Raw genomic sequence first — 144,179 nt, forward strand, 5'->3', positions numbered from 1 at the left:
AGTTGCATTTTAACAAAGGGAAAAAATAACTCTCCTCGAATCCAACCAGGAAGATTGTTTCATTGAAAAGGTTGGCCAATTCCAACTTAGCAAGTATAGGACTAGGGAGTACTAGCTGATGGTCATTTAAAGACTGAAGGACTCTACCTGGAGTGTAAGGAATTGTCAAGTTAGCCAAATACTGAGAGGCTCCCATCCACAGACCCTTAAAAGAAAGGGCTAAAAGTTTAAACAATAAGCTAGCTGATTATATACAATCCTTTGTTAACTTTGATTTAAAAAAACCCCACATAAGTTAGAAATTGACAATAATGCACGGGAATAACAGGGTCAAAATTTGGTTTCTTTAAAATTGACCTAATCACAACTGTTTTCCATAAATTAGGAACATTCCCTGTTAAACTATTTTAAACAAGACGAAAATGTCGAAGGAAGGAGGCCATGGCACGGAATTTTAAGCCAAGAAGGAATCAGATCTAACAGACAACTAGTCAGATTCAGAGAACTAAATATTTCTTAAAAGGCCATAATGTAGTAACTTGAAAATTTGCCAAGATGTATCCCCTGCTATAGAAACTTTTTCAGTGTTGTCAAATACAGTCAGCAATGCAGCTGCTTTACCATAAAGAATGACTGATGGACAGAAATCTCGGAACCAATGTATTGTGCCACATTGTAAGCAAATTCCTTGATTTGTTCTGCTCATAACATCCAAGAAAATAGAGAAAAGTTCTCTAGCTGGATTTGCAGATTTTTTTTTATTTGATTAGAGTAAAATAGATATTTAGTTTCCTTTTAAATGATAATTATAAAAATAGTAACGTTCTCGTGTTGATGAGGTTCTAGTTGAGGGGAGATATGATTGAGGTCTACAAAATCCTGAGTGGTGTAGAACGAGTAGAAGTAAATCGATTTTTTACTCATTCCAAAAGTACAAAGATTAGGGGACATGATAGGAAGTTACATGGAAATACTAAATAGGAGGAAATATTTTTTCACTCAACGAATAGTTAAACTCTGGAACTCTTTGCCAGAGGATGTGGTAACAGCAATTAGCTTATCTGGGTTTAAAAAAGGATTGGACAAATTCTTGGAGGAAAAGTCCATAGTCTGCTACTGAGACAGACATGGGGAAGCAACTGTTTGCCCCGGGATTGGTAGCATGGATTGTTGCTGTTAATTGGGTTTCTGCCAGGCTGTAGAACACGAAAAATATTAAAGTTGTAAAAAATTGCATATTCCCATTCTATTGACCCTAAAGTACACAAAACGTGTTTACCCCTTCAAACCTTTATAGTCTTTATCTCTGTTGCTTGTAACCCCAGGTTACAAATAACAGAGCTGAGTGGGAGTCCTCCACCTACAGTCTTGCCAGTGTGGGGTACCGTTTTAGTATCATATTTTCAATCGCAAGGGACAATATGATAGACTCCAGGGAAGCTGCCTGTGCCTAGTGATTGAAAACACAATATTGAAGCACTACTCTCCACTGGCAGCAATGCAGCTGGAGGACTCCCGCTCAGCTTAGAGGGAAGTGTCAGCAGGATATATTTTTATACATATGCACACACACACATTTTTTTGAGCAATTCTAGAACTGAGCACTTCCATTTGGGTACCCTGGGGCTGGAGAGTAGGAGCCTATTCAATAATGGCACCCGGACACTAATGTTTTGTGATAGAATACTAACATAACCCGGTAGTGGTGCGCCTAACATTTACGTGCTTGCAGTTGCACCAGTCATAGACCTGGCCAAACTTCAGGTGCCTAAATGCATCAAGGGCATGTGTAATTTACAGTATTCTGTATGTTTTTTTTTTTTTGTTACATTTGTACCCTGCGCTTTCCCACTCATGGCAGGCTCAATGCGGCTTACATGGGGCAATGGAGGGTTAAGTGACTTGCCCAGAGTCACAAGGAGCTGCCTGTGCCTGAAGTGGGAATCGAACTCAGTTCCCCAGGACCAAAGTCCACCACCCTAACCACTAGGCCACTCCTCCACATGCAGAACTGGAAGCTTCGCCAATGCTCTGCCCATGTGTATATTCCCCTTGCATTTATGTGCTATGTAACTTATGCACACAGTTACAAAATAGCTCTTGGGCATCTTGTTGGCACTTTCAGGTGTATGTGTACACTTAAATGCTAAATGCTAGTATTCTATACATTTATACATGCAAGAGGCACATAAATGCTCGTGCCTAGATTATAGAATTGCCCTAAATGTGTACAGAACTAGACTGTTTCATAGACAAGGTTTTTCTTGTTGATGACTTGGTGAAATGCTTTAAATGTTTAAAAAACAGAAAGGTTTTCACTGCCATTCTTCCTTCACACTTATTTTAATATATTCATAAGCACAATGGAAGAAATCCTTAGTATATCAAGCCCAAAATGGGCTTTAGTAAATCTAAACCAAACCAAAATTAAGGCACCCTATGCTTAAATAATAGTTTTAAAGCTCTGCTTCTATTTTTATTTAGAGAAATTAAAATATAAAACTTTACAGTATTATATTACAAAAATACAATCATGCACTCTCAGTGGCAGAAAACAAGAGCGTTGTCACTTCAGTTGATTAATTAGGTCATCTCAACTGCTGAATGGATGGCCATGTCAACCTCATGATAGTTAAATGCTTTCAGTTTCATTCTGCTGTATGGGCTAACTGATTCGGGCTCCTGGTAAATGGACCATTTTTAATTAACCTTCCAAGAAGAAACATTTCCATATAACAGACAACCACAACTGCCAAACCACAAGCCTGCAAAAACAAAATAAATACTAAGCATGTGTGTAGATATCTATCTATCTATAAACATTTTCCATACAGCATTCATCATAGTCTCTTAGATACCAAGCACCTTCTAGACTCTTATTTATAGATGCCCATTTATAGAATTGTCCTCTTAGGGGGTCTTTTACTAAAGTTTGTTAAAAGTTTTTACACTTAAAGTGTCCTAACAGCAAAAAATCAGCACATGTTAGGTGCAAAGGCTGCACGCTAATTGTTGGGGGCATGACCAGCATGTCCTCTGTAACTGAGGAGGTGCTAAGAGGAACTCACCCCATTATACAGTCCATGCCAATTCTCCACCCACGATCTGCATAGTTTCTGCCAACTCAATATGTTGTTAACAGGCAAAGAAGTGCATGCAAATCATCACTCCACTGTGGTAGCTGTTAGCACACTTTTGTGGTAGTGGTTAATGCACCCTTATTTAGGGGGGACATTACAATGTGGGCTATTGTTAAGATGGGGTATTTTACCACAAATCATATTATGTTAGCACAGGATCCCATTTTTCAATGATACTCTGTGCTAAAATAGCCTGTCTTAATGGTAGCCATAGTTGATACATTTCCCCCTTAGTGCCTTAACAGCTTTATATGCTTTAGTAAAAGAACCCTTTAATGTCTTCATTCTATAATACTAAAGATTGGTAAAGTTTCCTTTTGATCTGATTGTTCTACATTCTTTTAAGTATACAACCTTTTTGAATAAGGGGAAATACAGCCAGTTTATTCTTGTTTGTAAAGATTAATCATGCCATACACATTTGTGAAGCAGAAAACACTTGTTTTTCTGAAAATATGCCTCAAGAAGCAGCCAGTCTGTAAGCAAGTTTCAAGAGATTTATGATAAATATCTTCAACAATGGAACACTAAAATGTGTATGGGGGGCATTTTCGATGTGATGTCCAAGTTGGACTTTGGATGTTTTGCACTAAACATCCAAAATTCAAATAGGAAATATAGCCATTTTCAAAACCGCAAAAGTCTCTTTTTTTCAAAAAAATACCATTTGTAACAAGCTTTTGTGCTCTGTGCATTTATCCTTTTACACCATTTTTGGGGAAAAAAACCGTACAAGTGAAAAATGTAGAAACTCAAGCCATTAGGATGAAGGAGGGCCCCCCATTTTTAGTACACTGGTCCCCCAGACATCCCAGGAATGCAATGGGGCACTGCTGTGGACTTCATATATCTTCCTTATCTTGTCTGCTGAGTCCTCCAAAACCCACTACCCCCAACTATACACCACTACAATAGCCCTTATAGGTGAAGGGGCACCTCTATGTAGGTACAGTGGGTTTCTGGTGAGTTTTGGAGGGCTCACAGTTTTCCACCAAAGTGTAAAACATAGGAGGTATGGGCCTGGGTCCACCTGTCTACAGTGCAATATTTCCTCTATGGCCTGGCCTGATGTGTACAAATTTTTTTCCTGTGAGCAACAAGTTTTAAAAACCAACAATTTTTGAGCGCCAGTATTAGCAATGTATTTCTGTATATAGCAGAAAAAATATATTTGTGAGCAACCATGTAAAATCTGTGACCGATACTCCTACAATGTGTGAGTAATCGCTCATGCACTCCACTTAGAGGAAACATTGCTATAGTGCACTGCACCGACCACTAGACTACTCCAGGGACCTGCATGCTGCACTAATAGACCTGGCTATAATATCTGAGGCTGTCAGAGGCTGGTAAGTACTATTTTTCTTCACATCTTTGGGGGTGGGAGGGAGGGGGTCAGTGACCACTGGGGGATTATGGGGGGTATCCCTAATTCCCTCCAGTGGTCATCTGGTCATTTAGAGCACCTTCTAAAAAAAGGTCTAGATTAAAATGTTGACATTTCAGTCCTAGCATCCTATATAATAAAATGCACCTCAAACATTCTGAAGCTGACTGCATGGCTGAGGCATTCCTGCTCTCTGTATCCATCTCCTGAATTGACATCATGTACTTCCGGGTTCGTCACAAGCAGAAGTGACCAACCACACGAGGTTTCTCGGCTTCAGAATGTTGGAGGTGCATTCTATTAAATAGGATTGGTCAGTTCCTTGAAGCACAGCCAGAGCTCAGCGTCCTGCACAGTAACGCTCAGACACCAGAGAGAGAGGGGGGGGCCTGACATCAGAGGGAGGGAGGGGGGGCTGACACCAGAGGGGGGGGGGGAGGTATCTCTGTCACACACACACTCTCTCTCTCACACAGTCAATGTCTTTCTCTCACTCTCACACACTGTCTCCCACACACTCTATGTCTCACACTGTATCACATTCACTCTCTAGGTGTCACACAGTCACTCACACACTCTCTTGGTCTCATACACTCAGTCTCACAGAGAGTCTGTGTCTCACACACACTCTCTCTCGCTCTCTCTCTCTCGCACACACTGTGTGTGAAACACACTCTCTCTCTCACACTATGTCTCACATACGCACTTGCACACATTCTCATTCTCACACACACACTCTCTCTCTCACCGACACACTCGCACATTTACTCTCTCTCTCTCACACACAGTCACTCTCACATACACTCTCTCAAACATACACACTCCGAGGAAAACCTTGCTAGCGCCCGTTTCATTTGTGTCAGAAACGGGCCTTTTTTACTAGTATAAATATAACTCTCAAAGTAATTGGCAAAAGAACACTCTCAAAAAAACACAACTGTAACTCTGTGAGATGCATTGGTATTGTTTTAAAAGGGTAAGGGGAAAGGCCTCTGATTCAAGCACAAGCCCCTTTTAAAACAATACCAATGCATCTCACAGAGTTACAGTTGTGTTTTTTTGAGGGTTTTCTTTTGCCAATTACTTTGAGAGTTATATTTATATGACTGGATTTGGTACTCTCTTCCCTTACACTGGTGATATAAGACATTTCAGTCCTAGACATTTTTGTTTTGTTCCATTATAGCTGTAAAACATCCAAGTGTTAGGCATGCCCTAAGTCCGCCCTAATCCCGCCTTCAAAACACCTCAATACACCCCCTTGTGATTTAGATGCACTATGGACGAATTGCATAGATAGACATCTGCAAAATAGGTTTCGAAAATACCAATTTGGATATTTTGAGAAGATTGTTTGTCCAAATGCTGTTTTATGACACTTGTTGAACATTTTTCTCTTTCAAAATGAGCCCCATAGTACGTTTGGCTTTCCCCTTTTTGTAATGCTTTGCACACATAGCGAAGTTACTTACCTGTAGCAGGTATTCTCCGAGGACAGCAGGCTGATTGTTCTCACATATGGGTGATGTCTATGGCAGCTCCAGGTCCGGAAAATCTTCCTAGCAACAGAGGTTGCTAAAGCCTTCGAGCGCGCGGGGGTGCGCAGCCATCTTCCTGTCCATCGCGCGAGAGTCCTGCTTCAGTCAACTTATGAAGCAAAAACAAAGAAAGGAACAACTCCAAAGGGGAGGTGGGCGGGTTGGTGAGAACAATCAGCCTGCTGTCCTCGGAGAATACCTGCTACAGGTAAGTAACTTCGCTTTCTCCGAGTTCAAGCAGGCTGCTTGTTCTCACATATGGGTATCCATAGCCCCCAGGCTCACTCAAAACAACTAACAGGATCAATTGGGTCTCGCAACGGCAAGGACATAACAAAAATTGACCTATGAAGAAACATCTGAGAGTGCAGCCTGGAACAGAATAAAAATGGGCCTAGGAGGGTGGAGTTGGATTCTAAACCCCGAACAGATTCTGCAGCACCGACTGCCCAAACCGACTGTCGCGTCAGCTAGCCTGCTGAAGGCAGTAATGAGATGTGAATGTGTAGACTGATGACCACATCGCAGCCTTGCACATCTCTTCGATAGTGGCTGACTTCAAGTGGGCCACTGACGTTGCCATGGCTCTATGAGCCATGACATGACCCTCAAGAGTCAGCCCAGCTTGGGCGTAAGTGAAGGAAATGCAATCTGCTAGCCAATTGGAAATGGTGCGTTTCCCGACAGCCACTCCCCTTCTGTTGGGGTCGAAATAAACAAACATTTGGGTGGACTGTCTGAAGGGGCTTGTCCGCTCCACATAGAAGGCCAATGCTCTCTTGCAGTCCAATGTATGCAACTGACGTTCAGCAGGGCGGGTATGATGGGGAAAGAATGTTGGCAAGACAATTGACTGGTTCAGATGGAACTCCAACACCACCTTCGGCAAAAACTTAGGGTGAGTGCGGAGGACTACTCTGTTATGATGAAATTTAGTATAAGGAGCATGGGCTACCAAGGCTTGACGCTCACTGACTCTACGAGCTGAAGTAACAGCCACCAAGAAAATGACCTTCCAGGTCAAATACTTCAGATGGCAGGAATCCAGTGGCTCAAAAGGAGCTTTCATCAGCTGGGTGAGGACGACCTTGAGATCCCATGACACCGTAGGAGGTTTGACAGGGGCCTTTGACAAAAGCAAACCTCTAATGAAGCGAACAACTAAAGGCTGTCCAGAGATAGGCTTACCTGCCACACGATAATGAGAAGCACTAATAGCACTACGATGAACTCTTATGGCGTTGGTCTTAAGACCAGACTCTGACAAGTGCAGAAGGTATTCAAGCAGGGTCTGTATGGGACAAGAGCGAGGATCTAGGGCCTTGCTGTCACACCAGACAGCAAACCGCCTCCATTTAAAAGAGTAACACCTCTTCATGGAATCTTTCCTGGAAGCAAGCAAGACTCGGGAGACACCCTCAGAAAGACCCAAGGCGGCGAAATCTACGCCCTCAACATCCAGGCCGTGAGAGCCAGAGACTGGAGGTTGGAATGCAGAAGCGCCCCCTCGTTGTGAGTGATGAGGTTTGAAAACACTCCAATCTCCATGGTTCTTCGGAGGATAACTCCAGAAGAAGAGGGAACCAGATCTGACGCGGCCAAAAGGGCGCAATCAGAATCATGGCTCCGCGGTCTTGCTGGAGTTTCAGCAAAGTCTTCCCCACCAGAGGTATGGGAGGATATGCATACAGAAGGCCTGGCCCACAATGAAGAAGAAAGGCATCTGACGCTAGTCTGTCGTGGGCCTGAAGTCTGGAACAGAACTGAGGGACTTTGTGATTGATCTGAGTGGCAAAAAGATCTACCGAGGGGGTGCCCCAAGCTCGGAAGATCTTGCGGACAACTGTCCTGTTGAGAGACCACTTGTGAGGTTGCATTATCCTGCTCAACCTGTCGGCCAGACTGTTGTTTACGCCTGCCAGATACGTGGCCTGGAGAAACATGCCATGACGGCGGGCCCAAAGCAACATCTGGACGGCTTACCGACACGGGGCAAGATCCGGTGCCCCCCTGCTTGTTGACATAGTACATGGCAACCTGGTTGTCTGTCTGAATTTGGATAATTTGATTGGACAGCCGATCTCTGAAAGCCTTTAGAGCGTTCCAGATCACTCGCAACTCCAGGAGATTGATCTGAAGACCTGGTTCCTGAAGGGACCAAGCTCCCTGAGTGTGAAGCCCATCTACATGAGCTCCCCACCCTAGGAGAGATGCAATTTTTGAGGCTGAGGAATTTGGAAGGGACATCCCAAGGTCAAATTGGATTGAACTGTCCACCATATCAGGGAGTGGTGAAAGGCGGTGGACAACAGGATTGCATCTTCTAGATCCCCTGCAGCTTGATAACATTGGGAAGCTAGGATCCACTGAGCAGATCTCATGTGAAGGCGTGCCATGGAAGTCACATGAACTGTGGAGGCCATATGGCCCAGAAGTCTCAACATCTGCCGAGCTGTGATCTGCTGATACGCTCTGGCCAAGGAAACCAGGGACAGAAGGTTGTCCGCCCTCGACTCGGGAAGATAGGCCCGAGCTGTCTGAGAGTCCAGCAGAGCTCCTATGAATTCTAGTTGTTGAACTGGAAGGAGATGGGACTTTGGGTAATTTATGACAAACCCCAGTAGCTCCAGGAGTTGAATAGTCATCTGCATGGACTGTAGAGCTCCTGCCTCCGAGGTGTTCTTCACCAGCCAATCGTCGAGATAAGGGAACACATGCATTCCCAGCCTGCGTAGCGACGCTGCAACGACCGCCAGGCATTTGGTGAACACCCGGGGCGCAGAGGCGAGCCCAAAGGGCAGCACACAATACTGAAAGTGCTGTGTTCCCAGACGGAATCGAAGATACTGCCTGTGAGCTGACAGTATCGGGATGTGAGTATAAGCATCCTTCAAGTCCAGGGAGCATAGCCAGTTGTTTTTCTGAATCATGGGAAGAAGGGTGCCCAGGGAAAGCATCCTGAACTTTCTCGAATCAGATATTTGTTCAGGGCCCTTATGTCTAGGATGAGACGCATCCCCCGTTTTCTTTTGCACAAGTACCTGGAATAGAACCTCAGCCCTTCTTGCCCCAGTGGCACGGGCTCGACCGCATTGGCGCTGAGAAGAGCGGAGAGTTCCTCTGCAAGTACCTGCCTGTGCTGGAAGCTGAAGGACTGAGCTCCTGGTGGGCAATTTGGAGGTTTGGAGATCAAATTGAGGGAGTATCCCCGCCGGACTATTTGAAGAACCCACCAATCCGAGGTTACAAGAGGCCACCTCCCCCCGACCAGTAGATTATCCAGCACGGACACATTTACTGTGGCTATGCTCGCCTGGAGCCAGTCAAAAGCCCGTCCCTTGCTTTTGCTGGGGCGCTGCAGGGGCCTGTCGAGGCTTATGCTGTTGACGTGAATGAGCGCGCTGGGGTTGAGCCTGAGCAGGCTGGCGGGAAGGTGGATTGTACCTACGCTTAGAGTAAGCATAGGTAGCATTCTTCCTTCCCCCGTAAAAATGTCTACCTGATGAGGTAGATGCTGAAGGCGCCCGGTGGGAGAGTTTGTCAAATGCGGTTTCCCACTGGTGGAGCTGCTCTACCATCTGTTCAACTTTCTCGCCGAAAATATTATCCCCCCGGCAAGGAACATCCGCAAGCCGCTGCTGGACTCGATTGTCTAGGTCAGAGGCATGCAGCCATGAGAGTCTGCGCATCACTATACCCTGAGCAGCGGCTCTGGATGCCACATCAAAAGAATCATAAGTACCCCTGGAGAGGAATTTACGACACACCTTCAGCTGGCTGACCACCTCCTGAAAAGGCCTGGCCTGCTCCGAAGGGAGCTGATCGACCAGGTCCGCCAGTTGCCTCACATTATTCCGCAAGTGAATGCTCGTGTAGAGCTGGTAGGACTGGATTTTGGAGATGAGCATAGCTGACTGGTAGGCCTTCCTCCCAAAAGAGTCCAAAGTCCGAGCCCCCCGTCCCGGGGGCGTCGAGGCAAAATCTCTCGTACTTTTGGCTCTCTTGAGAGCAGAATTCACAACCCCCAAGTCATGAGGCAACTGGGCCTTCATCAACTCCGGGTCCCTGTGGATCCTATACTGGGACTCAACCTTCTTGGGAATGGTGGGATTACTTAGTGGTTTCATCCAGTTCCTCAACAGTGTCTGCTTCAGGACATTTTGTAGAGGAACAGTGGATGACTCCTTAGATGGCGAAGGACAGTCCAGGACCTCGAACATCTCAGCCCTGGGCTTATCCTCAGTTACCACTGGGAAGGGAATGGCTGCAGACATTTCCCGGACAAAGGACGAGAAAGACATACTCTCTGGGGGAGAAAGCTTTCTCTCTGGCGAAGGAGTAGGATCAGAGGGAAGGCCACAAGACTCCTCAGAAGAGAAATATCTTGGGTCTTCCTCTGCCTCCCATGAGGCCTCTCCTTCGGTATCGGACAGGAGTTCTCTGACTGCAGTCCGAAGCCGAGCCCGTCTCGACGCCGAGGAGTGATGCCGAGAAGTTGACTCCCGTGCCGGCGATGATGAAGCTCCCTCCATCGACGTCGAGTCAACTCGTGGGGGGGGGGGGGGGCAGCCGAGGCCGATGCCACAGGCAGCACCGACATCGAGGGCCTCACCACAGGCGGGAAGTCAGCCGCCGCATCTATTGACGGTACCGTCGGCGCAAGCACCTCCGGTACCGAAACAGACGGTCACAGCAGCCTTTCCAGGATCCCTGGAAGAATGGCATGGAGGCGCTCGTCAAGAGTGTCTGTCGAGAAAAGCTGTGGTGTTGGTACAGGAGTCGAGGCTAGAATCTGCCGAGGAGGAGGAGGCGGTACCGGGCTGTCCGGAGACCGGCGCATCGACACCTCTTGTATGGAGGGTGCGCGGTCCTACTACTACTACTAAACATTTCTAGAGCGCTTTGAGTAAGGATTTGAAGATGGGCAGGGAGGGGGCCTGGCGTATGGGTACAGGGAGTTTATTCCTCCCAGAGTTGACGCTTCACGGGTGCTGAATCCCTCGATGCCCCGGAACTCTTGGTACCGTGACGAGAAGGGGATCGATGACGCTCGAGGCACGTCACCGGTACCCCTCGGTACTGACGAGGAGGACGTGGAATCCACACACCTCCTCGGGGTCGGGTCCGAAAGGGCTCGGTCCCAATGGGCCTGTACCGAACTGACCAGATGACCACCGGAAAGAATCGGGGATGACCTCACCTTACTCCCCCAGTGGTCACTAACCCCCTCCCACCCTAAAAAACATCTTTAAAAATGTTTTTTGCCAGCCTCAAATGTCATACTCAGGTCCATCACAGCAGTATGCAGATCCCTGGAGCAGTTTTAGTGGGTGCAGTGCACTTCAGGCAGGCAGCCCCAGGCCCACCCCTCCCCCCCATCTGTTACAATTGCGGTGGTAAATGTGAACCCTCCAAAACCCACTTTACCCACATCTAAGTGCCCTCCTTCACTATGGTAGTGGTGTACAGTTGTGGGTAGTGGGTTTTGGGGGCTCAGCACTCAAGGTAAGGGGGCTATGTACCTGGGAGCAATTTATGAAGTCCACTGCAGTGCCCCTAGGATGCCCGGTTGCTGTCCTGGCATGTCAGGGGGACCAGTGCACTATAAATGCTGGCTCCTCCCACTACTAAAGGGCTTGCATTTGGTCGTTTCTGACATAGGCGTCCTTGGTTTCCATTATCGTCGAAAATCAGAAACGACCAAGTCTAGGGATGACCATCTCTAAGGACGACCTAAATTTCAGGATTTGGGCGTCCCCGACCGTATTATCGAAACGAAAGATGGACGTCCATCTTGTTTCAATAATACGGGTTTCCCTGCCCCTCCCACTAGGACATTTTGCGAGGACGTCCTCAGCAAAACTTGGGCATCCCTTTCGATTATGCCCCTCTTAGTGAGCAGTCAGAGAGCTTTAGCAGTCTCGCTGGATTTAGCTCCCGTGTTTGATCTGATCATAAACTTCCATGTCAGTGCCTTCAATCAATAGGGATTACTGGTAAGGTGTTGGATTAGTTTTCTTCATTTTGTACTAATAGATCCTTTACAGTTATATCTTATTCCATGTTATCTGAATCTTTTCAACTAGACTATAGAGTCCCACAAGGCTCAGCCCTTTCTCTCATTCTATTTAACATTTTCTTAAATCCCCTAATTACTCTTACCCAAACTTATGGGATGGGTGTCTACTGTTATGCAGATGACATCCTATTAGTAGCCAGAGTCTCTTCTGTGCCCCCCAGATCTAATTTTCAAAAATGTTTATCTGACTGGCTCAGAGATCACTATTTAATTTTAAATATCTCCAAATTAACAGCATGCTGGATTACAGGTCATTTAGAATGTCCCTTACCAAACTTTCTATGTTTGTAAAAACAATAACAACACCAGATAGCTTTAGGTGTCTAGGTGTTATTATAAACTATAGATTGTCCTTTTATGAAGAAGTGTCAATTACCATAAAAAAGATGCTCTCTGTTTTATGTCAGTTAAGCTCCTTGACATATCTGTTTGATGATACTGTTCTTCACATTTTAATCCATGCCTTAATATCACATGTTGATTATGGAAACGTAAAATGTGAGAACTTCAATAAGAACATTTATTTATTTGTTTATATGTTGCATTTGTATCCCTCATTTTCCCACCTATTTGCAGGCTCAATGTGGCTTACATAGTACTGTGATGGTGATCGCCAATTCCGGTATGAGAAATACAGAGTGGTATTGCGCTAGAGATCACGAGTGACAGAGAGTAAATTAGGTAATCAAGGAGGAAGAGTGATAGAGTAAATTAGGTAATCAAGGAGGAAGAGTTAAGTTTCGTTGTGTTGCAGGGTTCAGGTGTTTAGGCTGGATCGTTGTGGTATGCCTTTTTGAAGAAATTGGTTTTTAATGATTTCTGGAAGTTTATTAGGTCGTACATTGTTTTCAAGACGTTTGGTAGTGCATTCCGTAGTTGCGTGCTTATGTAAGAGAAGCTGAATGCATAGGTTGAATTATATTTTAGTCCTTTGCAGCTTGGGTAGTGGAGATTTAGGTATGTGCGTGTTGACCTTTTTGAGTTTCTGGTTGGTAAGTCTATGAGGTCTGCCTTGTATACCAGGGCCTCACCGTGAATAATTTTATGAACCAGGGTGCAGATTTTGAACGAAATTCGTTCTTTGATTAGGAGCCAATGCAGTTTTTCTCATAAGGGTTTGGCGCTTTCGAATCTCGTTTTTCCAAATATGAGTCTGGCTGCAGTGTTTTGGGCAGTTTGGAGTTTCTTAATGATTTGTTCTTTGATTCCGGCATAGATTGCATTGCAGTAGTCTAGGTGACGTGGAGGGACATAATCGAACAGGGACGACCATCTCTAAGAGCACCCATCTCTAAGGACGACCTGGTGAAGGGGCAGGGAAACCCGTATTATCAAAACAAGATGGGCATCCATCTTTCGTTTCGATAATACGGTTGGGGATGCCCAAATGTCAACATTTAGGTCGACCTTAGAGATGGTCATCCCCGGTTTTCGGCTACAATGGAAACCGAGAACCCCCATCTCAAAAATGACCAAATCCAAGTCATTTGGTCATGGGAGGAGCCAGCATTTGTAGTGCACTTGTCCCCCTGACATGCCAGGACACCAACCGGGCATCCTAGGGGGCACTGCAGTGGACTAACTGATGCACTAACTGAATGGAAAAAGGCATGCAGTGGTCACTAACCACCTCCCAACCCGAAAAAAAACTTTTAAAACGTTTGTCTTTTTTTTTTTTTTTTTTAGAGTATGGGTGAAGGATGTCCTTCACTATTCCTCCGTGATGGCAGTTAAGGATGTCCTTCGGTATTTATTTATTTAGATTTTGCTCACACCTTTTTCAGTAGTAGCTCAAGATGAGTTACATTCAGGTACACTGGATATTTCTATGCCTCCGTCCCTGCGACGGCAGTTGAGGATGTCCTTTGATGTGCCTCTGTCCCTGCGATGGCAGTTGAAGACGTCCTTCGCTACGGCAATTGAGGATGTCCAAAATGTGGATGGTTTGTGAGAAGGACAGCCATGCCTCGATGTTTCTGTAAGAAGGACGTCCATGCCTGCCATGCCTCTGACACCCCCTTTATTTGGATTTTGGATCACAAGTAGCAACAGTGGGATTTGAACTGGCCGCCTCTGGATTGCAAGACCAGTGCTCTAACCACTAGGCCACTCCTCCACTCCCTTGAAATTTGGCCATCCGTGTGTGTGTGGGGGGGGGGGGGGGGTAAGTTGAGTACGTCCAAAATGTTTGAAAGAGACATCCACGTCCTCGTTATGCCTCCGCTGATACACACATACCTCCCCCCCCCAGGGACCTGCATACTGCCCCTCCCCCCCCACAGGAATGGCCAAATTTCAAGGGAGTGGAGTGGAGGAGTGGCCTAGTGGTTAGAGCACTGGTCTTGCAATCCAGAGGTGGCCGGTTCAACTCCCACTGCTGCCACTTGTAATCCAAATAAATAAAGAGGGTGTCAGAGGCATAGCAGGCATGGACATCCTTCTCACATAAACATCCAGGCATGGATGCCCTTCTCACAGAAACATCCACATTTTGGACATCTTCAACTGCCGTCATACGGACGGAGGCATATTAAAGGACGTCCTCAACTGCCGTTGCAGGGACGGAGGCATAGAAAAATCCATTGTACCTGAATGTAACTCACCTTGAGCTACTACTGAAAAAGGTGTGAGCAAAATCTAAATAAATAAATAGCGAAGGACATCCTTAACTGCCGTCACAGGGATGGAGGCATAGCGAAGGAGGTCCTTCACCCATACTCTAAAAAAAAAAGACGAAAGTTTTTAAAGTTGTTTTTTTCAGGGTGGGAGGTGGTTAGTGACCACTGGGGGAGTCAGGGGAGGTCATCCCCGATTCCCTCTGGTGGTCATCTGGTCATTTAGGGCACAGTTTTGTGGCTTGGTCATAAAAAAAAGGACCAAGTAAATTCGGCCAAGTGTTCGTCAGGGACGCCCTTCTTTTTTCCATTATCTCTTGAGGATGCCCATCTGTTAGGCACGCCCCAGTCCGGCCTTCGTTATGCCTCTGACACGCCCCCAGGAACTTTGGTCGTCCCTGCGACGGGAAGCAGTTGGGGATGCCCAAAATCAGCTTTCGATTATACTGATTTGGGCGACCCTGAGAGAAGGACGCCCATCTCCCGATTTGTGTCGAAAGATGGGCACCCTTCTCTTTCGAAAATAAGCCTGTAAGTACCATTGATTGTACCAGGCTCCGGAATATTTCCCTTGGGAAGAAAGATTTTACTCGTTTGAGTTTCCACATTGAGTGGAACATTTTCTTTGCTGTAATTTTCGCTTGGCTTTCTAGCGTGAGGTTTCGGTCGATTGTAACTCCGAGAATTTTCAGGCTGTCTGAAACAGGAAGGGTGTAATCTGGGGTGTTTATATTGGTGGGTTTATTCGTGTTGTATTGGGATGAGACAATGTGTTTTTTCTGCGTTGAGTTTTAGTTGAAATGTATCCGCCCATGAGTTCATGATTTGCAGGCTGAGTTTGATCTCATTTGTGATTTCTGTTAGATCGTGTTTGAACGGGATGTATATCGTGAAATCATCTGCGTAGATGTAAGGGTTAAGGCCTTGTTGGATAGGGATTTGGCTAGTGGAGTCATCATTAGGTTGAAAAGCGTCTGTGATAACGGTGATCCTTGGGGTACTCCACAGTAGGAGAAGTATGCTTTTTGCCAGTTGCAATTTCTTGTTTGAATTTGGTTAGGAGAGTAATTAGTACTGTTTCGGTGCTGTGGTTGGATCGAAACCCTGATTGTGATTCATGTAATATTGAGAATTTGTTTAAGTAGTCGGTAAGTTGTTTGGTTATCATGCTTTCCAACAGTTTGACTACCAGAGGGATAGATGCTACCGGGCGGTAGTTGGTGATTTCATTTGCTTTTTTCTTTGTATCTTTAGGTATTGGGATGAGTAGTATGTTGCCTTTGACCTTAGGAAAGAATCCATGTTGCAGCACGTAGTTTAGGTGTAGTGTGAGGTCTGCTATGAAGTGTTGAGGGGCGGATTTTATTAGGTAGTTGGGGCATGTGTCCAGTTTACAGTGGGTTTTGGCGAACCTGTTAATCACTTGGGTGACAATTTCCTCTGTAAGGAGAGTGAAGTTTGTCCAAATTCGGTCTGCTGGGTATTCACCAAGGATAGGGTCCAGGAAGTCAATGAATTTTTCAATGTAGGTGGTATTCTGTGGTAACGTGTTGCGTGGGTTTATAATTTTCTCGTTGAAGTATTTAGCAAGTTTGTCTGCAGGTGGGGTGTCTGTGTTGAAAAATTGAAAAATTTGATTGATTTGATATGATTTATGGTTTGATATACCACTTAATACAATAAAGTGTCAAAGCGGTTTACAATAAAAATTTTAAATCAAATAAAAAAAATAAATTTATATATATAAAACAAAACCACTCAATGCAAACAAAATATTACGCAATCACAATATAAGCTTAAACAACAACAAAAAAGGAAAGTTATTTTGTAAACTTAAGAAGATTTAATGTATTCCTCCTCTTTTGGATATTATATACGAGTACACTTACTTTAATATTAAAACTATATGAAACAGGGAGCCAGTGCTCATCTCTAAGCAGTGGTGTAACACAGCCAAACTTGCAAGCCCCAGTTGTAAGCTTAATTGCAGTGTTCTGAATGTTCTACAATCGACACATATCCATTATATGAATACCTTACAGCAAGGCATTTCCTTAATCCAGATGACTAAGGACCAATCTATATACATAAACATGTCCCAATGCAAAAATATGGACAGACTAATTCCCAAGGCCCTTTGAGGTCTCAATGTTGATGTCTCGCCTGCAGGCAGCATGTGGAGCTTGAGGACTGGTTGGATCTTTGGATGTATCATCATCTACAGTGTAAAAGTCACATCACATTGAGCAAAGAATCGTTACATCTGCTCACTGAAATTCTACATATGATGCTCTTCAAAGCCTGCCATCAACAAAGGTGCACGGAGCACAGATTCAATGAGCGAGCCCTCAACTTCAATGAAGATGATGAATCCTTCCTCTTCTTCATTAATACCAAGAGAATATAAGGTCCCAAAGGCCTCCATCAATGCTTGATGTTGAGGGTGATCAATTAACTCTTGATGCTGATGCATCCTTAATGCCTGAGGCAGCTCCTGAGCCCATGGAAATCGATTCTTCCAATGATGATGTCAACTAAACAGACAAGAGGAACCAAAAATTTGCTTGTGCTGTTTCTCTTGATCCCAAAGATCTTTTTTTGACATCTGTGAACACAAATTACAAAAAGAGGGTGGTTGGCCCCATACACTGTAATCACCAATTGCATCTGTTATGGATATCGTCTTGTCCCACCAGGTGCACTTCTTAAAGCTACTGGAGGCTTTTTTATGGGACATGTTGATGAAAAAAATACAGCCAAAGTGAAATCAAATGACTCAGTCTTGAAAAAAAATACCTGAGCGGGGTACCAAAGGCCCTCACACCAGTCTTACATTGGTGGAATGGAAAAAAAAAATAAAACTTAGGACCAGCTAAAAACTACCTAAGGCATTGCCAGGGTATCAGGAACTCATAGAAAAAGAGAAAAATGTGAACAAATTCACAAAAATGATCTCTTGCTAGCAGCTCTCTGTAACGCATCCAACCAGCTCTGCAACAAGACTAAAGAGGGCCTATATAATAGCTGCAGGCGGGAAGTGAAACACATACATACTGAAGCTTCACAATACCTTCCCACACCAGGCTCCATCAGTGATGCCACCCATGCTGTGAGGATTTGTTATTCTTGAACACATTTTAGAAACTACCCCCCTTAAAGTTTTCATGATGGTTTTTGAGGCTCACAGTAACCCTGCCCCTACCTATCTGTAGTTTAAAATACAGAATTATGTTCCAAGTCATGCTCTGTCTTCATGGGATGGGGAAGCTGTTTCCCGTCCCAGATATAAAGGACATGAGAAAATGCTTTTAAAACAGAGAATAGTAAAGTTTTTGGAATCCAGTGGATTACAGGACCCGAGGCAACATGGTTTTACTAGACGCAGAGGAAGGTTCTGATAGAATACAATAGGACTCCTCCTCCAAGAAGTACCTTGTCAGAGAAATCTGATTAATTTCTTTGACTGGGTGACCAGAGTGTTGGATCGAGGGACAGTGTTTTGATGTGGTGTATTTACATTTTAGCAAAGCCTTTGACACAGTTCCGCATAGATGACCAATAAATAAACTGAGTGCCCTTGGTATGGGCCTTAAAGTGACTGGATTGGGAAGTGGTTGAGTGGAAGGAGACCGAGGGTAGTGGAAGAGTGGCCTAGTGGTTAGGGTGGTGGACTTTGGTCCTGGGGAACTGAGGAACTGAGTTCGATTCCCGCCACAGACAGCTCCTTGTGACTCTGGGCAAGTCACTTAACCCTCCATTGCCCCATGTAAGCTGCATTGCGCCTGCCATGAGTGGGAAAGCGCGGGGTACAAATGTAACAAAAAATAAAAAAAATAAATAAATGGAGCTCATTCTGAGGAAACTTCACTTTCCCTGAGGACAAGCAAGCCAGCTAATTCTCACATATGGGAATCCCTAGCTACCAGACACACCAAAAATAAAAACCTACACTAGGACAATAGAAACTTTCAATGGTGAGTTCAGAAAAATCAATTAACCCAAAAACATATATACACTGTTATGAAGGTGACATCTGGAACAGAATAAAATGAGCTCAGGAGGGTGGAGTTGGATTCTAGATCCCAAATTCTGCAAAACTGTCTGACCAAACAGACTATCATGTCAGTTGTCTTGCTCAAGGCAATAGTAGGATGCAAATGTGTGGACTGAAAACCATGTCACAGCCTTGTAAAACTCTTCAATAGAGGCTGATATCAAGTGGGCTACATCTCCGCCATGGCTCTGACACTGTGAGCCTTGACATGACCCTCCAAAGTCAGTCCAGCTTGGGCATAAGTAAAAGATATGCAATCTATTAGCCAATTGAAGATTGTGCATTCACCAATGGCAACCCCTATCCTGTTGAGATCAAAAGGAATAAAAAGCTGGGTAGACTGTCTATAGGGCCTAGTCTGCTTCAGGTAAAAGGCATGAGGTTTGGGAAAGAATGTTGGAAGGTTGACTGACTGATTCAGGTTGAACTCAAGACACTACCTTAGGAAGGAACTTAAGAGTGTATGCGGAGAACTGCTCTGTTGTGATGAAATTTAGTATAAGGTGGATCCACTACTAGGGCCTGAAGTTCACTGACCCTGCATGCTAAAGTAACTGCCACCAAAAACAAGAACTTCCAGGTCAAGTACTTCAGAGGACAGGAATCAAATGGCTCAAAAGAAGCTTTCATCAGCTGGGTAAGGATGACGCTGAGGTTTCATGACACAGGCGAAGGTTTGACAGGGGGCTTTGTCAAAAGCAAAGCTCGCATGAACCGAACAGCTAGAAGCTGTCCAGAGATAGGTTACCCTCTACACAGAAATGGTGAGAACTAATTGCATTGAGGTGAACCCTTACAGAGTTGGTCTTAAGACCAAACTCAGAGAGATGTAGAAGGTATTCAAGCAGGTTTTGTGTAGGACAATAAAGTAAATCTAGGGCCTTGTTCTCACACCACATGGCAAATCTCTTCCATTTAAAATAATTATATCTTTCCTGGAAGCCAGCAAAACCTTGAAGACACCCTCTGGGAGATTCAGGAAAGCAAATTCTAAGCCCTCAACATCCAAGCTATGAGGGCCAGAGACTAGAGATTGGGGTGTAGAAGAGACCCCTTGATCTGCCTGATAAGGGTTGAAAAGCAATCCAATCTCCATGGTTCTTCGGAGGATATCTCCAGAAAAGTGAGAACCATATCTGCCTGGGCCAACATGGGACAATCAGGATCATGGTTTCCTGGCCTTGCCTGAGTTTCATCAAAGTTTTCCCCACAAGAAGAATGGGAGGATACACATAAAGAAGACCTGTCCCCCAAAGCAGGAAGAAGGTGTCCAACGCTAGTCTGCTGTGCAACCTGAGACTGAAGCAGTACTGAAGATTATGTGATCATAAGGAATGGAAAAGAGATCTACCGAGGGGGTGCCTCACTCTCATAAAATCTTGCAGACAACAGTTATGTTAAGTGACCACTTGTGCGGTTGCATGATCCTGCTCAGTCTGTATGCCAGGCTGTTGGACTTCCCTGCTCTAAAAACTACCCGGTTCTGAGTAGCCCAGTTCCACATCCTGACAGCCTCCTGACACAGAAGGTACTGTCCCATACCCCCCTGCTTGTTGGTGTAATACATCGCAACCTGATTGTCCATTTGAATGAGTACAATTTGGTTGATGAGCTGATCTCTGAAAGCCTTTAGAGCCTTTCAGATTGCCCGGAGCTCCAGAAGATTGATGTATTGATGTGGAGCTCTGTCTCCTGAGTTGACCAAACACCGAGTGTGAAGCCCACCTACATGAGCCCCCCCCCCCCCTCCCAAGTGGGATGCATCTGTCGAGAACTCCTTATGGGGCTGAAGAATTTGGAATGGAAGTTCCAAGGTCAGAGTGGTTCAAATCATCCACCAGAAGAGGGACTAAGCCAATTCTGAGATTACTTGGATGACATCCAATAGGGTTCCTAAGGCCTGACACCACTGTGAATCTAGGGTCCACTGGACAGTTCTTATGTGAAAAAGTGCCAAGGGAGTGACATGCACAGTGGAGGCCAGGTGGCCTAGTAATCTCAACATTTGCCGAGCCATAACCTGCTGTCTGGTGCAAAACTGTGTGGCAAGAGCAACCAGATAGTCTGCTTGTGGCACAGGGAGGAAAGCTCGCATCTACATGGTATCTAGCAGGGCTCCTCTGAACTCCAATTGTTGAACGGGGAGTAGGTGGAACTTGGGTAGTTTAAAATGAACCCTAGTAGCTCTAGCATCTGAACAGTTCTCCGAATAGACTCCTGGATACCTTCCTTCACTAGCCTATCATCCAGGTAGGGATACTCATGGCCTCTCAGTCTGGACATTTGGTAAAAACCCTAGGAGCTTATACGGCAGAACCCTAGGAGCCAAACGGCAGAACGTGGAACTGGAAGTGATATGTCCCTACTCAAAATCTGAGATACTTCCTGTGACCTGGAAGTATCAGGATATGCATGTAGGCATCCTTTAAGTCCAGAGAGCACAGCCAATCTTGTTCCTGAATCATTGGGAGAAGGGTGCCCAGGGAAACCATCCTGAACTTTTCTTTGACTAGATATTTGTTCAGAGTCCTTAGGTCTAGGATTGGGGGGGGGGGGGCGCAATCCCCTGTCTTTTTTGGAACAGGGAAGTACTTGGAATAGAATCCCAGCCCTTTTTCCCTTAGTGGACCTGGTTCAACTTTATGGGCCTTCAGAAGGGTGGAGAGTTCCTCTAGAAGTACCTCCCTGTTGCGAAAGCTGACAAATGTTGCTCTTGGGGGGCAATTTGGAGGTCTCATTTTTCAATGAAGAGCATAACCAAGATGGACTATTTAAAGTACCCACCAGTTGAAGGTTATAAGGAGCTACCTTTCTTGGAAAAAAATCAGCCTCTCTCTGACTGAAAGGTCCTCTGGAACAGACACTTTTATTGCAGCTATGCTCTGCTGCAGCCAGTGAAAAACTTGTCCCTTGCTTTGACTGAACTGGCTGGATCTTTTGCGTATGCTGTTGATGAGAATGAGTGAGCTGGGGCTGAACAACTTGAGCAGAGCAAGGAGGAGTGTACCTACACCTTTGAGAGTAGTAGGGACCTTACTTAGACTTGTCCAAAAACCTCCTAGAAGAGGAGTGAGCGGAAGGCGTCAGTATGTTTCTTAATGAGGTTTGTGACCTCTTCCACTTTCTCTCTAAAAGGTTTTCTCCATGCCAAGTGGTGTCTGCCAATCTCTGCTGAACCAACGGGTCTAAATCCGAGACACACGGCCATGAAAGTCTGCACATTGCTATACTCTGTGCAGAGATCCTGGACACAACATGAAAGATGTCATATGCCCCCTGGCCAGAAATGTGCGACAAGCCTTCTGCTGCTTGGCCAGCTGGCAAAGAGGTTTGGCCTGCTCCAGTGGGAGAGAATCTGCCAAATCAGTCATACTGTGCACCAAAAACCACAAGGAAAGGCTCATGTAGAGCTGGTATGACTGGATACAGGAAATGAACATTGAGGCTCGATACATCTTATGCCCAAATAAGTCCAGGGTTCGAGCTTCTCTGCCTGAGGGTGCTGAGGCAAAGTCTATGGAACTTGTGGCTCATTTAAGCGCAGGTTCCACCACCAGAGAGTGCTTAGGCAACAGCGGCTTATCAAATCCAGGTGAACTCTGAATCCAATACATGGTGTCAATTTTCTTTGAGAGAATTTGGACAGACGGAGGAGACTCCCAATTTTTTGCTTGAACATCACGTAAGATCTAGTTAAGAAGGACAGTCACAGCCTCTCTAGGTGGAGAATCATAGTCTAGGCCCTTGAACATCTCAGTCCTGGGCTCGTCCTCCATCTCCAACTTAACAGGTTTGGCAGCCGCCGTCTCCTTCACAAAATTTAGGAAGGAGAGACTCTCTAGTGGAGATTTCCATCTCTCCTCTAGTGGGGAAGGGTCTGATAAAATACTATAGGTCTCCTCCTCCAAGAAGTACCTTGGATCATCACCAGATACCCATGAGTGGTTCATATCGGAATCAGCAAAAAACTCATTATGGGAGGGCTGAGACTGTGCCTGCCTCATATAGGAGGAACCATATCCCTGCCTGGAATGGCGCCAAGATGCAGGCTCTACGCTCGACTCCACAAAGCTTCCTCTGTCGATGTCGAGAGATACTTGCATGGGCAGCTGTCAACGTCAATACCACATGTGGCACCAGCATCGGTGACCTCACCACAGGCCGAGGGCCCAGCAAGGCAGGTGGTAGAGCCATGGCTGGTCGATGTCAATGAACTCTTCTGTAGACACCCCATCAAGAGATCTTGGAGCATGGCAAGGATTCACTCATCGAGGGACAACATCGGTAAAGGCTGGGGTGTTGGTTAGGAGACAGCCTGCTGAACTGTCGGTGTCTACTCAGCTACCAGGTCCCTCCTACTGGAAGACATGCATGTAGGCACCTCTTTAATAGAGGGGGAGTGCTCCTGGCACCATGCATCGAGAGGGATTGATGCCTGTACTTCTTGGTATTTTGCCCGATGGTGAGCATTGACACCCCTTAGAGCTGATGAGGAAAACACGGGATCCTCTCATCTCCTTGGTGTCAGGTCCGATGCTGACTGGTCTTGGGGGCCCTGCACAGTGGCTGACGTTGAGGCAAGTGGAGACCTACTCAATGCATGTCCACTTCCAGTGTCTGAAACAGGCCTACAAGCCATAGGAACCAATGTTCCCGATGCAAGCTCGATGCCGATAATTCAGACCTGGCTCTAAACATTTTCTCTTTTTGAGCCTGTCTGGATTTGTGTGTTATTTTTTGCATATGCAAACAAAGAATACAGTTAGTACAATTATGGTCTGGCCCCAAACACTGGATATACCAGGAATGGGTGTCAGTCCCCAGAGATGGTCTGACTGCACAGAGCACAGCACTTAAAGCCACTGGGAACCTTCGATGACATGGAATGGAAAAACAGCCGTGGCTAAATCAAATGACTCTATGGAGATACAAAAAGGGGGAAAATCACCAAAAGATTCTAGGGATAGTACCTGGGGGATGCTCAGGCTAAGAGGGCCTTATGAGCCTGAAAAAAAGAAAGGAAACTTAAAACAGGGCAAAAATCACTATAAAAAATAAGGGAAAGGAAGGGGACAAAACTCGAAGAGGGAAGAAAGAATATTATAAATATACCCCATGAGGGAAGGCACAAAAAAACATATGGAAAATATGATGTTGTGAGGAGCCGCTAAAACACGTCTTCTCCTCACTGCGAATGAAAGATGAATAACTGGTCCTGCACTCACGAGTCAGGTGGGGAGGCACCTGCACATGCACGGTGGGAGCACTACCATGAGCTTTTAAGAAATACTATGCTGGGCAGCGTTTCCACATCAGACGCCAATGTCATAACCCACATATGAGAATTAGCTGGTCTGCTTGTCCATGGAGAAAGGATGTTACCATGTGGTGTGCCACAAGGTTTGGTTCTTGGGTCAGTCCTTTTTTAAATTTTTGTAAGCGATATTGTTGAAGGGCTGTTTGGTAAGTTTTGCCTCTTTGCGGATAATACCAAAATCTGCAATAAGATAGACACCCCTGAGGGTGTAAATAATATGAGGAAGGTCTTAGAGAATGACAAACTTAAAGATTTCAATATGTATACTTTGGAAGAAAGGTGAGAAATGGGAAATATACGGCATAAATGCACAGGAGGCAAGTTTCTTTCAATTGAAAAGAAACTTTGGAATGAGGGGGCATAGGATGAAGGTGAAAGGGGACAGACTCAGAAGTAACTTCAGGAAATACTTCTTCACAGAAAGGGTGGTGAATTCATGGTATGGCCTCCTGGTGAAAGTGGTGGAGACAAAAACAGTATCTGAATTCAAGAGAGCTTGGGACAAGTACATAGGATCTCTAAGGGAGTGCTAGGGAGAGCAGATAGCATGGATGGGCAGACTGGATAGGCCATATGGTCTTTACCTGCCTACAGTTTTTTCTCTGTTTTTAGGGAAAGATTTTATTAGTTAAGGCTCTGCAGTTGTAGAATACCCTTCCCTTTGATTTGTATGGCATAAGTGAACTGGTAATCTTTAAGAAGGAGTTTAAAGTTGTTTCAGTATGCTTTTGTGGGGGATAGTTGAATAGACAGACAGGTGGATGGTACTGTAATAGGTGGAGACACTGGAGTGCAGGATATTGCTGGAGTATTTTTGGATTGCATATTTGTATTATTTAGTTTGTATGATGTAATGTATTATTGATGGAACACCCCATGGAATGGTTTAGAGTTGCGGTTTATAAGTAGAAATAAGAGAGTGGTTTGAAGGAGAGCTAGCACTTGTTGATGTGAGAAAAGGGGATTGACATTGTTTGTTTTATTATAAATAACATTATAATTAGTCTTGAACACAAATTTGCTAGGCAAACTACAAATCAATCAATAGCTCAATAAATGAATGTTCTGTGACATCCCTCTCATTTCTGTGCAGAGGTCTATTTTAGCTTCTGTGTAGTATCTTTCTGCACTAAACCTCCCATAAATCTTTCTGCATTGAGATTATATGCACTAGCCTTTGCAGCACAGATTACTTCTGAACTGAGGTTTTCGGTGATATTTAGTGACTGGTTCATCTCTTTGCACAGGCAGTGAATGAGATCTGCCTTCTGCACTGACCATCCTTATAATGTTTTAAACCTTCCTCTAAAGTACGGTATGTGTTCAATACAGCAGGGCTTTGCCCACATTCTTTGTGGAGGAACTATTTCCTGTGTTAAGGTGACTCCTTAAAGTGACATAGGTAAACTAGATGTCATGGCCTCAATTTTGAATCTTCTGTACTGCCTCACTTTTGGTGACATTCTCCCACAGTAAGGATAGCATAAGACACTGTGGTCCAGACACAAGCAGCAGTAACACCTCTGGTGAGGGTCTACAGCAAGACCACTTTTCGAGGTACCCAGAAATGGAAAGCATCACCCTCGCTCAGTTTTGATGGAAGCAAGTTTTTACTGTTTTAAGAGAAGGCTTGGAGGAAAGCAAAAAGGAACAAAAAAAAATCTATACACTACTAAAACTCTTAGTAGCAATCAAAGACAGGAAAAAAGGAACCATGACCATGTGATAGCTTTGTCAAAAATACAGAGGGGACTCGTGGGGTAGTGGCTGCACAAAAACTTTAGCATATGTTCAAAAACTCCTTCTTCGCTCTTATGAGCAATGAGGCTATCTGTGATCAAAACCACTGGGCAATGTCACCCATTTGGGTGGATAATTCATCCTGCTTGTTGACAGATAATTTAAAAAATACATTTTTTACAAAGCAGATCCAGCAGTAGCTTTTTATGAGGTCCATAAACATGTCGCCCAAAGGCTAGCATACTTGTGAAGGGATGTATTGCAATTCCAATTAATTAATGAAATGGGGAGAGGTGTGGATTCACATAGAGGATAAATTCTGAATTTTCACTGATGGATAACAATAATTTCTACTTACCCCTCCAACAGTAGTTGCATGATTCATCATATTTATTATTGCAACAACAGACACAATAAAAACAAACACTGTAGCCAACATTGTGTTCAACAGATCCTAAAATACAACACAGAAGAAATTCAGTGTTTCAAATAAAATTGCCAATCAGGAGCCACCCAGATCATTTTGTTGCTACTGGTAAAGCTCCTCACTGCATATGCTTACTTGTATTAGAATTAATACAAAAAAACAAAAGCAAAACATTTTTTTCAGGCTACAAAATTTTTCAAGCTCTTCTTCTTCCTGAGGGGAAAAGCTTATACAGCATGAAGAATGATTTTTTTTTTTTTAATTGTCTTGGATTTCCAGTATAGTAGTTGATTGGAGTAAGAAATAAATACAAGGCTCTCTCAATATGGTTTTTTCATGCCACACAAAGTGCAGCCAGCCTGAGAGCTCAAAATAGGATGTATCAGTATTCTAAGGGTCTAAGTAGTCCTATATTAATATTCATGCAAAACACAACAAAAAGCTACTTACAATTAAAGTCCAAAAGAAAAAGGTTATCTTTTTGTCCAATTCTGTTAAATACAGAAGCATAAAACACAAAGTGAAAAAAAATTCCATGCCTGTAACACCTACATACATTCCATTTCGAGATGCAAAAAGAAAACAGCAACATGCTAGTAGTGAAAACACCTGAAAAGGGAAAAAAAAAGTTTTACATTAAACAGTGAACTGCATTAACCGTATCACACAGTCACAATTCACTTCTAAAAATCAAGATGAAAAAGAAGCTGAACAGTTTTACTTTTTTATTCCAGTACTGTCACTTGTCCACTTAATGCAGGGGCGTAGCCAGACCTAACATTTGGGAGGGGGTAGGCAGAGTTAACATGGAGGGGCACTATGCATATAGGTGTGAGTAGTGCTTGGTATATTCCTAAATAATGCCTTAAAGTGCACTTCATAATGGATTTCTAAGTAAACAGTCTGTCCCGCATCAATATAAACCACATGCACACCTATGGAAACCTTGGAAACACTGACATTTTTAAATGATGGTTTTTTTTTTTGTTACATTTGTACCCCGCGCTTTCCCACTCATGGCAGGCTCAATGCGGCTTACATATTGTATACAGGTACTTATTTGTATCTGGAGCAATGGAGGGTTAAGTGACTTGCCCAGAGTCACAAGGAGCTGCCTGTGCCTGAAGTGGGAATCGAACTCAGTTCCTCAGTTCCCCAGGACCAATGTCCACCACCCTAACCACTAGGCCACTCCTCTAATGTTGCATTATCCCATAACTTAAACTTTGCCATTATAATAGACTTGAGTCTGCTCTGGTCAACCTCTCGACACACATCACAGTAGACTGGAAAATAATTACTGTAGTGTAGCATATTCCTCAACGTTGGTTTATAGCAAATATAAAATGTCTTATTAAGCTGTATTAATAAAATAAGTCTTCTTGTCCCTTCTTCTGGTTCTACTACTTTCTCTCCTTTCTGAAGCTGACATTAACCAGTTCAAGTCCCTGGAGCTCCTGACAGTGTTCATTCCACCCCGTTCTCCTTACAAAGGTGCAGACAAATAAAGGATTATCTGCGAAGTAACATTAAATCCCGCAAAAAAGCTTCTCAGAGCCTATGTAGCAAGCTTAACAGCACCAATTCTGAACACACAACTATCAGTAACTGTACCTTTAAAAAGGCAACAGTGTACTGCAATATGTTTCCTATTGGAAGAAGTCAGACTCCTACGGATCCACGCATTTTCAATATGGTAGTACTAAGCCCAGGTTATTTTGAGTTTGTCTTCACTGGACCAAACTTTCTTTCTTTGTGCCATCAATCATCCAGCTGAATAGCAGTGTCTTAAAAGGTGGAGGATAAAAGATTTTTTTTCTTTTTTGACATTTAAATCCCACATTATCCCAAGCAAATTTGGGTTCAATACGGCTTACATTTGAAAATACAGTGAGACAGAATAATAGAATTCAATTCTATCATGGGAGCAAGTAGATAAGTACATAAGTAGTACCATACTGGGACAGACCAAAGGTCCATCAAGCCCAGCATCCTGTTTCCAACAGTGGCCAATCCAGGTCACAAATGCCTGGCAAGATCCCCAAAAAAGTTCAAAATATTTTATGCTGCTTATCCCAAAAATAAGCAGTGGATTTTCCCCAAGTTCATTTTAATAATGGTCTATGGACTTTTCCTTTAGGAAGCCGTCCAAAACTAAACTAACCGCCTTTACCACATTCTCTGGCAATGAGTTCCAGAATTTAATTACACGTTGAGTGAATAATAATTTCCTCTGATTTGTTTTAAATGTACTACTTTGTAGCTTCATCACATGCCCCCTAGTATTTTTTGAAAGAGTAGACAGATGCTTCACGTCTACCAATTCCACTCATTATTTTATAGACCTCTATCATATCTCCCCTCAGCCTTCTTTTCTCCAAGCTGAAGAGCTCTAGCCACTTTAGCCTTTCCGCATAGGGAAGTTGTCCCATCCCCTTTATCAATTGTGTTGCCCTTCTCTGCACCATTTCTAATTTCACTATATCTTTTTAGAGATGCGGTGACCTAAATTGAACACAATAGTCAAGGTGCGGTTGCACCATGGAGCGATATAAAAGGTATTATTACGTCCTTATTTTTGTTTTCCATTCCTTTCCTAATAATACCTAACATTCTATTTGATTTCTTAGACACCGCAGCACACTGAGCAGAAGGTTTCAACATATCATCAACGACAACACCTAGATCCCTTTCTTGGTCGATGACTCCTAACGTGGAACTTTGCATGACGTAGCTATAATTCGGGTTCCCCTTTCCCATATGCATCACTTTGCACTTGCTCACATTAAATGTCATCTGCCATTTAGAAACCCAGTCTCCCAGTCTTGTAAGGTCCTCTTGTAATTTTTCATAATCTTCCTGCAATTTAACAACTTTGAATAACTTTGTGTCGTCAGCAAATTTAATTACCTCACTATTTACTCCCATCTCTAGGTCATTTATAAATATATTAAAAAAGCAGAAGCCAGCATAGACCCCTGGGGAACCCCACTAACTACTCTTCTCCACTGAGAATACTGACCATTTAACCCTACACTCTGTTTTCTATCTTTTAACCAGTTTTTAATCCACAATAGGCCACTACCTCCTATCCCATGACTCTCCAGTTTCCTTTGGAGTCTTTCATGAGGCACTTTGTCAAACGCTTTTTGAAAATCCAGATACACAATATCAACCAGCTCACCTTTATCCACATGTTCGTTCACCCCTTCCAAGAAATGTAATAGATTGGTGAGGCAAGATTTCCCTTCACTAAATCTATGTTGGCTTTGTCTCATTAAACCATGCTTTTGAATAGGCTCTGTAATTTTGTTCTTTATAATAGTCTCTACTATTTTGCTTGGCACCGATCTCAGGCTCACCGGTCTATAATTTCCTGGATCTCCTCTGGAACCTTTTTTTTTTTTTTTAAATCGGCGTTACATAGGCCACCCCCCAATCTTACGGTGCCACACTTGATTTTAAAGATAATTTACAAATTACTAACAACAGTTTCTCAAGTTCATTTTTCTATTCTATCAGTACTCTGGGATGAATACCATCCGGTCCAGGAGATTTGCTACTCTTTCAATTTGTCTAATGGTAAATTAATGCCTTACCTGATAATTTTCTTTCCTTTAGTCACAGCAGATGAATCCAGGAACCAGTGGGTTTTATCTGTCTAGAGAACTAAATTGAAGGGAGGCATACTAGCCGGCCAGCCCCTCAGAGAAGCTTGAGCCTCATAAGAGCTGCAAATGGAAGCTTTAATGGTCAGAGCTGAGACTTCAAAGGCACGCTTCAGCGTGGCTTCCAGACAGCGATCCTGCATATCTTTTAATGCACTCCCCCCCCCCTTCAACAGGAAGGGTAGTTTTCTTAGTGACTGCCGTCACCAAATAATCAATGCGGTGAAGTTCAAACTTCTCCGCCTGACTGCATTGCACTGGGTAAAGACGGCCCATAGCCTTAGGGGTGCGTCCGGCTCTGACCACTGCGCCAACATCATCTCCTGAATGGCCTCATGAACCGGAAAGGTAGACGGCCTCCTCGTGCTCGCCATGCACACATTTACCGCCATAGCAGCTTGAGTCTCAGGCTCCTCAATGTGCAAAACTTCTAAAGCAGAAGAAATGAGAGGTCAGCTCTTCCCTATGAAAAATACGGACCGCAGAAGGATCACCAAGCTCCTCCGCTATCAGTTCCCCCTTCTCCAAATCTTCCGTGCCCGTGGTCCTAAATGAACCCCCAGAGCACCCAAGCAGGAGGGGCGAGAGACATCGGTCCAACTGAAACTCCATTGGACCCAGAATCCAGGCATCTGCACTTGTGAGCCTGAGTCAGAGAGACCGGCAACAAACTTGCACCCATTCCCGGCGGGGCAGCCCCAGAATCCCCCAAATCCCCCTGATAAGCAGAACAAGAGGGAAGGCAGCGCTTCATCAGAAAGGCTTGATGAAGTAGTAAATTGAACTCAAGGGGAAGTGCAGATGCCACCCCCGCCCCGTCCCCCTTGAGGCCTCGGGGGATTCTAATCCAGCCAAGTCTCGCCGTTTGGAGACAGTGGGGGAAGGAGCCAGAAGCCGCGAGTCTGAAAGCAGAGATCCGGCAAAATCCAAAATGGCGCACATCTCCGTGCGGGAAACCGCAGCACCAGAAAAAGTATTGGACTCTTCCGCTCCCTGTTCAGCGCAGCCCGTGCTAGAGCCCTGTCGTCAACCTACGCTTCCCACATCGGGAACAGCGCTTCACCATTTCAGCTTCCATCAAACATGCCCAGAAATACTGCACTCACCGGATTGCTGGGGAGACAAAACTCCCTGCCACAAGCAACCACTGACTCTCCGGTCCAGAAACTGCCACCCCCTTTCGCAGAGGGGAACTCCCGTCCTACACAGGCTTGCTTAATCAAGTACTGCCTGGCTGCACTCTTTTTTTTTCCAGAGGAAATTAACAGCAGAGCAGCAAAGGAACAGGGAGAAGCAGGGACAGCCAAGCAGTATGCTTCTAAAGGGAGTCAGAAACCACACACACACCCCTAGCCTCAACTGGCCAACAGCCCAGGAGACTCCAAAGGCCCTGTGATTCCAGGAGCTGGGACAGATCCATCCACCACCTGCTGGAGATAGAGATATACTAGAGAGATGAGGGGCTGGCCGGCTAGTATGCCTCCCTTCAATTTAGTTCTCTATCTCCACCTGCTGGAACCCCCTGGTTCCTGGATTCATCTGCTGCTGACGCTATGGAATGCCCCATTACCTCCTCCAGGTTTATAGAGATTTAATTCAGTTTCTCCGACTCGTCAGCTTTGAATACCATTTCTGGCACCGCTATCTCTCCCAAATCTTCCTCAGTGAAGACTGAAGCAAAGAATCATTTAATCTTTCCGCTATGGCTTTGTCTTTCCTGATTGGTCATCTAGCAGTCTGATTCTTTTGCTGGCTTCCTACTTTTAATATACCTAAAAAAAAAAATGTACTATGTGTTTTTGCCTCCAACACAATCTTTTTTTCAAAGTCCCTCTTTGACTTCCTTATCAGTGCTTTGCATTTGACTTGACATTTCTTATGCTGTTTATTATTTTCAGTCAGTTCCTTCTTCTATTTTTTGAAGGATTTTCTTTTAGCTCCGATAGCTTCCTTCACCTCACTTTTTAACCATGCCGGCTGTCGGTTTGCATGCCATTAATTTACTGCTTTGAGAGTAAACATTTTTTTAGTGCATGGTAGAATGCTGCGCACAACCCTTAGCATAACCTTTTAACATATGGACTACTGTAGCCCAGTGGGTTTAGCAAGTGCTTCTTCACATAGCTATTTTATCCCCACACCACAGGGCCGATGGGTTCTCAAGAGCTGGCAGACCGATTCTCAAAACCTACCGGTAAGGTCAGTTAACGTGTGAATAGTACAATAACATGGGAATGGTAAAATTATGTATCATACCTGATAATTTTCTTTCCATTAATCATAGCTGATCAATCCATAGACTGGTGGGTTGTGTCCATCTACCAGCAGGTGGAGATAGAGAGCAAACTTTGCCTCCCTATATGTGGTCATGTGCTGCCGGAAACTCCTCAGTATGTCGATATCAAAGCTCCATCCGCAGGACTCAGCACTTAGAGAATTACACCCACAAAGGGACACTCTGCCCAGCTCACCACCGCTGAAACGGGGGAGGGGAATTAACCCAGCTCATCCCCACACAAGTGGGGGAGGGGAATCCATCCAGCTCATCCCCGCGGAGCGGGGGAGGGACACCACCCCGCCGATGCGGGGGGATCTGGCTTATCCTGCAACCGCAACCGCGGGAGGAGCTGACTGACCCTAACACCGCCGAAGCGGGAGGGGTACAAAGCTGCCCTACAGCCGCACGAAGCGGGAGAGAGTGCCGGCAGAATTTAAGTCTCAATCCAGCCCCGTAAAACGGAGGGGAGAGGAATGCAGCAGCTCACTGTAACACAAACTCGTCTCAACTCTTGAAGAATCCAAGTGAAAAAACTTGAACACGAAGTCCTCCTGAAGTAACTGAAGACTAAACTTGAACCTAAAATTCAACCAGAATATAAACAGTACAGATATCTGGGAGGGGCTATGGATTGATCAGCTATGATTAATGGAAAGAAAATGATCAGGTATGATACATAATTTTACCTTCCATATCATCATGCTGATCAATCCATAGACTGGTGGGATGTACCGAAGCAGTACTCACCCAGGGCGGGACATTGAAATCCCTGAACTCAACACTGAAGCTCCAAACCGGGCCTCCGCCCGAGCAGCCACAGTCAAGCGGTAATGTCTGGAGAAGGTATGGGCCGACGCCCAAGTTGCCGCCTTGCAAATCTCTTCCAAGGAGACGGACCCGTCCTCTGCCATCGAGGCCGCCTGAGCTCTAGTGGAGTGGGCCTTCAACTGAATAGGCGGCACCTTCCCCGCGGCCACATAAGCCGCTGCAATGGCTTCCTTGACCCATCTTGCCACTGTAGGCTTAGCAGCCTGCAGACCCTTACGAGGACCTGCAAACAGGACAAACAGATGATCCGACTTCTGGAAATCATTGGTCACTTCCAAGTATCTGATGATGACCCGTCTCACATCCAGATATTTGAGAGCAGAATACTCTTCTGGGTAGTCCTCCCTACGAAAGGAAGGGAGACAGAGCTGCTGACTCACATGGAAGCGAGAAACAATCTTGGGTAGGAAGGAAGGCACTGTGCGAATAGTCACTCCTGCCTCAGTGAACTGCAGAAAAAGCTCTCGACAAGAGAGCGCCTGGAGCTCGGAAACTCTTCTGGCTGAAGTGATAGCCACCAAAAAGACTGCTTTCAACGTCAGGTCTTTCAGAGATGCCCTTGACAAGGGTTCAAAAGGTGGCTTTGTAAGGCTCTTAGCACCAGGTTGAGATTCCACGCAGGCACCACTGAGTGCAGAGGAGGGCGCAGGTGATTAACTCCCTTGAGGAAACGCACCACATCTGGCTGCAAAGCCAGGGAAGCACCCTTCAGGCGGCCCCTGAAGCAAGCCAGGGCCACTACCTGGACTTTCAGGGAACTGAGCGACAGGCCTTTCTCCAGACCTTCTTGCAGGAACGCCAACACTGAAGAAATTGGAGCAGTAAATGGAGAAAGTGAACCTGCTTCACACCACGCTGCAAAGGTATGCCAAACCCTGGCGTAAGCAGTAGAAGTAGAGCGCTTCCTCGCTCTCAGCAGAGTGGCGATGACCTTGTCTGAGAAGCCCTTCTTCCTCAGACTCTGCCGCTCAATAGCCAGGCCGTAAGACCAAAGGGGGAGGGATCCTCCATCACCACGGGACCCTGATGTAACAGGCCCTGTTCCACTGGCAGTCGCAGAGGTTCGTCCACTGAGAGCCTGATCAAGTCCGCATACCAGGGACGTATCCGGACCCACCAGGATTATCCGGCCCGGATGCTTTGCCACCCGGTCTAGCACCCTGCCCAACATGGGCCAGGGCGGGAACACATAGAGAAGCTCTTGTGTCGGCCACTGTTGGAGAAGAGCATCTACTCCCAGGGATCGAGGGTCCCGTCCTCTGCTGAAAAAGCGCGGCACTTGGCAATTGGCCGATGACGCCATCAGATCTAGGCTCGGCTGGCCCCAGCGCTTCGTGATGTACAAGAACGCCTGAACAGATAGCTGCCACTCTCCGGGCTCCAAGGTATGGCGACTGAGAAAGTCCGCCTTGACATTCATGACTCCGGCAATGTGGGCCACTGACAGCTGTTCCAGGTTCGCTTCCGCCCACTGGCATAGATTCATGGCCTCCTGGCAGTTGACATAGGCCACAGCCGTGGCATTGTCCGACAGGACCCGTACAGGCTTCAACGCCAGTACCGGGATGAACTCCAAAAGCGCCAACCGAATGGCTCTGAGTTCCAGGAGGTTGATAGACCACTTTACCTCTGCAGGAGACCAGAGCCCCTGCGCTGTCCTTCCCAAGCAGTGGGCTCCCCAGCCCGACAAAGAGGCGTCCGTCGTGACGACAATCCACTCCGGGGTCACCAGAGGCATTCCTGCAGACAACTTGTCTGTCTGCGTCCACCAGCTCAGCGCCTTGTGCACTGCTGGGTCCAAGGGAAGGCGCACAGCATAATCCTCCGACATCGGAGTCCAGCGCTGAAGCAGAGAGTGTTGTAGTGGTCTCATATGAGCCCTGGCCCAGGGCACTACTTCCATCGTGGCCGTCATAGAGCCCAACAGCTGCACATAGTCCCAAGCCCGAAGAGGAGAGGCTACTAGGAACTGGTCCATCTGAGCCTGAAGCTTGACAATCCGATTGTCTGGCAGGAACACTCTGCCCACTTGGGTGTCGAATCGAACTCCCAGATACTCCAGGGACTGAGTTGGGCGCAGCTGGCTTTCCTCCCAGTTGATGATCCACCCCAGGGAGCTCAAAAGAGCAACCACCCGGTTCACAGCTTTGCCGCACTCTGCATAAGAGGGGGCTCGGATCAACCAGTCGTCCAGATAAGGATGGACTTGTACTCCTTCCTTCCTCAGGAAGGCCGCGATGACCACCATTACTTTGGAGAAGGTCCGCGGAGCAGTAGCCAACCCGAACGGGAGGGCTCTGAACTGGAAGTGTCGGCCCAGTACTGCAAAACGCAGAAAGCGTTGATGAGGAGGCCAGATGGGAATATGCAAGTACGCTTCCTTGATGTCCAAGGATGCCAGGAACTCTCCTGCCTTCACTGCCGCTATAACAGAGCGGAGGGTCTCCATGCGAAAGTGCCTGATTGACCCCTTGAGGTCGAGGATAGGCCGTATAGAACCTCCTTTCTTTGGTACCACAAAGTAAATGGAGTAACGTCCCTTGCCAAGCTGATTTTCTGGCACCGGAACGACCGCACCCAGGCGGATCAGATTGTCCAAGGTCTGCTGCACTGCCACAGCTTTGACCGGAGACTTGCAGGGAGAGAGTACAAACCCGTCTCTTAAGGGTCGGCAGAACTCTAGCTTGTAGCCGTCTCTGATGACTTCCAGCACTCAAGCGTCTGAAGTTATTGTGATCCACTCGCCCAGAAACGAGGACAGCCGTCCTCCAATCTGCACTGGGGCGTGGACCAAGGCCCCGTCATTGGGTACGAGACCCTAGGGGAGGACCAGAGGGAGCACCTCCGGGACGGCGGTCTCTGCAAAAGGAATGCTGCTTGGGGGAGAAGTTCCTCTTGAAGGAAGAGGGGGCAGAGGAGCCCGACCTGCCCGGGCGGTACCGACGGGCTTCCTGAAACCGTCCTCTGGAGGTACCGGGGCGAGCACTAGCCCGAGCCCTGACCTCTGGTAACCTCTTGCCCTTAGACGTGCCGAGATCGGTCACGATTTTGTCCAGCTCGACCCCAAAGAGCAGCTTGCCTTTAAAAGGCAATCTAGCCAGGCGGGATTTAGAGGCGTGGTCAGCAGACCTATGCTTCAGCCAAAGCCACCGCCGCGCAGAGATTGTCTGAGCCATGCCCTTAGCTGAGGCCCTCAAGACATCATACAGCAAGTCTGCCAAATAGGCTAAGCCCGATTCCAGGGCCGGCCAATCAGCCCTCAAGGAATGATCCGAGGGGGAAGCCCGCTGCACCATAGTCAGGCACGCCCTGGCCACATAGGAGCCGCAAACTGAGGCCTGCAAACTTAAAGCAGCCGCCTCAAAGGACGACCTTAAGGCCGCCTCCAATCTTCTGTCTTGGGCGTCCTATAGGGCTGTGCCACCTTCCACCGGCAACGCCGTTTTCTTAGTCACCACAGTGATTAAAGAAACCACGGTAGGCCACAGATAGGCCTCACGTTCACTTTCAGGCAAAGGATAGAGGCGGGACATAGCCCTAACCACTTTAAGGCTCGCTTCCGGGACATCCCACTGAGCCGAAATTAAGGTGTGCATGGCATCATGCACGTGGAAGGTTCTATGCGGGCGCTTCGTCCCCAGCATAATGGCAGAGCCAACAGGGGCTGAGGGAGAGACGTCCTCCGGAGAGGAAATCTTCAAAATGCCCATGGCCTGCATTAACAGGTTGGGCAAATCCTCTGAGCTAAAGAGCCGCGCTGCAGAGGGGTCATCCGCTCCATCCGAGCGGGGATCCGTCTCCTCCAAGGAATCCGCAAAGGACCGTTGGGAGAACTCAGATACGCTGCCCTCATCTATATCGGAGGAGACAAAGTCCTCCAAGGCCTGGGAATCAACCCGAGGGCGTTTACCTCCGGGGGCCTCAACCTCTTTACCAGACGAGGGAGCAGGGGCAGCGTTTTGCATAAGGAAGGCCTGATGCAGCAGCACAACAAACTCGGGGGAGAAACCCCGCATACTGTGCACTTCCGCAGCCTGGGCTACAGCCCTAGACGCACCCTCAACCGGCGCTCACAAGAGCGGGGGAGAGACATGCTGCGCATCCAAGATGGCGTCCGGCGCGACACTCCGCGAAGGAGCCGCGCGGTAAGAACGGCGCTTAACTTTAGCCGCTTTGTGCCGTCGCCCAAATTAAGGGCGTTCATGGCATCAATGTCTCCCACCTCAAGGGCGGCCCAAGAAGAAGCCGTCCGAGCCGCGTGGCCGGCCAATATGGCGGAGGCGAGCCGCGGGGGATGGGCGTTTATGGCGGGAAAAACCGCCACACCGGAGGAAGGACCGGGACACTCATCGGTCACGAAACTGTCACCCAAAAAGGGCAAATCAGACTTTAAGAGCCCCGCATCCCCTCTAGAAGCGCACACGCGATCCGGGGAGCGACTCTTTGCGCCCTCGCCCTCCGACGCCATAAGCCACGTGGAGACCAATCGGGGAACCCCCTGCCCGCTATAAAAGGTAAAAATTACCTGCTGTCCGCTCCGAGCTGTAACGACCTGGTGTCCCAGTGAGTAGCTGCAATAAACGTTTAAATAAATGCCGAAATAAACGCCTTTAAGGACGTTCAAAATTTTTTTTTTTTTTTAAACGGAGCCAGCGGGAGGGGGGAGAAAAGGAGGGACCTGGCGCTACCAGGTTTGCACTTGCTCAAGAAGAGCCCTCAACCCCAGGCACTCAACAAAACCTAAAAATTAGGCTTGGAGGCCTAGCCAGAGCTGCTGCTGTGTGTGACCACCACCTGCTGAGATAGAGAACATACTGAGGAGTTTCCGGCAGCACTTGACCACATATAGGGAGGCAAAGTTTGCTCTCTATCTCCACCTGCTGGTAGATGGACACAACCCACCAGTCTATGGATTGATCAGCATGATGATATGGAAAGTGTGCATATAAATCTGCATGGAATGCTCAGAGGACTTTAGTGTGGGAAACGTACATGGCAGAGATGACCACAGATTGTATTTATATATAATCAAATGTATGTTAATGATATGGTTTGCTATGCCTTCCCTATGCTGAGAGGGCAAAAAACAAAACCTGCTGTCTTACAGCTGGAAAAAATGCCAGCTCGGAGCTGGCAGTGGGAGGTTTGAAGAGATGATTTCTTTTGATTTTCAGTTTAAAATCTGCTGGTTGTCATTTCTTTTGGAAGTGGAAGAAAGCCCATGCAAACTTGTAAGTATCAGTACTGAGAAAGAAATGTGCTAATTTTTTTTTTTTTGATTCGCTATTTCTTTGCAACCCATTTAGCGTTCTGGGCTTTGCATTTTGTTTTTTTTTTTAGCACCCGTCTAGACTTTGAGCATCGGCCCCTGTGGGAGGTGGAGGGGCCTTTCTCCTTTCAGACGTGCCTTTATGAAACCCAGGCTCAATTCACTTGCAATGAAGATCTGGTGAGAGTAAAAGGAGCTCGAGGCCGTTCAATAAGCATTACACATTCTTAAGGAAGACTTAGCATCACTGATGAACTATATACAATACTTTTAGATATCGTTAACTTTTTCAGGGGTACCATTACTACTACTAATACTCAGAGCGACCCCCCCACCTACCATTCTTAATAGTTTTAAAATCCCCAGCGGGCTCTTCAAATAACTTAATGCCATTGCGCAGCATACATACAACGCGGCCGCGCCAGCAGCGACCGTTGCTAACAACGACAAACAGCTGACGTCATAGCATCGTAAAAGCGCGCGGAGTTGAGCCAATACGCAGGTCCCTTCACCTGACCTCGCGTGCCGAGGCTGCAGCCAAAGAGTGAGAGTCTCTTTGCCTACCCTTGCGCACACTGCAGCCAATCAATGGGTCCCCTCACCTCAGTCACCAAGCCCTGCGCACGCTGCACCCAAAGGGAGGGGGAGGGTGCAGCTGGACTACCTCTCTCCAAGCCCAAGGAAAGGATAGCAAGTGCTGAAGGGAGGATTCTTCTTGTGGGTCAAAGGTCATCTGGCAAAAAAAAACAGGGCTAGTTTCTCCTGTGCCTAGCTAGCAGCTAGGTAAAGCGAGAATGCTGTCTGCAATCTCAGGAAGAATGGCAGGTGTCAAGTTACGATATCCTTTCGGGCTTTAATTCGCCTGCGGGAGTTTTCTCTCTACTCTAGGCAGTCAATAGAATAAAATAAAACATAGAAAAGAAGATAAGATGATACAGAAAAAGCCACAAGATAGAATCACAGGCTGATGCATGAGAATGCAGCTTCTATTCTGATCTGACGAAGAAGGGCTACCTTCGAAAGCTAATCAAAAACTTTATTAAGTTAGTCCAATAAAAAAGGTATTATGTTATTTTCTTTTCCCTGTTTTATTTTATTATATTTCTGTTGACAGCTGTTAGAAGTGGACTAACACAGCTACCACATCTCTCTACAAACAGGGTAGAGGGCGGTTTCCTCAGTATCCAATGAGAAACAATGTATGTAGTCCTTTTTTCAGAAGCTTCTTGCAGAACACCCAGGGTGACACCCTTACCCCTTTTGACTAGTCTGTTCTTTAGTAAACACAGAGTATATATGCCTATGTGTGCATACAGTTGTGATGGTACCAATTACTAAAGCATTTTTAAAAGAAACCAACTCCTCTCAGTGGGAGAACACATGTTTGAGCGGTTGGGTTTTTGCTGAGCAGTTTCTTGGCATAGGTATCAACATTTTAAAAAAAATTAGTGGGGGTACCTACCAAACACAGTACAAACAGCCTTTTCTGGACATGGACACAAATGAAGGACCTTGTTCAACAGGGCAGTCTTAAGACAGTAGGGCCCTAAGCCAACTTTGGGTTTGGCATGCCGCTCTCCCAGGCCATCTTTCCCACCCCCCGTGCCTGCCCGCCCATCTTTAAAGGCAGTTTCCCCCTCCTGAATACCGACAGCGTTTCATCTAACACTAGCTGCTCCAGCCCCTGTGTAAACAAGAAGTTATGTCAAAGGAGAGGTCAGTGCGCTGCTGGTAGCATTAAGTTAAATGCTGCCTATGTTTAGGAGGGGAAAACTGCCTTTAAAGGTTGGCCTGTGAAACAAAAAGAGGAAGGGGGGTTATTTATTTATTTAGATTTTGCTCATACCTTTTTCAGTAGTAGCTCAAGGTGAGTTACATTCAGGTACACTGGATATTTCTCTGTCCCAGGAGGGCTCACAATCTAAGTTTGTACCTGAGGCAATGGAGGGTTAAGTGACTTGCCCAAGATTACAAGGAGCAGCAGTGGGATTTGAACCGGCCAACTCTGGATTGCAAGACCGGTGTTCTAATCACGTTTTTCTCTGCACATGCAATGCTGCCAGGTAAGCTGTGGGCCATTTATAGGGCTAGTGACCTCACAGGCTCAATCATTTGGCACCCTTTATCTCCGGTGCCCTGGGCTCTAAGAGCCTCATAGGTTAAGCTGGCCCTGTTCCTCAATATTGGAGGTGCTTAGCACTCATTGAGCTGACTCCAATGATTCTTGGGAGGTGTGCAAAATTGTAGATTTGAATAGAATCAATCATTCGCTGATGAATGAGTAAGGAGCCCATGCACAAAGCATTTTTACTGTGGGTTTTTCTGGTCGAGCAATGCAAAAATGGTTCCAGTGCGGGTTTAATGTAATGCAGTTATGATGCTATACTGACTGCATTTGAGGTGTGGCAAGGACACCAATTGCAAGTCTCCAGCACATATGAAGGAACCAATTAAAAGTCTCCAGCACAACGCTCATTGCGTACCTAGTGGCACCTTTTCCAACCAGACCATCCTGCCTTGGATTGCTTTCTTCTATGTATAAAATAAAAAAAGATGGCCCTGGGAATCTAGTGGCATCCCAGACCTGACCTGACCTCCCTTCCCCCAGTATCAAAAACAAACTTGCCTTAGTAGTCTAGTGACCCTCCTCCTGACCTGATCCCCCCTTCCCCCAATATCAAAGTGGCCCCCTCCCCCACCCCATAGCCACTTGCCTAGGCCCCCCTAGCTCCATATCTTGATCTAGGCAGGAGCTATGCCCACTTGTTTCTGCCTCCAGCAGCATCATCTCTAAAATGGAAGAACCTTGCCTTATGCAGTTCATCCTGGGATGTACTGGGTGGAGTTGAATTGCTGTATAAGGGATTTTTTTCCCTTACTCGTTAGGGGGAGACTACCAAATAAGGGAAAAATTCACGTATATGTCAGACTGACCCTGTGTGGTGCATCCCAGGATGCACCATGTGTGGCTGGATGCCACCATTTTTCAAGATGGTGTTGCCAGAGGCAGGAAGTAATGGGCACTGCTTTTGCCTATTTTAAGGTGGGCCTTGGGGGGGGGAAGGGGTTGTGTACTAGAAACCAGGGAAAGCTTTTCACAGTTGGGGTTGGCAGTGCCACTAGACCTCAGGGAAAACTTTTTATGAACTGGGAGGGAGGGGTGGGTTGTTGCCATTAAAATACTAGGGAAAGTTTTTTTTTTTTTATTACCATTAGGGGCAGGGGGAAGGGAGGTGGAGGTGCACTAGACAACAGGAAATGTTTTAGGGGGAGGGAGGGTTGCTGGTACAGAAAGCTCAATCTGAGCTCCCTTCTCCACTGGACCTGGCAGAAAATTTCTCACATTATATGCCTGTTGGAAGCCCCATTTTTTTCTGTGGATCCTGTAAACAATGCTCCTACTGGCTAAGTCCGTGAAGCCTCCTCACCACCAGCACCGAGCTCTCTGTTTTCCTCTTTATGTGTTTCTTCTTCTTTCTGGGGCCTGTTTTTGGGATTTGCAACCCAGCCCCCTTTTCTTCAACAGCGCCTCGGCTGTTTTAAACCCAGTCCAGTTACAGCCAGGGTTCTCTCAGCACAGCTCAATAAAGTCAGGCTGTTTCTAACACAGTCCAATTACAGCCAGGCTTCTCTCAGCACAGTTCAATGGAGCTAGGCTGTTTCAAACACAGTCCAAGTACAGCCAGGCTTCTCTCAGCACAGCTCAATAAAGTCAGGCTGTTTCTAACACAGTCCAATTACAGCCAGGCTTCTCTCAGCACAGTTCAATGGAGCTAGGCTGTTTCAAACACAGTCCAAGTACAGCCAGGCTTCTCTCAGCACAGCTCAATAAAGTCAGTCTGTTTCTAACACAGTCCAATTACAGCCAGGCTTCTCTCAGCACAGTTCAATGGAGCTAGGCTGTTTCAAACACAGTCCAAATATAGCCAGGCTTCTCTCAGCACAGCTCAATAAAGTCAGGCTGTTTCTAACACAGTCCAATTACAGCCAGGCTTCTCTCAGCACAGTTCAATAAAGTCAGGCTGTTTCTAACACAGTCCAATTACAGCCAGGCTTCTCTCCTATACCTCCAGTGCTGGCTGAGCCATAGCCAAGAGCTCCATGGGTTCATCTAAGACCAGCTCAGCCTCCTCTTGCTCCATCGCCTCTGGTTCATTCTCCCCTTCTCCTTCAGTAGCCCAATCCATTTTCTCCTCCCCCCACCCCTTTTCCAGCTGATTACACTTTTCTTCATTAACTCTGCTAGGCTGCTTTTCCTTCTCCTGCCACCGGTTCCACCACCTCCTCCACCAGGTGGGAGAATCAGCTTTTCCTTTTCCCTGGTGGCCCTCTTCTGGAGCTCCTTGGTTCTGCACCCTACTTCTCCTCCCCCGGAGCTCTCCTGTGGCCTTCTGGGAGTTGTAGTTTCCCATCTTTATGTCCCTTTTGGGCATAACCTGAGCATCCCTAGGGTCTTCCCTCCTACCCTCCGGCTCTCTTTTCTCCGGTGGGTAGCTGGGGTCCCTCTTCCTTTCGGCATATTCCTTACAATCCGTGTGATGTAACAGAATGTTTAATGGCCTCAGGATCCATTTCAATACCCTATGTGGCTTTGTCTTCTGCCCTTTTCACTGGGTGTGACACAGCTTAAACCAGAGTATAGAACATCACTACGAGAAGACTCGGAACTCTTGAACCAAAATCTTCTTTAATATAGTAATCAAACAAGGAAAAATAACTTACACTTCAGATGTGCTGGACAAGAATTATTGCCTTGCAAACTGCGAGCCTGTTCTTCACCAGTTCTCTCTCTCTCTGCAAGAGAGAAACTGGGAGTAATTCAACAACATGCTGAGTAGTGATTCTGTTTACACTTTTACAGTGGTAAAATCTAGTCACAGTAGCTTGAAGGGGGTCATACAGCAAAATACAACATAGGCAGTTTCCGTTCACAGAGGAAAATGCTACAGTCTAACGCTTATAGACCTGATGGGAAAGGGAAGGGAAATGGGACTTGATATACTGCCTTTCTGAGTTTTTTTTGCAACTACATTCAAAGCAGTTTACATATATTCAGGTACTTATTTTGTATCAGGGGCAATGGAGGGTTAAGTGACTTGCCCAGAGTCACAAGAGGCTGCAGTGGGAATTGAACTCAGTTCCCCAGGATCAAAGTCCACTGCACTAAATGCTAGCCTACTCCTTGAGGAAGGGGGGGGGGGCAACTTGCCCAGCATGCACAGAGAAGAAGGTAAGTCAATAGAAAGAGTCTCAAAATACACAGGGAGCTGGAGCATGTGCTCTGGAAGAGCCTATTACAGAGAACTACGGGATTACAGGGATTTGTAGTTCAAGGGCACAACCTTATTTAAAGATACAGGCAATGTAATTTGTTACAAACAATGCTTAACGTATATACATAAACAACAAACAGCCTGCCTCCATGCGAATGGGAGCAGAACATCTGTGTAAGTTAATACCTGCACTCAGCTCCTCTCTGCATTGCCCGATCAATAATCTCCAGGGGTAACCGCATGGTTACGCTCCTGCTTTTTGCATCGGCCCCATAATTAGCTTCTCTTCTATGAATTAAAATAAGATTACTTTCATCTAGAGGACCATCGTATTATACTCAGACAACAGGACATTACCTAACTGATCTTAAGGGTTCTAACTTACATAATCGTTGGTCCCATGTCAACCTTATCGCATTGCAGTGGCGTACCAAGGGGGGGGGGGGGTGGGGGCGGTCCGCCCTGGGTGCACGCCGCTGGGGGGTGCCGCGGCGCGTGCCTGCTCCAAATTCACTAAACTTCTTTGCTCGTTCGCTGCAGCTCCCTCTGCCCCGGAACAGGTTACTTCCTGTTCCGGGGTAGAGGGAGCTATAGCGAACGAGCAAAGAAATTTAGCAAACTCTGAGCAGGCGCGCGCCGCGGCACCCCCCCCAGCGGCGTGCACCCAGAGGGGGGGGTGTCATTTCACCGGAGGGGGGGAAGGTGTAATTTAGTGGGGGGGGGGGGGTGCATCGGTGCTCCGCCCCGGGTGCCATCCAGGCAAGGAACGCCACTGTCGCATTGTCATATTTATAGACATTATGGCAAGTTTTTGTTATTTATTATTAGGGCAATTCTATAAGTGCCTCCATTTGTGCACCCCTTGTGTGTATAAATGTCTAGAAGACTAGTAGATGTGCATAAGTGTACACTTAACCAGCCAAATTGCAGTGCAGGCGTTGGAGACACACTGTGTGTTTGTGAAGCAGCTCTGCAAACAAAAAAACATTTGGGGGCATGAAATCATGGGCACCAGGGTGCAATTTCTAGGTGCCAGCAACCAGCACCTGAGATTTCTCAAGCCTGATCTAGAGGACCATCATGTTTGAATCCAACAGACCATTAGAAATGAATGGTTCTAATTTATATAATCAACAGTCATGTCTCAGCATATATCACACTATCAATGTCCAGAGGCGTACACTTTTTGTATTATTTATGTATTCACTGCACATAAAACATAATTAGGTTCAAATGATGTACTATCCAGCAGTCTGCCAGTGCACTTACTCTAGGAAACATTATTTCAGAAACGGAGCTTGAAATCTAGTATTTTGCCAGTACACCCACACAGGGAAACACTGTTTAAGAAGCAGAACTTAAAATGCAACATTGTGTCACATTGCTGCAGACTGTTAGACAATACTTCATTTTGTGCTAAGTACATTTTGGGGCAATTCTACATCTGGGCTCCTCCATTTAAGTGCCCCAAGGACACTTGGTAGGAGCATATTCTATAATGGCACCTGAGCACCCACCTACACACTACACAGGGCTTTTTTGTTGAGGGGGTACTGAGTACCTTTTCCGTTGTCTGCAAAAATTGACCCATGGACCCCAAGTTTTAATGAAAGATCTCAGGCTCTACACAGCAATTCTGCCTTCTCATAGATTCTGTGACTGGTTGCAGGGTGCCTGGCTATTGAGGGGTGGGTCTCTCAGTGATCACCCGACCCCTGAAGGGTGGCCTGGTATTTGAGTACCGGCACCTTTTTCGCTAGAAAAAATGCACTGGACATACCATTACAGAATAGCGCAAGGCACCCTGCTAGTCGTCACATGGTGCGGGAAGTTCAGGATGTCTCATGGCTTCAAGTCATTGCAGCCAATCAGGAACATGCAGTGACTTACTAGAGCAAGTAAGTTTGAGCATATTACCCACATTTGAAAGAATTGCATTGGTTGCCCATTGTCTGGCGGATACAATTTAAAGTGCTGGTATTGGTTTTTAAGGCACTGAATGACGAGGCTCCTTGTGCTGTGGTTCAAAAGTTGCAGAAGTATTATCCTACAAGATTCTTGTGATCACAAGCTCAAGAATTGTTGGCTTCCCTCTGACTGCAGTATTCGACTGCAGGCTGGATTTTTTCCGTTGTCGGACCTCAATTATGGAACGCTTTGCCTCTTTTTGTACGGCAATTGACTTCTTTGGTGGTATTTAAGAAACAGATAAAGGCTTTGTATTGATGGTGTTTTATGTGCTTTGCTTATGTTTGTTTTATTGTACTCCGCCCGGATTTTTGGATGGGTGGATTATAAATTTTTGTAAATAAAATACATTTCACTGCTGCTTGCTTTTTTTTTTTTTTTGCCACCCGTCACTCTCATGTCCTGTTGCTTCCAGGGAACTTACCCTTATCCTGACAGCCCAGACCTTCCAGCATTTACTCATGCACAAGCGTGAGCCAAAGTCGCTCCCTTCTCCTCACAGTTTTGTCACCTTCTTGTATACACACACTGATTCCAACTTCAGCATTGCCCTTGTCCCAGGAGGGATCACACTCACTCCAATGGTTCCAGCATTTGTCCCAACATTTACACACAGATACCTGAATGCTCAAAACCTGACCAGGAATTGCTCCCATTATTCATGCCTGGTCCTGGGCTCAAAACTTGGCTCCAGTCTGTTTTTTTGTTTTCATATGTGCACATCTCTTGGTCTCACCCTGCTTCTTTGTCAGGCAATAGGCCTAGGATATACGTATCCTTTGCACATGTGCAAAATTTCTGGATCAAGCACAAATAGTCTGGTTCTTCACAGTGGCCACAGCTGTACACAGTCTCACAACACCACTATTCACAAGCGCACACACTCGCGCATGGGTCATCGCATTTCCAGGTTTGGTCTTGCAACCCATTGATGCAGCCACCTGACTCTGTCTCACAGCGGCGCCAGTCATACTTCCTGGCAAGCCTAGATATCCTTTGGCTAAAATGTGTTTTTATTTATTTTTCTACTACTAAAAAAGGCCCGTTTCGGTATGGCGTTAGCAAGGTTATCCCTCTCTCCCTCCCTCTGTCCCCTCCCACGGCCCCCTTTCTTCCCTTCCGATTTCCAGGCCCTCCTTCCCTCTCTCTCTCCCCTTCCCTCCCTCTGTCCCTCCCCCGAGTTCCAGTCCCCCCTCCTCTCTGTCTCACAGACACGTCCTTGCGATGCTGCCACCTGCGGCCCCGCCCATCCCCCTACATACATGTCGCCCCCCTCCAAAATTGCCAACCCCCCCTCTGCTACCCTCCCCTCCCCCCTCTTACCAGGGTCCCGGCGGCAGTAATGAAGAGCCTCGCGAGTCTGCTGCCTTCCCTTCTCTTCGCTCTCAGCTCTGACTCTGGTCCCGCCCTAGCAGAAACAGGAAATGAGGGCGGGACCAGAGTCAGAGCTGAGAGCGAAAAGAAGGGAAGGCAGCAAACTCGCGAGGCTCTTCACTACTGCCGCCGTTACCCCGGTAAGAGGGGGGAAGGGGAGGGTAGCAGAGGGGGTTGGCGATTTTGGAGGGGGGTGACGTGTACGTAGGGACATCTCTGCCCGCTCCCGCTATTCTTCAATGCGTGTCTCTCACTGGGATCGTAACCCCCTGCTGACGTCAGGCATATCTGGAGGTACTAAAGGAAATTAAATTAACAGGTGAGGCCGAATTTCTCAATTTTTGATACTATTTCATGGTAGTCCTATTATTGGCCTTTAATTTGCTGTTCTCTTCATTTAGGGATCCTTTTACCAAGCTGCGGGAAAAAGGGCCCTTTTTATCGAAGTGGCTAAAAAAGCCCCCAGACACACATGACCATGCGGTGGGGAGCCCTTACTGCCCACTATTGAGGTGATGATAAGGGCTCCTGCGCTAACCTAGCGGTAACAGGGCAGCGCGCACCGATGCCCAATTACCACCGGGTTATCGCCGTGTGAGCCATTTCCTGGGGTTTTCTTTTTTTCCCTTGGAAATGGCACACGCTTGAGGCAGGACTACCACTGGCGGCTGCTTTGGGCCAGGGTAGTCCTGGAAGAGCAAGCGGTAAGCCCGCGTTGAGCTTACTGCCACTCTGTCAGTGGCGTACCAAGGGGGGGGGGGCGGTGGGGGCGGTCCGCCACGGGTGCATGCCGCTGGGGGGTGCCGTGGTGAGCGCCTGTGGGCTCCGACTTCGCGAACTTCGCTCGTTCGCTGCAGCTCCCTCTGCCCCGGAACAGGTTACTTCCTGTTCCGGGGCAGAGGGAGCTACAGCGAACGAGCGAAGTTCACGAAATCGGAGCCCACAGGCGTGCGCCGTGGCACCCCCCCTAGCGGCGTGCACCCGGTGGCGGTGTAATTTCACTGGGGAGGGGGGAAGGTGTCTTTTCACAGGTGGGGGGGCACGCTGCACCTGGGGGGGCGCATCGGCGATCCGCCCCGGGTGCCATCCACGCTAGGAACACCACTGCAGTCTGTAAAGGGAAAGGGCCCCTTATTGCATTTGTTTATATTTGTGGGGTTTTTTTTAGAGGAGAAAAGTCCACTTTTGGGATACTAAAACACACAGGTAGATGAAGTGGATGTGGAGGCATTTGGATTGTAAGTTTATTACCTTGCCCAAATCCGAGTTCAATGCAAATGACATTTTTTTGTATGTCTAAATAGATTAACAGGAGGATAATCTGCCTGGCTCAAGGCAACATGGACTGTCAGTGGGAGAATTGAGATTTGAACCCTAGATTTCCCACTTGGTGATCTCTTTCTATTACGACCAAGCTAGTCCTTCTCTCTAAAAAGTACAAGGACAGGTTTGGATAGAGTGATAATAGCAATATAATTTTACCTAATAACTGTGCTGGATGAGAGAAACCAATGGCGGACTGAGGGGCCCTTTTATGTTTAAATCATATTTATTCAAACCAAATACACAGTAACAGAACTGTTTTGTTACAGAAATGGAGTTTTTACATTTTCTCCCCTTCCCCCCCCACTCCCCCCCCCCTTTCCCTTCCCTTATATTAATATCACATTATTCATACATTCAACAAATAACTTCGTGCAGATGGAGTTAATGTATTCCAAAAGGGTGCCCACAATTGCTGAAATTTTTCCCCTGCCCGTGATTCAAAGTTGACAATCTCTACCCTCTCTACCCGCATCATCAACAACATTTTCAAACGCCACTGTTGCAGGGAGGGCGCTTTAGTGGTCAGCCACTCCGTTAAGATAATCTGTTTGCCAACTATCACAGTTCTTGTCACAAACGCTGTAAAGCCCTTCACCAGTGGCTGCCGCAGTTGGGGCTGTCCAAACAGCAGGGCCGGATCATAATTCCAACGTTGATGCCAGATGTCATTAACATAATTTATAGTAGCCTTCCAGAATCCCTGTATGCTTTTACATGTCCAAAACATGTGTCCCAAATTGGCGCCTTCCGCTCCACACTTCGGGCATTCCCCCCAGGGCGACAGACCCATGTAGAACGCTCTTCTAGGGGGAATATGCAGCCGAAAAGCAAATTTGTACTGTAATTCCCAATGTGCAGACTGATATGTCACCCTTCTGACTGATAGTACATGAGACCGCACCAACGCTGGTGTAACTTCTGTTTCCAGGTCTGCTGTCCACTGTTGGGATAATGTTTTATAATCCGGTTCTGGCATAGTGTCCTTTATGTGCCTGTGGTGATGAGAAAGTGGCACTTTATGCTGGGCCCCCAGGGAGAAAGCCAACGCAAGTTCCTCCTGAGCATCCTCCGCCAGGTGTTCCCAGGGCAGAGACATCACATAATGCTTTAACTGTTCATAATGGAATCGCTCTCTCTCAAGAAGACCATATTCTGTTTTCAGGGCCTCAAACGATTTCATGTGCCCTTCCCGGGTCAGCACCTGCAGCAAGTACTCCAATCCCCGCTTTTTCCATTTCCTGAATGTCCCATACATACTGCCCGGCTTAAAGGCCAGGTTGTCACAAATGGGCAAATATGGCTGAGGGGCCCTTTTATAAAGGTGCACTGAAAAATGGCCTGTGGTAGTGTAGATGCATGTTTTGGGCAAGTGCAGAATAATTTTTCAGCGCACCTGTAAAACATGCCTTTTTAAAAATTTTTGCTGAAAATGGACGTGCGGGAAAATGAAAATTGCCGTGCATCCATTTTGGGTCTGAGGCTTTACTGCCATTGACCTACCGGTAAAGTCTCATGCGGTAACCGGGCTGTAATGACCTATGTGCGTCAAATACCACTTGGCGCGCGTCCGATAAAATTATTTTTCGGACGTGCATATTGGACACATGCCAAAAATGAAATTACCCCAACAGCCACATGGTAGCTAGGTGGTAACTCCATTTTGGCCTGCACTGGGCACGCGTAGACGCTTACGCAGCTTAGTAAAAGGGCCCCTGAGCTACGGCCATAAGTCAGTGTAGTGCAGTGGCATAGCCACAGGTGGGCCCACCCACTTAGGCCCACCCAACATTAGAACATGTTTAGTAGTAGCTGGTGGGGATCCCAAACTCTGCCAGCTGAAGTCTTCCCCCTGATGGGAACGAAAATGCTACTCTCCACGGTACTGGCATCTGCACACGCTCAGTTTTCAGTGTATGCCTGCTGCAGACTGCCAAGGTGGCAAGAAGCGTTTTCCCACCTGCTGAGATATTTTTTGGTGGTGATTGGGGGAGGGGGCGAGAACACTTGGTACCCACCCACCCACTTCTTGCCTAGGCCCACCCAAAATCCATTGTCTGGCTATGCCCCTGGTGTAGTGTGCCATGAAGCCATGCTACAAGTTGTAAAAATCTTAATTATGAAGTAGGGAGAGCCGTGTTTTAGCAGATGTTTGCATCTGGTCCAAGAATTAAAAACTATCTAAGAACTATATAACTTTCGTAAATCTCTGAAGACCCACCTCTTCAATAAGGGATAACTACAAAGATCAACAAGTGTAAATGTAACGCATCTCCACCCTACCTACAATCAGAACTGCTTTTTCATATAGAGGGGCATAATTGAACAAAAACGTCTATCTCCATGGGCGTTTATCTCCGAGAACGGGTCCGTGAAGGGGCGGACCGAACCGTATTTTCGAAAAAAATAGACGTCCATGTTTTATTCGACAATTTGTGAGCTGGGCGTTTTTGTTTTTCAGTGATAATGGAAAATGAAAGCGCCCAGCTCAAAAACGAATAAATCCAAGGCATTTGTTCGTGGGAGGGGCCAGGAGTCGTAGTGCACTGGTCCCCCTCACATGCCAGGACACCAACCGGGCACCCTAGGGGGCACTTTTACAAAAACAAAAAAAAAGGTAAAAGAGCTCCCAGGTGCATAGCATCCTTCCCTTGGGTGTTGAGCCCCCCAAATCCTCCTCAAAACCCACCGCCCACAAGTCTACACTATTACTATAGCCCTAAGGGGTGAAGGGGGGCACCTACATGTGGGTACAGTGGGTTTGGGGGGCGGTTTGGAGGGCTCCCATTTACCAGCACAAGTGTATTTTATTTATTGCATTTGTATCCCACATTTTCCCACCTTTTTGCGGGCTCAGTGTGGCTTACAATAGGATATGAATAATAGAAATACATTTGTTACAATTTGGTTATGGAATACATTGTGCAAAGATATACGAGACATTCAAATATCAAATTAGGAATATGACAATGGGACAGTGTAACAGGTGGAGGGGGGATGGGCCTGGGTCCACCTGACTGAAGTCCACTGCACCCCCTAATAACTGCTCCAGTGACCTGCATACTGCTGCCAGTGAGGTGGGTATGACATTTGAGGGTGAAATTAAAAAGTTGTGAAACGGCATATTTTGTGGTGGGAGGGGGTTTGTGACCACTGGGGGAGTCAGGGGAGGTCATCCCCGATTCCCTCCAGTGGTCATCTGGTCATTTAGGGCACTTTTTGGGGCCTTATTCGTGGAAAAACAGGGTCCAGGAAAAGTGCCCTAAATTCTCGCTAAAAACGCATATTTTTCTTCCATTATCGGCGAAAGGCGTCCATCTCTGATTGCCCAATAACCACGCCCCAGTTCCGCCTTCACCACGCCTTTGACACGCCCCCATCAACTTTGTCCGCATCTGCGACGGAGTGCAGTTGAAAACGTCCAAATTCGGCTTTCGATTATACCGCTTTATTCGTTTTTGTGAGATAAACGTCTATCTCCCGATTTGGGTCGCAATACAGGCGTTTTTCTTTTTCAATTATAAGCTGGATAGCTGCCTGCTTAATTTTCTATTATGTTATTCACGGTCTCCATGTAACACTAAATTGTCTGATTCCTAATCTATTAGCCAGGCAGACTGGATGGACCATGCAGGTCTTTTTCTGCCGTCATCTACTATGTTACTATGTTACTATGAGGCATATTTTCAAAGCACTTTGGGAGGCTAAGTTCCATAGGTTTCTATGGAACTTTGGGAGGCTAAGTGCTTTGAAAATATGCCTCCATGTTAGCCACCCAAGAACGATACATTGCAAGCCACATTGAGCCTGCAAAAAGGTGGGAAAATGTGGGCTACAAATGCAATAAATAAATAATTCTCAGCCCTCACGGAAACGCGATCGGAAGAGTTAACTAAGGAAGTGGGTTAGGTTACTCATATTAGCAGTTTCAGAAGCGCTTTAGTCTTTTAACATGTTTCGCTATGGCAGCAGAAGAAGCAGTTGCGTTCATTTGAAACCATGTGATCAGCTGATTGATCTTCTAGCCCCCCCCCCCCCCCAATCTGCTACGCTTGCAATGCACGGGAATTTTTGCAAGATCTGCAGTCCCCGATCTCCTCCTCGGCTACACGTGAGTCCAGGACAATTTGTATCCGCACACAGGAAGCAGATGATACACATCGCGGAAGTGGCCGAGGCAGCGAGAGAGCAGCAACAGAGCGCTGGAGATGTGTCAACATGCTGGTGCTGAAGGGGCTCCGGACGTGGCCCTTTCTCGCTGGTTGTCGGTACCCGAGGAGGAATCAGCAGGCGCCGGTGCAGGCCGCTTTGAGGACGGCTTTGTCTAGCACCGTTCGGGAGCTGTGCACGGCCCGCCGTTCTCCGGACCCGCCTCCTACCGGTAGTGTATTAATTTCAGCCCGTTCAGGCTGAGGGCGCTCGGTAATTTGATTTGTGATGCAGAGAGGCGTGTGGGGTCTGTACAGCGTATGGGCGTTCTGTGCCTGGTACTAAACCCTGTCATTTGGAACCCCAATCCCAACCCTGTATTCAGACGGGCCAGGAGGATCCAGTCTGACACCCAGGGTCGAATGCGTTCTGATAGTTGTCAGACCTGTTTTGCTCAGAGTAACTGGTTGCTGGGAAGGTGCTGGCCCCGTTATATGAAGTGATATTATTACTGTGGCTCTAATAGTGGTATACCAAATACCTAGGAGTTAATCCTCTGTGTATGTTTGTGTGGCGTGCATACAAAAACCCAGACGTTCAGTCCCTACTTCATTCTTATGCAGATTAGTTAAAAAAAAAAAAAAAGAAGAAAACCTGCAAATTATTAGTCAGGCCTTAGCCTGGCTGCTTTGTATAAAAAAAAATGAGCCTAAGTCGTTAGAGCGGTTCTGGTGATCATGAACTCTCTCCTGACTTGGCTGTTTTCCCTCGTCCTTCAAAGGCTAATGGACGATTTGCTGGCCAGTGTACAGCCAGCTTGTTGTTTTTAATTCATATAGGCTTGCTTTCTGTGAAATGAAATGTGCAGGAGTAGATATTTAAGTGGAGCAAAGCGCAAAATATTTTCCATCACCTGCTAAATAAAAGTTGCTGCATCATCTTTCCAGATATTCAGCTGTTTGCATGACTGGGAAATTTTGCTTTTCAGTTTGAAGCAGCCTGGGCATAATTTTACAGTTGTTAGAAGCAGACTTTCTTAAATCATCTGGCAAAAAAATAGTCAAAGGGGTCGCTGTTACTCAGTGGTTTTGACTCCACTTTCAGTCTCACCATGGGGCTCATTTTCAAAGCACTTAGCCTCCCAAAGTTCCATAGAAACCTATGGAACTTAGCCTCCCAAAGTGCTTTGAAAATATGCCTCCATGTCTTCCGGTGGTCAGCTTCAGAGGTGGCTCCAGTCTGTTTTTTTCTTTGCATTGTTGCCTCTGCTACCACTTCCTGTGTGTTCCAAGCCTTACTTTGGTGTTCAGTGTGTTTCAAGTCTCTTTCCTGTAGTGTGACATCAGTGAAGGCCCTCATAAGGTTTGTCGGTGTGCTTGTGTAGCACTTCTGCCCTGTTTCCTAGTCGGCGTGCCTGTGTAGCACTTCTGCCCTGTTGCCTAGTCGGCGTGCCTGTGTAGCACTTCTGCCCTGTTGCCTAGTCAGCGTACCTGTGTAGCACTTCTGCCCCATTGCCTAGTCGGCGTGCCTGTGTAGCACTTCTGCTCCGTTGCCTAGTCGGCGTGCCTGTGTAGCACTTCTACCTTGGTTATTGTCTGTTTGTTCTGTTGTGTGTCTGTGTGGCCCAGCCTAGAGCTCTGACTAGTCTGCTTCACCTAGAGCTCTGCCTAGTCTCTTCTGCCTTCTTCTGTTGTGTTTTGGGTTCCAGTTTGGCCTTGTGGGCCCGTATGAGAGAGCTGTGTGTGCATGGTTTCCAGGTCGGCCTTCGAGTCCATTTGAGTGATTTCTCTTCTGGCTTTACTTAGTTCTGGCCCTGTGTTCCCAGCCTAGTCCAGTCCTGGTTTGTTTCTTAGTACTGCTTGTATGCTCTGTGCACTTCTGGTCTGTTCCTACCTGTGTGCTTATTGCACTTCTAGTCTGCTCGAGTCCTGCTTGTTCAGTCCAGTCCTGGTTTGTGTCTTAGTATAGCCTGTGTGCTCTGTGCACTTCTGGTCTGTTTCTGCCTGTGTGCTTATTGCGCTTCTAGTCTGCTCCAGTCCTGCTTCTTCAGCCCAGTTCTGGTTGGAGGGTTTGCCTGCTGCTGCCATTCATCTACAGCAGCCCAAGAGCTCACGTTGTTCCTGAGTCTGTGACAGTCTGTTAAGAGCCTGAGACCATGACAGTCCTTTTACTACGCTGTGGTAAGCGCTAGCTGATGTGCACAGCAACTTAAAATGACTTACTGTAGGACGCACTCAGGTGTCCTGCTGTGTGCACTACCTGCCTGCTTAAAAATTATTTTTTGGTTGAGGGGCGGAAAGTGGCATTTCTACGCTAATTAGTGCATTCTAATGTGGATGCACTGATTAGTGCAGGATTGCTACGGGAGCCCTTACCATCTACAAAATGGGTGGCAATAAGTGCTCTTGCGGTGATATATTTTTGTAATGGTTGTGTGCTAATGGTGACAGTGCATACCATTAATACAAAAAGTAGAAAATTGGGCATTTAACGTCTGCAGTAAAAATGGCTTTAGCGTGCAGGAAGACTCGTGTAAGGGTGCTCTCTAAGGCCATTTTTTTCTGCAGCTTAGTAAAAGGACCCCAAAAAAATACTTTTAATTTTTTTCTGCAGGAGGTGTCTGGCAGCGGAGAGTGGGCATGCCGGCGCTAATCAAGTAATGTGGGCACATTACCACATGCTACCTGATTAGCACTGGAGCAGCGTGGGAGCCCTTACCACCTCCTAAATAGGTGGCGATAATGGTCACATGCTAATGGAGAAATTAGTGCGTGGCCATTAAAATCCCTCCCCAAATTCAACAAGTAATGGACCAGTGGTTCACCATTGGAATATATATATACTAGCTGTTAGCCCGTTAAAACGGGCAAGATTTTTGTTAACAATGTAGTGGAACAGCCGAAGAAAAATGAGAGTTGGATGTCCAGCATTTCTTCTCTCTTCCTTCCCATCCATCCACGTGCATCTCCTTTCTCTGTGTTCCCTCCCCTTCATCCATGTCCAGAATTTCTGTCTCCCCTCCATCCATGTGCATTTCCTTCCTGTCTTCCCTTCCCCCCTCCATCCATATTCAACAATTTTCCTCTCCCAGCCCTCCCCTCCATCCATCCATGTGCAGCAACCCTCTTCTCTCCCCTGACCTGCCCTCCCCTCCATCCATCCATGTGCAGCAACCCTCTTCTCTCCCCTGACCTGCCCTCCCCTCCATCCATCCATGTGCAGCAACCCTCTTCTCTCCTCTGACCTCCCCTCCCTCCCTTCCGTCCTTCCATATCCAGCAACCCTCCTCTCCCCCCCTCCCCTGCCCCCATGTCCATCAACTCTCCTCTGCTTTCATTACCTCCTGTGAGTTCTCTCGTCAGCTTGCCTCCAGCGCAGTGTTCCATTCCCTCCTGTGAGTCCTCTCGTCAGCTTGCCTCCAGCGCAGTGTTCCTTTCCCTCTCTGTTCCATCCTCTGACATCATCACGTCTTGACGCGGGGGCAGGACAGAGAGGGAAGTCTCTACTGCGCATTTGCGGGTGAGTCGGTCACCTCTCGTTTATATAGTTAGAAGATGGATGGGGGAAAAAAGTCTCATCTATCACTGGGTTAACACCCCACTAATCTCTGCAGTGTGATCTGTTTGATATAACCCTTTGGTGATTGTTGTAATCAATGACAAAAACTCCTTATGTCCATATGATTTGTAACAACTATTGTGACTTCTATTAAAGTAATCATTAATTGTTCTGACCAAATAACACTGTGCTGGGTGACTTAAAAAAGTCATGCAGGACAACACTTATCTTCTGGCTCACTGAGTCCCGACTGACACTCGTTTTGCTGTCACTTTGTCAAGGGATTGGAGCCTCAAAAGGCAGTGACACGATGCCGCCAAGCAATAGCAGTAATCACAGGCATCATGTCACTGCATTTTTGAGTCTTTATTCCCTTGACAAAGTGACAATGGATGTTCTATGCTGTAAATGTTCAAACACTGGGGACGTTTTCCGTGGCCTGTTGCAGATGTTTTATTTTCATACATCTATTTTTGGTATTTTTGTACATAGTGTTTTTCGATTATGCACTTTTCTTTGCGACGTTTAGCGGGAAACGTCTAAAGTCGGACTTGGATGTCCTATGGAAAATACCCTTCCAGATCTATTTTCAGCAAACTCCAGCTGACAATGGAAGGTCATATGGGGACTTTGTAAAACACAAGTGTTGCTACTATTAAAGACGATTTGTTGATCCATCGTAGAAATCCAAGTTCCCAACAATCTAATCTTATCTTGATCTTCAAACTCAGCAGCAGATTCAGCAGAGAACATCGCCATTTGAGTACCCAAGATTCTGGAGATGAGTTTCTGTACTTGTTACTGATTTTCAAATGTCCATTAGAGACCACTGAGGGTTCATTTACTTTAATGCTGTTCTGTCCAGTGACCCAGGGTAAAGGCACCACTGCAAGACTACTACGAGTGGAAATAACTGGAGCCACCACCACACCCCTGTTAGACACTACTGCTTCTGGGGTAGCAGCTTTAAAAACTGGTAGGGGAGGAGGGGTTTGATTCTCCATGTTCAAGGACACTTAGTATATAAGTACATATCGTAAGTAATGCCACACTGGGAAAGACCAAGGGTCCATCGAGCCCAGCTTCCTGTCCATGACAGCGGCCAATCCAGGCCAAGGGCATCTGGCAAGCTTCCCAAACGTACAAACATTCTATACATGTTATTCCTGGAATTGTGGATTTTTCCCAAGTCCATTTAGTAGCGGTTTATGGACTTATCCTTTAGGAAACCGTCTAACCCCTTTTTAAACTCTGCCAAGCTAACCGCCTTCACCATGTTCTCCAGCAACGAATTTTAGAGTTTAATTACGCGTTGGGTGAATGAACATTTTCTCCGATTTGTTTTAAATTTACAACACTGTAGTTTCATCGCATGCCCCCTAGTCCTAGTATTTTTGGAAAGCGTGAACAGACGCTTCACATCCACCTGTTCCATTCCACTCTTTATTTTATATACCTCTATATACTGGAGAGCAGTATTAAGAGGAGTTCACGACTTGGCTGACTGGACATGGTGGTCTATAGGACCTATAGTTGTAGAGTTGAGCCAGTACTCTCAATTTGGGGCTCAATTTTCCTCGCGCTCATAATTCCAGGCCCTCCAGGCTCCGGAGGAGCACCAAAGCGGTAAGTAGTGCTCCTGGCACACCCCTGTGACTGTGCATATCAGGCTGTGGGTCTTTTTATGCAAGCTGTGGGTTCGTGATGTCGTTGCAGGGCTGGGTGCAGTGATCTGTAGGATTCTACTCTGTTCTACTGCCTCCTCTGCTGTATTGTACCACATGGCCCCATGGGCAGGTGTTGGTTCCAGAATGACCTCTCTCTCAATCTCTCTCTCTCTCTCTCTCTCAGTTTACAATAAAAAAAAATGCATATGTAAAATGCCTATTTTAGGCACATCCTAAGCTTTTTTTTTCGAGTCGCTCTGAGCAGCTAATTTCCACAGAATGAAGCCATTATTGGGGGATATTCCCAACAAGGGATCACTTTTGACAGGGTTGTACAACATCATAAGCCATGGCAGCTGTAATTTTCTTAATATACTGTGTTTATAGAGTTGCATATTCTATGTGTAGTTTCCTAGTTCTTCTAACACTTGTATTTTCTGGTACAGGGAAACTCCAGAAGAATGGAGGAGAGACAAAGTCAGTTGTAAGTAAATTAGGCATTAAAAATTTGAAGAAAAAAAAAAGTGGAGCCAATTTATTTTGTTTATAATGGGAACAAGCATGTCCTATCTTTCAAATACCTTGTTGGTTTATAAAATTGTATTAGCAAAAAAAAAAAAATTAAGGGGTCCTTTTACTAAGCTGTGTTATTCACACCTAATGTAGCAAAAGATGAAAAACAGGGCATCCTTCAGAAACCTTGAAATCTGCATTTGCTAATACATTTTTTCTAATGTTTTTAAGGGGGCATGTTGGGTAGAGAGTGGATGTTCTGCACTAACCAGTTAACGCATCTAGCTAGCTAGCGAATGGATTCTGCGTGAGCCCTTACTGCCTGCAAAATAGGCGGCAGTAAGTGCTCAAGCGGTAATTTAAAAAGATGGCTGTGCGCTAATGGCAACATCAGCGCACAGCCATTAATGCAAAAAATAGAAAAAAGCATTTTTATGGTTTAATTTAATTCTGGCCTTTATAATCTGCTGGAGTAGCCTAGTGGTTAGTGCAGCGGACTCTGATCCTGGGGAACTGGGTTCGATTCCCACTGCAGCTCCTTGTGACTCTGGGCAAGACTGAGCTTCTCATCTTTCCCCCTAACCAAACCTTTCCTCCTCCTCCTCCATTCTCTATTTCTGTGGATAACACTCTTATCCTTCCTGTCTCATCAGCTCGTAACCTTGGGGTCATCTTCGACTCCTCCCTCTCCTTCTTTGCACATATGCAACAGACTGCTAAAACCTGTCGTTTCTTTCTCTATATCAGCAAAATTCGCCCTTTCCTTTCTGAGCACACTACCAGAACCCTCATCCACACTCTTATCACCTCTTGCTTAGACTATTGCAACTTGCTTTTCATAGGTCTCCCACTTAGCCATCTCTCTCCTCTTCAATCTGTTCAAAATTCTGCTGCACGACTAATATTCCACCAGTGTCGTTATGCTCATATTAGCCCTCTCCTCAAGTCACTTCACTGGCTTCCTATCCGTTTCCGCATACAGTTCAAACTCCTCTTATTGACTTATAAGTGCATTCACTCTGCAGCTCCTCAGTACCTCTCCACTCTCATCTCTCCCTACATTCCTCCCCGGGAACTCCGTTCACTGGGTAAATCTCTCTTATCTGCACCTTTCTTCTCCACTGCTAACTCCAGACTCTGTTCCTTTTATCTTGCTGCACTATATGCCTGGAATAGACTTCCTGAGCCGGTACGTCAAGCTCCATCTTTGGCCGTCTTCAAATCTAAGCTAAAAGCCCACCTTTTTGATGCTGCTTTTAACGCCTAACCCTTATTCACTTTGTTCAGAACCCTTATTTTATCATTCTCACTTTAATATTCCCTTATCTCTTGTTTGTTCTGTCTGTCCTAATTAGATTGTAAGCTCTGTCGAGCAGGGACTGTCTCTTTATGTTTAAGTGTACAGCGCTGCGTACATCTAGTTGCGCTTTAGAAATAAGTAGTAGTAGTCACTTAACCCTCCATTGCCCCTGGTACAAAATAAGTACCTGAATATTTGTAAACCGCTTTGAATGTAGTTGTAAAAACCACAGAAAGGTGGTATATAAGTCCCATTCCCTTCCCCCCTCCCCTTAACCATCAAGTTCAAGGTGAAGGATAATCACACATTATAAGCAGGTACTTTCTCTGTCCCTGGAGGGCTCACAATCTCAGAGCCCTGTTTACAAAGCTGCACTGTAGGCGCATCAACATTTTAGCACAAGCTAAAAATTAGCACGCGCTAACGCTAGAGACACCCATAGGAATATATAATGGGTGTCTCTAGTGTTAGTGCATGCTAAAAAGCTAGCACGCCTACAGCGCAGCTTAGTAAACAGGGCCCTTAGTTTTTGTACCTGAGACAATGAAGGGTTAAGGGGTCCTTTTACTAAGGTGCGCTGAAAAATGGCCTGTGGTAGTTTAGGCACGGGTTTTGGGCGCGCGTAGGTTCATTTTTCAGCACGCTTGTAAAAAAGACCTTTTTAAAAATTTTGCCAAAAATGGATGTGCGGCAAAATCAAAATTTGCATGTGTCCATCTTGAGACCTTACCGCCAGCCATTGACCTAGCGGTAAAGCCTCACACGGTGACCGTTCGGTAATGACCTACGCGCATCAAATGCCACTTGGCGCGTGTCCAATATGCGCGTCCGAAAATAAAAATTATTTTTCGGACGCACACCAAAATTGAAACTACTCCAAGAGCCGCGCGGTAGCAGGGTGGTAACGCCATTTTGGCGCACGTTGGTCGTGCGTAGACGCTTACGTGGCTTAGTAAAAGGGCCCCCAAATGATTTGCCCAGGTTCACAAGGAGCTGCAGTGGGAATCAAACCCAGGACACTGGGTTGGCCTTGGGAAAGACCCATGTAAAGGTGCGCTAAGGCCACTTTTTATTGCAGCTGAGTAAAAGGACCTCTAAATTTAAAAAGTGGCAGCTATGTAATTATGATGTGTTGTAATTAGATAAAAACATAGCTGTAGGTTTGCAGTATTTCAGAAATACGTGCAGTAAATTATATTCTCTGTTGCCCCACTAACCATCCTATACAAGGCTTGCAGAAAAGTACTTAATTTTTTAAGCTACACTTTTATCATTTTCCAGAATTCCTGGAAGCAGCCATGCAAGGAGGAATGGTGCTGTTTACTTTCTATGGCATGGGATTTGATTGGGCCATGTCATGTGGGTGTATTATTTACTTATGTCGTAGCCATCATGGCCCAGTTGGATCTAGTAAGTTCGAAGAAACCTGTGCTGATCTTTAACCTCTTCTCCCAGAGGTTTGGAGGATGCAAGCTGTACAATTGTATTTCCACTATTCATATCTTACTAGTAAAAAAGCCCCGTTTCTGATGCAAATGAAACGGGGGCTAGCAATGTTTTCTTCTGTGTGCATGTGGGAGTGTGTGTGTCCCTGCCCTCTGGCCTCTCTCCCCTCCCCCCTCTGAGTCCTTCACTGTTACAGAGCCAGCGATTTGATTTCGTGCTCTGCTGTTTTCTTTCACTGACTGTGTTACAGAGAGGGCGGGGCAGACACTCATAGGGAAACCGGATATCTCGCCCCCTTCACACTTCCGGCTGGAGGCTTCATAGAACATTGGTGTTGCCTTTTATATAGAGAGATTGTAAGCCACACTGAACCCGCAAAGAGGTGGGAAAATGTGGGATACAAATGCAATAAATAAATAAATGACATTAAATAATATAATACTGAAGAAAAACTGAATTAACGTGGGCTGTTTTTCAGTTCTCGGGTATTTATGAAATACTGCACAAGACATGGTTCCCAGCTTTACCTTAATGGTATGCTATTTAAGAATGAACTTAAGGTAGATTTCTCCTATCCCAGGGGTGGGCAACCTGCTGCCTGCTACTGAATTTTATGCGGCCCATGAGACCACGGGAAGTATACACAGAAAATGGTTCACACAAACGTCATTAGCCAGAGTTTTGTTGTAACTGAAACTGTTGCAGAACAGAACAGTGGGACAAGACTTGTTTGACGATGTTAGCAATTGTTTAGAAAGACAGAAGTATACCGTAATTAAGTGGTTCCCAAACCTGGTCCTGGAGGCACCCCATCCAGTCAGGTTTTCAGGATATCCACAGTGAATATTCATGAGATCGATTTTCATGCACTGCCTCCACTGAATGCAAAGCTCTCTCATGAATATGCATTGTGGCTATCCCGAAAATCTAACTGACTGGGGTGCCTCCAGGATCAGGTTTGGGAACCACTGTCGTAATGGACCATTCTGGTAATGATTGTTTATTCAGTCAGTCATCATATTGAGTTTTATTGGCAGTGAATTGTTATTTGTTAATTTTCTGTGTGTGGCACACTAGAGTTACTATCGAAGTGGGAAGTGGACCCATGACTCCAGGGAAACGGGACTACGGTGATGAAAAGGAAACAGCTTTATTCACAGACTCGACACAGTACTGTGTTTCGGCCACAGACCTGCCTCAGGAGTCTTGAATGATTCAAAACGTTTTGTCTTTCACAGACGACACAGAGACGCTGCATTGCTTGCAACATTTCATTCTAGAAGTCTTTATCAAGACTATACGAATTATATCCACTCATTCATACAACTTGAATCATTCAAGACTCCTGAGGCAGGCCTGTTGCCGAAACACAGTACTGTGTCGAGTCTGTGAATAAAGCTGTTTCCTTTTATCACCGTAGTCCCGTTTCCCTGGAGTCATCGGTCCACTTCCCGTTTTGATAGTTTATGTTCATGGGGGTTTGTGTTCATCCACCCCGGTGGATACCTTACACTAGAGATACGGACATTCATGTGGCCCTCTGTGTATAAAGGTTGCCCATCTCAGTCCTGTCAGTCACAGAATAATTAGGACATAGGATATACATTCTACTACTACTACTAATCATTTCTATAACACTACTAGATGCTCATTATCCCTGGATTCTATATAGTGCGCTTAGATTTAGGTGCTGAAATCAGTGCGGATTCTATAACATCCATACGCAACTTAATTGCTTTAACAAGCTGATGAGCTCTGATATCAGCACTTAAGCAATAATGAGCACTAATTTAGCACTGATTAGAATTTAGGTTCACAACTCAGAGTATTCTGTAATGATGTGCGCTGAACACACACGTGCAGGCAAAAAGGGGCGTGGTTATGGGCAGGGAAATGGGCGTTCTGAAATCTTGGCGCCAAGTGCGCCTAAATCTATACACTGGGATTTACGCCATGTTTGACTTGGTGTGAATGGGTGCACGGAGATTTAGGCGCTGAAATATCAACTAAGCGTATTTTATAGTCGGCACCTAAATCTAGGTGCTGGTTGTAGAATACTCTTAGCACTGTTTTTTTGTATTTTAGGCGTCATATATAGAATCTCCTTCTACTTTCTCTGTCCCTATTTTTTTTTTTTTTTGTACCTGGGGCAATGGAGGGTTAAGTGACTTGCCCAAGGTCACAAGGAGCTGCAACGGGAATTGCACCCAAGTCACCAGGATCAAAGCCCGCTGCACTAACCATTAGGCTATCCCTCCATTCAGTTTTCTGATTCTCTTATAACACTTGAGTTGGAATGTAGGAGGGTCTGGAAGAGATCCTAAGCATGTACAAAAGTATAGTGGTGGAATGGAAGCATAAGAGAGGATTGCTTTTACATATTGTCAAACGGAACAGATTTCTATTCACAGATTTCCATAGAAGGCAACATAGCCAGTGGGAAAACAACGTGCCTGGAATATTTTGCTAAAACTACCAACTTGGAGGTACCAGACTTTTTTTTTTTTTGTTATTGTATTTGGGATGTACTGGGTACTGCCCAGTGACTTGGCTTGGCTACTGTTGGAGACAGGATGCTGAATTTGAAGGTCCTTCAGCCTGGCTCGGGGGTTCTCAGCCCAGTCCTTGGGTACACCTAGCCAGTCAGATTTTCAGGATATACCTGAGATAAATTTGCTTCCACTGTGTGCAAATTTATCTCGTACATATTCATGGTGGGTATCCTGAAAACTTGACTGAGTGTGTCTTGAGGACTAAAGTTGAGAAACTCTGGTCTGATCTGACATGGCATGCCTTATATATTGGTCACTCAATAAATTAAGTTTTTCACATGATTCAACTTAACAACAGGAGCTACCGTGTTCCCTGAAAATAAGACACTGTCTTATATTAATTTTTGCTCCCCAAGACCCGCTAGGTCTTATTTTCAGGGGAGGCCTTATTTTTCGGGGAAACCGGGTCGCCCCCCCCCAACCGAGATCGCCGGCTCCCCCCACCCTCAGTTGCTCCCGGAACTAACCTCTTAAACGCTTCCTTTCACCATTCATCTTCGCACTCGCAGCAAGCAGCAGGGCAGGCCACTCCTTCCTTCCGTGTCCCGCCCTCGCCTGATGTTACGTTACGTCAGGTGAGGGCGGGACACGGAAGGAAGGAGTGGCCTGCCCTGCTGCTTGCAGCGAGTGCGAAGGTGAAAGGAAGTGTTTAAGAGGTTAGTTCCAGGAGCGACTGAGGGCGGGGGGAGCCGCCGATCGAGGGGGGGAGCTGGCGATCTCGGGTGGGGGGCTGACCCCGATGTTTCACCAAATCTGCAGTTACAACTAAGGGCCCGGTTTACTAAGGGGTGCTAGCGTTTTTACTGCGTGCTAAACATTCGAGACACCCACGCTCTCATAACGCAAGACTTTAAAAATCAACCATGCTCCAGTGTTCTGTGTGGTCTGAAGTTTCCTTAGTACTAGTTTTTTTTAACAACCAACATAAAACTGCATTACAGTAAATTATACTAAAGATTGCACCAGTGCTCAGAATGTCTCAGTAGAAAAGAAGGTTCCGATTCTCTTCAATTTCCACAATGCCCTAAAAATCTTAGGCCCTTCTCGTGCTAAACGCTAAAGACACCCATATATTCCTGTGGGTGTCTCGAGTGTTTAGCATGCGCTAAAAACGCTAGCACCCCTTAGTAAACCGGGCCCTTAGTTGTAACTGCAGATACTTGCTATTCAAAGTTAAATATTGGTCACTAATTACTCCCAATATTTTCAGATTAGATTCCAAAGGATAAACAGCATGATCAATTATAAAGCTAGCCTATTTAACTTTTGTTTAAATGTTGACACCCATGCTTCCATAATATCTAAACCTTGTTTAATAAATATATCATAAATATTTTATCAAAGGGAATATAGATTGTTACATCATCTGCATAGATAAAAGGATTGATAATAATGTTGGTTCTCTTAGGTTTTAGAAGAACCTGTTGCAAAATGGAGAAACATTCGAGGCCATAATCCTCTGGTAGGTCACTTAAATTAGAGTTTTCTACCATTGCCTTATTAATTGTAAAGGAGTTAGGCTTTATTAATTTCAGGAATCCCTCCCACTTTGCACGAGTCACTTTTTGGTTAGATTCTTTGTCTTCCCCTTCTAGTCCTTGAGGGCAATCAACAGGTCTGGTTTCAAGATATCCCTAATGGATATGCATGAGAGTGATTTGGAGCCTGAAAACCTTACCCATTGGCGGCCTTTGAGGACTGGGGTTGAAGACCAAGGTATTAGATTGGGGATTCTCAACCCCAGTCCTCAGGATACACCAAGACAGTCTAGTTCAGTGATGGCGAACCTATGGCAAGCGTGCCAGAGAGGGCACGCGTGCCGGCCGTCGCCTCAGCTAGTTCCAGCCCTCCGTCGTCCCTCTCACCCACCCGGCACCAGGCCTTCCTCCCTCCCATCCGGCACCAGCCCGCCTGGCCTCCATCCCTCCCTCTGAGCACGAAATTTAAAAGTATTCCCTTGTCGGAGTTAAGGCAGCATCAGCAGTAGCAGCGAAAAGCGTGCTGCTGGCTCAGCGTGCCTCCTTCAGCCTTCCGTCGCTCAAGCTCTGGTCCTGCCCTAACAGGAAATGAGGGCAGGACCAGAGCTTGAGAGAGGGATGGAGGCCGGGCGGGCTTGTGCCGGGTGGGAGGGAGGGAGGAATGCCTGGTGCCGGGTGGGTGGGAGGAATGCCTGGTGCCTGCTGCTGGGTGGGAGGGAGGGAGGCAGGCAGGCCTGGTGCTGGATGGGTGGGAGGCCTGGTGCTGGGTGGGAGGGTGGCCTGGTGCTGGGTGGGTGGCCTGGTGCTGGGTGGGAGTGCTGGGTGGGTGGCCTGGTGCCTGCTGCTGTGTGGGAGGGAGGCAGGCCGGCCTGGTGCTGGGTGGGAGGGAGGCCGGCCTGGTGCTGGGTGGGAGGCTTGGTGCTGGGTGGGTGGGAGGCTGGCCTGGTGCCTGGTACTGGGTGGGAGGCTTGTCGCTGGAAGGGAGGGTGGGCAGGGGGGAGAGGAGGGTGGCTGGACATGGGTGGGTGGATGGAGGGGAGGGCAGGGAGGAGAAAAACTGCACATGGATGGAGGGCAAGAAATGAAGAAGAAAGGAGGAAAGTAAAGAAATAAATGGAAAGGAAGCCTGGAAACGGAGTTGAGAGAACAGGACCAATATGGATAGAAAAACAAAGTCACCAGACAACAAAGGTAGAAAAAATCATTTTATTTTTATTTTAGTGTTTGGAATATGTCCAATTTACATCTGCTGTCTTATTTTGCACTGGGTATACTGGAGCTGTAACAGTTTACAGAAATGATTTATAATGAAAAAAATCATGTTATTTTTTTCTCCTATACTAGTATAATATTTTCAATGATGTCTGTTTATATGCACCATGGCTGGTGTAAGGGGTGTGGCCATCATAGGGTGGAGTCATGTGGTGACCCCGCCCATAATGAGTTAAATTGCCCTATTGGCAGTTTGCGATAAATAATTAGATTTTGGGTTGCTGTTTGGGCACTCAGTCTCTGAAAGGTTCACCATCACTGGTCTAGTTTTTAAGATATCCACAATGAATATGCATGAGATAAATATGCATATGTCACCTCCATTGTATGCAAATCTGTCTCGTGTATATTGATTGTGGATATCCTGAAAGCCTGACTGGCTTAGCTGTTCCTGAGGATGGGTTGAGAGGGTTGAAGTCCATATTTGACTGATTCAACAGAGTGAACTGTTTGCCTCACTAGCATACATATGCTGAATGTTCACCTGGCTGTTTTGATAGCTATTGAAACATGTTCCCTTTTCAGGGTTTGATGTACCAGGACTCTGCTCGTTGGGGAATAACTTTACAGACCTACATTCAGCTCACCATGCTGGAGAGGCACACCAGGTCAAGTGTAAGTTTTGTCTTTTGCCCTCACTTTGATTTCTGCAGAGATAGATTGGAGGAGAGAAAGACCTTTACAAAAAACTGCTCTCATTTATTCATGCAGGGAGGTGAGATTGTGCAGTGACAGATAAATTTCAGGGTGGGCCTGTGGGTAAAATGGGTGGGCATGACTCATTCTTCCTTCCAGCCCTTCCCCCCACCCATGCTCAACTTTAAAATTTTAATACCTTAAATAGTGGGGATCCCCAAGCCCCACCAACTGAAGACAGCCAAAAGCCATCAGAACTCCTCTCAGCCAACCTCAGCAGTCAGTGGCAGTTTTCCTGACCTGCCAGTGCCGGCACTTCATGCATGCTCATGTTTTTTGTGCATGAGCTGAGCATGCTTAGGGTGCTAGCATTAGCAGGTGAGGAATGCTACCTCTGATTGCTGAGGTTGGCTGAGGGGAGATCTAGTGGCCTTCATATGTCTTCTTATGCTAAGAATGACAAGGTTTGTATATTTATATGTTTTGGGCTGTGTGGGTTTTAGTTATCATAAATATATCATTCCTTATTGCCCTCCCAGACCAGTCCAGATTTGTGGGTTATGTTCTCCTGCCAGCAGGTGGAGAATGAGAAGTACTGAACTATGTTAAACATATGCAGCCCCTTAGCCAGTCACTATTTCTCAGTCTCCATTAGGTGGTAGGTCAGATATCCAGTGCAGCCTCTTCTCGAGTCTAGTAGGAAAGTTGTTTGTTTTTTTCTGGAGATAATAGACAGAAGCTAATTAGTGAGGTTCAGTCTTGAAGAGCTTGGCTGTTCTAGGAGCCTTGGAATGTTACTCCTGGGTGTCCCAGGTCCCTCACCCTGCTCTCCCAAACACCTGTTTTTGCCGTGCTATTTAACGGGTAGCTGTTGTGTGCCTCAGTCCCTTCCTCACAGAAAGAGAACCATGAGTGCCAGACCTAAGTATTTCTGCAACAGACAAAAAAAAAAAGTTTTCAGCTAGATCAGAGATTTTCAATCCAGTCCTCGGAGCATTGTGGGGATTTTCAGGTGTGCCCTGAGGATTGGGTTGAAAACCTCTGAGCTAGATTATGGTATGCTTCCATGTGCTCTCTAATTTATTTTTCAATGAAAGCAAGAGCCTGTTTCAGTTTTTGTGTGGGGGGAGAGTTTTTTTTTAAATTCTGGTCACAGTTCTGTTGTTCTGCCTTGCCTCCACGCCTCCTGCCATGTGGTGTCTATATTTCTTTACAGCCTAGTCAGGGAGCTTATATAGCAGCACAGTCAGAAAAGTTGAAGCACTGTGTAGTTTGTGGGGAATGCCATCAAGCATGCACTGCATTGGCTCGCTTTTGGGAGTGTGAGGAGAGAGTGGAGAAACTGACTTTGGCCTGTGGTGATCAAGGTTCCCTTTTAGAGATCAGTCCTTTCGAGGCAAATGTAGAGGTGAAAGAAACTTCATCGGAACCTCTACAAGTGTCTCCAAAGGTTCGCAGTGAAGGTTTTTGGGCATATCTTCTGATGTTAGCAGTAGGGGTGGGGGCGTCTTAAACTGATTTACTGAAAGTGGGCCCAGATCATTTTGGATACGTGCATGCTAGAAGTTATTCACGATGTTTACACCTTAAGAGTTTGCGTGCCTTTTTCCCCGAGGCCTTTCTGGAATCGCTGTGCCACTCCAGATGGAAGGTTGTTGCTATCAGGCAGACCCTTCTAAGATTTTTTTCAGCTAAAAGCAGTGGATTCCAGTACCACTGGAGAAAAAGAGTAAACGTTGCTATTCCTTCTTTCTTTGGTACTATAAAGTAAATTGAACTTTTCGGCCAATCTTTGATCTCGGATTGATCAACAGGTTTCTCAAGGTTCCAAGTTTTTAGTTGGAGACCTTAAGGATAGTAATCGTAGCTGTTCAGCAAGGGTTCTTTTTTTTGTTAAAACCTTTATAGATCTTAGAGACTTATCTACATATTCCTATCAGCGAGGCACATCGATTTCTCAGATTTGCAGTTCTAGGACAGCATTTCCAGTTTTGTATTCTTACCTTTGATCTGGCAACAGTGCCCAGAATGTTGTTGAAGGTTATGGTGGTGGTTTTGTTGCAGTGGCATTACACAAGAAAGGCTTTCTAATTTGTCCTTGTCTGGATGATTGGCTCATAAGAACCAATTTTTAAAAGGAGAGCAAGGAATCTATTGCCCAAGTAGAGTAATTTGACTCCAGCTTAGCTGTTGGAGTACTTGGGAGCCAAATTTGATACTAAGGAAGGCAAAGTATTCCTTCCCACTGGAAGGCTGATAAAGCCAAAATCCCAAATTTGAAATTCTCTTTCTGCAAGAAGACTGCTTGGCACTATCTGCAGGTCCTATAGTCAGTGGTAGCAAAGCAGGGTTTAATTTGTGGACCAAGATGCACATGAGACCATTTACAGACATCTCTGTTCTCTTTCTGGTCACCTCAGTATCATGATTTCATCCCTTTCACTATGAGTGAGACAGTCTCTGGAGTGGTGGCAGGCAAACAACCTGCTCAAAACACCCTAGAAGTCCCAAACTGGATTTTGTTGACCTCCATTGCTAGTCTCTCTATTTAGGTGTCCAAATGGTCAATCAGTTGACTAATTGCGGTCTCTAGTGCAGAACAAGGTGATTCTGATTTTATCAGACAGTGCGACAAACGGTAGCTTAAAAAAAAAAAAACAGAAGTCAACAAGGTGTGGAGGAAGTAACCATGATGACGACTTGGGCAGAGGAGAATCTGGAAGATTTCTCAGCAGCACACGTTCAAGGATACAAAATGTGCAGGTGGATTATCTAAGCAGAAATCGTATAGATCCAGGAGAATAGAGTCATTCTTCATTAGCCTTCCAGATGGTGGTGCATCATTGGAGTTATCCTGTATTGGATTTAAATGCAAATGTTCCTCTCTACTTCTCTTGCAGAAAGGACCTAACGTCAGTGGGCATAGATGCCCTGGTTCAACCTTGGCCACAGTATGTATTTCCATCTTGGCTTTTGATAGGCAGGGTAATTCAAAGATGTGGAACTAGTAGTGCTCATAGCTCTGGACTGGCCGAGGAGACCCTGGTACAAAGATCTGATGAGATTCCAGGTGGAAGAGCCACTTTTGGTGTTGGACAAGTAGTGGGTTGTTGGTTCAAGGTCCAATCAGCATGCAAGACTTACCTGTATTTTCTTATAGCTTTGTAAAGCTCCCCCTTGCCTCTTAGGGGAACGAAACACTTCAGAGGGGTAGGAAAGCCCTTCCTTAAAAGGAAACACAATCCAGAGTATAATAATGCTAAAATTTATTAGCGTAAATAAGTGATTACAATGAAATTATTTTATCCCAGTGTTTTAGAAAATTGAATTCTTATTTTTATAAATCTAAACTTCAGCATAAGCAAAATAAAATGTCATCCTGGTCTCTTTGTGTATTTCCCTGGAAGCTTAACAGATCTGACTACACCAAGATGTGCTTGTGAAATTTCTGAAGCTTCTCTTGTGTCTAATTACTTAATGCCTTTTATATTTTTTTCTCTTTCTTATCTGGTATTCTTTAACCCTAACCTCTAAGGTCACCTTAACATACACCTCTGCTTCATTATTTGCCCTCTGCAACCTCAAATAACCCCTGAATATTTACCGCTCATATTTGTCCTTCACTGAAAGTGCTTCTCTGTATTATGTTCAGAGCTTATTTGAAAACAAACAAACACTTATATAGCCTGCCTGTTGTTAACTTGAAGGCCAAGAAGACACAGGCTAGCTGTAGATCATAGATAAAGGGAATAAGTTATATATACAAAGCTGGCTAATCTATGCAAAACCAGACAGCTCTATACTAAACATCTTGGTTCTTAAAAGGGCAAGGCTAAGGGAAATGGGACTCGATATACCGCCTTTCTGAGCTTTTCGCAACTACATTCAAAGCGGTTTACATATATTCAGGTACTTATTTGTACCAGAGCAATGGAGGGTTAAGTGACTTGCCCAGAGTCACAAGGAGCTGCAGTGGGAATCAAACTCAGTTCCCCGGGGTCAAAGTCCACTGCACTAACCACTAGGCTACTCCTCCACTAGCAACATTCCATGTAGAATCTCATATAGGGAAAGGGAAATGGGACTTGATATACTGCCTTTCTGAGGTTTTTGCAACTACATTCAAAGCGGTTTACATATATTCAGGTACTTATTTGTACCAGAGCAATGGAGGGTTAAGTGACTTGCCCAGAGTCACAAGGAGCTGCAGTGGGAATCAAACTCAGTTCCCCGGGGTCAAAGTCCACTGCACTAACCACTAGGCTACTGAGAAAGAGAGGTTAATCTTGTCATGTGGTTAATATGTTATTGCATTCTAGGAAGTCTATTTTTTTTAGGTTTTATCAGAATTTGGAGAAACTTTGAAGGTTGGTGTCAATTAAGTGGTGTGGTAGTCATGTTAGTCCACTTATAAAGGTAATAAATAGAAGTAAAACAAAACATAGAAAAAAAATAAGATGATAGCTTTTTATTGGACTAAGTTAATACATTTTTTGTTTAGCTTTTGAAGGTAACTCTCTTCGTCAGATCAGAAATAAGCAAATGTTGACAAATATCAGAATATATAAGTGAAACACAAAAGCATTCTAATGTCAGTCTCATAGGAAGAGGGTGGGGTGGGTTAGGTGACAAACAGGAAGAGATGGCTGGATGAGAGACAGGAAGAGATGGATAGCTGATAAGAGGGTGACAAAGCAGTAGAATTTTATGGTTTATAATGGGATAAAAACAAAATCTTTAAGTCCTGGTGGGTGTCAAAATATTTCATCATTTTGACTTCAAAGGTCTTACGTGCCTGGATTGTCTTCGTTTCCTTTTAGTATTCTCACCATAAAATCATTCATTTGTGCAGTGTTCTGGTTTTGTAAAGTGCTGTCCCACAGAGGTGACATCCTGGTTGGCACTGTCATGCTTAATATGATAATCTATGTAGATTGAATCTTTTCTTTAGCATCTGGCTTGTTTCTCCAATACAGCACCCTTCATTCCAGAAATTCTAGAATTTTTGCAGGATGGTATAAAGGCATTAGCTCTGGCCTCCCTGAAAGTTCAGTTAGCAACTTAATCCTGTTTCAGAGGTCTTATTAAAGGGAAATATTTGTGTTCCCATTTGGATATGGAATGTTTCTTCAGAGCAGTTAAGCTGATTAATCCTCAAAGATGCAAGATAGTTCCTCCTTAGGACTTAAATTTAGTTCTCTCTTCTCTGGTTAAAGTGTGGCTTCCGTGAAAGATGTTACTCTTAAAATGGTGTTTCTGGTAGCCATCTGTTTGGGCACTTGACTATAAAAAGTCAGACATTCTGTTTGTACTTTTTGGGGGTGTATGCAAAGATAAGCAGTGACTAAAGCTACAGTAGCTCATTGGGCTAAAGAAGTGATATCTTCAGTGCATATTCCAGTAATGGGTGACCTTTCAGAAGTGTTGAAAAGCTCATTCTACCAAAGGATAGTCAATATCTGGGGCAGAACACTCCCTGGTGCCTCTGGTTAACATTTGTAAGGCAGCCACTTGGGTTCCTTGAATTTCTTAAGTTGGCATTATCAACTGAATGCTCAAGCTAGAGAGGATGCAGCCTTGGGAGGCAGAGGTTTAGCTAGGGACCAGTTGGCATCTTCTTTCTAATTCACTGCTTTAGTATGTCCCAAGCATCTGGACTGCTCTGATAAGAAGGATAAATTAAATCTTACATGCTAATTTTCTTTCTTTGAATTCTACCAGACCAGTGCAGAACCCACCCTTCTCTATTAAACTGCATATGGTGGATATTTTTGGGATAGGTCATTAGTGGCAGTGGGGTCCCATGCGGCAGTGATCCCCCTTTGCTACTGCCCATGTAGCTGCTGTGATTCCAAAATGGTGCCAATGACCCCTCGCGCTAGTCATGTGGTATGTATCTCTTTATATGGAAGGATGACCCTCAGTGGTAGTACCGCGAGAGTAGCGCTATCATTTTTGGATGATAACGTCAACCCAGGCAGTAGCAAAGGGGGATTACTGCCACTCGGGATCCCACTGCCACCAATTCAGACCTCTGGGTAAGGCCCAGGAGGTTGGGGGGGGGGCTGTACAGGAGGGGGCAGGGTATGCGTACTTCGGGGGGGGGGGGGGGGGCTGGGTTGTTATTGCAAGGTTGTGTCAGTGGGGGATGCACCACCACACCATCACTTACAGTACACTGTGCTACCAGTGCTATCCATAGATTGTCCACTTAATTAAAGATTGCTAAGTGAGAGGCTTCTGCCTGGTTAAACTGCATGTGCCCAGCTACCCACCTCTATTCAATGGCACATAACCGTGTAGTGCCACTGATTATCAGCACTGACCACCCCTACACTATCTGGTAGTACTGGGATGGTCCAGGGGTGGAGCCAGTACTTACCCAGGCATCAGCGATATTCAGTGCTCAGGTGTTCTAAAGATCAGCCTGTAAGGAGGGAAATGGTCAAGGGGGAACTCCAGGGAAGCAAGCTATTGAAATCATTGAATGTCTCCCTTGTGTTTTCTAGCGTTCCCCCATGAGAATGATGGAGCGGTCCATCCACAGTGCAAAGTACATCTTTGTGGAGAACTTGTATCGAAGGTATACTATTTTGAATGCAAAACCTTTGTGTACAGTGATGTGAAAGTTTCCTCTCCCCTCCTAATTTCCCCTATCGTTGCATAAAGGCAATCAGGAGTAGCCTAATGATTAGTGCTGTGGCCTGAGAACCTGGGGAACTGGGTTCGATTCCCACTGCAGCTCCTTGAGACTTTGGGCAAGTCACTTATTTGTTATTTTATCTGTTTGACGTTTGTATCCCACATTACCCCAAACAGTTTTGGGTTCATTGTGGCTTACAGTAAGAGAAACAATTGATAACAAGTCATTTGCATTGATAAGACATTCAAAATTTATGAGAAAATACAATACAGTGAAGGAAGTAAATTATTATTAACAAGAATATTGCATCTTCGTAATAATACAGTGAATCAATTGATTTTATTAGTGAGAGGATGTACTTATTAAGAATGTTTTTAGCAATTTGTGAAACATCAAGTAATCTTAACCTTCCACTGTCTGAGTTACAAGTACTGGTATATAATATGTAAACCAGTGGCGTAGCTACGTGGGGCCTGAGGGGACCTGGGCCCCCATAGATTTCCTCCTGGACCCCCCTCCTGATGACCCTCTCGACCCCCCCCCCCCGCGAACCCTCCCCTGCTGTCGCCTACCTTCGGTTTTGCTGGCGGGGGACCCCAATCCCTGCCAGCCAATGTCCTCTTCGTCCTGCACTCAAAAAAGTCTTCGTTCTGTTGCATGCTGACGTCCAGCAGTGAATACAAGTCACCAGACATTGCAAGCTACAGAACGCTAGGCTGCCAAAGAGTTGGGGGAGGGGGGGTGCGACTTAGGGAGAACTCCCTGCAAGTAGTTAGGCTTTCTTTTCACCATGAATACAAAAGGAAATAAACTACAAGAAAGGAAAACGTCCACAGATAAAATAGAGTACTGACCAAGTGTCCTACACACTGGGCATCAGGTTGGTTCTTTCTTGGCAGTTTCAGTATTTCTTGTCTCTGAGTGTTGTTAAAAATACCTGTCTGAACATTGTGACTTTTATCAATAGGCAGATGCTTGTACAACCATATGAAATCTATGAAGACATTGGAAGATACACCAATGAGAAACAGCAGAAACCCAAGGCAAGATAAGCATCTTGGAAACCAGATTCCAGTAGTATGGTGGAAATTAAACTTACCTGTTATTTTTCTTTCCTTGAGTCCTGTCAGAACAGTCCAGATAAGAGGGTTATGTCCCCCTGCCAGGAGATAGAGAAAAAAATTAAAGGAGGCTTCACTCCCCCTACTGGGAGTTAGTAATGAACACAGGATAAAAAACGTATTGAAGACAACTGTCTCTCTTTTATTAGTAACTCAGAGGTAACACTTGAAATCAAGGGTAAAATTAATCCCAAAACACACAACAGTTTTTACTTTTGACTGCCGTGGCTTTCCTGGTTGTGTTCTGGACTGGTCTGACAGGACTCAAGGAAAAGAACTTAGCAGTCTCCGTCCTCACTTGTCTTTTCTACAATTGGATATGACAACCCTAAACTCAGGCAGAAGAGATATACTACCCCTCTCCACTTGAAGGCAAAATTGTGGAGATGATACCTTCTGAGACTGTGTGGAAGTGAGGTCAGAGCTTAAACTAATTCAAATAGAAGGCTATGTAAAATGGGAGTCTCATATGTTTTCTTCTTTGAGGAAAATGTCTCCTCAGAGTAGCTAGGGAGCTCCTCTGTCCAGTTCCTTGAAACAAGCCAGAATGGGCTCTGCTTTCTATGAGATGTGTAGGTTATGTGTTCATCCAGTCTTCTCTGGAGGAAGAACCAGATTAAAGGAATGGAACCTTTAAGGGCAAATATTGCCTCCTCTGTAAAGCTGAATCCGCAGAGATTCTAAACTCTAACTTAGGTTCACTGTATGGACTTCCCTGGCATCAACTATAGTTTGCAAATATCCACAATGAGAAAAATCCCTATGAAGGTTAAGCCTCTCGATGGCTTATGGAAAGAGCGCTTCCAAGAAAAAGGTCTCTGGGGAAAATGAAAGGAATTCCCCGATTTGTGGTGTCCTCTTCTGGTCGTAAAACTTGCTCCTCTTGGTGTTTTGGTAGGTTGACTCAAGGAGGAGCCCCAACTGACCCCTAATAAGGCAAAGGATGCTTCTGCCAGTTTTCATATTTTGGGGTGCCAAGAATGTCAGTTCAGACAAAATTCTACCGCGCCCTGATGGTGCTGGCTGTGTGAGCTGTCTTCCATTCTGGCCCAAGGTTGGGTTTCATCCTCCAGTAGCTGAGGGCTAAAATGGTTTCCTAGCACGTTTTTGCCTCCGCAAATGGAGTTACGTAGACCAGTGTCTCCTGGATTGCCTTACCCCAGGCTAGCACCTGAGATGGCCAGAACATAGACAACTAACTGTGTCTGACTTAGCTAAAGCTACTTTGACCCTGCCCCACTGGGGCCATTCCTACCTTGTCAGGACTTCCTCTTTAACCTATAAGGCTCACAGCTGAGGAGACAATTAACTAGGAGGATATCCCCTGCTCCTTCCTCCTCAGGAGGAATTTGTGGATAGACATTTGAAGGAGAAATATTTCCTACATACCTACAAGATCATTATGATCTAGTCAAGGAAATTTGCACTCTGTTCCTGGTATAGATGTTATGAGAAGAGTAGGATGGCATTCGGAAGCTTTTGAGATTATTGGGCCAGAGTTGTGGAACAAGATTCTTCTCTAAGGAAAGATTATGTTATTTAGCAAGAAGCTGAAAACATTTTTGTTTCCCAATGATTCGACTCTTAGAATGTTAGATTGAAGTGAGTTGATTATGGCTGTTTATTTTGTCTTTTATTATTTATTTTCTGTAACTTTTATCTCTTTGTTCTGGACTGTTACTGTGTGTGGGTTGCATTTTTTTTTTGAAAAATAATCTTTATTAGACCATACCAACCAAAAAACAACAACAATCAATAACAGTGCCTCAAAATACTTAACATAATACTCACATATTACAACTTCAAGAGGCAATCCCATGCAACAATATGGGTATTTAATAAACCATAGACCCCCATATCAAAACAGTACTCAAATAAACCCTATCAAGGATGTTGTTTCTGCACCACAATGATGAATATTGTCATAAAGAAAAAAAACCCCAGTCTTTCCCAAATGTCAAATTATTTCCCCATTGAAAAAGTTGATTTCTAAGTAAAGCACTATTTTTTTGGACACCACCTTCTGCTTGAACAGACTTTTTCTAGGAGTATTTGAGCCTTTTGCTTAAGGGCCCTGGAGTTCACTTCCCCCTGTTAGAAACAGACCCAAGACTATTCCCATCATATATAGAGTTGTGTCAGGACTTGGCCAGCTCCACAGAGTGTTGTTTGTTGATGATATGGGGGGAGGTGATTTTAATATTTTGAATACCTGGTAGGTACCTTTCCAGAATCTGTGCAATGAAATATGTTGCATTATATGGAGGGAAACTGATGCTTTTCACCAGCTCCACCAGATGGCATGCAAGCTGCATGTAATTTTCTGGTTCTCTCTTCATACCATGGTTATTTTTAGCAGGCCTACGCTAGATGTTTCCGCAGACATACATGCATAACAGAGAGTTCATCCTGATTTTTGGGTCTCTCTGATTTCTTTAAACTCTTGTATTACCTTTGTGCATCAGCATCTCACAGTTAAAATATTAGAAAAGGCCTTTCTTTCTGTTTTACTCCTGTAATGGAGGAAGCATTAGAAGCCCCCCTCCCCATTTTTAGTTTCCATATCGGTAAAGAGCTGTTAATATGATCTGGAAATGGCCTTAACTGAACAGTTCACAGACAGAAAGTGGGAAGCAGACATGAAGATACTCTATTCTTCTACATGAAATAAAAAAGCCAAAGGCATTAAAATATATAGATGCATCACACAGTATCTGAAGACTTTTCATTGTGCAGTGCTGTTTAAGACTTTCTGGTTTTTCACTTCATTTTTGAATGATTTTTGTTTTTTATTAACCTTACAGGTACAGTAGTGCTCAGAGGAGACTTTCAAAGGAGTAACTAGGGATGAGTACAAATTACCCTCCCCAGATACAGTTAGAATTACATGAGGGGTAGCTAGGACTGACTACAAGGTACCCTCCTTGTATACAGCTAGTATGTACAGGTGCTGTAGTGGATATACTTATCGTTTATTGTTTATTAAATTTGCTGTACTGCTTTGTTGCAAACAAATTAAAGCGGTTTACACTAAAACAATAAATACAATTAAATAAAAACAGAAAGGAACATCAATTTATGACAGAAAAAAAAACTAACTACTAATCACTCACACAAGAGAAAGCATACATACAAACTAAAATACTTAAATTAATTTCAATAAATAACCATTCATGCAATTCCCATCCACCATTCCTGGTCTCTTGCTGCAGGATCAACCTGTACTTGTATAGAAAAAAACCTGTTGAAAAAGGTGTGTTTTCAAAAGAACACGGAAAGAGGTGTAAGATCTTTTAAGCGGAGCTGCTGAAGTAGGGAATTCCAAAGTGCTGGGGACAAGAAGTAAAATGCATTCGTTCCAGGAGATTCCCATCTTGCTTTAAGAGGGGTGGGAAGGACCAATCTATTATCATTTAGTTTAAAACAATTTTTATTGATGACATTTCCAACCATACAAATCCAACATTGTAAATAATATGAACAATTTTTTGTTTGATTTTGACTAACATCGTCATCAATTTTTTCAAACTTTTGTATGCAGTCTGGCAATAATGTTATCAAAAACAGTATCCATTAATTCCCACCGCAATATAACATCCTATCACATTCTTTAACGAATCTACATAACATTAGATAGTGAATCTCATCATGAATTAAGTTGCCCCCCTCCCCCCCTCCTCGTCCATAATCCCGTTCAGCTTACTGTAATCTTTCCTTCCCCCCCCCCTTTTTTGATCCCCTCCCCCTTCCCCCCCCCCCTTTTTTGTGAAGCATCAGTTCCTTGGTCACATGGATATAAGGCCACCTTTTTTTTGTTACAGAGCTTGTCATGTAGGAATGCGAGGGTCCCCCAGCTTATTGATAATATTGCTACGGGCGCGGGGCGCAAGGGCCTGTATATAATTTCTCCAAGTAAGAAATAATTCTTTTTGTCGTTTGAATCGCAAAGCGACAGCCCGGACCTCCATCAACAATAAGGCATGTAATCTATTACGCCATTGCCAGTATGTCAGAGGCTCCTGTGTGACCCAATTGACCAGTATGCATTTTTTTCCCACTAAGCAGGCCTTATATACCAACAAATTATGGTGGACAGCACCAGTCCCAAACATATCGTCCATCCCCAACAGGGCCTGTTCCGGTTTCAGCGAAATGCTCTTATGTTCCAAGTATCCTAAAAAATTAAATATTTTAGTCCAAAACTGCTGGACTTCCCGGCACTCCCACAAAGCGTGGTAATATGTACAGGGCGCACTTCCACATCTCCCACAAATTGGTTCTCCCACTCCTCCCATTTTAAAAAGTCTTGATTTAGATGTATAGGCCCTAAAAATCACCCTTCCTTGACATTCTCTTAGTTCTGCGCTGTCTATTCGTCTAGGGATCTGTCGTAAACAACTCAGCAACATTTGCGATGTCACCTCCCTTCCAAGGTCTGCTGACCATTTCAGTAGAAGATGGCTCATAGTTTGATGTACCTTATGCTGTAAAAGCCTTTTGTGAAGGAGTGATATTGATACTGCCTCCTCAGTAGGCATTTCGTACAATTGATCTATTTTATTGGGCACATCCACAACAAGTGACTGCTTGGGAATCCCTATTACATAGTGAGATATCTGTTGATGTGCGAAAGCATCCATCCACGAGTTTTCCCCTATCCCCAATGCCTCCACCCCCTTCAGCCTACCTGTGGAATCTACCAGGTCTTGTATAATTTTGAGCCCTTTTTGTTTCCAAATTTTAAATCTAAGATTATCCATTCCTGGAAGGAAGTCTCCATTCCCCATTATAGGTAGCAATCCACTCTGATGTGCATCAAACGCCCATTGGCGGCTCAATTCTCTCCACACCAATCTAAGTGGTCTAACCAACAGACTGTTCTTTATATGTTTTGGCAATGAGGACTGTTTGGCCTGCAGCACATAATGTAGGTGTAGCGGACTAACCCACCTCTCCTCCACTACTCGCGGTGTGTGGTAGGACGTCTCCTTGATCCAGTCCCCCACATGTCTCAACAAGCAAGCTCTGTTATAGCGCAATAGATTCAATACCCCCATTCCACCACCTTCCCAGGAATCTAACATAGTTTGCCAATTTATCTGCGGCCGTTTATGATTCCAAAAAAACCTTGAGAGCATGCTCATCAGTTTCCTCCAATCTTTTTTTAAAAGAAATAATGGTAAGACCTGAAAGCAATACAGCCACTTCGGGAAGAGTATCATATTGAATAAAGATATGCGGCCCATCAAGGATAGCGGTAAGTTAACCCATCTTTCTAATAGACGCTTTGTAAACTCAAACAATTTGGCTATATTCATCTGGTATAGTTTGGAAGGATCCCCCGGCAATTGTATCCCTAGGTATTTAAATGAATTGTGTGCGCGTTTTAGTGGGCATGCTAATTGTGACCATTCTGCTTCTGTCATATTTATCAGTTGAATCTCAGATTTGTCCAGATTAAGACCAAACCCTGAAAAGTCACCAAATTCTTTCAAGGTCTCTAAGACCACTGGCAAGGATATACTAGGTTGTGTGAGGATAACTAACAAATCATCCGCAAAAGCAGATATCTTAAAATGCTCGAGCCCTATATTTACCCCCTTTATCTCTGGTGATTCCAAAATATCCCGAATTAGAGGGTCTATCACCAGCACGAATAGAAGTGGAGACAAAGGGCACCCCTGTCTAGTGCCTCTAGCTATCTCAAATCGTCCAGATATCAGTCCATTTGTCATCACCTCCGCCATAGGGCCATTATACAACGATTTAATGGCCTCCCCAAAAAAACCATTGATCCCATATGCTTCCAATACTCCAAACATAAAGTCCCACCGCACTCGGTCGAATGCTTTATGTGCATCAAAACTGATCAGTATAGACGGGTCTTTACTCAATGTTATGTGTTCCAATGCTAACAAAATTTTTCTCAGGTTTTTTGTTACTGAGCGGTCTCGCACAAACCCCACCTGTGGATCCAACACCAAGTGGGGCAAAAATCTAGCTAGTCTATTTGACAGAATCTTAGCAAACAATTTAGCTTCGTAGGCTATTAAAGAGATAGGTCGATAAGATTCTGTTTGAGTTGGATCTCTGCCCGGCTTCAGTAGCACAATTATTTGCGCCGTTTTCAGCGAGTTGGGGAGTTCACCTCTTTCTACATATTTGTTAAAGACCTTAGTTACACATGTCCCAATATCTTCAATTAAAATTTTGTATACCTCTGAGGTGAAGCCATCTACTCCTGGCGACTTATAGAGTGGACTATCCCGTATACACCACTGGACTTCCTCCTCTGTTATGGCTGCATTTAAAAGCTCTTGTTGGTGGCTTTTGAGCTTTGGGAGTACCTGTCCCCCTAGATATGAAGTCGCCTCCAGTCCCTCATCCTCTGGTTGAGAGTATAAGCGGGTATAAAATTCTTCAAATACTCTATTAACATCCTCATTAGTATGAAATCTAGTACCTTTCTCATCTTGAATTTGTGTTACCCATCTCCGCCCCCCCACCTGACTAGCCAATCTCGCTAAAAGTTTTCCTTGCTTGTTAGCATGTTGGTACAACTGGTATTTATAGTACATCAAAGACTTTTGTGTATGAGAGTGAATCAATTGGTTGAGTTCTACCTGTGTCAACAGCAATAATTTTTTATGGGCATGTGACTGTGTTCTACCATATAGTTGTCGAAGCATTCGCACCCTTTTCTCTAATCGTATCAACTCGGCTTCTCTCATTCTCTTTTTGTGGGAGGAGTATGATATTATATGCCCTCTCAGTACAGCTTTAGCTGCGTCCCAAAAAAGGATTGGGTCTAATTCATAGCTTTCTCTATTAAATTCCCCATATTCCCTCCATTTATCTTTCAGAAATATATGGAATTGGGAATCATAATATAATGCTCTTGGGAACTTCCAATAATATGGGCCCTTTGGTTCCGCTTCCCATTTCAAGGTTATCGATATCATTGCATGGTCAGACACCAGGGTGGGACCAATCTCTGCCTTCTCCAGTAGAGTCGCCGTGCGTTGGGATATTAGCAGATAATCTATTCGTGACTGAGTGCCATGGGCTCTTGATAAATGGGTATAATCACGATCCCCTGGATGTAGCAGGCGCCAGGAGTCCAACAGCTCCAGCTCCGAACACACCCACGGCACTCCCCTAGTATAATTCACCGGCCCTATCCGGGAGGGGCCAGTGCTATCCACCAGGGGATCAAATACTTGATTAAAATCTCCTCCAATTATTGTCGGCATCTGGTCAAAGCTTTGTATATGTTTTAGGAGTGTCTTAAAAAATTTTTTGTCATACTGGTTTGGAGCGTATATATTGACCAGTAACAATGGCCTATTGTTTAATGTGATATGTTGAATAATATATCTACCTTGGGAGTCCTGAATCTTTCTGTGCTTCACGCATTGTACCCCTTTCCTAAATAGGATGGCTACTCCCGCTTTTTTGTTTGAAGTTGGGCTATCAACTAGGTCCCCCACCCACCAGCGGCACAGTTTTTTATGTTCATCTGCACTCAAATGCGTTTCTTGCAACATGGCTATCTGTGCCTTATGTCTATTCAGCGCTTGCAATATCTTTGATCGTTTAATGGGTGATGATATTCCCCCCACATTCCATGACAGTATCTTAACCATAATTGGTTCTATGGACGCTCAGTATGTAAACTCTCATTGAACACCATTTTTCTGGCAGGCGGGAGCATCCCAGCTTGCCCCCGCCCCCCGCCATTAGGTGGCTCCCTCCAATCCCCGTATTCATATCCATATCTTCACAATGCAATCCTTTGTACTGACCTTTTAACTTTCCCCCCCCTTCCTGTTCCTGATCCCAATCCCTCCTCCCTCCCTCCCCCCTCCCCCCCGAATGCCCCCTCTTCCCCTGTCCTGGACCCATTCTCCCCATGTAGTTCTTATAGAACCGGTCACGTATAGGTACCCCCCCCCCTCTCTTACTAGTTTAATTATAGGCCCCGATTATGACTATGTTCTCGGCTATATTACCACTCTTATTGCAATGTACCTTGTACAGCAGTCGGATATTACAAGACAAGAATGTTGAGTTATTAGTGAGACAGAGCCTCCTATTAGTCCGTCTTTATTCTAAAGTCTCAAGTCGCCATCTCTTAAGTCTCATAGCGCGGATATTCCATCCGTCCAATTTCTTCGTCTTCATCAGGCTGTTATTAATCAACCGTTATTCTCATATTTTCTGGAACTCTCCTGCATTCCATCCGCGCTCTCAGCGTATGTCAAATCTTCCATCTAGCTTATAGCTCATTCCGTTTTTCATTTTTTATAGGGTCCCTTGTTGTTATACAGTCTTATTGGTCACATTTTCCAGACATGGTGTTAACTGCCATGTGTTATTTCATTTTGTTGCCTTACTTGGCAGCGTTTTCAGATACTCTTTGGCTTTCTCCACTGTCTCATAAGTATGTTCCTCGCCATCATAAAGAATCCGTAGTTTGGCCGGATATATCAGAAAGAACTTAATTTTTCGTTCATATAACTCCGCACATATTGGGGCAAAAGCCCGTCTCGCCGTCGCCACACTAATTGAATAGTCCTGGAAACATAAAATTTTTTTACCTTCATATTGCAGTGGCTGACCTGCTCGAATAGCTCTCAGAATCGCCTGCTTGTGGCCATATTGTAAAAGCTTCATAATTACCACTCTGGGTTTGTCACTTGATTGTCTACGAGGCCCCAACCTATGTGCTCGCTCAATTCGTAATGAATCCTGCAAGTTGTTTAGTCTTAGCGTCTCCGTGAGCCAGCGTTCCAGAAAACCCACCAATTCTGTGTCTTTTAAATTTTCCGGTAACCCAACAAGTCTTAAGTTGTTCCTCCTTGCTCGATTTTCTAAATCGTCTAACTTGTGCTCTAGGTCTTGCACTTTCTTTTGAAGCTCCGCTCTCTGCTCCACGGGCTCCTGCATGCGATCTTCAATGTCGCTGATTCGCTGCTGCATGTGGTCGAGATCCAGATTAAATCCATCTAGTCTCTCGTGGGCAGCTTCCGCTCGGTCGTATAAAGCCTGCAGCTTTTTATCTAAAGCTGCTTCCACTGCCGCCGTAACCTCCGCGGTAATCTCAGCGGTCCACGCGGAGCACACCGAGGAGTCCGCCATGTTGGGATCTAGGGCCTTACCCTTTTCCTTCTCTCTTTTTTGAATTCTTGAGGCCATCCCCCAACAAGCTGTCGAGTGAGCGGTCTTGTCTCGTACTCTCTCCTCTCTGATGTGTTACAAGTGGTATTCTTTATATTTAACTCGCTTCGGGTGCCGATTTTGCTGATAAATATTCAAGGAAGTGTGGGAGCTCCGCTTTTCAGCGACTGCTCTCCACCATGGTACCACGTGACCTCCAATCTATTATCATTTAAAGAGCATAGAGTACGAGAAAGAGTGTAAAGAATCACCAAGGAAGCAAGATAAGCTACTCGCAACCTCGGAGTCATCTTCGACTCCTCCCTCTCCTTCTCTGCGCATATCCAACAGACTGCCAAGACCTGTCGCTTCTTCCTCTTCAACTTCAGCAAAATTCGCCCTTTCCTCTCTGAGCACACCACACGAACTCTCGTCCACGCTCTCATTACCTCTCGCCTTGACTACTGCAACTTACTCCTCACAGGCCTCCCACTTAGCCGTTCTATCCCCCCTTCAATCTGTTCAGAATGCTGCCGCACGTCTTATATTCCGCCTGAACCGATATACTCATATCACCCCTCTCCTCAAGTCACTTCACTGGCTTCCGATCAGATACCGCATACAATTCAAGCTTCTCCTCCTTACCTACAAATGCACCCGGTCTGCGGCTCCTCACTACCTCTCTACCCTCATCTCCCCCTATGTTCCCGCCCGTAACCTCCACTCTCAGGACAAATCCCTCCTTTCAGTACCCTTCTCCACCACTGCCAACTCCAGGCTCCACTCATTCTGCCTTGCCTCACCCTATGTCTGGAACAATCTTCCTCAACCCCTACGCCAAGCCCCCTCCCTACCCATCTTCAAATCGCTGCTTAAAACTCACCTCTTCAATGCTGCTTTCGGCACCTAACCTCTCGAGAAATATAGTATGCCCTATCAGATTGACTCTACACTTGTCTTTTAAGATTGTACACTGTCTCTAGATTGTACACCTGTCTTTTAGATTGTACACCTGTCTTTTAGATTGTAAGCTCCTTGAGCAGAGACTGTCCTTCCATGTTAAATTGTACAGCGCTGCGTAACCCTAGTAGCGCTTTAGAAATGTTAAGTAGTAGTAGTACTACTGTGAAGAACCTTATGGGTTATGTAAGAATTTTGAACTTAATCCTAAAGTCAATGGGTAGCCAGTGAAGCTGGCGGAGAAGAGGTGAAACATGATCAAAACAGAAAGCTCGGAAGAGCATGTGTGCTGTGGTATTTTGTGAAGTTTGCAGTCTCTTCAGATTCTGTTTAGAAGTCCCAGCATAAACAACCTTTCAATAGTCGTATCTAGAGTGAAGAAAAGCATAGAACAAAGAGCAAAGTGCATCAAAATCCAATAGATTGTGAATAGATCTCAATTTACGCAGAGAAAAGAAACCTGTTTTAACAACCCGCGAAATTTGTGGGCCAAATGACAGTGCAGAATCAAGGTCAACCCCAAGATAACGGAAAGACGATACAGGAACAATGTGCCTACTAAAGAGAAAAGGATTAACAGATGGTGGAGATAGAGACCCAGTAACCCAAAAAGCTACAGTTTTATCAGGATTCAAAACCAGACGTTGATCATGCAGCCAACCTGCCACAACATCCAGACAAGTTTGAAGAGGCTGTAACTCAGTTGAATTTACATCTGTATAAAAAAAAACTAGAAGAAAATTGCATAGGAATAGGAACTGATCCCAAACGATTGAACAAGAAGAGCCAAAGGACTAACAATAGGAGAAAGCACTGACCCCTGTGGAACACCACGTCAGATGTAAAAGAATACAGGTAGAGGAAGACTGAACCATCCGAAAAAATTATTGCTGGAGAAAAGAAGTAAACCAGAGCAGAACCACACCGGAAATACCCAAAGATGAAAGACGAAGTAAAAGGAGATCGTGATTAATAAGATCAAATGCTTCCAACAAATCAAGAGAGACTAATAGAGCAGTTCTTCCCGTTTCGAAGTTACTATGATAACCCTTTCTGTACTAAAACTTGTATGGACCCATATTGACGGAGGTGTAGAACATTAATGGACTCGATATAAGTAGAAAGTTGATCCAAAATCACTGATTCCACAACTTTAGAAAGAAAAGGCAAATTGGTCGATAATGTTTGGCCTCCAGAGGATCGAGATCTGACTTTTTAAAAATGGGCTTAATAAGGGCTGGCTTCAGTGGGCTGGTACTGTACCAGACTTCAAACTGTTGACCAGAATAGAACAGAGACCCGGGAGTAAACCTATAGATGGTAGTTTGAGCTAACGAGAGGGACTAGGATCCAAAGCAGCATTAAGAAGTGTACCTATAGGCTTGTTTTTAGATTGAAGGAGGACAATGGTTCATATACATATTGATTTTTAAAATGTATGCATTCTGTCATTCTCCCTCCTCCATCTATGGTTTGCACTGATGCTTTCAGGGGAAGTTTCCAAAGGGGTTCTCCATGGGTACAAATGGGTGTTTACCTGTAGAGAAGGTCCCTTTTCAAAATTGCCATCTTTATCTTCCTGCCTGCCTGCCCGCCCCCCCCCCCCCCCCCCGCAGGGTAAAGCACCTGTGCTTCCAACACAGGGAAAGGGGGGGGGGGGGGGGGAGACAACAAGGATGGTCCTGCAGGGTTTATTTTTAACTCCCTGCAAAATATTTCCCAGAGGCTGCAAATTAGCATCTTAATGTGGGTACTTTGCAGTTAACTAATTTTCAAAGGAAAATGATACAAGTCCTTTCTGTTTAGGAGGTTTTACTTTGCATGTTTTTATATATTGTAAACTGTGTGCTGTTAAAGTTAAGCAATATATCCAATTTTAATAAAGCATGTTAAAAGCATTGGTGTAATTGACAGCTGCATGGGCTGTTGGAAAATTGTCCTTTAAACTGATACACAATGGGTGTCTTCCTGTACTGCTTGCCTGTATATTGGTAAACTGCCTTTGTAGGCCCGTTAGTTTTGAAGACTTCTAAGGACACAGTGCTAGAATCCGTGAAGATGAAAATTTAATTCTACTTCCCCCCCTCCCCCCAGCTTCTGACACTTTCTTCCCTTGTGTCTAACTGGTTGGTCTGAGATTCTCAAGGGCACCTCTTCCAGGATTTTCACCTTTTTAGACTGCAAAGGTAATCCTCTGGGATATGATGAATGCTAAGCTGTGTAATACTTGCATGTCATGAATTGCATTCCCTGTTATCTGTTATAGTGGGAAGATGCCAGAAGTGGATTATGCAGTGCTGACGGAATGGTTTAACTGGATTGTGGAAAACATCGACATTTCTGTTGATTTAATAGGTAAAAGATTTACTTCCTCTTGGCAATTAGCAATTTTACATACATCAGCTGTCTGTGGTAGCTTAAAAAAAAAAAAGAGGGGGTGCATTTTACAAAGTGTTTAAGTTGTCAGTGTCTGACATACAAAAATTTAAGGACATATTTAGTATGAAAACAACAACCACCAGTAAGAAAATTAGAAGCTGAAAGCTAATTCTGCCTTCCTGAATTTATTGTTTTCATTTGGTTTGACTAATGGTATTACTGAATCCCAGCACATTTAGAGCCTTAAGACTGGATTAGTTTTTGAAAAGGTTTCATAATGTGAGGACCTTCTTTGTAAGGTAGCTAAGTTGTTCTCTTTCACATGATTTTCTCTTACGTTCATTTCCTGCAGGCTAACTGAAATATTTTTTTCACAAATACTGGTGGCACATTACCGTGGTAACCTCGGTTGTGATGTTTGTTTGTGCCAGCGTTATTGTAATTGCGCCATTTCTTACAACATAAGTGTGTTTGTACTGTAGGTGTGTGTTAAGCTGCAAACACACCTGAGAACAGGTGCCAGGATGAGCTCCGGTCCAGAGAGCTCCCTATCCCCACCAGGCATCTGTATCTTTCAGCAGCTAGCTGTATGCCTCAGTTCAGCCCTTTTCGACAGCCCCCTACACACTTTCAGAAATAGCAGAAAGGTGTGACGAGAGCAAGTGAACGTTTGAATTTGCAGGCTCAGAGATTCCTGGAGGGATGCATTGGGGAGAAATTTTAAGTGTTGCATTTCAAAATCATTGCTGGTGCAGATGCTGGCTGCTTCTCTTTCAGAATCTGTTCACATCTGTGATTCATAGCATTGCAAATGGCACCTTCAGTAGAATTGTGCGTGACCTGTGGCTGTTGGCAACATGTGAATCCTTGGAATTTTTATTTATTTATATAGCTGGTGCCTTTTCATCGGTAGCTTAAGGTGAGTTACATTCAGGCATCAGCAGAAAGGGTGGCTGAATCAACGACAAGAATTCAAGCATGAGTGAGACAAATAAAAGGGTGCCAACAAGAGAATGAGAGTGAAGATGGGGTGGACCAAGAGAGTTCTTAGCTTCTGAATTAATGTGGTAACTAGGTAGCTGTTGGGTGGACGGGATCAGTAGAGAGTCCTGCCCAAATACTGAAGCTGCTGTTATTAGAAACATGATGGCAGATAAGGGCCAAATGGCCCATCCAGTCTGCCTTTCCTCAGTAACCACTAACTTTTCCTTCTCCTAATGGATCCCACTTGCCTGTCCAAAATCTAAACTTAAATACTAGTGCATAAATATGGTAATTCTATACTAATACTCAAAATCACTAGTTGTTGAGAAGCTTATCCAAAGACTAGAGCTTGTTCAATTGTTTGAAAAGGAGAAAGATCCCTCAGAAATCTCTCAGATTGAAAATGCTAGGTTGCAACTGGCATTGATTTTAGCCGTTGACTCGTTTCTATCATAGGGACCAAAACTCCTTATTTTTTGGTTATTTTTTTTAATGTGCATTCTTCTAACGTTTCTTCAAACCATTCTTCTAACGTTTGGCAATCCCTTCTTATTGTTTCTACTCCCTCCAGGGTATCCACTTTATTGGCTATTTTTGTGTCAGCTGCAAAAAGGCAAGCCTTTCCTTCCAACCCTTCAGCAATATCTCCCACAAATATATTAAACAGAATAGGCCCCAGCACCAACCCCTGAGGAACTCCACTGCTCACCTTCCTTTCCTCCGAGTGGATTCCATCTACCACCATCTCTGCCATCTGCCGGTCAACCAGTTTCCTATCCAGTTCACCACTTTCGGTCCTAAGTTCAACCCTTTGAGCTTATTCATGAGTCTTCTGTAGGGGATCATATCAAAGGCTTTGCTGAAATCCAAGTAGTTTACATCTAGTGCACATCCTTCATCCAGTTCTTTGGTCACCCAGTCAAACAAGTCAATAAGATTCATTTGGCAGGATTTTCCTTTGGTAAAGCCATGTTGCCTCGGGTCCTGTAACCTGTTGGGTTCTAGAAAGTTAACTATCCTTTCTTTCAGCAGCAGCTCCATTATTTTTCCTACCACCGATGTGAGACTTACTGGTCTGCAGTTTCCCACTTCTTCCCTGGTCCATTTAAAAAAAAAAAAAAAAAAAAGGAGTATCTGCAATACTGTGTGCTACCAAAAGTGAACATTCAGAAGGGCATTGTCTTTCTAGTGTAAGAGTACTGGCGTTTTAGCCAATGCTAATATGCAAAAGCTTTGTGTCTTCTTTTGAAAGTATACAGTCTAAAGCTAGAGAACCAAAATTAATAATTTTTAATGATAGAGGAGAGTCAGTATTAAAGATTTGTTTAAGTATGTCCCAAACCTGCGTCCAAAAAGCCTTAGTGTGTGAGCATTCATATATAAGATGTATGAAGGTGCCTTTCTTCTTTTTGCATGACCAGCATATACTGGTAGTTGATAGGCCAGCAACAGTCATTTTTTGAGGACTCCAGATCGCTCTATGTTGGAAAAAGTACATTGACTGAATAGTGGAAGCTGAAGCCAATGGACGACTGAGCTTAGACCAAAACAGACACCATTGGTTTTCCGATAATTGATGTTGGGTGACCTCTTCCCAAACATGATTGACACTAGGCGTTGAAATACTTTTGTGTAGAAGTAGTTTATATAGATTGGATGCAACATGATCTTGAATGAATGTCAGGATAGAAGGTTGTTGAGTAGATAAATCAGTCAAAGCGGATATATCCTTGATACTGTGCTTCAGTTGAAGCCATTTAAAATATTGGGAAAAGGAAAGTGAAAATTCTGATTGTAACATGTGAAATGGCTTAATCTGATTAGTATATGATCTAGAGAGAAAATACTCTTTTGAAACCACTCAGGACATAAGAAATGTTTATTGTTTATTTTGATTTTCGAGTTGCCCCATATTAATGCCAAACATGAGTTAATACTAGGAATGTCTAAGACGTTATCCAATTCTAGTAGTAGTTGATGAGAGGAATTTAAAATAGGATTGGATTTTAACTTATCTGGGAAGAATAAAGACAAATAACCAGGAAGAGAAAGGGGCTCCAAAGTTTTCTTTTCAGGATAAGCCATACAGGAGTATATTCCAAATCATCTCTCATCCAATAGCAGGATTGCTGAGATATAAAAGATTTTTCAAGGTCTTAAGTGCAATTTTTGGCGGTTTTAAATCCCATAGAAAATTTGTAAGTAATTTGTCTAATTTCTTATAAAAATGGTTGGGAAAGAGTGAAGGCAGCATGCTTAAAGTTAATTTTGGGCATGAGCATCATTTTTATGACTTCCATGTATTCCCACCAGGTTAAATGTAGTGGATTCCATGAAAAGGTGAGGTCTTTAACTGTGTTGAAATTTTTTTTGGAGTCGACAGTTATTGTTTCTTCTAGAGAAGGACTAAGATCTAAACCAAGGTATTTTAGGGATTTGGATGACTATACCAAGCCAAAAGAGGAGGCAATGTTGGGGGTAGCATACACATTGAGAGGTAAAGCTTCAGTTTTTTTGAGTGTTGATTTTATATCCTGAGAATTTAGCATAATTTTTAACTAATTGGAGAAAGTTATGAATGGATTGTTGTGGCTTTGAGAAGAATAACATGATATCATCAGCATAAGCTGCTATTTTTATTTCAGTTGATTTTGAGTTGGCACCGCTTATCAGTGTCTGGGCTTCATAAGTTCATTTTGGGGTTTCCACCTGCAAAAATATGTCCGGTCTATCTGACAAATGGGGAGCTGATCTACACAGACCAGTGGCCTCTTTGAATTTTATTCACTTAATTACTCGCATCCCTACTGTGACTATCACTGCAGAGTTCAGGGAGTGTCAATTCCGGGTTCTACATCAAGTTTACCTTTCTCAAACCCCATTATTTTATATGGGGGAGTTGCTTCTCCTCTGTGCCAGAAATGTGCCCAACAGCCTAATTCATTTTTCCATGCCTTTTGGGAATGTCCCCAGATCCGCTTTTTTGACTGAAGGTGATTCATTATTTATTTATTTGTTACATTTGTATCCCACATTTCCCCACCTATTTGTAGGCTCAATGTGGCTTACATAGTACCAGAGGGGTGTTTGCAGACTCTGGTGTGAACAAATACAAAGTGATGTTGTGGTAAGATAAAGTTCATGTAGCACAGCCACATTAGGGAATCGTGCATATAGTAACATATAGTAGATGAAGGCAGAAAAAGACCTGCACGGTCCATCCAGTCTGCCCAACAAGATAACTCATATTTGCTGCTTTTTGTGTATACCCTACTTTGATTTGTACCTGTGCTCTTCAGGGCACAGACCGTATAAGTCTGCCCCACCTCCCAACCACCGGCTCTGGCACAGGCACAGACCGTATACGTCTGCCCAGCACTATCCTCACCTCCCCACCACCAGCTCTGCCTCTCAACCACCGGCTCTGGCACAGACCGTACAAGTCTGTCCAGCACTATCCCCGCCTCCCAACCACCAGTCCCGCTTCCCACCACCAGCTCTGGTACAGACCGTATAAGTCTGCCCAGCCCTATCCCCGCCTCCCAACCACCAGCCCCACCTCCCACCCACCGGCTCTGGCACAGGCACAGACCGTATAAGTCTGCCCAGCACTATCCTCACCTCCCCAGCCCTGCCTCCCAACCTCGGCTCTGGCACAGACCGTACAAGTCTATCCAGCACTATCCCCGCCTCCCAACCACCAGTTCCGCTTCCCACCACCGGCTCTGGCACAGACCGTATAAGTCTGCCCAGCCCTATCCCCGCCTCCCAACCTCCAGCCCCGCCTCCCGATCTTGACTAAGCTCCTGAGGATCCATTCCTTCGGCACAGGATTCCTTTATGCTTATCCCACGCATGTTTGAATTCCGTTACCGTTTTCATTTCCACCACCTCCCGCGGGAGGGCATTCCAAGCATCCACTACTCTCTCCGTGAAAAAATACTTCCTGACATTTTTCTTGAGTCTGCCCCCCTTCAATCTCATTTCATGTCCTCTCGTTCTACCACCTTCCCATCTCCGGAAAAGGTTTGTTTGCGGATTAATACCTTTCAAATATTTGAACGTCTGTATCATATCACCCCTGAGTTGACTTATGTCCATTACGTACTTTAGTTTTGTTGTGTTGCAGAGATCAGGTATTTAAGTTGGATCGTTATGCCTTTTTAAACAGGTTAGTTTTTAGTGATTTCCGGAAGTTTAGGTGGTCGTATGTCATTTTCAAGGCTTTTGTTACTGCATTCCACAGTTGCGTGCTTATTTTGTATTTGTATTTGTTTCTCTACCGGAAATGGTGAACGCCTATGTAAGCCACATTGAGCCTGCAAATAGGTGGGAAAATGTGGGATACAAATGTAACAAATAGATAAATACATGTAGGAGAAACTGGATGCGTAAGTTGATTTGTATTTAAGTCCTTTGCAGCTTGGGTAGTGCAGATTTAGGAATGTGCATGTTGATTCGGATGCGTTTCTAGTTGGTAAGTCGATCAAGTCAGTCATGTATCCTGGGGCTTCGCCTTTTGGGTGTGGTTATCCCAGTATCTGCAGCTGGCGTTTTGCTGGACAGATATGAAATTTTTCTGTCGCAGAGTGGGGTAGCCGCATGTTTATTCATAAGGCAGGTTTTTTTTTTTAACCTAGAAGTGCCATCTTGAAGGTTTGGACTGTGTCTGACACCCACATCTTTTGGGGGATGGCATAGTATGCTACATCTTATTATGTTAATGGAGAAACAAAAGGTTGGTTTCTCTGTAAAACGTAAGAAACAATTTTTGTCAATACGGGATTTGTACCTGGACTCTCTCACCACAGGCTCGTAGTTTGGTGTTGAATACCTCGTAGCATATTTCGGGTCTGATGTGGCTGTTTTTTTTTTTTGTTTGTTTGTGTGTTTTTGTGGGTGGGGGTTGAGGGATGGCTGTAATAACTGATTGAAAGGCACCTTTGTCTTTGCGTGGGGTTATAAGAACCAAAGCCCTTCGCTCCCTGTTCATTTGACTTGTGTCAGGCCTCGAGGTCTGCGATTCTGCTTTGTTTTTCCTTTATGTTCCTGTTCTCGTTCTTTATTCAATAAACAGATTTAAAAATAAGTATTGCATCCAGGGGCGTATCTACGTGGGGCCACAGGGGCCTGGGCCCCCGCAGATTTCGCCCTGGACCCCCCCGTACCATCGACCCTCTCCACCTCCCCCTCCCTTCCGCACGCCCGCCACCAACCCGTCGCCGATCTTTGCTGGCGGGGGACCCCAAGCCCCCGCCAGCCGAAGTCCTCTCTTCCTTGCAGGATGCAAGTTGCAACGCTTCCTGTTCTTCTGAGTCTGACGTCGTGCAGGACGTCAGACTCAGAATTTGGAACTCAGTCTGATGTTCCTGCGCGTTGTATGTGCAGGACGTCAGACTCAGAAGAACAGGAAGCATTGCAACTTGCAGCTTGCATGGAAGAGAGGACCTCGGCTGGCGGGGGGGTTGGGGTCCCCCGCCAGCAAAGGTAAGTGACAGCAGTGGGGGAGGGTTGGCGGCGGCGGGAGGGGGTGGAGAGTGTCATTGGTGGCGAGGGGGGGTCTAGCAGTGGTGGGGGGGTCCGGAAATGGCGGGGGGGGGGGATCGTTGGCGCCGGGGGGGGGGGGGCTAAAATGTGCCCCCTCCCTCTGGCTCTGGCCCCCCCTACCGCCAGAGTCCAGATACGCCCCTGGTTGCATCAGAAAAAAAAACCTTTCTGTGATTTCTTGTCAATCCGCTGGTCATTGGTTTCATAGCATGTCCTCTTGTTTTGGTGGTGGTGTTGACAGTTTACCTACGCACCTCCCCTGAGACCTGTTACAAGAGATTGAAGAAGAGATGCAGAGAAGAAGAGAAGCTCATTCCAATGGTAAGGAAAGCCCACAACCCGCATACGATGATGTCACTGACAGCTGATTCCAAGGCAAGGGGAGGAGTAGGGAAACACGCGCCGCGTGTTTCCCTAATCCTCCCCCTGCCTGGGAAACGGCTGTCAATGCCCCCCTCTCGGTGCAACACCCAAGCCCCTGCTCTGCAAAACCGCAAGCCAGCTCTCAGTGCCCCCCCAGGCGCAACACCCAAGACCCTCCCCCCAGCGCTTTACCAAAGCCCCTACTCCCCCCCCAGCGGGCACATCAACCCCCTCACCACCCGCAGCTGCCAATACTAACGCTGTCCGGCTGCTGCTGCTTCTCCTGTGGAGCAGCAGCGGCTGGTACAAAAAGAAAAAAGCCAAAAAAAAAATTTAAACCTGAAACGTGGCTCCATAGACAGCCATCTGGCATTGGCTGTCGTCTCTGCAGCCGCTCCTCCTCTCCCCTCCACGTCACTGCCCCTGCAGGAAGACCCCGGAGGAGCGCAACGACATCAGAGGGGAGAGAAGGAGCTGCTTTAGAGACGACAGCCAATGCCAGATGACTGTCTACGGAGCCGTGTTTCAGGTTTAAAATCTTTTTTTGGCTTTTTTCTTTTTGTACCGGCCGCTGCTGCTCAACAGGAGACGCAGCAGCGGCCAGACAGCGTTAGTATTGGCGGCTGCGGGTGGCGAGGGGGTTGATGTGCCCGAGGGGGGGTAGGGGCTTGGGTGATGCGCCGAGGGGGGAGGGGAGGGTCGCTGGACATGGGTGGCTGCAGGGGGGGCAGGGAAGAGGGAGGTGGGGAGGGGGTCCTGAGACCAGATGGGTGGCTGCAGGGGAGGGCAGGGGAGACAGAAGGGATGCTGCAGGGGGGGCAGGGGGAGAGGAGGGTCGCTGGACATGGGTGGCTGCAGGGGGGGCAGGGGAGAGAGGAGGGCCGCTGCACGTGTATGGCTGCAGGGGGAGAGGAGGGTTGGTGGGGAGGGGGTCCTGAGACCAGATGGGTGGCGGCAGGGGGGGCAGGGGGGACACTGCGGGGGGATTACCTTGCTAGCGCCTGTTTCATTGCCTACCGAAACGGGCCTTTTATACTAGTATATATATAAAACTCACCCTCAACATTCTATTGGCTGCTGACGTCACTGAAGCCAAGGTTCGTATGTTCGAAGCTCTGAAGCCTCGAAAATCACAGTCTCTGGGCCCCGCCCTCGCGTCAAACGTTATGACGTTGAGGGCGGAGCCGATTCTCACCTCCAACGTTTTACTCAGGCCACAAACTCCGGATTTCCACACTGTAGCTGTGCTCCGCCCTCGCGTCAAAACGCGATGACGTCGAGGGCGGGGCACGAAAACCGCCGCCCACACAGAGCTACAACGGAAACAACAGCGGTGCACGCCACGAACCAGGTAAATCCGCGACGACCCATGAAGCCATGAAACCCTTGCTAGCGCCCGTTTCACTACTCTCAGAAACAGGCCTTTGTTTACTAGTCATATCCATAAATTAAATCTGGGTAGTCTGAAAAGTCCTTAGGCTTTTTCCAGCTGGGAGAGAGCTTAATTCACTTATGAATTACTTAATTTGCATGAAGCAGTGTACACCATATGTCAGTTCAGGGAAGCAATGAATAATTAACACAGCACATGCAGATGCCATAGATAAAGGGGGTGCTTTTCTTTTCTTTTTTTTTTCTCCAAGGACAAGCAGGATGATAAAATATATTTTTTACTGTCGGGCAATATCACCAGTGGAGCCTGGCACGCAGGCCCGTGCCAAGGGTCTGTGCCGCCCCCCCGCAGACGAACAGTTGGCCCCCCCCCCCCCCGCAGATGAACAGTTGGGCGCCCCCCTCCCCCCCCGTGAAGATGATCGCGGCGCGCCCTGGGGGCCTTTAAATCTTTTACTTGCAGTCGCAGCAGCGTCTGTGAAAGCGGAGCGCTGCCGACGTCTCCCTTCCCTTCGCGCTGTTGGTTCCCTCAGTGTCCCGCCTTCTTCTGACGTCAGAAGAAGGCGGGACACTGAGGGAACCAACAGCGCGAAGGGAAGGGAGACGTCGGCAGCGCTCCGCTTTCACAGACGCTGCTGCGACTGCAAGTAAAAGATTTAAAGGCCTCGGCGGCGCGGGGCAAGGGTAAGCACCGCGGCGGCGCCCTCCTGCGGTGCTTACCCCGCTTACCGCATCGGCACAGCCCTGCTGGCACGGAGACACTCCATATGGTTCTTTATTAGGAGCACCTCATCATAAAGGTGCACATCTTCCCCCTCCCCCATCTTGTGGGACCAGGTCAGTTTTCTTTTTTTTTTCTGTGGAGCAGTGAGGGCACTGTAACAGTGGCTCCCCTCGGCTCGTGTCTCTTTTTTTTTTTCAGTGGATATCCACCATTTGTTATTTTCACTAATCTCCTTTTTTTTTATAAGGGCTAAAACCATCTCCCTTATTTTCTTTAGTTAGGTATTCAGCATTTGTTTAAACATTTCTTTTAATTTCCATGGCTCATCAGGCCTCTTTAGGCTTTGAGCTTCCTGGTCAGGGTTAGAGAATGACACGGGGACAAAGTTTGTCCCTGTCCCCGCTCCCGCAAGCTCAGTCTGACCCCATCCACACAAGCTCCAAAGAGTTATGATTTTATATTTAAATCATTTTATTAAAATATAAACAGGAACAATATTCTGTACAACTGTCATTTATAAATCGCAAACTATAATACAGAACAAGGATCAACAACACCCCCCCCCCCCGGCACTGTTTATCAAATAGCGCTCACCGCACATTTTTTTTCAGCGCCCAAATTAGGACACCATTTAAAGAATCTAGTCCATATTGCATAAAAAAGAGGTGCTATGTTTTTGAGAGTCCACTTCACTTTTATGCAAAAATATCCTGGGCAGTGTTTATATGAGTGTGTAAAATACTTTTCTGTAGTCTCAAGTCACTTATAAAATTACCCCTAAAATGATCTTTGCACACCTGAACCTAACAAAGAACAGCATAACTCTACCCCAACCGCCATCTAGTAAACAGTCCTCTGCAGCTCTCTACTGCCGCCTCCTAATAAACTCATGCATGACATTTTCTTTGGATAATTTATATGTTGGCTTGATAAAAAGAACCACAGCCTGCAAAGAATCCTGTTGTCACCCCTGCAGCTCAGTAATTTGTGTTGATTGGGTTTGTGTGCAGGAATACTTAGAAGCAATCCATCATCTTCATGAAGAGTGGTTGATCCAACAAAACAGTTTTCCAGTGCCTGCTCCAGTACTTGTAAGTCTAAATCCAACTGTTTCCAGTGGTGCAGCTTATTGAGAATGGTCTCTAGCAAGCTCACTAGATTTGATTTTATTAGTAGCTAGAATTTAGACTGCTTTCCAGTTTGATCTTCTCTGAAGATGAGCTTCAGCTTATCCTTTTGTCATGGGTACATAAGTACATAAGTAATGCTACACTGGGAAAAGACCAAAGTGGAGGAGTGGCCTAGTGGTTAGGGTGGTGGACTTTGGTCCTGGGGAACTGAGGAACTGAGTTCGATTCCCACTTCAGGCACTGGCAGCTTCTTGTGACTCTGGGCAAGTCACTTAACCCTCCATTGCCCCATGTAAGCTGCATTGAGCCTGCCATGAGTGGGAAAGCGTGGGGTACAAATGTAACAAAAAAGAAAAAGGTCCATCGAGCCCAGCATCCTGTCCACGACAGCGGCCAATCCAGGCCAAGGGCACCTGGCAAGCTTCCCAAATGTACAAACATTCTATACATGTTATTCCTGGAATTGTGGATTTTTCCCAGTCCATTTAGTAGCGGTTTATGGACTTGTCCTTTAGGAAACCGTCTAACCCCTTTTTAAACTCTGCTAAGCTAACCGCCTTCACCACGTTCTCCGGCAACAAATTCCAGAGTTTAATTACGCGTTGGGTGAAGAAACATTTTCTCCGATTTGTTTTAAATTTACTCCACTGTAGTTTCATCGCAAGCCCCCTAGTCCTAGTAGTTTTGGAAAGCGTGAACAGACGCTTCACATCCACCTGTTCCACTCCACTCAATATTTTATATACCTCTATCATGTCTTCCCTTAGCCGTCTCCAAGATTTCTCAGCAGTGGGCTACATGATTAGACGTGTGCAGGCTACATTAATTTTAGACTGTTGTTATATGATTTATACTCGTCAAAATGTGTGAATCTCTTCGGAAATTGATTTCCGATCCATAAAATAGCCATGTAATGCTTAAAATTGTGTGCTAGCTACTGAAGTAAAACCTTTTCTCCTCTGCTAAAAATCTCAACCCAAGGTCAGATGGACTGTATTGAGGCCACGGGCAACATACTGGATGTCCCTACCTACATTAGGTACTACTTCCATGCTGAATTTTCAACGCAAAAAAACATTGTAATAGATGCAAGGCACCAAAATGGGGCAAAAATGGCAGGTCCATACGAAAACACACTTATAGAATAGTGCCTAAGTGTTTCCATGTGGATCTGCAAAGGAGGCGTGACCATGGGAGGGGCATGGGCAGGCCAGGGGTGTTCCCACAAAATGTGCACAGTGTTATAGAATTCTGGGGATCACGCTGGGATTTACTCTGTTTCAGTTAGTGTAGCCCCTCACACCCAAAGTTGAGCATAAATCCGGCGCTATGCACTATTCTATAAAGGGTGCTGATCCCGACCCCAGTGCTGATTATTTTTTGCGCCATTTATAGAATTTTCCCTCATAGATCCTGATGTGCTAAGGTGTGTTGTACTTCACAAACACACTGTGTGTACTGTCAATGAAGGAAGTTGAATAGTGGAGTTCCTCAGGGATCTGTACTGGGACCAGTGCTTTTTAGCATATTTATAAATGATCTGGGAATGGCAGTGAGGTGATTAAATCTGCAGATGACACAAAACTGTGAGACATTGCAGGACGACATTAGGAAATTGGAAAACTGGACATCCAAATGGCAGATTAAATTTAAGGTGGACAAGTGCGAAGTGATGCACATTGGGAAGAGTAATCCAAATCATAGTTACTTAATGCTAAGTTCCACAGTAGGAGTCACCACCCAAGAAAAAGATCTAGATGTCAAAGTGGACAATGTATTGAAATCTTCTGCTCCATGTGCTATAGTGGCCTTAAGCTAGGGACCATTTGGAAGACTACAGGTTTTTAGAGATCGGCTACAGAATCAAATCATTTTCATTCAAACAGACAACCAGGTTGCAATGTTATATGTAAACAAGCAGGGGGGTACAAGATCCTACCTCTTGTGTCAAGAAGCAGTAGGAATGTGGCAGTGGGCCATCCTTCATGGAATGGCCCTCTGAGCCACATACCTACCAAAAAAGGACAACTGCTTGACGGACAGACTGAGCAGGGTTTTGCAACTGCACGAGTGGTCTCTCAACATGATTGTAGCCCGCAAGATCTTCCGAGAGTGGGGCTCCCCTTCAGTGGATCTTTTTTGCCACTCATCTCAACAATAAGGTCCCTCAGTTCTGTTCCAGGCACAGATCACACACTGCAGATCAGCGTCAGATGCCTTTCTCCTACATTGGGAGGGGGGGGGGGGGGCTTCGGTATGCATTATCTTTAGTACGTCTCCTAGAGAAGACTTTACTAAAACTCAAGTAGGACCAGGGAACTATGATCCTAATTGCACCTTACTGGATGAGGCAGATCTGGTTTCCTCTTCTGGAGTTGTCCTCCGAAGATCCATGAAGATTGGAATATTTTTCAACCCTGATCATGCAGAAAGAGGGATCTCTTCTATATCCCAACCTCCAATCCCAGGCCCTCAGAGCTGGATGTTGAGAGCATAGAATTTGAATTCTTAGAAGTGCCGGAGGGTGTCTCCTGTATCTTGCTGGCTTCCAGAAAAGACTCCACTAAGAAGTGTTACTCTTTCAAGTGGAGGAGGTTTGCTGTCTGGTGTGAGGGCAAGGATTTACATTCTCTCATCTGTCCTACACAAAAACTGCTATACCTCTGAGTCTGGTTTAAAAAACAACTTTGTGCAGGTTCATCTAAGTGCAATTAGTGGTTATCATCATGATGTAGGAGGTAAGCCCATCTATGTACAGCCTCTAGTTTTTCGTTTCATGAGAGGTTTTTTTTTTTTTAAATCCCCCTGTCAAACCTCCAACTGTGTCATGGGAACTGAACATTGTCCTCACCCAGCTGATGAAAACTCGTTATGAGCCACTTGATTCCTGTCATCTGAAATATTTGACCTAAAAGTTGAGTTTTTGGTGGTGGTCATTTCAGCTCGCAGAGATAATGAGCTTGAGGCCCTAGTAGCTGATCCATCTTACACTAAGTTTCATCACAATAGAGCAGTTCTCCGCACGCACCCTAAGTTCCTTCCTGAGTTAGTGTTGGCATTCCATCTTAATCAGTCAATCGTCCTACCAGCATTTTTCCCAAAACCACATGCCCATCCTGGCGAGTGTACTTGCATATCTTAGATTACAAGCGAGCCTTAGTTTTCTATCTGAAGTGGACTAAAGCCCATAAACAGTCCACCCAACTTTTTGTTTCTTTTGATTAAAACTGGATGGGGTAGCCATCATCAAATGCACAATTTCTAACTGGCTAGCAGATTGTATCTCCTTAATTATGCCCAGGCTGGGCTGACTCTGGAGGGTCATGTCAAGGCTCATAATGTTTGAGCCTTGGTGATGTCGGTAGCCCACTGGAGTGGAGGCTGACCTCCACTTGAGGTCAGCCTCCACAGAGGAGATATGCAAACCTGCAACGTGGTCATCTGTCTACACATTCACATCTCATTACTACCTTGAGCAGGATACCTGACGTGACAGCTAGTTCAGGCAGGCAGACCTGAAGAATTTGCTTGGTGTCTAGAATTCCACTCCAGTCCCCTAGACCCAGTTTTCTTTGGTTCCAGGCTGCACGTTCACAACTAGTATGTAAATAGGTTCAGGTTAATTGGTTTTCAGGTCTCGACATTTCAAGGTCCTATTATCCTAGCATTGTTGTCTTCAGTGAGCCTGGTAGCTAGGGATTTCCAGCTGTGAGAATACAATGGCCTACTTGTCCTCGGAGAAATCAAAGTTACTCACCTGTAGCAGATGTTCTCCGAGGACAGCAGGCCAAGTTTTCTCACATACCTTCCCACCTCCCCTTGGACTTGTATTCTTTAGCTATTTTAAATGACTGAGGAGCCTGCACGTGGGTCAGGCAGGAAGGCACCAGTGCATGTGTGGTGGGACACTACTGGAAAAGTTTAAGTTAGTCTCGCTAGTCAGCATCTGCACCGAGCTCCGTCAGGTGATGTCACAGTTTTGAGAATATTTGGCCTACTGTTCTTGGAGAGCACCTGCTGCAGGGAAGTAACTTTATGTGCAGTTCTGGTCACTGAATCTTTAAAAAAAGATATAGTGGAATTAGAAAAGGTTCAAAGGAGGGCAACCAAAATAATTAAAGGGATGGAACTCCTCTCATATTTATTTATGCATTCTTGTATTCCACTATTATCCAAAAACAAGTTTCAGTTCAAAGTGGCTTACAATTTACATTTTGGTGGAGTTAAAATAGTGCTTTACAAAGTGGAGAAGGACATCTGCAGTTCGTGTATTTATTCATAGCATTTTTGAATAGATTTGGAGAAGAAAGGCAATGATAGCTTTTGTAGTTGTGAAGTTTTTGGAGATTTATTCTTATAGTTTTGAAGAGGTAGATTTGAGGAGGAAGGTGACAATATATGAGGAAAGGCTTAATAGGTTAGGTCTCTTCAGCTCAGAGAAGAGACAGCTGAGGGGGGATATGATAGAGATCTACAAAATCCTAGCCCTGAGCTCGTCCTTCACTTTCAAAGGAATTGGAACTGCATTTGCCATTTCCTTAACAAAGATGGGAAGGAAAGATTCTCAGGTGAAGACTCTCCTTTCCTGTAGAGGGGAGTGATCAGACAGGAAGCCAAAAGACGACTCCTCTGATAAGTACTGTGGATCCTCCTCTGATTCCCATGAGCGCTCAATGATGTCATCCAGGAACTCCTCATGGGAGGGCTGAGACTGAGCCTGCCTTGAAAAGGAACCATGTCCCCGAGAGGATCATTGAGGTGTTGGCTCCAGTCTTGACTCTGTCGAAGCTTCCTCTACTGACGTCGAAGGGGTGCAACACGGGCGGCAGTTGACTCTGAGGCCGAAAGCAGCACTGGTCTCGAAGACCTCACCACAGGCTGATGGCCATCTGGAACAGCAGCAAGAGGCATGGCAGGCGCAAGCATCCAAGATGCTGATGCAATCTGTTGTATGAACCCTGCCAAAAGCTCAGGGATCAAGGCCCGGAGGTGCTCATCGAGGGCCAACATTGGGAAAAGCTGGTGCATCGGTGCAGAAGCAAGCTGATGAACTTGTGGGGGTTAAAGCAGGTGTCTGGTCCTGGCTGCCTGGAGACCCACGCATCAACACCTCCTGTAAGGAGCGGGAGTGGTCCTCCCAGCACAGATGCTTCTTGGGTGCAGGGGAATCCCTCAGTGTCCCGGAGCTCATGACACCATGCGTTGAGGGCGTTCGATGCTGATGCTTGGCATCAATGCTCCTCTGTGCCAATGAGGACTATGTTGAGTCCTCGTGTTGCCTCGGGGTCGGGTCCAGTGCTGATTGGTCCTGGGGGGCTGCATAGCGGCCGGCATCGAGGCAGGTGAAGATCCATTCAAATCATGGTCACTCTCTCATTGTCTAAGGGTCTCACGGCCATACAGACTGACGCACTCGATACCAATGCAACACTTGATGTTGAGGTTTCAGAGTTCGGACTTGGCTCCAAAAAGTTTCTTTCTTTGAGCTTCAATGGCCAACTGTGTTCTTTTCTTCATACAAAGACACAGAAGACTGTTAGAAGGGGCATGCTCAGGCCCCAATCACTGGAGACACCAAGTGTTTTTGCCACTTAAAACCACTGGGAACCTTGATGACATGGAAGGAAAAATAGCCATGGCTAAATCAAAAGACTGTGCTGAAAAAGGGGCAGAGCACCAGAGAAAAATGAAGGGAAGAACCGGACCAAAGTTCAGGCCTAAATGCGGCCTACTGAGTGTGGTAAAATAAAGGAAACCTAGAAAAGGGGAAAATAAACTAAAAATGTAAGGTACAAAATAAAACAAAACAAAGTAAAAGAGAAACACTCAAGCATGCACAGTGGAGCATGGCTTGCGCTTCAAGAGCTCTGTAAAACTTGTCACAAGCTCCAGACTGGGCAATGAGGATCGCGTTACTTACATGTGAGAATCATAGGTCTGCTTGTCCTCGGAGAATATTTTTTTTCACCAAATGAATAGTTAAGCTCAGGAACTCATTGCCAGAGGATGTGGTTAAAACAGCATTTGGACAAGTTCCTGGAGGAAAAATCTATAAACTGCTATTAAGTTAGATATGTGGAAACCACAATTTACTCTAAGGTTGGTAGCATGGAATCTTGTTACTCTTTGGGATTCTAGGAAAGTACAAACCACGAAAGTGGAGGGACTAGAACAGCCTTACAAAGTCCGTAGAAATAGACAATGGTAAAGTCTGATAGATGAGCCTTCCAACACAATCACACTAAATGAAAGAATATTCTAAATGGTGTGGTTTTATTGGTGATCAGAAGGATCTGACACCGGGGACCCTGTTTCAGCTTCAAAAGCCAGTCTCAGGGGTCTCTTTTTGAAAATCAATGTACAGGAGCAAGAGTGATCATCGTTGTGAAAGTGTGTTCCTGTTATTAACTTTGTGGTTTTGAACATTTGAACTTTGGAAGAACAGTAGCTTGATTTGGTTTTCAACAAAAGACCCCTGAGGCAGGCCTTTGAAGCCGAAACACAGTCCCGTGTTGGATCTTTTTGATAGCCAATAAAACCACACCATTTAGAATCTTCTTTCGTTTAGTGTGATTGTGCTGGAAGGCTCGTCTAGCGACTCTTTTTGGGGATTCTGCCAGATACTGTATTTTCACATATATACCCTGCAATCCTATATAATAATTCTCACCGCCAACATTCTATGCATCTGCCTGCCTGTGTCCTTAACTTTCTTCACAGATGGGCTCCGAAGCCCTAGCTGATGTCACTAGACCCATTATGACGCGTCCTATATAATTCTCACCCCCAACGTTCTATGCGTCTAGCTGCCTGTGTCCGTAACTTTCTTCACAGATGGGCTCCGAAGCCCCGAGGGTTGGTGGTGGGAAGGGGGGCTCGAGAGGGTCGCGGCAGGGGGGTCCAGGGGTCAGGAACTCTGGGGGGGGGGGGGGGGGTCGGGAAATCAGAGGAAGGGGGGTCTGCAAATCGGAGGGAGGGAGGTGGGGTCTGGAACTCGGAGAGCGGGAGGGGTCTGGAACTCGGAGGGGGGTCTGGAACTCGGGGGCGGGAGGGAAGGGGGTCTGGAACTTGGAGGAGGGGACGAGAGGGGAGGAGAGGGGGGAATGCACCGCCTGTACAAAAACTAAAAAAAAACAAAAACAAAAAAAACGGGGGGACAACCCTGGAACTCAGAGGGAGGGAGGGGGGAACAACGACCCTGGAACATGGAGGAAGGGGGGACACTGGAACTGGGTGGGAGGGAGGGGCCCCAGGCACACACACTCTCTCTCACACACTCGCACCCAGTCTCTCTCTCTCTGTCACACACACTCGCAGATTCACTCTCTCTCTCTCTCTCACACAGTCACTCTCACACACACTCCGAGGAAAACCTTGCTAGCGCCCGTTTCAATTGTGTCAGAAACGGGCCTTTTTTACTAGTAGTACATAACCCGCATCTATGTACAACCCGTGGGGAAGCACTGGTTTTGGAGGAAAAAGTATAGATAGTCTGCAAATTTCTATTACCTGCAATTCCAACAAATTCCATCGTTTGATACTGTAATATAAAATCTGAACACTTGGTTAAGGTGTTCTTAACCATAAGGTCATGTATTACCTACACTCGTTCATACCCCGCACCTCTTGCATCAAAAATGTAAAATCATGCATTCTCTGTGGGGTATATATGTGAAAATACAATACTTGTGACCTGGATTGGGCAGTGTTGGAAGCAGGATACCAGTATGGATGTACCATCGGTCTGACCCAGTATAGCAAGTTCTTAGGTGTGCAAAAAAGCCAAATTATTGCATGTGGTTCTGGTGCAGAATTTTGCATGTGCTGTTTTCACAAAGCAAAGTTCAAAAAAAGTGTTACCTATATGATTATGCAAAACCGCTCATTTCTTTGGCTTGCATAGGCTTTGTACATTGTTCTGTGTGCATTACTTACCTTACTGTACCTCAGGTAGATATTTTTTTGTGTGATAGGTTTGCAATTTTGCTCAAATTTTACTCCAAAATAACACTGCATAGTTAATTTGTATGTATGTAAATGCCCTGGTATGGCAATGGAAATGTCTTGTATTACTTGGGCATTCCTGCAAATCCTTCTGCAAACTGATACAATGGATGTGTTGAAAGATGTTAAAACTGCAGATAAAAAACATCAAAGCAGTGGAATCAAATGCATTTATTGGAACAATACCCGACGTGGCCACGTTTTGCCCTCAGGCTGCGTCAGGGGTACAAACTATCAAAAGTGTATGTAAATATATCATACACACTAGTAGTTCCAAAAATCTAGTTCCATTTATCTGCTACTTCCAACTGAACTGATATGCATATCAGTTCAGTTGGAAGTAGCAGATAAATGGAACTAGATTTTTGGAACTACTAGTGTGTATGATATATTTACATACACTTTTGATAGTTTGTACCCCTGACGCAGCCTGAGGGCGAAACGTGGCCACGTCGGGTATCAATAAATGCATTTGATTCCACTGCTTTGTTGTTTTTTATCTACTGTTTTGTAAGCAGTTGTGTGCCTTTTTGTTTTTTTTGAGATGTTAAAACTGCTACATCACATACTGATAAGTTAACTTTTAACTTTTTTTTTTTTTTTTTTATGTTCCTTGGGGATCTTGGCTACTGTTAGTATAATATTGTAGTTTTCCTTACCTACAAATGCACTCAGTCTGCTGCCCCTCACTATCTTTCTACCCTCATCTCCCCTTACTTTCCCGCCCGTAACCTCCGTTCACAGGATAAATCCCTGCTCTAAGTACCCTTCTGCAACACCGCCAACTCCAGGCTCCGCTCATTCTGCCTCGCCTCACCCTATGCTTGGAACAACCTTCCTGAACCCTTACGCCAAGCCCCCTCCCTGCCCGTCTTCAAGTCTTTGCTTAAATCCCACCTCTTCAATGCTGCGTTCGGCACCTAACCCTTACCGTTCAGTGAATCCAGACTGCCCCAATTTGACTGCCCCTATCGGACCGACCGTTCACTTGTCTATTAGATTGTAAGCTCTTTGAAAAGGGACTGTCTCTCTTTGTTAAATTGTACAGCGCTGCGTAACCCTAGTAGTGCTCTAGAAATGTTAAGTAGTAGTAGTTTTCACAGTAAACAGAGCCTTGGAGTGTCCTTAATGTTAAGAAAGAGCAGGGTTTGGTTTGCTGTTTTTAGATTTCTAATCTTTTTTTTCCTTTTTTTTTTTTTTTTTTTTGTGGTGGGGGGTATTTTCTAGGTAATAAAAGCGGATAACGACCTGCCAAAAATAATCCAGCAGTATGAAGAAAACCGAACCCGTATACTGACTCCATTCAATAAACAGCAGTGTTTGTAATGCTGGGCAGGGATGGGTGGCCTGCTTCACTTCAACACTTCAGAGTACTGAAATGGTTTCCTGTTGAGTAGTTGCAGCAGAAGACTTCAGAGCAGTAGGAACTCAGGCAGGCTTGGCAGAGATCCGCTTCAGGGTGTGGATTTGTTTAAGTAGTAAAATGTGCTGGGGCTTTGTGAGCTAAGCTGCAGGATAAGTCTTGTCCTTTTAAGTCCCACACATTCTCACTGTATTGCTGTCTTGTGGGCCGATGATCAGAAGCAAACGCAGGCACTAGAGGCTGTTAACCCCATACTAGCACCTGTGTTTGCTACCACCACATGATCAGAGCCCCCGAGCGCATGAAACAGCGCGCTCACAGACTCTGAATGCAACTAGCATGCAAATGCATGCTAAACCTATTCATCCCCAGTGATCAGCAACCAGCGGGACAAAGATTGGCGTGCTGGCCGCAGCAAACCCTATGCCAGCTCGGAGCTGGTGTTAGGGTTTGCAGACCATTGGGGAGGAATGGTGAGCCCTGTCCAGCATGCATTTGCATGCTAGTAGGCCCCCATTCCCCCTGATGCAGCAGTCCCCCGCAGGAACCCATACCCGACCTCCCCCTCTCAGTGACAGAGGGCTGGAGATCCGGTGGGTCTCCAGCCACCCCTAACCCGCCACCATCGCTCAGATGCCCCTGGTGGGCCGTGGGTCAATCCCCCCTCCCCACCTGGTGGTCTAGCGGCCCTTCCCCACCCCCTACCTTCAGTTGGAGGAAGGAGGTGGACTCTCTCCTCTTCCATTTGCGCTGCCCAGCCCTGCCCAGTGCATCCTGGGATGTGCTGGGTGGGGCTTCTGATGTGAAGCCCCAACCAGCACACACTGGGCTGGGCGCTGCCATTTTACAGGTGTCACCAATGGAAGAGGAGGGAGGCCACCTCCCTCCTCCAACTGAAGGTAAGGGGGTGGGGAAGGGCTGCTAGTCCACTAGGTTGGGGGGGGGGGGATTGACCCGTGGCCCACCAGGGACATCCGAGGAATTCTGGGGGGTAGGGGGGCCTGGAGACCCTCCTGAACTTGTGTCAGGGTGGGGCTTGGAGGGACTGGAGGTATGCTGGACCTCCAGCCCCTGTTTTGCTTGGCTCAGGGCGGGGGTATTTGGGGTCTGGTGGTCCCATGGACCTCCAGCCCCTGTGTGTGACAGGTCTGGACTTTTGACAGCCCAGACCTGTCAAACAACTGCAGGAGGATTGTCAAGTGCGGGAGGATGCGCTCAGGCACAATCCTCCCGCACTTCTACCCCATGATCTGATCATAGGTGCGGTAAAGCCGCGTGCTGTTCCACCACTATTTTTAGAGCGCTGTTTGGAACAGCGCGGGGCTTTTGATCATCTGCCCATTAGTCTGCTCATGTATTCCACTTCACCATTCCCCCTGCATTCCTATAGGTCAGCATCGAAGGAGGACAGAGTGAAAAGATGGATTTTTATGCCTTCTCTTGCTATGAGAGGACGAATGCTACCTTTGATATTTTGCTTGTTTGCAGGTGATTTAGACTCATCTGCTACAGGGCATCACTCCTTGGGCAGGGGAAGGGGTTTCTGCTATTGGTGCCTTATCCTACGACTTGTTGTTTTGCACTTAAAATGGATTATGGCCTCTCTGGTAAATAATCTTATTCCTAAGTCCATTTTTCATTTCTTACCTGTATACTCTATTTATTATTTTTTTTTTTTTTTTTTGGGGGGGGGGGGAGGTGGTTATGTATTTTCTTTTTGTTATGGGTACACGTTGTGTTAAAAAAAATCTTTTTGCAGCATTTATGCTTTAGATATTTAGCCGATGTTCATGCCGTATCCATATATGTAAACTCAAAAATCTAAAGAAGCTGAAGAGCAAATATGTTCAGAAACTACTCATAATAGAACTGATTTGCTCATATATTGGCATCTGCAAGGAAAACAACTCACAAAGAGAAAAAAACCTTGCAGCCAAAAAAAAAACAGAGGACCAGTTAAATCTTCAAAGCGTTAAATGTCATGAGTAAGAAAAATTAACAAAAAAAGCAAAACTGCACAGAACAAAATCATAAACTTAGCTTAGCCACCCCCGTGTGGTAATCGCCTGATCTGAATTCTTCAGGCATCCAGCCGGAGCTCACTTCAAAGTTCAGAATTCAAAGTTCTGCTAGAACACATTGCAAAATCCTATACAGAGGGACCCCCTGTTTCGTATCTGCCCCAGGAGGACGTAAACATGTGTTATAGCGGAACCTTGCAGTTTGGTTTGGAGGATCTGTTAGAACCCATTATTGGGGGTTTAGCCATTGCGCAGGGCACCCCATGCAGTTGAGGTTCTTTTTGTTAAAAACTTCTGCTTTTCTATTTGTTCTGAGTGGGAGCCAGTATATGAGCAAATCAGTTCTATTATGTGTGGTTATCCATATATGTGCAATGACTGCATAGGATTGTAGAAACACCTAGAAGAACAGTGGCTCCAGTTTTAGATTGATAATGGTGAGAGCTATTCTCTCATAGCCTCTTTAATGTGGCTCTGAAATTAAAGTGAACGACAGCTTGATTGATGATTTCCTGGTAGTACAACATCATGCCTTGAAAAGGAGCAGATTGTCCGTTCCCCAGCCTGGTGTCTTCTGTTCTTGCTGGGCGGGGATAGCGATGTGGCGAGGGTAGTGTTTTTAACACCCTAGAAAAGGGAGTTTCCTCCATTTTAGCAAGACCCAGAGCATATTGGACATTGGTTCCTCAGGGAGGTTTGGTCTGTGGCTAAGAACAGTTAGTAGAATGACAGGGTAGCTGGGTGCTTAATCATCAGAGCAGAAGCCCGGGTATCTGCGAGTGAAGCCTCCTTCGTGGTACTATGGTCTAGTAGAGGCTGGTCCCAATTAAGCTGGAAGCCCAAAGGAGCAGGAAGAACTGATTGGGCTAGAAGATGAATAGCTTAGTGGTTAAAGCTGCAGCCTAAGAACCAGGAAGCCAGGGTAGAAATGCTGCTTCTCCCGCTTCTGCTGCTCGTGACCTTAGAGGCAAGTCACTTCATCTTCTGATGTCACAGGTACAATTTAAACTGTAAGCCCAGACTGTAATTTGTCCTTTGCTTTAATTTGAAAAAGCAAGTACCGTATTTTTCGGACTATAAGACGCACTTTTTTCCCCCAAAATTTGGGAGGAAAATGGGGGGTGCGTCTTATAGTCCGAAGGTAGCGTTTTTGGACCGCCGTCCCGTACTTACACGATTCCATGTTCCCTGGTGGTCTAGTGATGTCGGGGCAGGAAAGAGCCCCCTCTTTCCTGCCAATCTCGCCGAGACCGTCAGAAAGCAGTGAGGAGCACGGAGAGCAGCGCGATGGGCAGGAAAGAGGGGGCTCTTTCCTGCCCCGACGTCACTAGACCACCAGGGAACATGGAATCGTGTAAGTACGGGACGGCGGTCCAAAACTCGGACAAGACGCACCGGAGCACCTAGGTTTTAGAGGAGGGAAAAAGGAAAAATTTTTTTTTCCTATTTCCCTCCTCTAAAACCTAGGTGCGTCTTATGGTCCGGTGCGTCTTATAGTCCGAAAAATACGGTAATTAAATCTAAAAATCCACATCCCAAAGAGAATGAAAAGTAGAGATTTCATTGATTAACTTAATGTTGCTAGTCCATCCCCTTTAATTCTGTAAGAACAAACAGACCATAATCTCCATTATAAAGCTACTGAAGTGAGTCACATCTGCATATGATGGTAAATTTAGACAGAGTTACACATTTCCTGCTGATGCCTTGGGAACCACCAGCCCATTCACTTGTTAAATTTTCTATTACCTTTAAGGCACATCTTTGCTGTACGGCACAGATTTATGCATGACCGGGAATATTATCTCCCACCACAGAACAAACTCCTATGAGAGAGATTTTTTTCTTTTAATACAGGAATAGGCGCCACATTGTATGTGTTCTTGGCTGGCTAATCTAATCTGCAGTAGGCAAGTGGTTTAGCCTGCTCAGTAGCAAGAGTTTATACTGTTTACCAACCTTCTTAAAAAGAAAAAAAAAGTATTCCCAGCTGCAAGTCTGTGACTTGGAGAAAGAATCAGCTTCCTCTTATCCAGGTCATGTTTCTCAACCAGGGCTGCTGAGGAGGGGGGGGGGGGGGGGGGGGGGAATTCCCCGGGCCTGGGACTCCAAGGAGGGCCTGGTGCTGGGGTCTCTCACCCTCTCCTGCTCCCAGGCCGCTGACACCGCAGTCCCTAGTCTCCACCTGCCTACTCTCAGCTCCCTTCTGTCTGCCACCCGGTCCCCTGCATTTAAAAACAAATCTCAAAATCGGCAGTGCAGCGCCTTCTGTGTGAAAGCGGCAGATTGCCTCGGGCGGGCCTTTCCTCACTGTGTCTCGCCCTCCTCTGATGTAACTTCCTATTTCCGTGAGGGCGGGACGCACAGTGAGGGAAGGTCTGCCTGAGGCAACCTGCCGCTTTCACACAGAAGGCGCTGCCAATTTCAAAAAAAATTTTTTTTTAAATGAAGGGGGTCGAATGGCAGACAGAAGGGAGCTGATTGAAGGTAGGTGGGGACTGTGGCACCAGCGGCCTGGGAGCAGGAGAGGAAGGCGATAGCAGTAGTGATGGGGGGGGGGGGGGGGGGCAGCCTTGCCCCGGGCCTGGCTCAGTCTCATGGTGGCCCTGTCTGCAGTGTCAGCTCTTGGGAATGCCAATGATTTGCAAAGCAAAATGTACACCACGAATGTAACTTTATTTTTAAAAAAATGTTTTTGATTAAGTGTAAAGGTCATAGAATAGAGCTGTCAGTAAAAGGTAACTAAATGGTAGTCAGATTTACTTCTCTCATCATGTGCGTGAGATCATCAAAAAATATATATACTTAGGTGGGGGAAATAGGATGAGCAGGTGTCTTAAGTGTGTTTATACTAGGAATAATGTAAATATACTTTTTGGTATTTGAGCTAGATGATTGAAAAAGTTATGTGATTTTTTTTTTTTTGTACAAGGGAATTACTTACCACAGTGAAGGACCAAGTAGCCAGTATAAAATATGTAATTATTCTGACAGAAAAGTTTTCACAAGTTGAACCAGGCAGACTTGTTTTTCCTCTCAAACGATGACTGCCTGACTTTTGTAAATCTAGTTTTGTAAAGTTTTGTAATACAAATTGCTCAAAAAGCTTTTTCAAATAGTTGGGAGTTTTCTGCCTCATATTTGTTATGTCTGCTACAGCACAGGATAACTAAACTGTGAAGGTCACAATTCTTTTCCTCCCTCCCAGTATCCCTAGAGCATTTCAACCTTTTGAATATATTTCAGAAACTTTAGAAAATGGCCAAAGTTCTGTTCTGGAAACCAGGGGCGTAGCTACGGGGGGCCTGGGCCCCTGGCAGCCGAAGCCTTCTTCAGCGCCGTCTCCAGCGCATCTGCGTTCCTGCCCTGCTCTTCTTGCTCCTCCTGTCTTGTCCATGCTGATGTTCTGTACTTTGTATGCAACATACATTCCTGTTACCCTGATAATGCAGTATTTGGATGTGAAATTTTCCTAGTAATGGAGTTACATGTGTATGTTGAAAAAAAAAGGATACCAGCTGAACATGAACACTGTAAGGGGTTCCCCGGTACTACCTCTGCAGGCCACCTACAAGACTCTGAAATCTACACAAAAAGTGCTAAGGGATGGACTAAGTTGGAGGAAAGGACATTACTATGAGAGCACTTCATTTTAAACATAATTAGATCAGTGTTGAACCAAGATTGATCTGGTTAACTTGAGGAACTAATTTTTGGCCAGAAAATGATGATTCAAAGGAGGAGAGCCAGGGCTCAGTCAGTATTTATAACCATCTCTGGGGAAAAAGTGACTAAAGTCTCCAGAAACAAACAAAAAAAAAGGTTTTAATAAATTCTGTTAGAGCAAACAATTTTGCTATACAACAGTCCAAAACATCCGTTTGTGTGATGAAAGTTAGAGACAGTTTAAACACTTAAGGGTCCTTTTACAAAACTGTGGTCAGCACGCCACCTGCTTACTGCAGCAAAAAATAGCTTACAGCAGCGGGGCACACGGAGGCGTCCTGCAGTCATTTTTAGATGTGCACGCACGCTACCCAAGCGCTAAAAAAAATAACATTTATTTTCTAGCGCTGAGGGCGGGTCTGGGGGCAGAGAGTAAAGTGTATTCTGCACCAATCAGTTGGCATGTGGAAATTGCTGTGCGCTAACATATTAGCAAAGGTTTAGCGTGTGAGTCCCTACCACTTACAAAATAAGGTAGGGGTAGGGGGCTCATGCGCTAGTAGCCACACGCTAATAGAAAAATGAGTGCATGGACATTTAATACTGAACACTGGAACATCAGCCATTTTAGCCCAGCGATAAAAATGCGCATGGGAATGACCCACACAAGGATGCACTAAGGCCACTTTGTACTGCTGTTTCGTAGAAGGGCCCCATAACTTTTTAAGACTGCTTAGGCACTCATGATATGATAAAAAAAAAAAAAACCCCAACCATTCTGAATATTTTGGATCTACTACTTCAGTCACCTTTTCCCAGAGACGGTTACATTTAAATCTGATTGTGCTGACTATTGGCATGATGTGGTTAACGATTAGTCGTCTATACTGTGTCATAGATGATGTAGACATAACTGGATAATTTACCAGGATGACTGGTAACAGTTTAACCAGTTACCTCCACTGAATATTGATCACAATGATTTATAGACACTGGATCATGTTTCTGCTGTATATATGCAAATTTTTATGTGTACGTTCTGCTGTAATAGAATGACATCCATGTAAAAGATTATGGAGTCCTTACAAAGGCGTGCTGAAAAATGGTGCGCGGGGTTTTGGGCGCACACCGATCCATTTTTCAGCGCGCCTGTAAAAAAAGGCCTTTTTAACATTTTTGCTGAAAATGGACATGCGGCAAAATCAAAGTTGCTGTGCGTCCATTTTGGGTCTGTGACCTTACCGCCAGTCACTGAATGTCTCATGTGGTAACGTCCAAAAATATTTTTTGGGCTGCACGTATCGAACGCACACCAAAAATTAAATAACTGCAAGAGCCATGCAGTAACTACATTTTGGTGTGTGTAGAGCCTTAACGTGGCTTAGTAAAAGGACTCCTATTTCTTTGAAACTTTTATCCAATATGACCCCAGCTGCAAGACAAAATTGCAGACCTCTTTTCCTCCCTAACAAAGCCTGAAGGCAGCATAGATGCCAGTATTTGAGATGGATTTTTTAGTCTTAAAAGAGGGCAGGGTAGACACTTTAAACATTTACTAATTTACAGGCCTCGTGCTGGGAGGGGGAACAACAACTCAGTTTGAGGTTCTGACCCAAAGTTTGGGAACTACTGACATGTATTTACTGTATATTATAGAAAGTTGTAACAGCTCACATCTCTACTAAGCTCTTTAGCTGGTATACTGAGCTGTGTTTTTATGTGTGTTTACTAGCTGAATATGAGACATGTATAGTCAAATAAATATGTTTGTTAAAATACCTCTCCAGCTGTTCCCCTCTTCTTTTTTTTCTTTGCACCCTGTAGCTTTCTCCTTCCCTGTCACTAAAGGACAGCTGTTCTCCTCTGCCACGTGCTCTGATTTTTAATTAGTAGTAGTGTATGCTCAAACGGTGTTAGTTCACTCCAGCAGTGGCCATGAGGTATCACACATTTTCAAGCATATTATGATACAAGACTTTGAAGGAGAATGTTTGAGAATTTTGTATTCTATCCTATATAATAATTCTCACCTCCAACGTTCTGTGCCTGGGACCGTTGCTCCCTAGGCTGGAGGTGGTCTGCTAGGCAGACACTCACTGACGTCATGACAGCTGATTCCAAGGCAAGGGGAGGAGTAGGGACGCACGCAGAGGAACTTCCAGAGAAGATGAGGAAGGAACGCGAAGGGCACAACACTTCAGCTGACGGGGGTTTGGGTCCCCTGTCAGCACAGGTAGTACACGGGGGCGGTTTTCGGCGGTACGGGGGGGCCACAGGTTCGCCGATGGGGGCGGGTTTTGGCGGTACGGGGGGGGTGACAGGTTCACCGATGGGGGCGAGGGGGCCGTAGCGCGGGGGGGGGGGGGGGAGGAATTGCCTGCCTAGGGCCGGTTTCCTTGGCTTCAGAAAAGGGCCTTTTTTACTAGTTCAAACATAAAAATACTGATCTTGTAATTCCAGCGGTGGTGTTGAAACTGCAATCAGATTTTTCTTCATACAGTATAGTTTTTTTAGTTAGTATTTGTATACTTGCCCCTGCCCTCGTTTGATCTCTTGGTTATCTTCCTTCCATGTCTTTATTATTGTACCTGTACCAGGCACACCTGTGTTTCATCACTGCTTTAACACCATCTACACTAGTAGACCATTTCAGGCAGCCAGTGCCCTTTCAATAAAGAACAATGTTCCCAAGCTTGCAGTATGCCATGGGAAAAGCAGCCAGGCAAAAGGGCAGCTAAGATTCTGATCTGTTACAGTTCATGTTTATATCCACCACAATTCAGTAGTTTCAGCATCATTATAGCATGCAAAATTTAATAAATATGCAGTTTCAATTAAAAAAAAAAGTAGTACTGGACATGAGCTTGAGGTGATCATTCCGCCGAATGTTTTTTTTTTTTATTGTGCCCCTAATTGTGGCCAGTGCCAGCATTACGGGTTTAGACTCTCACATCGTTTTATTGTCCCTTTATTAAATTGCCTTCTGTTTCATGGCTGGACTTCTGAGGAAGGCATGCACCGAAACACAGACTTTGTAGAGTCCTTCACACTAGTGTATGGTTGTCTAATATCCATAGTGTATCATTGTCCTGTGGATTCTTGCAAAGAAAGACTTGAACTGCTTTTCCTGATCAATCGCCTGGTCATTCACACTTCTAAATCCTTTGGAGGGCATTTTTGAAAGGACATCCAAGTCAGAATAGAGATGTCCAGCTCATAACATCAAAAATGGACATCTAGCTCACATGGATTTTCCAATAGGAAATATGTGAGATAGATGTTTGTGTACTGAGGACATCCACCATGAACAGCCATCTTACAAATAGGAACATCATCCAAGGTATGAAGAAGAAAAGCAGGGACAAGGACGTCTGTCTGGCAGCATTCTTAGAAAAATGGCCATACAGATGTTCCTGAAGAACAGAGGTGGTTTAGTGCAGTGGACAATGGGACCAGGTTCAAATCTCACTTTAAAACTCTTATTTTGGAATTGTGAGCACTCCAGGACAGAAAAATGCTTACTGTATCTGAACGTACAGCACTTTAATAGCCTTCAGGCTTGCAGGTGGCTTAGATATTTAGGTATAGTAAGTATTTTTCTGTTTCGGGAGGGCTCACAATAAAAATAAGAGAAAGTGGGATTTGAACCTGGGTTCCTTGGTTTACAGTCCACTGCACTAACCACTAGGCTATTCCTCACACTGTTCTGCTTTGCTAAGAATGCCCATAATACCTGAAGCTGTCATACAGCTTGGTATCCCTTTTCAGTTTCATTTTCAAGAGAGAGGGAAGGGGACAGTAATCACTGGGGGATTAAGGAGGTGTCAGCCTTAATCCCTCCAATGGTCTGCTTTTCAATCTGACCACTTTTTTGTACCCTGGCCATGACTGAAACAAGTCTAACTTAGGACATCCTTCTTTCTTCCCTGAATATACATACGTAAACCGCTTTGCATGTAGTTGCAAAAACCTCAGAAAGGCAGTATATCAAGTCCCATTTCCCTTTCCTGTTTGGTAATTGCTGTTGGACATCCTGAGTTTGGGCCCTCCTTAGTCCTGCTCACAACACCCCCTCCTTTTTTTTTTTTTGCTATTTGGGCATACTGCAGTGGTGGCCATCCCCTACTCCTTCTTTGCAAAATTGGGATTTGGACATTTTAAGCACATGGACATCCATATGCTTTGAAAATAAGCTCCACTGATTTCATTTGCTGCAGACACAAACCAGTAATAGATCCATACTGACCCACAATCATGGTGCTGGGTGACATGCCCCCTTGGCACCCCACTCTGCCCACTGGATTGTGGCCAAGCAGAAGAGACAATGGACAGGGAGCAATTCCTACCCCCCCCCCGCCTCTTTTGTGCCCTGTACAGCCATACCACTTACACAGCTCAGTATGGTCCTGACCACTAATCTGAATTTACATAGGGTCCAGCGAGTGGTAAATGAGAACATTCAGCACCTATACAGTATCTATAATTCCTATTTTGCAAGGGAGAGCAAAATGTATTCTCATAGACGCATAGGCGGTCGGTGGCCCAACTGTTTGGGGAGGCTAAAGGGGCGGGGTTAGGGGTGGGCCAGGGGCGGAGCTTACATCCATAATTGACAACACAGAAAAAAAATAAGTAAAAATAATAGTCACAATTAATACCTTTTATTAAATTTAGATATTAGATACGTATCATATGTCAAAGAATAAAGTGGTTGTTCAAAGCATATTCTAAGCACAATCGCTCAACTGCAAAACACTATGCACAAATTTGTGCAAAAACACTCAGAACCTTACTGTACCATAAATATTACACTGGGCAGACCCTAATACACCAATATACCAACCATACAGAAAATACAGACCGTCAACAATATGAAACAAGGGATCATATGTTTGTGCAGCGCTGCATATGCTTTGTAGCGCTATAGAAATGCTAAATAGTAGTAGTAGTAGTAGTATCATAATATCACAATTCTCATGTAGAGGCACAAAACACCCTTTTAGGGTGGATAGTGTTCACAATGAGCTCCTTTCATTAACAACCATATGTAGATTCTTCAAAAGATAGTGTGTCATGATTTAGGCTCTACACCCTTTCTGATGTTTTGGTGCCACCTCAGTAAGGCCCGCACACAATCTCTCCAGTGCAAAACACTATACACAAATTTGTGCAAAAACTAACTCATAACCTTACCAAACCATAACAGCACTAATTCCAACGACAGGATGAGCTACGACCTTATGTGTGGAAAGGAAGCACTATAATTACACTATAAAACCACTACACAACCAAGTGAAACAAAAACAAAACAAAAAGGGCTGCAAATACTACACATTAGCAGAGTAATGCATCTTGATCACACATGAAAAACACATGACACAACAGATATGAAGGCAAAATACTGAACTCATCCTCTGCGGCCTCCCCTCTTCTCGCCTCCCTTTACTCCTACCCTCTCTTCACCTAACCTACCTCTCCTTTTCCCTCCTCCTCCAGCCAACCTCTCCCCTTCCTCATCTCTTCTCCAGTCTGCCTCTCCCCTTCCTCATCCTTTTTTCCTCTACCTGCTTCCCTTCTGCCTTCCTAGCCCAACCTGCGTCTCCCCTAACTCTCTCAGCCTGCCTCTTCCCTTCCTCATCCTTTCTGTCCACCTCCAGCCTGCCTCTCCCCTTTATCACCCTACTACTACTACTACTATTTAGCATTTTTATACCCTCTCCCAGCCTGTCTCTCCCCTTCCTCTCCAGCCTGCCTTCCCCCCTCTTCCTCATCCTATTCCTTTCTGAGCGTCTTCTACTCCCTCCCTCCCCAGTCCCTACTCCCAAGTCCTTACCCTTCTCATTCCCCTCACCGGGCCTGCGTCAAGTATTTTACGTCATACAGCCTTCCTTTGTGCCCCACCTACTTCTGGGCGTCACATCACCTTGTCCCTTTCCAATTGGCTGGTTTCTGTGGGCCGTCGCTTCTGATTGTAGTGCGCTGATGTGCCCCGGGAAACGAAAGAGTTTGACAGAGCCGGTAAGGGTCTTGCTTGGGTTCCCGTGTCAATTCCCCGGGTATCCAGGAGGCGGAACGGAACTCTGCCTGGGGCCGTTAGACGCTCTCGCCAATGCCCGAAACTACAGCGCAGACAAGAGCCAGGTGGGAACGGGGCCCTGTGGTCTGACCTGCACGTCACCCATCCACGAGCCCCACCCCGCCCCCCCCTCACAGCTGCTCCTCAGGACCATCCGGTCCCCGACCTGACCTCACCTGGATCTGACCCCATATCTTGCTGGGAGAGCCGGGTAGCACCTCAGGCACGGTAACGCAGTTCGCCGAGTTGCTGCTGTGATGCGTGCATCGTGCTCCGGATACTGGGGAGGCAGCGCAGGCTTATCGGGTCGGCTTGCGGCTGGGGAGGCTTAGCCTCCCCAAGCCTCTTATACCGGGCACCTATGCATAGACGTGTTTTTTCCCCCTTATGCTCATCTATTTGAAACGAAATGTGTTTGAATTAGATCATATATCAGATCTGTGTGGTGGGGTAATCTGCGTGGAGTAGGGATATGTATTTGTTTCATTTGGGCACCTTTACAAATTTATTGTGCAAAACCAAAATTGTACATATGTACTCCAGTGAATGAATGCACGTTTGATTTGCACATGTTAAAAGTTCTATGACAGCTTCAGATATGATGGCCATTCCTATTACAGCAGCAAGCAGGGCCCAGGAGTAGCCCAGTGGTCACTACAGTGTACTACAGAGAAGGGGACCCAGGCTCATATCCCACTCTAACTGGTACACTTGTGGTGTAAAGTGTAAGCCTATCAAAAACCTACTGCACCTATATGTAGGTGACACCTGCAGCCATAAGGGCTACTGTAGTGGTGTACAGTAGGTTTTTGGAGGAGGTAATGGTGAGATGTGTACCTGGGGCCTTTTAAATGAAGTCCACTGCAGTGCCACCTAGGGCACCCCACTGCTCTGGCGGGATGTCTGTGTGGCCAGTCTACTAAGAATGCTGGCCCCTATACATCCCAACAGCTTGTTTTTGTGCATTTTCCCTTGAACTTTTTTTTCCCCCGAAAATGGTCCTAAAAGATAGACGCACTGAGCACAAAAATGTCTAGCAAATGGCCTTTTTGAAACAAAAAGTTGGACATTTCTCTGGTTTGAAAATGGCCATGTTCGCTACTGCAGTTTTGGATGGGTTTTTTTGCAAAAATGTCCAAAATTGGATTTAGATGTTGAAACAAAAATACCCCTCTAAGGGGCCCTTTTACAAAGGCATGGCAGGCTCTTTGCACGCCACAATGAGACTACTGCTAGGCTAGCACGCCCCCTGGCGGAAATTTTGGATTTAGCATGCGCACCGCCGGGACAGATTATTATTTTATTTCCTACTGCACGTGGTGTTTCCAGCATTAATCGGCAGTTGGCATATGCCGACCGGTCACTGCATGTGAACCCTTACCGCTAGATCAATGGGTGGTGTTAAGGGCTCAGGCTATAAAGAGGTGCATACTGGTTTCAATTTTACCATAGGCCCTTTTCCCGGGCCATTGTAAAAAAAAAAGTCCTTTTTCCCAGATGAGGTAAAAACTGGCCCAGCGCACACCAAAAAAAACACGCACTCATGCTACCACAGACCACTTTTTGCCGTGGCTTAGTAAAAGGACCCCTTAGTTTCCTTTAGAGCAGTGCAATTATGTCCTGCACATTGTCTGCAAATTTAAAGCTACACTGCTTTAAAAATGATGTCAGTTCTGGTGATCATTTTCTTTGAATTAACTTTTATAAATCAGTTTGTATATAGATGGATTAGATGAATCATATATGATTTCCAGTTATCTAGTCCATTTTTTAATTATGGTCCTTTGTTTTTTATTACACAGTTTCTTTGAGGGCTCTTTTTTTTTTTCTTTTTGAAGTGGCTGATATTAAGAGAGAAATGTATTAATCTTTTCTGTATATCTTTTAGCGGTTTTTAATTCAATTTTCATCTTTTATTTTAGATTGTTTTATTTTGCTTATAAGTGGAAATATATGGTTATCACATGTGTGACATTTGCCTCTGATTCAGGTGCTATAATACTGAAACATGTTGGACTTTTCTGATAAATAGTTTTGAACTCTGGACTTGTACCTAGAATCACCTTTTAGTGTGATTGACCTTTTTTGTGATTGACTTTCAATAAAACCCTAATTTGAACCAATTGAGCTGCCCTACTGCTTCTTTTATAAATATTATAAAAAACTATAGCCACTTGTTATTCTATGTGGATAACTATGCTTTTGCTTCTTCTCTTCTAAAGAAGTTGCATTATCTGCCCATTGAGGTTCTAGTATTGTTTAAATTAGACTAATTTTGAAAAAAAATAAGATAGCTTGGCTCCATCTTATATGTGCGCAATGATAATTTGCTCTTTTGGGACTCCAACATCTTGTATGAAAGAACATTTCAAATGATACTTTCCCTGCTGTTAATGGTGTTCATTATAAATACGTCCATACATTGTCCTTTTAATCACTCAGCCTTATTCTGGAACAAATGGCCACCGGAGATAAGACAACAATCTGATTTTCTTTTATTTAGGCACAACTGAAAATATCTTTTCCAAAAAAATGTTAAATTATTTTTATTTTTTTTGATTGTAGTTCCTAGGTAGGAGTAGTTATTTTATTGTGATCTGCTCTCAACGTTTGAGGTATAATCGGAATATAAGTAGTTGTATTATCATTTTCATCATTATCACAGCCGTTCAGGTTTTAGGCTGGCTGGCTAGGCATGACATATGTGCTTACATTGGATAGTCAGTATATTCAAGTTTGTTTCATGCATGTTCACGTTGGATAACCTAAAATCATGGCTGGCTGGGAGGCTTCAAGGATAGGTTTGAGAAGTCTTGCTCTAAACACCAGTGGTTACAACCTTAACAGCTGTAGTACAGCTGCATCTGGCTTCCAAGAAGGTCAAGATAACATAGGTGAAGGAACCATGGCTAAAACCCAATCCTCAATGAGCATAGGAAGGCCAGCTGCTTTGTTTTTTTGTTTTCTGGACAACTACTTCACTATTTTTGGTGGATGAGGAGCCTATCATGAAATTCAGTAATAAGACATGGGAGAGGGTCTACATATTGGAGTATGCATTGGTTTTGTAACAATCAAAAATGAAGATGGCAATATCCTGAAATGGCCCACCAGCACCTTTAACAGAATTTGAACATGCTTGGGACAGATTTGGAGGTTAGGAAAAGGGTTTAGAACTAAAAGTAAAAGATATCAATGGCCTCGTAGCATAATTGGTAGGTTGCTTGCCTACTGTAGCCACAACCTGAGTTCAAATCCTGCACTGGGATTTCTGTCAGGTACTCGGTCACACACTTTGTTGGTAAATGAATACCCAGCTTTGGCTGGAGTAAAGATGACTGGGGAAATGTAAGGGTAAATCCTGCCCATACTTTTTATTGTGTGCGTGAGGCCTGCATTGGCCTAACTACTAGAGACTGTCATGGATTCTTTTTTGCACTGTATCTTGGATTGTGACATCATCCAAGGATATGTTTAACTGAAAGGTTTGGTTGCAGTCTTCATCCATTCCTCCCTAGTAAGAAGAGAGGGTCACAGATACAGAGCTGATGTAATCTTGGTCAGCAAATTTGTTACCTAATTAGTACAGTCTGGTTCACACCACCCTGGTCTCTTCGGTGTCCCCATTTTCTAAGGCATTACCTTATTCACTGTGCAGGAATACATATATATCTGATGGGTCCAAGGTTCATATGATCAACATAGCCATCAGAGAACTGTTTTCACATAAGCAGCTCTATAGCATACAATCATGATGCTTATACTTACCTTCTGGAGCAAGGGCTTACCCTTGTATTACAAGACATCTTTTCCACAATCCAGTACATCTAGATTGTAAGCTCTCTTGAGCAGGGACTGTCCTGCCCCATGTTTAAACTTGTACAGCGCTATAGAAATGCTAAGTAGTAGTAGTAGTAGTTAATGCTCAGAGATGTACCCAATCAGAAAGACAAGCATGTGACATACTGAACAACAATCAGTAAGGTGTAGAATCTCAGCCACAACTATAATTAGTTTCTTAAGGCACCCTGCTTGTATTCAGCATTTCAGCCTTCACACAGAATACCAGAGACTGCGACACATTGTGGAGCTGAGATATCCTATGTACATATGTCTTTGTGTACTCAGCTCCGGATGATCCAGGAACAAGCTGTGTAACATCAGCTTGGAGACCAGGAGGCACGAGAGACCTGCCACCTTGAAGAAGCAGAGGACCTGTACGTGTTTATCTCTCAAATCAGATGAGGACAGTGGTTTCCTATAGTCCAGGATTAGAGAGAGAGTGAGATTTCTACAGGGCACTTTTACTAAGCTGCAGTAAAAAGTGGCCTCAGCGTGTTCCTTATGTGAGTTTTTACTGCAGCTGTAAAAATGGCTTTTTTTTGTATTAATGGCCATGTGCTAAACGTGGTAATTTAAAATAAAATTACCGTATGAACACTTATCACTGCCCATTTTGTAGGTGGTAAGAATTCATGCAGTATTTGCACTAACCAGTTACTGCGCAAATGTAGCTACCCCCAAAACATACCCTTACAAAATATTTTTTAGCATGCAGTTAACACATGCAAATAGAGAAATTAGGTCTTACCTGATAATTTTCTATTGATCCTTTCCACTATTCTAGAATCTGTGGGATAGTTGTGTCCATCAAACACCAGGTGGACATAGAGAACTGAAAACTGAGCTAAGACATATCTCTCTTGGTACCCAGTCCAGCTCCTCAGTATTTACGTAGAAAAGCAGTAAGGAGAAACTTAAAACGCAACAGCCTTAAACAACTCGCTAACCTAACATGAACCAGACAAGCAAATGCGTGTGGACCTCTCTCATCTCTGGACAACTTGCACAAAACAAAAGATATGCAGAAAGCGCCATGCAAAGTGACTGTAGTTATTTGTCCCGGCAGTGCCTGCAAGGAACCTACAGTGGCCTGAACCTTGACTGCCTTGGTTCACTTTTGCACCAACTAAACATCTCAGAAACTTCGGGTACTCCTCTGGAATAGTGGGAAGGACTAACAGAAAGAAAATGATCAGGTAAGACCTAATTTCTCCTTCCACTATGTAGCTTTCCACTATTCCAGAACCTGTGGGATGTTCAAAAGCAATTTCTAGAGTGGGTGGGATACTGGCACTGCCACCATGAGGACCGAAGCCCAAAACTAGCTTCCAAGCATGCGGCAACACCCACCCTATAATGCTTGGCAAAGGTATGCAACGTTGACCACATCACCACCTTGCAAATACCCGCTGGAGAAAGTAAGGTAGTCTCCACCCAGCATGCCGCTTTATGCCTCGTAGAATGAGGCTGCTTCCCTGCAAGCAAATAAGTTGATAACATAACAATGCAACTTATATTCCACCATATACCTTGCAGTTCAATGTGGATTATATCAATAAGAGACTGGACATAGCCAGGAACAACACACCAAATAATAACTTCTAATCACATTAGTTCATAGTTACATAGTACGAGTCAAAATATTTTATCACAATTAACCCATAACTACTTAATAAAATTCAAAATATATTTCCTGAACAAGTATGTCTTAATTTGTCTTCAAAAGTGACTATAAATTGTACCAGAAAGCAGAAAAGCCTGATCTGCTCTCCTCTCCTTCAACCATCTAGCAATTGTGGTCTTGGAAGCTATGAGGCCAAGCCTCTATTTACAAAAAGCACAGTCTGTCTAATTTGGGAAACTCATTTGTGACTTCCAGATATCTAATGAGAACTCTATCCACATTGAGAAGCATCAATGAAGAATACTGAGCCTCTTCATCTGCGAAAGGATGGAAGCTCCATAGACTGGTTGAGATGAAATGCTGGTACCACTTTTGGAAGAAAGGAAGGAACCATGCGCAGGGAGATCCCCGCCTCCGAAAAGTGAAGAAAAAGATCCCAACAAGAGAGAGCCTGGAGCTCTGAAAAACTCTACGTAACAACGCAACAGCCACCAAGAATGCTATCTTTAGCATAAGATCTTTCAAGGAGGCCTTCTGAAGAGCCTGAAGGACTAAAATTAGGGTTCCATTTTGGACACAGCGTATGAAAGGAAGGCTGCAAGAAAATGAACATCATCTAGGTGAGCCGCAAGAGACGTCTTCTGTAGTTGGCCCCTGAAACAGGCCAAAGCCACAATCTGAAGTTTTAGAGAACCCAATGCCAATCTTTTGTGGAGTGGAGGAGTAGCCTAGTGGTTAGCACAGTGGACTTTGATCCTGGGGAACTGGGTTTGATTCCTGCTTCAGCTCCATGTGACTCTGGGCAGGTCACTTAACCCTCCATTGCCCTTGGTACAAATAAGTACCTGTATATACTATGTAAACCGCTTTGAATGTAGTTGCAAAAACCACAGGAAGGCAGTATATCAAGTCCCATTTCTCTTCCCTTTTCTGAAGCCCTGCTTAGAGAAACAGGGTATGTGTGATCTGAGCAGAAAAGGGAGAAAGTCCGCGTTCAAAACACCAGCCATTAAACATCCTCCACACCCTCACAAATGCCATGGATGTAGAGCATTTCTGACCCTTAAGCAAGGTAGCAATGACTGAATCAGAATAACCTTTTTGTCTCAACTGAGCCCTTTCTATGGCCAAAACCATAAGAGCAAAGGTCCTCGCCAGAAAGAGAGCAAAGTCACATAAGGCATTCCGCATTGCTCTGAGCTCCAAGAGGTTTGATCACTGGGACTCCTGTTCCATCCAGATGATCTGTGCCAGATGGAACTTGTAATGAGCTCCCCAGCATGACATGCTGGTGTCCGTTGTCACCATCTCCCATTATTGGAAAGGGAGCTCCGATGGTCAAATTTCTGGGCCACAACCACCACTGTATACTCTTGTCTGGCAACCAGCATCTAAGAAAGATGAATGTCATATTTTTGTTACAATGGAGACCAGCGGATGAGAAGAGATTCCTGTAATGGCTGCATATGAGCCCTTATCCATGGTACTACTTCCATTGCTGCATGTCATTGACCTCAGAACCTGGACCTACCTTGACCAAGTAGAACACAAATCTGTTGAGCCAGCTTTGACCTCCAGTGCTCCGTGATGAAGATCCTCTCCCACGCTGTGCCAAATAGAATGCCCAGATACTCTAGCGTCTGTGATGGAGTTAGTCTGCTCTTCTCGAAATTGGTCATCAATCCCAATGACTGTAGAAGATGGACAACTTTGTCCTTCGTTGCCACACTGTCCAAATAGGACAATGCACGACTGAACCAGTCATCGAGATATGGGTAAACTCCCAATTCCTTGGTGCTGAAGGAGGGATACTACCACCACCATAACCTTGGTAAACGTTCTTGGAGCCATGGCAAGACTGCAGGGCAAAGCTCTGCACTGGATGTGATGGCCCAGCACTGCAAAACGTAGAAACCTCTAATGTGGCAGACATATGGGTATATGGAAGTATGCCTCTCAGATCGAGGGTGGTGAGAAAATTCTCCTGCTTGAACAGAGGTTATGACTGCTCTTAGTGTCTCCGTGTGAAAGTGGGACACTCGGAGGCAGCTGTTTACACCTTTGAGATCTAAGACTGGACAAAAAGTGCCTTCGTCCTTTGGGACAATGCTTTGTCCCTGGCTTGGAGAACTAGAACAATGCCTGCAAGGAATCTACAGTGGCCTGAACCTCGACTGCCTTGGTTCACTTTTAACAAGGAGCCTGCAAGAAGAGAGGAGTGACCAGGAAGGAGAACTCCAATTTGAAACCTGTAAGAATATCCAGAGCCCACTGGTCTGATGTGATTTTCTTCCATACGTTCTCCCACCGGAGGAAGAGATGAGTGAGCTAGCCTTGATCATTGCGAAGCTCTGGAGGCATTGGGCACTCTAGCTGACTGCGAAGATGACTTCCTATCTGCACGAAAGGAAGATTAGCATGCCTGAAAGCAGGACTTCTGACCATATTGCTGTCAGCCAGGCCGGTACCGTTTACTGTCTTGAAACTGAGATCGACAGCCCCCTGAGGATAGACGACCAGAGGCTTTTGAATTATCCTCTGGCAACCTCTGTGGCTTAATTTCCCCCAGTTCTTTCAACAAGTAACTGAGATCTCCTCCAAATAGTCACTTGCCCTGAAAAGGCAGTTTAACCAGACATGACTGACACTACATCTGCTGCCCAATGCCGCAACCAGAGTTTCTGACGTGCTAACATGTCCTAAACAGCATCCATCAAATAGGCCAACCCCGCTTCAAGCTGGGCGTTATGGCACCCATCTTATGTTGCTGACTGCTTATGGTACTTCAGGCATGCTCTTTCCACGAACGAGCTACACTGTTGCTTGAAGGTCCAAAGAAGCCACTTCAAAGGCTTGTTTCAGTGAGCCTTATAGCTTCCTGTTATGTAGGTCTTTTAGGGCAATGCCCCCTTCCACCAGCCAGGTGGTTTTCTTAGTCACTGCCATAATTAGGGAGACCACCCTGGGAAGCTGCAATTTATTTTTCTCCTCCGGATCTAACTGGTAGAGGCGAGCCATGACTCTTCCCATTCTCAGCCCCGCGTCCAGTGAGACCTATTCTATCAGGTCCTGAATGGATGCATCGGGAAGGCATTAGAAGGACCTCTAAGCCCCCTCATGATCAACAAAGATAGAACTCCGGATGCAGAAGCAGAAGGCTCCTGAATGGAAAGCACTGCCAGCGCCTCTTATGAAAACAGTAGTACTCTCAGATCATCCCCGTCCTCAGGAGGAAGCTCTCCCCTCTTTAATGGCTCCTCTAAATAGACCGAGGCCACATCAGACAAGGAGGGAGAAGCAGAGATGACTCTCATCTGCCCACTCCTGGAGGTCTAAGTGAGATCTCTTAGGAGTTGGAGGGACAGTGGGGTGAGAAAATGAAGCACCTTGCAGCAGCTATGTCTCTGCTTCAGTAAATAGGCTTGGTATAAGAGTAATATAAACTCCAGAGAAAACAAAGATCCTGATGCAGCTGAATGCTCTGTCGGGCCCTAAAGCTGTAAAATGGTGGCTGTGCTCCATGCATGATCAGACCAAGGCTGCTCCTGCCAGTCGGCCCTGATAAAATGGCACCTGTTCTTGTGCTCTCCTGTATCAAACTATGCACTGGCCCTGCTGGAGAGCCCGAAGACACTGGCATATTTGATTGATGCCAAATCTGAAGATGTGCTGCTGCAGACCATTTCCTCTGCATCCTGCAGGATTCCTGGCTTGCACACACTGCAACACCCCAACACTGGCCAACGGATCCCACAGCAGGAACACCATTTAACTGCTTTTGCAGGAGTTGCCATTCAACTGTCACAAGTGCAGAGTCGGGATCCCTCCCCTGCATCAAGTAGAACTTGCAGCCCTCTAAGCAGTTCCAAATCAAACTTTAGTCACACATACCACTGCTGGCTGCTCCCCCCAAGACTCACAGTCTGCACAGGCCTTATTACAGATAAGGCTCAGGACTGATACTCTGCCCATGCTCTCCAGCAAATCTTTTTTTTTTTTTCAGGTTGTTGTGCTAGAAACGGAGAGCTCCACAGGAAATGGGTAGAGGTGAAGGGAGAGAAGAAGTAAATTCGTGGGGCACCAGAGACAGGGATCTGAAGACCTCCAGATATGACTCTGCAGACTCAAGCCATTCGCAAAGCTCAACTGGTGACCAGTTGACCAACTGTACCAGAAGCAAAGCACTCAGAACCACTGGCTGAAAATTGTGTCCATCTGCTGGAGATAGAAAATACTGAGGAGTTGGACTGTATACCAAGAGACATATGTCCTCAGTTTTCTATCTCCACCTGCTGGTTGATGGACAGAACTATCCCACAGGTTCTGGAATAGTAGGAAGTTATGAAATGGAATTGACAGTGACTTTAGGACATCTGAGCGCATCCTGCGGTACACCATTTTAAGTTGCGTTAGCGCCTAATGCAGCTTAGTAAAAAGGACCCTACGTGTATTTCAGGATCATTGGTGCATGATTACTTTGTGCTGTATTGCCACATCGCATTGTGATTAGTACTGTGATAATCTGTTGCTGCTAAGAATTGCCAACTGCCTTGCCATACATTTTATCTAGTATATTGTATTACAGTTTACTGGTAGAACTTGGCATCTTGCCAGCAAACCAAAGTTTGTACTTTGGAGCAACAGATTCAAATCATACACCTAACAAATGTAACCAGCCTAATTTCTAATTAGAATAATTATCCAACACAACTACATCTATAAAATGCAATGGCAAACCACCCTGCTTTGTTACCCAAGTGATGGTGCCCATTCATGATTTGGTACTTACTACAAGGGACTATCTTGGAGGGAGGTGGTGGTGCTAGGCTGCAATGAAAAGCTATATGCTCATCTACCCAACTGTAAGAACTGCAATAGGGCAGCCTGGGTGGACCTATTTGACTTCAGAGAAGTAGTCTATATATTTTAAATAAATAAATGTATGTATTTTATTACTATGTCACACCACTCCTTAAAAAACCTTCATTGGACTCTACCTGTCCTTCCAACTATCGCCCCATCTCCCTCCTCCCTTTCCTATCCAAGATACTTGAATGTGCTGTTCACTGCTGTTGCCTCGACTTTCTTTCATCTCAAGCTATTCTTGAACTACTTCAATCTGGCTTTCGCCCCCCTTCATTCAACTGAAACAGTGCTTGCTAAAGTCTCCAATGATCTGTTCCTGGCCAGATCCAAAGGTCTCTATTCTATCCTTATCCTTCTCGATCTGCTGCTTTTGACACTGTTGATCACAGCCTACTCCTTGATACACTGTCCTCACTTGGATTTCAGGACTCTGTTCTTTCCTGGTTTTCTTCTTATCAAATCAAATCAGCATTTATATACCGCTAAAATCCTGTTTTCAGGGTTCAGTGCAGTTTACATGGGTTATCTCTCCCAGCGTACCTTTAGTGTATACTCTAGTGGATCCTCCTCTACTTCTATCCCACTGTCAGTTGGTGTACCTCAGGGATCTGTCCTGGGACCTCTTCTTTTCTCCATCTATACTTCTTCCCTTGGTACTCTGATCTCATCCCATGGTTTTCAGTATCATCTTTACGCTGATGACTCCCAGATCTACCTCTCCACACCAGAAATCTCAGCCGAAATCCAGGCCAAATTATCAGCCTGCCTGTCTGATATTGCTGCTTGGATGTCTCAGCACCATCTGAAACTAAACATGACCAAGACTGAGCTTCTTATCTTTCCACCTAAACCAACCTCTCCTCTTCCCCCATTCTCTATTTCTATGGATAACACTCTCATCCTTCCTGTCTCATCAGCTCGTAACCTTGGGGTCATCTTTGACTCCTCCCTCTCTGCACATATTCAGCAGACTGCTAAAACCTGTCGTTTCTTTCTCTATAATATCACCAAAATTCATCCTTTCCTTTCTGAGCACACTACCAGAACCCTCATCCACACTCTTATCACCTCTCGCTTAGACTATTGCAACTTGCTTCTCACAGGTCTCCCACTTAGCCATCTCTCTCCTCTTCAATCTGTTCAAAATTCTGCTGCACGACTAATATTCCGCCAGTGTCGTTATGCTCATATTAGCCCTCTCCTCAAGTCACTTCACTGGCTTCCTATCCGTTTCCGCATACAGTTCAAACTCCTCTTATTGACTTATAAGTACATTCACTCTGCAGCTCCTCAGTACCTCTCCACTCATCTCTCCCTACATTCTTCCCCGGGAACTCTGTTCACTGGGTAAATCTCTTATCTGCACCCTTCTCCTCCACCGCTAACTTCGGACTCCGTTCTTTTTATCTTGCTGCACCATATGCCTGGAATAGACTTCCTGAGCCGGTATGTCAAGCTCCATCTCTGGCCGTCTTCAAATCTAAGCTAAAAGCCCACCTTATCTCTTGTTTGTCCTGTTTGTCTGTCCTAATTAGATTGTAAGCTCTGTCAAGCATGGACTATCTCTTCATGTTCCTTGTATTTTTGTTTTTAATTATTTCTCTTATTTTGCATCATTGTTTTATACTAATTTGTCTTTAACTAAAATTCAGTAGTCAAAACTCTGCAAATGCCTAGAGATGTAGCACTTTCAACTTTTCAGTAGTTAGGTTCTGGTAAATTTTAGCGGTACAAAGCTGTGACAAAATCTGAACCTGATTAGTCTACCTCCAGCTGAGTTGAGATAGTGTTTCAGTGTATCTGAACTGATTTTCTAATATGTTGAAAAGTGCAAAAAATTTGAAGATTTTAATAGACATATTTTTATTGATCTTGTCTTTTTATGCCAACAAAAGGCTTACAGAGAAACAATGCTGGTCTATTAATAAATAGAAAACGACAGGAAAATGTGAATCCTACTATTAATTCTATAATATAGAAAAATATTCTGTCTGTTACTATGGGAGCACAGGATTAAAAATATTCTAACAAATATTCATTCACACATCTGGGATATTTGTAAGAGCTAGCTCCAGAACAGATACAAACAATTCCCATTTAAATTTTAAAGAAAGAGAGTCCATAGGACCAAGTCTTAACAAAACAGGAAAAATAAAATGGACAGCCAATAAACACAGAGAGAAATGGCAAGATAGGAGAAAGACAACATTTAGAAATAAACATAAAGTGAAAGCAACTGAGTCAAAAAATAAGTAAGCTGATGTTTTGCAGACTATAAAATAGTTTTAGAACTCTGAAGTATATTATAATTAACTTAACAGACATCGGCCTACCCTTGAATACTAGTCTTTTGGGTTCGTTTGTTTGCTAATGACTATAAACTTCTCTTGAGTCTCTTCCATTATGTACAAGGAATCATCTGTTTCGAATGTGGCCGTTAAGGAAGGAGACTGAGAAGACTCGAGTGGGGTTTTATTTTGTTTACTACCTGAATCCTTCCAATGGCAGTCAATCAAGGTGGAACAAGGAGGGTGATTTTCCAAACTACTTGGGGGGATATAGACAGAATGAGGTGGTTCTTTAATATATATAAAGCTTTCTGAACTTCTCTCCATTGGCAGTTGCTTGCCATTGGAATCAGTACACTCATCTTCTGTAGATTTTCCACTGGGAGCCATACTGCCAGCTGACTGTAGACATTCTTTATCTGTATTATTTGGGTCACTGATATGTACATGGTGGTTCCCTGTATACAGCTCATGCTCACCTTGTGTAGTTTCCTCTACTGGAAATTTCAAACCATCTCCATTACTTTCTGATATTTTTAGTTTACTGAAAGATGAAGACAGTTCTTGATCTATATGGTCTTTGGTTAAGTCCAGTTCGGTAGTCAGGTTATTATAGAAAATGGCATTTTCCTTCTGCTTTTTGACCTTATGAGATGTAGAATTAGGTGGATCATGGCTTGTGTCTTTAGGTGTAGCGGCATTGTTAAACGGTGAGACACTACATGTTTCCTCAGTAACTTGATTAGGTGTATATTTGTCTGAAGCTTTGCTTTTCTCAGAAGTGGCTTTAGTACCCATTTCAAATGGCTGAGAACTACTTGGACCAAAGAAGCATGGTCTGGCAGCATTTGCTTCGGCAATTAATTCCTTCAGTGCAGTAACTTCCGACAGATTTTTAGCTTTATTTTGTGGTTGTTTTTTAAATTTTTTCAAAGTAAGATCTTCCTGAAAAATGGGCTTTTGGGCAATGATGATGTCGCTATATGTATTCACGAATTCCTCACTGTCTGAACACTTACCGTGAAAGTGGCAAGAGGCAATGGCTTGATGCTCATTTCCTTGATATCCATCTGTGGTTTGATAAGTAGGTATTAATGGAAGCAAACCTCTAGTGGGAGAAAATTGAGAGAGGTGCTCCTCTTTGTTTACTCCGGTTGTTTCAAGCGGCAATTGAGTTTTGCTCAAGGGACTATGAGTTCTAGAGCGTGAGGGCATCATTTTATCTTTTCCACTAGCCACAGTTAAAGGCTCTTCCTGCAGTGGTGGGTTCTTTTTGTGCTCATTGCCATCATTGCGCCAGTACATCCGAGATCTTTGTTGGAGAATGTCCAAGAAACTGAAGTTTTCTTCATCATTTGCTCTTCCCAGGATAACTTCGAACTCATTGCGTGCAAGAAATATTTCAAATGCAGTCTCTTTTGTCTTTTGCTCATTTATGTTTTCCACAACTGAGAACTCTGTTGCCTTTGTTGGGATATAACCTATTTTCCTTAACACATTTTTCAGTGTATTTTCTGGAAGCACAGACTGTATAAAGTAGACAAAGTTGCCTGTAAAAGTCTAAAAGATCAAAGAAATAAAGAATGGGTTACATCAACAAAAATGACATAAATATTACTAAATGTTTTTTATTAAGTTTTACAAAGCAATTTTTAAATGTTTTGTAAATTTCTGTCTCTACAGTTTGTCACCTGAGTTGCTGGGAAGCAAGGGAGAACAGATTCATTCCACCATGTATTATATACATTAGCCTTAGAAATTTGGGTTCTAGGTTAGTCTAGGATTTCTACTTTCATTCTAAATAGAAAATCAAAACTGGAGTACTTAGATTGAACATAGAAGAAATATGGAAGTGTAAAATTAAGCTTAAAGGGGTTTTGTAACAAAGCACCTAGGTTAATTATTTTTAGTCCATGTATCTTTATAAAACAGCAAAAATCCTGCAGGAATTGTGCCTAGATTTAAGGAGCACTATATGTTTGTGTGTTCATTTTACAAAACACGTATAAATTGCGATGGTCAATGCTCTCCCTGACCTCCCCTGAGCACACCTACACCTAATCCTATAAACTTGCATGCCCAATTTTACGTCCAGCATGCAAAGTCATATGCACAAATTAAAGAATAGGGTCATTTGCATGCATTAAATAATTAACTGATAACTGGCATTAACTATTAATTATTGGCTGTAATTGGTGTTAATTGGCATTAGCAGTTATGTGATGAACTGCCATTAGTTGATGTTCTATAAATTGTGCATAAAGAATTTTACATGTGCAACTGCAAGGAGGGCATGGGAAAGGCAGGGGCATGAATAGCACTTTAAGTGGATAAGTTATAGAACACTAGTAGTTACACATTTACCATATTTTCATTAATAGCATGCATTATATACGTTTTTACAAACTGTGCACATTCATGCAATACTGGTATATTTTTTTTAATAAAGGGCGCTAATTACAATTAAAGCATTTGTCTTAAGGCTTTTTTCTTTTTCATTTTGCAGGTTTGCAGTAATAATGCCTACAAGAACCTAAAAAGAAAAGCCCTTAAAAACAAATGTCTTCGTTTTGCAATCAGCGCATCTTAGAAAAAGAAATTGGTGTAGCATGCATTATATATGTGGGCATGTTATACCACTAATTGCCAATAATTAGACTTTACGCCCTCACCTCACCAAGCATATTCTGTAATGTGCGCCTAATTTCTAACGCACGCAGGTAAAAAGGGACATGGCTATGGGTGGGGAAATGGGCATTCTGAAATTTACACGCATAGCTATAAAACAATGGTCCAGTGCATGTAAATGTAAGAGCCAAGTATGCCACATTTTCACTGGTGTAAATGGAGGTGTGTAGTTTTAGGCGCTGAGATATCAGCTAAGCGTATTCTAAGTACCGTGCCTAAATCTATGCGCCACTTGTAGAATATGCTTTGTCGGGATTAAGTACATAAGCATTGCCATACTGGGGCAAACCGAAGTCCATCAAGCCCAGCATGCTGTTTTCAACAGTGGCCAGAAAATGTGGTAAAGGCAGTTAGCTTAGTGGGGTTTAAAAAGGGTCTGGACAGCTTCCTAAAGGAAAAGTCCATAGACCGTTATTAAACTGACTTGGGAAAATCCACTGTTTATTTCTGGGATAAGCATCATAAGGTAAAATTATGTATCATACCTGATAATTTTCTTTCCATTAATCATAGCTGATCAATCCATAGACTGGTGGGTTGTGTCCATCTACCAGCAGGTGGAGATAGAGAGCAATCCTTTTGCCTCCCTATATGTGGTCATGTGCTGCCGGAAACTCCTCAGTATGTCGATATCCAAGCTCCATCCGCAGGACTCAGCACTTAGAGAATTACACCCACAAAGGGACACTCTGCCCAGCTCACCACCGCCGAAACTGGGGAGGGGAATTAACCCAGCTCATCCCCACACAAGTGGGGGAGGGGAATCCGTCCAGCTCATCCCCGCGGAGCGGGGGAGGGACACCACACCCGCCGATGCGGGGGGATCTGGCTTATCCTGCAACCGCAACCGCGGGAGGAGCTGACTGACCCTAACACCGCCGAAGCGGGAGGGGTACAAAGCTGCCCTACTGCCGCACGAAGCGGGAGGGAGCGCCGGCAGAATTTAAGTCTCAATCCAGCCCCGTAAAACGGAGAGGAGAGGAATGCAGCAGCTCACTGTAACACAAACTCGTCTCAACTCTTGAAGAATTCATTGAAAAACTTGAACACGAAGTCCTCCTGAACAGGAACTGAAGACTAAACTTGAACCTGAAATGCAACCAGAATATAAACAGTACAGATATCTGGGAGGGGCTATGGATTGATCAGCTATGATTAATGGAAAGAAAATGATCAGGTATGATACATAATTTGACCTTCCATATCATCATGCTGATCAATCCATAGACTGGTGGGATGTACCGAAGCAGTACTCACCCAGGGTGGGACATTGAAATCCCTGACCGCAACACTGAAGCTCCAAACCGGGCCTCCGCCCGAGCAGCCACAGTCAGTCAAGCGGTAATGCCTGGAGAAGGTATGGGCCGACGCCCAAGTTGCCGCCTTGCAAATCTCTTCCAAGGAGACGGACCCGGCCTCTGCCATCGAGGCCGCCTGAGCTCTAGTGGAGTGAGCCTTCAGCTGGATAGGCGGCACCTTCCCCGCGGCCACATAAGCCGCTGCAATGGCTTCCTTGACCCATCTTGCCACTGTAGGCTTAGCAGCCTGCAGACCCTTACGAGGACCTGCAAACAGGACAAACAGATGATCCGATTTCCGGAAATCATTGGTCACTTCCAAGTATCTGATGATGACACGTCTCACATCCAGATATTTGAGAGCAGAGTATTCCTCTGGGTAGTCCTCCCTACGAAAGGAAGGGAGACAGAGCTGCTGATTCACATGGAAGCGAGAAACAATCTTGGGCAGGAAGGAAGGCACTGTGCGAATAGTCACTCCTGCCTCAGTGAACTGCAGAAAAGGCTCTCTACATGAGAGCGCCTGGAGCTCGGAAACTCTTCTGGCTGAAGTGATAGCCACCAAAAAGACTGCTTTCAACGTCAGGTCTTTCAGAGATGCCCTCGACAAGGGTTCAAAAGGCGGCTTCTGCAAGGCTCTTAGCACCAGGTTGAGATTCCACGCAGGCACCACTGAGTGCAGAGGAGGGCGCAGGTGATTAACTCCCTTGAGAAAGCGCACCACATCTGGCTGCGAAGCCAGGGAAGCACCCTTCAGGCGGCCCCTGAAGCAAGCCAGAGCCGCTACCTGGACTTTAAGGGAACTGAGCGACAGGCCTTTCTCCAGACCTTCTTGCAGGAACGCCAACACTGAAGAAATTGGAGCAGTGAAGGGAGAAAGTGAGCCTGCTTCACACCACGCTGCAAAGATATGCCAAACCCTGGCGTAAGCAGTAGAAGTAGAGCGCTTCCTCGCTCTCAGCATAGTGGCGATGACCTTGTCTGAGAAGCCCTTCTTTCTCAGACGCTGCCGCTCAATAGCCAGGCCGTAAGACCAAAGGGGGAGGGATCCTCCATCACCACGGGACCCTGATGTAACAGGCCCTGCTCCACTGGCAGCCGCAGAGGATCGTCGACTGAGAGCCTGATCAAGTCCGCATACCAGGGACGTCTGGGCCAGTCCGGACCCACCAGGATTATCCGGCCCGGATGCTTTGCCACCCGGTCTAGCACCCTGCCCAACATGGGCCAGGGCGGGAACACATAGAGAAGCTCTTGTGTTGGCCACTGTTGGAGAAGAGCATCTACTCCCAGGGATTGAGGGTCCCGTCCTCTGCTGAAAAAGCGCGGCACTTGGCAATTGGCCGATGACGCCATCAGATCTAGGCTCGGCCGGCCCCAGCGCTTCGTGATGTCCAAGAACGCCTGAGCAGATAGCTGCCACTCTCCGGGCTCCAAGGTATGGCGACTGAGAAAGTCCGCCTTGACATTCATGACTCCAGCAATGTGGGCCGCTGACAGCTGTTCCAGGTTCGCTTCCGCCCACTGGCATAGATTCATGGCCTCCTTGGCTAGAGGGGCGCTCTTGGTACCTCCCTGGCGGTTGACATAGGCCACAGCCGTGGCATTGTCCGACAGGACCCGTACTGGCTTCAACGCCAGTACCGGGATGAACTCCAAAAGCGCCAACCGAATGGCTCTGAGTTCCAGGAGGTTGATAGACCACTTTGCCTCTGCAGGAGACCAGAGCCCCTGCGCTGTCCTTCCCAAGCAGTGGGCTCCCCAGCCCGACAAAGAGGCGTCCGTCGTGACGACAATCCACTCCGGGGTCACCAGAGGCATTCCTGCAGACAACTTGTCTGTCTGCATCCACCAGCTCAGCGCCTTGCGCACTGCTGGGTCCAAGGGAAGGCGCACAGCATAATCCTCCGACATCGGAGTCCAGCGCTGCAGCAGAGAGTGTTGTAGTGGTCTCATATGAGCCCTGGCCCAGGGCACTACTTCCATCGTGGCCGTCATAGAACCCAACAGCTGCACATAGTCCCAAGCCCGAAGAGGAGAGGCTACTAGGAACTGGTCCACCTGAGCCTGAAGCTTGACAATCCGATTGTCTGGCAGGAACACTCTGCCCACTTGGGTGTCGAATCGAACTCCCAGATACTCCAGGGACTGAGTCGGGCGCAGCTGGCTCTTCTCCCAGTTGATGATCCACCCCAGAGAGCTCAAAAGAGCAACCACCCGGTCCACAGCTTAGCCGCACTCTGCATAAGAGGGGGCTCGGATCAACCAGTCGTCCAGATAAAGATGGACTTGTACTCCTTCCTTTCGCAGGAAGGCCGCGATGACCACCATTACTTTGGAGAAGGTCCGCGGAGCAGTAGCCAACCCGAAAGGGAGGGCTCTGAACTGGAAGTGTCGGCCCAGGACTGCAAAACGCAGAAAGCGATGATGAGGAGGCCAAATGGGAATATGCAGGTACGCTTCCTTGATGTCCAAGGAAGCCAAGAACTCTCCTGCCTTCACTGCCGCTATAACAGAGCGGAGAGTCTCCATGCGAAAGTGCCGCACTTTCAAGGCCCGATTGACCCCTTTGAGGTCGAGGATAGGCCGGACAGAACCTCCTTTCTTTGGTACCACAAAGTAAATGGAGTAACGTCCCTTGCCAATCTGATTTTCTGGCACCGGAACAACCGCACCCAGGCGGATCAGGTTGTCCAAGGTCTGCTGCACTGCCACAGCTTTGACCGGAGACTTGCAGGGAGAGAGTACAAACCCGTCTCTTAAAGGTCGGCAGAACTCTAACTTGTAGCCGTCTCTGATGACTTCCAGCACCCAAGCGTCTGAAGTTACTTTGGTCCACTCGCCCAGAAATGAGGACAGGCGTCCTCCAATCTGCACTGGGCCATGGACCAGGACCCCGTCATTGGGTATGAGACCCTGGGGGAGGACCGGAGGGCGAACCTCCGGGACAGCGGTCTCTGCGAAAGGAATGCTGCTTGGGGGAGAAGTTCCTTTTGAAGGAAGAGGGGGCAGAGGAGCCCGACTTGCCCGGGCGGTACCGACGGGCTTCTTGAAACCGTCCTCTGGAGATACCGGGGCGAGCACTGGCCCGAGCCCTGACCTCTGGTAACCTCTTGCCCTTAGACGTGCTGAGATCGGTCACGATTTTGTCCAGCTCGACCCCAAAGAGCAGCTTAGCCAGGCGGGACTTAGAGGCGTGGTCCGCAGACCAATGTTTCAGCCAAAGCCAGCGCCGCGCAGAGACTGTCTGAGCCATACCTTTAGCCGAGGCTCTCAAGACATCATACAGTAAGTCTGCCAAATAAGCCAGGCCCGATTCCAGGGCCGGCCAGTCAGCCCTCAAGGAAGGATCCGAGGGGGAAGCCCGCTGCACAATCGTCAGGCACGCCCTGGCCACATAGGAGCCGCAAACTGAGGCCTGCAAACTTAAGGCAGCCGCCTCGAAGGACGACCTTAAAGCCGCTTCCAATCTTCTGTCTTGGGCGTCCTTTAGGGCCGTGCCACCTTCCACCGGCAACGCCGTTTTCTTAGTCACCGCAGTGATTAAAGAATCCACGGTAGGCCAAATAAAGGCCTCACGTTCACTTTCAGGCAAAGGATAGAGGCGGGACATAGCCCTAGCCACTTTGAGGCTCGCTTCCGGGACATCCCATTGAGCCGAAATTAAGGTGTGCATGGCATCATGCACGTGGAAGGTTCTAGGCGGGCGCTTCGTCCCCAGCATAATGGCAGAGCCAACAGGGGCTGAGGGAGAGACGTCCTCTGGCGAGGAAATCTTCAAAATGCTCATGGCCTGCAGTAACAGGTTGGGCAAATCCTCTGAGCGAAAGATCCGCGCTGCAGAGGGGTCATCCGCTCCATCCGAGCGGGAATCCGTCTCCTCCAAGGAATCCCCAAAGGACCGTTGGGAGAACTCAGATACGCTGCCCTCATCTACATCAGAGGAAACAGCGTCCTCTAAGGCCTGGGAATCCACCCGAGGGCGTTTACTTCCGGGGGCCTCAACCCCGTTATCGGACAAGGGAGAAGGGGCAGCGTTTTGCATAAGGAAGGCCTGATGCAGCAGCAAAATAAACTCGGGGGAGAAACCCCCCCAGACTGTGTATTTCAGCAGCCTGGGCCACAGCCCTAGACGCACCCTCAACCGGCGCTCGCAAGAGTGGGGGAGCAACATGCTGCGCATCCAAGATGGCGTCCGGCGCGACACTCCGCGAAGGAGCCGCGCGGGAAGAACGGCGCTTAACTTTAGCCGCTTTTTTGCCGTCGCCCAAATCAAGGGCGGCCATGGCATGAACGTCTCCCAGCTCAAGGGCGGCCCAAGAAGAAGCCGTCCGAGCAGAGTGGCCGGCCAAGATGGCGGAGGCGAGCAGCGGGGGATGGGTGTTTATGGCAGGAAAAACCGCCGCGCCGGAAGAAGACCCGGAACACTGACCGGCCTCCAAACTGACACCCAACAAGGGCGAATCAGACTTTAAAACCCCCGCATCCCCGCTAGAAGCGCACACGCGGTCTGGGGAGCGATTCTTCGAGCCCTCGCCCTCCGACGCCATAGGCCACGTGGAGATCAATCGGGGAACCCCCTGCCCGCTATAAAAAGGTAAAAATTACCTGCTTCTCGCTCCGAGCTGTAATGACCTGGTGTCCCAGTGAGTAGCTGCAATAAACGTCGAAATAAACGCCCTTAAGGACGTCCAAAATTTTTTTTTTTTTTTTAACGGAGCCAGCGGGAGGGGGGAGAAAAGGAGGAACCTGGCGCCACCAGGTTTGCACTTGCTCAAGAAGAGCCCTCAACCCCAGGCACTCAACAAAACCTAAAAATTAGGCTTGGAGGCCTAGCCAGAGCTGCTGCTGTGTGTGACCACCACCTGCTGAGATAGAGAACATACTGAGGAGTTTCCGGCAGCACATGACCACATATAGGGAGGCAAAAGGATTGCTCTCTATCTCCACCTGCTGGTAGATGGACACAACCCACCAGTCTATGGATTGATCAGCATGATGATATGGAAAATGTATTGAGCTTTTCTGGGATCTTGCCAGGTATTTGTGACCTGGATTGGCCACTGCTGGAAACAGGATACTGGGCTTCATGGACCTTTGGTCTGTCCCAGTGTGGCAATACTTTTGACTCTCCCCCTATATGTATAAAAACATGGTAACTACCTGACAATAAGGCGCAAGCATTTACACCAGCAGCCTTTGAGCCAACATATGTGCTCACACCTAAAGTCAGGTGCACAACTTTAGATTTATGCTAGTATTTTAACACGGCAACTGCGTTCACAATTGCCGTTATAGCAATCTATAGAGAATTAGCCCCCTATTGTCTAACTATGTGCCAGCTTACATTACCCATACTTTCAGGTATGACAGTTTTATAAGAGGCTTTTTCCATGTGGAAGAGATTTATAAAAATCAACCTCCAAACAGTTTGTCTATGCTGAATATTATCATTCAAACAGAACATAAGAGGAAAGGATAGGTATTAATGCTTAAATGAAGGTGCAAACTTGTTAACAGGCAGAGTCATTTTGGGGCATTTTTACTAAGGTGCGGCAGGAAGTTAATGGGTTTTCCCCACAGCCATAACACGGTTGATTTTCCATGTTCTGTATTAATGGCCATGCACTAATGCTGCCATTGGCACACAGCCATTACTAAAAATTACCATGTAAGCACTTACCACCACCCATTCTGTAGGCGGTAAGGGTGCTAATTCTGCCCTAACCAGTTAGTATGTAGCTGTGCTAACTGATTAGCGAAGGAACAGCCCGACATGTCCCCCCCCCCAAAAAAAAAAAAAAAAAATTGGAATTTTTTTTTGGATGTTGATTAGCACGCGCTAAAATGGCACTGACTGCAGAATTCCTGAGCACATCCTGCGGAACATTATTTTAAGTACATCAGATGCGTGTTGGTACCAGGGGCGTAGCTAAGTGGGGTCACGGGGGCACGGGCCCCCACAGATTACGCCCTGGCCCCCTCTACATTTGACCCCCCACTCCACCGTCGCCCCCGCCGCATCAGGTACCTTGTTTGCTGGCAGGGGTCCCCAAACCCTGCCAGCCGAACAGTTTTCTTCAGCGCCAGTCGATTCTGGCGCCTTCATTGTGGGATCATCTGTTTCGTGCATGTAGCCCTGTGCAGGACGTAAGGCATCAGAAACAGATGATCCCACAACGAAGGCGCCGGAGTCGACCGGCGCTGAAGAAGACTCTTCAGCTGGCGGAGATTGGGGACCCCTGCCAGCAAACAAGGTACCTGATGCGGTGGTGGGGCAGGCGGCGGGTTTGCGGTCCAAAGTGGCTGGGGGGGGGGGGGTCGGCAGCGGCGGGAGGCGGAACAGTGCCCCCCACCTCGGGCTCTGCCCCCCCCCTCCCGCCGAGGTCTTGCTACACCCTTGGTTCGGACCCAACACAGCTTAGTAAAACAGCCCTTTTGTTTGCTAGGGACCTCACAAATCTGGTTTTCAGGATTTCAACAATGAATATGCATGATATTATTTGCATGCTTAGGGAGTGAGAGATATGTAGAAAGGATCAGGTAATGATTCACTGAGCTACCCTTTAGTCAAGGCCTTCTGGAGTGATAAAGCAGCCAGACAGAAGCACAAACTCCTTTTTTGTGTAAAACCGATCTATAAATCTGAGCCCACATCCAAAAGTGCCAAGCTTTGTCTCAGACTCACCAATGAATGCCAGGTCCAAAGTGATCATCGCTTTGGGAACCAGGAGATGCACTACTGACTGGCCACCCCAACTGATTATATATGCAAGAAAAGATGTCTGCATTTGTGCTACTAAACAAAGCTAAGTAAATCTTATCATTATCCCCACAATTCCCTGTGCAGTTTTAATTTTTTTTCTCTTTCTTTTTCCTCTCTAGGGTAATTAATTGGGAGGTTTATCAATATAGCTGCACTTTTGCCTAAGTACTGCACAATTCAATTGAATCCATCATGTGTGAATATTTCTCATGTACATTCATTGTGGAATTTCTGAAGTCCCAACTATGTTGCAGCTCTTATGGACCAGATTTGGGGACCCTGTCATAGCTTTGTTAGTTCAAGCCTACTACTACAAGTAGTGTTTGCAGCACCAAGCTGCTACCCAATGGTAGCTTGATTCTGTCTCCCCCCATCAGCTCTCATTGTCACTATATTAGATCTGTGGTTATTAGCTCCCGATAGTAACTGATCTCTGCTAGCTGGGAATAGTTATTTCTGGGTCTTTGCATAACCCTCTTGCTGTTCCTATGCAGTTATCTTCAGTTTTATTCCAGTCTTTATTTCCTCCTGCTTTGGGTTCCTGTTCTGTGCTTGCTTGGGCGCTGTCGGCTCACTCATTCGCTCCTACTTTTCCCTTGCCTTAACTCCTTTGGACTAAACTTTATTTCTGCAGTACTTTTACCTGCTTACTGTGTTCTGGCGGGAACTACAGTGGAAGACTGCAGCACGACTTATTTTCCGCCAAAATCGTTTTACCCACACTAGCCCACTCCCCAAGTCACTTCACTGGCTCCCTATCCACTTCCGCGTACAGTTCAAACTTCTCTTACTGACTTTTAAATGCATCCATTCTGCAGCCCCCCATTACCTCTCCTCTCTCATCTCTCCCTACATTCCTCCCCGTGAACTCCGCTCACTGGACAAATCTCTCTTGTCGTCCCCCTTCTCCTCCACTGCTAATTCCAGGCTTTGTTCCTTTTCCCTCGCGGCACCTTATGCCTGGAATGGACTTCCTGAGCCTGTACGCCTAACTCCATCTCTATCTGTTTTCAAATCTATGCTGAAAACCCACCTTTTCACCACTGCTTTTGGCTCCTAACCACTACTCAATTCCCCTATCCTTGTTCCTTCTCACCCAGTACTTTCCTCGCCCTTAATTGTCTTGTCTGTCTGTATTTTTAGATTGTAAGCTCTATCGAGCAGGGACTGTCTCTCTGTGTCAGGTGTTCAGCGCTGCGTGCGTCTGGTAGCACTATACAAATGTTAATAATAATAATTGTGACGTCAGGGCTGCAAGGGTGCATGGTATATAGGAGAGTTATAACATATGAGAAATCCTTGAGCTAGTGTTAGAAGAAGGATTATGATACTACAGCTCCAATGAGGGATAGTTCCACGTGAGCTGGAAGCCCACAGGCACAGGAAATAAGTACTGGGCCCCCCAAAAAAGGAAATGTGATTGAGATTTTTGATGTGAAATTTATTTTTTAATAGAAATCAATATTTTTTTTTTTTTTGGGGGGGGGGGGGCTTATTAATATGGACTACTGTTAAGATGTTATTTTACCACTATCTCATGCTATGTTAGCACACATCCTATTTTATGTAATGAGATCTAGAGTTTGATTCCCACTTCAGGCACAGCTCCTTGTGACTCTGGGCAAGTCACTTAACCCTCCATTGCCCCTGGTACAAATAAGTACCTGTATATGTAAGCCGCATTGAGCCTGCCATGAGAGGGAAAGCGCGGGGTACAAATGTAACTAAAATAAAAATAACTGGGGTTAACAGTAAAATAACAGCAGCCCACACTGGTAACTTTACTTAGACAAAAAAAGCTTATTGCGCTACTCATGACAGGTTATACTAATACAAGTCAGAAGCTATTTGGTATTTTTTAAAAGCCAGACATCTTTATCTTCAGCTAATTTTGACAATTACAATAACTCTCCTTCTGCTAGAACGTTACTTCGTTATTTTTCTGATAAAATAAGTCAAACTGCGGCCTTTAGTGCTCCTGATTTAGACACAGTAATTGACTTTTTAAAGATCAATGATCTCTCTAAATCAGCTATTTCCATGGATAGGATTTGGAATTCTTGTCCATCGATTGATTCTCTTAAGATCAAGTCTTTATTAGGTAAACGGTCTTCTGCCTCTTTATTAGATAATTGTCCATTTTTTTAATGTATTCATAACCGATACAAATTAAAACGGATAACAAAAATCCCCCAACACAAAAGAACAACCCCCTTCCCCCCCCCCCCCCCCCAAAAAACCCCAAAAACTCATAGAGATGCAGGGTAAAAAGCATAACAAAAACATTAAGTCACAAAATAATAATGTACATTGAAGCATAGAGCAAAGCCATCAAACTGTATAAGCCAACAGTGGCCGACTGGGCAAACGCAGTACTAGAACTACAGCAATCAATTAAGAACACAAGTGTTCATACAGCTCCACC

At 45.4% G+C, this 144,179-nt stretch overlaps 3 protein-coding genes and 1 long non-coding RNA gene across 7 annotated transcripts in view; 1 reads left to right on the forward strand and 3 right to left on the reverse strand.

Moving 5' to 3' along the window:
- Positions 1 to 2,632: 2,632 nt before the first annotated feature.
- On the reverse strand, positions 2,633 to 38,769 carry CKLF (chemokine like factor). 2 transcript variants are annotated; one of them, XM_030202577.1, is made up of 4 exons: positions 38,680 to 38,769; positions 26,748 to 26,906; positions 26,229 to 26,324; positions 2,633 to 2,765 (listed from the first exon to the last, which is right to left on the reverse strand). In XM_030202577.1, exons 1-4 carry the CDS (start codon positions 38,731 to 38,733, stop codon positions 2,649 to 2,651), a joined length of 426 nt encoding a protein of 141 aa, XP_030058437.1. In that variant the 5' UTR covers positions 38,734 to 38,769; the 3' UTR covers positions 2,633 to 2,648. The 2 variants fall into 2 exon arrangements, with proteins under 2 accessions (XP_030058437.1, XP_030058438.1); XM_030202578.1 differs by lacking the exon at positions 2,633 to 2,765 and adding an exon at positions 16,731 to 17,364.
- Positions 38,770 to 52,456: 13,687 nt separating this feature from the next.
- TK2 (thymidine kinase 2) lies at positions 52,457 to 108,263 on the forward strand. Of its 3 annotated transcripts, XR_003942251.1 has the most exons (11): positions 52,457 to 52,659; positions 58,099 to 58,136; positions 63,323 to 63,397; positions 64,872 to 64,925; positions 66,739 to 66,828; positions 73,359 to 73,432; positions 86,999 to 87,087; positions 93,884 to 93,963; positions 97,132 to 97,212; positions 106,483 to 106,730; positions 108,107 to 108,263. XR_003942251.1 is itself a non-coding variant. In XM_030204489.1 (10 exons), exons 1-10 carry the CDS (start codon positions 52,497 to 52,499, stop codon positions 106,579 to 106,581), a joined length of 843 nt encoding a protein of 280 aa, XP_030060349.1. In that variant the 5' UTR covers positions 52,457 to 52,496; the 3' UTR covers positions 106,582 to 107,321. The 3 variants fall into 3 exon arrangements, 2 of the variants coding, with proteins under 2 accessions (XP_030060349.1, XP_030060350.1); XM_030204489.1 differs by lacking the exon at positions 108,107 to 108,263 and having other exon boundaries at positions 106,483 to 107,321; XM_030204490.1 differs by lacking the exons at positions 52,457 to 52,659; positions 108,107 to 108,263 and adding an exon at positions 52,673 to 52,886 and having other exon boundaries at positions 106,483 to 107,321.
- A 3,390-nt stretch (positions 108,264 to 111,653) lies between these two features.
- LOC115470882 lies at positions 111,654 to 114,348 on the reverse strand. Its single transcript, XR_003942252.1, has 2 exons — positions 113,497 to 114,348; positions 111,654 to 113,386 (listed from the first exon to the last, which is right to left on the reverse strand). It is a non-coding gene; the product is annotated as an uncharacterized LOC115470882 (long non-coding RNA).
- Positions 114,349 to 130,606: 16,258 nt separating this feature from the next.
- Positions 130,607 to 144,179, reverse strand: part of LOC115469856 — a 20,680-nt gene continuing 7,107 nt past the window's right edge. The window contains exon 2 of the mRNA XM_030202579.1: positions 130,607 to 132,562. Coding sequence (XP_030058439.1) covers positions 131,057 to 132,562 — 1,506 coding nt within the window. The 3' untranslated portion in view covers positions 130,607 to 131,056. The remainder of the gene's footprint in view (positions 132,563 to 144,179) is intronic.

This window comes from Microcaecilia unicolor, chromosome 5, assembly GCF_901765095.1.
Source record: "Microcaecilia unicolor chromosome 5, aMicUni1.1, whole genome shotgun sequence".
Classification (NCBI taxonomy): Eukaryota; Metazoa; Chordata; class Amphibia; order Gymnophiona; family Siphonopidae; genus Microcaecilia; species Microcaecilia unicolor.

Bases quoted from the DNA above. Each gene is read 5' to 3' on its own strand.
- TK2 (XM_030204489.1), top strand. From the start codon at position 52,497: ATGCTGGTGCTGAAGGGGCTCCGGACGTGGCCCTTTCTCGCTGGTTGT. The intron at 58,137-63,322 runs GTAAGTAAATTA...TTCTATTCACAG, and splicing joins GAGGAGAGACAAAGTCAGTT to ATTTCCATAGAAGGCAACAT. The intron at 93,964-97,131 runs GTAAGGAAAGCC...GTTTGTGTGCAG, and splicing joins AAGAGAAGCTCATTCCAATG to GAATACTTAGAAGCAATCCA.
- CKLF (XM_030202577.1), bottom strand. From the start codon at position 38,733: ATGGCATTAAGTTATTTGAAGAGCCCGCTGGGGATTTTAAAACTATTA. The intron at 26,907-38,679 runs GTAGGTGGGGGG...TTCCCTTTTCAG, and splicing joins TTTTAAAACTATTAAGAATG to GTGTTTTCACTACTAGCATG. The intron at 2,766-26,228 runs GTAAGTAGAAAT...TTGTTTTTGCAG, and splicing joins ATGCAACTACTGTTGGAGGG to GCTTGTGGTTTGGCAGTTGT.